The sequence below is a fragment of the Ursus arctos genome, chromosome X, assembly GCF_023065955.2.
Source record: "Ursus arctos isolate Adak ecotype North America chromosome X, UrsArc2.0, whole genome shotgun sequence".
Classification (NCBI taxonomy): domain Eukaryota; kingdom Metazoa; phylum Chordata; class Mammalia; order Carnivora; family Ursidae; genus Ursus; species Ursus arctos.
In genome coordinates this window covers 9947272-10091450 of record NC_079873.1, presented here as the reverse complement: position 1 = coordinate 10091450, position 144179 = coordinate 9947272, and the positions used below count along the sequence as shown (strand labels likewise).

The 144179-nt window shown below is 45.9% G+C and overlaps 2 protein-coding genes and 1 pseudogene across 4 annotated transcripts; 1 reads left to right on the top strand and 2 right to left on the bottom strand.

Moving 5' to 3' along the window:
• Positions 1 to 7569: 7569 nt before the first annotated feature.
• TCEANC (transcription elongation factor A N-terminal and central domain containing) lies at positions 7570 to 16071 on the bottom strand. 2 transcript variants are annotated; one of them, XM_026478129.4, is made up of 3 exons: positions 15965 to 16071; positions 13977 to 14103; positions 7570 to 8653 (listed from the first exon to the last, which is right to left on the bottom strand). In XM_026478129.4, exon 3 carries the CDS (start codon positions 8643 to 8645, stop codon positions 7596 to 7598), a length of 1050 nt encoding a protein of 349 aa, XP_026333914.2. In that variant the 5' UTR covers positions 8646 to 8653; positions 13977 to 14103; positions 15965 to 16071; the 3' UTR covers positions 7570 to 7595. The 2 variants fall into 2 exon arrangements, with proteins under 2 accessions (XP_026333914.2, XP_026333915.2); XM_026478130.4 differs by having other exon boundaries at positions 15860 to 16009.
• Positions 16072 to 22512: 6441 nt separating this feature from the next.
• Positions 22513 to 80808, bottom strand: EGFL6 (EGF like domain multiple 6). 2 transcript variants are annotated; one of them, XM_026478131.4, is made up of 12 exons: positions 80515 to 80808; positions 60512 to 60624; positions 56323 to 56415; positions 51823 to 51942; positions 49086 to 49205; positions 46547 to 46681; positions 44623 to 44745; positions 36011 to 36337; positions 34660 to 34740; positions 32924 to 33028; positions 30068 to 30333; positions 22513 to 23174 (listed from the first exon to the last, which is right to left on the bottom strand). In XM_026478131.4, the coding sequence occupies exons 1-12, from the start codon at positions 80586 to 80588 to the stop codon at positions 23064 to 23066; spliced, it is 1668 nt and encodes a 555-aa protein (XP_026333916.2). In that variant the 5' UTR covers positions 80589 to 80808; the 3' UTR covers positions 22513 to 23063. The 2 variants fall into 2 exon arrangements, with proteins under 2 accessions (XP_026333916.2, XP_026333917.2); XM_026478132.4 differs by having other exon boundaries at positions 32924 to 33025.
• On the top strand, positions 77520 to 77995 carry LOC113240799 (transcription factor BTF3-like; annotated as a pseudogene).
• Positions 80809 to 144179: the final 63371 nt, after the last annotated feature.

The following is a 144179-nucleotide window of genomic DNA, read 5'->3' as shown; positions in this document are numbered from 1 at the left end:
GTATAGAAAGCCATGGAACTAGATGTATCAACAAAGGAGTGAGTGTAGATACAGAAGGTGTCCGAGGACTAAATTCTGGACACTCCAAAGTTAAGAGGTCAGGAAAATAATAAGGGAGCAGCAATAATATTGAGACAGAGGGGCCAGTAAGAGGGGAAGCCGGAGAGTGCAACCTATTGCAAGCCGGGTGGAGAGTGTTCCCAAGGAGGCCAGCATGTCAAATGCTGCTGACAGGTTTCAGGGCTGAAAACTGTCGCTCGGATTCAGCAGCGTGGAGAGTGGAGGTGGTTGGTGACCAAGACAAGTGGAGAGACCTGTGTTCGCTAGAAACTCGGGCATTTCATCCAAAAGCATAAGAGGGAAGGCAGAGTTCACAGGCCCAGTTGCTGTGGACAAGAGAGCATTCACAAACTGTAATATGCGTTGTGAGGAATCACTGAGGGCTTTGTGAAAACATACATTCAGATTCGACGGGTCTGAGAGGGCGGGTGGGGGGGGCATTTTTGTATTCACTCCCAGGTCTGGATGATGCCGCTGATGCCAGGGCCTCACTGCGAAGTACGGAATTTATCTGCAATTTCTTTTCAAAGTACAGATCTAACCAGGAACGTAAATGGCAGCTCTGGGTTGACTCTAGAAGATTTTCTATGTTCTAGGGGCTTGATGTCATTCATAGTACAGCTCAAGTCTGTGGCTTGACAAACGGGGAAGAAACACAAGGACCGATGATTGTGGATGGAAGCTTTAGCCCTGTTTGTTTTGTGAGTGAAAGAGGAAGGGGCCTTTTGCACAGAAATACAAAGGCTGGGCCCCAGCATACTGCCCGGACAGAGGCCGCGGGGTGCGGATGCGGCCTCTCTCCGGGTCAGTGAGAGCTGGCCTGGGAGGCTGCTGCAAGGCCCCTTTGAGAATGACTGCCCTTCTCTCTCCATTACATGTATGAATATACTAAAGGTTCAGAATGATTCGCCGAGATAAATACCCAATAGAGGTCTTATTTCTAATTCCCTCCCTCAGTTCATTTGATTTTTTTTTTTATAACAGCTTTCTTACTGAGATCTAATTCACAGACCACGCAACTCGCCCACTCCAAGTGTATGATTCGATGGTGTCTAGCATATTGGCAGAGTAGTGTCACCATCGCCACAATCGATTTTTGACCATTTTCATTGCCCCCAAAAGGAGCCCTCAGGCCCTTTGGCCACTACCTCATTTTTAAATGGTATTGAAATCCACTAAAATGTCTGCAAACTTCTGCTCAGCAATTCGTGAGATTTCACAAAGCTAGGGGATTCGCGTACATCTGCCGCATGAAAACAAAACTGCGGGGCGCCTGGGTGGCTCAGTCAGTGAAGCGTCTGCCTTCGGCTCGGGTCATGATCCCGGGGTCCTGGGATCGAGTCCCGCCTAGGGCTCTCTGCTCCGGGGGAGCCTACTTCTCCCTCTGCCTCCCGCTTCCCCTGCTTGTGCTCCCTCTCTCTCAAATAAATAAATTAAAAATCTTTAAAAAACCAAAAACAAAAAAGCTATAGAGCTGCAGGTCCTCAGTCTGAGAGACACTGAAGACAAGACACCTGGCAGACTCAGAGACGCCAACACACACTCCATGTAAACCTGGGGGCTCTTTCCAGGGACACGTGGGGGGCCGTCTACTTCAGCTTGTCCTGACAGAGGAGCACTCGGTTCCCCTGCCCTGGGCAAGAGCTAAGCAGAACGGTGACTGGCCAAGCCCTGGCTGTGCAGGGTTGGGGAAAGAGAAAGGAAAGTGGGTTGCAGCTCTGTGTGTTCGGTCGCTGACGCACTGGCCCATCAGGCGGCACCCAGTCAGGTGACTCGGACCTCACTGGGCAACTGTGGAAATGTCTTAATTTTTTCTTTCCACCCACCAAGGTGAATTAAGCAAATTACAATGCCATTTGGATGATTTAAAAGAAGCTGCGGGGGAGCTCTCTGGATGTTTACTATACATTTTGAAAATGAATATATTCTAAAAATAGTAAGTTTTTGAACGGGCAATATTTTAATGTGTTTATTAATTAGATCTGTAACTTTCCTATGGCTGTTGTAGATTTAAAAAAAAAAATAACGTGCTATCGGGGCACCTGGGTGGCTCAGTGGGTTAAGAGTCTGCCTTTGGCTCAGGTCCCAGGATTGAACCCAGGAAGGGGCCCCCTGCTCAGCGGGGAGTCCGCTTCTCCCTGTCCTTCTGCCCCTCCCCCCTGCTCGGGTGCACTCACTCTCTCAAATACATAAATAAAATCTTAAAAAAAAAATAAATGTGCCATCATTTGAAAAAGTAATGACTACCTGGAACCTACTTCTGTTTCTACCTTGTTTATATTTTAAAAGAAAGAGTATGTCCAACAAATTCTTTTATCTTTTTAACTGTCCTGTAGGATGCTTGCAGTAATTTAACAAAAGATACAAAACAGCTTGGTTCATTTGTCGTAACTGATTGTTATCTTCGTTATATAGTCTCCCTGGGTCGTACAAAGGCAAAGATATAAAGGCCACTATATTTCAGAGGAAATAGTACTGGAAACTGCATTTATACACGTAGTCTTCAAATTCAAAAAATATACAAACATATAAATGTCCCTTTAAATCTGCATGTTTTTATGTTTTAAAATTTAAGTATTTAAAAAATCACTTACTTTTCAGAAAACCAGAGAAACCACATGGATGCCACGAGAAGGTTTGGGAAGGGTCCCATGTCAGGAGAGCCAGCAAGCCAGGCTGATGGCTCCATCAGAGAGAGGAATGCACCGCGCCGGCACAACGGCGAGCCCCTAAACCACACTCTTGTCACTGAAAAAACAAACCACAACTAAAAACCAGTTGCACCTTGAGTGGAATTAATATGAAGTCTGGACGGTTCTGGAAGCAAACGGATATACAAGAAAACAGCCCCCAAACAACACTGCACCTGGCTCTGGCTCTGTGTAGCCCTGCATAACTTATCTCTCTCGGCCTCAGATTCCTCATCTCTAAAATGCTGGCGGGGTAGCCGTGAAGGTTAAATGAGATGCTGTAGATGAAGTGCCAGGAATCTAGCAAATTCGGTGATGGAATATCCTGCCTGGCTAACTTCATCTTGACATTTACCCTGAGGGTCACAGCCTCCATGAAGCCCTCCCTGATCCACCCTGCACCCCTGCCTCGTCAGTCAGTCGGTTGGTCGGTGTCTCTCTCATAGCTCTTAAAATGTAAAACGATAGCTGGCCACGTCACTGGCGCTTCCCCTGCATTCTGCAGGCCTGGGATGGCTCCTGATCACCTCATTGCCCCCAGCGCCGGGCAAGAGAGCAAGGTGCAATCCCTACCGCACAGCATTTCCGATAACACACAGCAACATCTCTGCAAACCTCACTTTAAATAGTAATGCAAATGGAATGATATGAAGCTGTCACCCTTTCTCCACTTGGACTGTGGGCTCTTCTGAAAGCAAGATGACACCTTCTATAATCTAGGCACTTACAGTAAATACCACTGAGATATAAAAATATTTGTGTAAAATATTTTGCATTTACTGAGAAGTTATAAATAAAGCAATCTGACCAGAGAGACGAAGACCCCGCCCTCGCCCAGGCAGTGGAGCGCTGCCAGCTGCCGGCTTCCTGACTGGTGCTTAGAAATGGTAATAGGGAATGAAAGGAGCCTCTCATCCCAGGAAGTGCTGGGGAAGAGACAGAGCTGCAATTGTATCCAACTTTTTATCTAAAAAAAGTAACGCGGACAAAAGGAGGGTGGTGTGGGAAAAGGCATGAAGAGCCCTTCTAGATTCAGGTATAAGAGCTGATGCTTATGCCCTATGCAGTTGCTTCTCGTAACCAGGGCAACCAAGGTCCAAGGCTATACTTGTATTGTGCTGAATTTCTGTGCTGTTAGTTCATTTTTATCATGGGTCACGGGTAGGGGATTTGCGGGTGTTGGATTTGATGAAACATCCATTTGCAAAATTGCCAATACAAGGAAGGGAAAAAAAAATATTTTTTCCTTTTCCATCTAGGTTCTTGGCTGGGGCTCTGTAACGAAAGACAGAGTAACAAAAGGAAAGCATTCACATTTATTTAATATAAATTTTACATGACACAGGAGCCTTCATAAGGAAACAAAGCCCCAAAGAGAGTTAAGCTGGTGTGTTTTTGTGGAAAGTCAGGGAGGAATGTGATAGGGCAGAAGGGTATGAGCTAAGGGGGAAACCTAGAGAGTCCTCTTTGCTGATTCCCCTCAGTGTCCCTGCCTCTGCAGAGACCAGGGATGCTCTTTTCTTGGGTGTGGGGAGGGCACCTCTCACTGGAGGGACTGAGGACCTGCCTCAGGGGAGGAGCGAGGGGCAGAGAGTCCTCCTTGCACTCGCCCTGACTCAAATTCCTTCAGTTGCTTCAATATGCCAAGGTACCAGATTTTGGAGTGGCGTTTCCTGAACCCCATTGCCAAGGACTTTGTCAACTGTAAAGAGGCAGGAAGACCATCTGGTGTACTCTCGTTTGAAACCAGTCACGTGACCACTGGACCATCGCTCTGGCCACCTGACTGGGTGTCTCTGCACCCATCGTTGCTTCCCTCCCCATCCAACTTAACAAAGCGGCCAGAGAGAACTTTCCTAAAGGCCACTGAAACTGTATCACTACCAACTCCCTCTGTCCGTCGGCTTCCCATCCAGCTTGGAAAAAACCCAAAGTCCTTATGATGACTGACAAGGGCCCTAATGAACCCAACGGCTCTTGTGACTTCCCCTCTCGTCCTTCTTCCCCTTGCCACTGCACCTCAGCTCTGGAGGGCTCCTGCCGCCCCCATCCCCAACCTTGGGGCCAGTGCACTTGCCGTTTCTGTAAACGGGACTGTAAATGAAACAAAAGTTCCTTTCCCCCAGAAGCAATTTTAAAGAAGAACACTTTCTTTTTAGCGGGTAAGACATAGAATGTGAAAGGATGATTACCTATACTTAAAAATGTAATGCTGTCTCATTGGCTAAAAGAAAAAACCCCACATTCCTATTTGCCCATCTCTGGTTCCAAAAGTCACTGACAAAGTCGACAGGAAATGAGAAAGACTACCCAGATTTTTACATTTTGGAGAGTAAAGGAATTTCCATTTCAAATGCTTTTATTTGTCTGCAAATGAAGTTTGCACAATTCCAGTATAAAAACTTTTTAAAACCCCACCACGCACAAAAAACAAACAATGACACAAACACTTGGTTTTCATGTGATGTCCTCTTTTATAACCACTGAATGGTTTTTAAAATCATCCTAAGTCACATGAAACCAGTCTGTGAAACTTGAAATTTTAGGTGACTTTGCAAGTTTCTCAAAAGACTAGCATGTTACATCACAATGAGCAGCCCTGGGAAGCCACAGGGAGAAGAGATATCAAAACAGACTCCGCACTCCGTGGCCTCCGATGACTTCCAATCCATTTGAACACACAAGCAGAATTTAGTTTCAGGCACCATTTGGGGAATTGTGTCAGGAGGCAGGTACACTGTGTATTTGGTTAGGCCTTCAGAGCTCTGACACAAGTTAGGAAGGGGGGCGGAAGAACTGGTGAAAACGTGTAGGTTTGGAGATAACTCTGAAGTAAACCTACCACAACTGTAACCATTAACATTCGACAAGTTCTCGAAGGAGAACAAAATGAGCTACAGTCACACAGAAGGCGTGTTGTCGCACGGGTTGGATCAACACTGCGAAAGCCTTGAAGAGGGAATTGCCTCTTCATTTGTGAGAGAAATGTTGGTCGAGTCAAAGGCCGAGGCGACGGACGACCTCTGACAAATCAAGGCCTGCTTCTACATCAGCAGAACTGGAGCTTCAGACCTAAAAGGCTTCAGAGTATGTGACCCCAAATATGCCGTCCTGGCATGAGGGTCGTTCTGGGCTGAAAGCAGATGAGAAAAGGCAGACAAGGAAGGAGCTCTCTGCCGTCCACCTATCTGCCTGAAAGCAGAACGAAAGTTCCCCTTGTGAATTCTGTACCAGAAAGGAGGTAACAACCGCCTCGGGACAGCAGCGAGAAGATTCTACGCAAACAAACCTTGCTAAATAACCATTATGTTCCATTAGTCCCCCCACATATTTACCCTCCCAGTTTGCCGCCCCTAAAAGCCTAAAGCCCCTTTCGTCTTATTTCTCTACAAATGTATCGTTCTTTGTTAAGATGCTATTACACCAGCCCAAGTTCTAACCACTCACTGAGTTCCTCCTGCGTGTATCACGCCCCACGTGTTAATGAACAGTTTTTCTCTTGTTAGTCTGTCTTTTGTCCGTCCAACTTGCATGGTCCCAGCTACAGAGCCTAGGAGAGCTTTTTTCCTCCCCTCTGGATCTAAACTCACAAGCCCTTGAGAACATGAAGACTCCTTAACATCAGAAACCAAATTTCATAAACAGTTTATATACTCTGGAGAACTTGTGCAGAAAAACTAAAAAACAAACACGCAACTCCTCTGACTAGGCAAAAGGACTCAAAACAAAATTCTAGCTGTGGGATCAGAGGATAACTTCCATGGTTCAAGGGAGAGACAAGGGATAAAAGAGAGGGGAAAGTAACAAAGCCCCAGTTATCCAGTGTTAGAGCCTAAAGACACGATTCATCTCGTCGCACATCGCCAGGAATACGTTTCTCAGAAGTCAACGTTGAGGCGGTCTTGGATGGTGAATTTGGAGGAAGACAGTGTGCGAGCAGTTCCAGCGGGGCTAGCTAAGGTTGTAGGGCTCGGCCAAGTCACAGCGCCTCTGGGGACCTGTTTCCTCAGGTGTAAAGAGTACAGTGACATTCTTTTCTTAGAGCTGTGAGACAATCAAGTGCGAGCCTGTGTGTGAGTTCTCAACTCTGACTGCATCTCAAAATAACTTGAGGAATTAAAGAAGCCTGGGCTGCATCCCATACATTCAGATTCTATTGTTCTGGGGAGTCCCCCCCCCCCCCCGCGACCCCGGGCATCGGTGGGTTGTCAAAGCTGCCCAGATGGTTCTCATATGCAGCCACTGCTAAGGACTGCAGGCCTACTGAGAAAGCAGCACTTCCCCAACTGCCTCGAACAGGATTCCCCCGGGGACTCAGCAGCATGAGGCCTGAGACTCTGCATTTCTCACAGGCTCTGGGGCCTGCAGAGCTGCTCTCAACCGCACTCTGAGTACAGCAAGGGACGCAGTGGCCACGAAGCACAGAACAGTCATCCACTCTCTCCCCAAACAGTCAACTTTTAGTGATCGTGGTGCAAACTTCAACGAACAACTTTCCTTCCTTCCTCTTAGGATTGTTTTAAGAATACGGGGGGGGGGGGGGGGGGGCGGCGGGCGCCTGGGTGGCTTGGTGGGTTAAGCGTCTGCCTTTGGCTCAGGTCATGATGCCAGGGTCCTGGGATCGAGCCCTGCATCGCATTGGGCTCCCTGCTCAGTGGGGAGCCTGCTTCTCCCTCTCCCCACCTCCTGCTTGTGCACTCTCTCTCTCTCAAACATAAAATCAAATCTTTTTTATTTTATATAAAAAAGAATACAGTGCATGTAAGATTTTAAAACCAAGCATAAAAGGGGGCACCAAAAAACCAGTATCACTCGGGTCTTGGTTAGGAGAACATTTATTTAGGGTCACAGGCACACCCACTTGCTATGGTACCACTGCTCCCCGCATTCGTTACAGATCACATAGGTCATCATCTCTCCGTCTGCATTTGAACTCCGCACCCAACCCGGCAGGAACAGTGTTCCTCTGGCGATTACGGTGACCTTGCAATTGAACTTCTCACAGCGTCTGCATTTTATTTTCTTGGTCTGCGTGCCCTCAGTGGCTTGGGGAAGGTGGCGCTCCTGTATGCAAGATTCCGTGTAGGAGGCTCTCAACTGCTTCAGTTCCTTGCTTGCCATTTCCATCACCGTCATTTCGGCAAATTCTCTCGGAGACGTGGTCCCAGAGAGCAGGTTCTGTTGCAAGTGAGAATTCTGGGGGTTCTTCAGATTGGCAACTTTGCTTCTAACACAAGTTTTGTACTTTTTGAGGTTCTTCGAATGGAGGGTAAAAATGTGCTCTTCAATTTCTCTTGCCAAGGTTTGCCACAAATCAGCCTTGGGCGAATCTGTGCAAGGACTCGTTAAAGCTTCATAAAGAAGCTCCGTGCATTTAGCTCTCACAGGCACTGTGGGGTCCAGCGACTCACGGGATCTCTGGTCGCTGGATCTTGGGTCACCACCCCTGAAATGCTCCCCCCTGGGCTCCACCTGACTCGTGCTATTTTCAGGCCCGAGCGTTTCAGCGGCTCCTGCCACCTCGGGGGATGATGAATTAGAACTGCTGCCGCCTGATACCTCACCCTGAGCCGGGTCACGAGAAAGTCTTGCGTTTTCGTCCTTTCTACCCGCAGGGCATGATCCAGGGCTGTCCCTTGGTGTGAAGTGGAGATCCTTATAAAGAGCTTTCCACCCTGACAGCAAACGCTTGGCTTTCTTTTTCAGCGCCCCCGCAGGGCAGTGTTTGAGGACTCTGTACACCGCCCTGACCACAGCGGTCTCCTGGAGATGCTCTTTGGTCACATGAAGAGTCTCCAGCTCAGTGAGGTGCTTGCCAAGATCCTCAAAATGCCTTTTGGACATCAGTTGCTCAATAAGGGAGGCTCTGGCAGCTATCTGCTTCTTGTCAGACATCTTTACAGCTGCAAAGAAAAGAGAAAAGAGGTTTCTGGGTTTTTTGTATTTTTTTTTTAAGCTTGCGCCTGCCAGTCGCAGCTTCCTGATAGCAGCAGAGCGCTGCCAGTTACCTACGCGGCCTTTCTGAAAGTTATGTAACAGAAGTGGGCGTGGCCGGTTAGCAAATGGAATCTGCAGTGTGGTGTGGTTCAGTTTCAAAAGGCTGAGTCCGGGTTGTTGGAAAAAAAAAAAAAAAAAGGGCAGCACTGCAGCCAACTTCCGCATTAACGGTTGCTTAAGAGCAGCTCGCTGGAAGAGCTCTAGAACTTTTTCCATCTCAAATTTTACAAATCAATGATCTTTCCGGATCCAGATCGGTCAATTGCTTTGGGTCATGTTGGGCACGAAATCATGTCAGTGTCAGCATCGACAGGGTAAGTCTGAGCAAGGCTGGGCTGTTTCCCCCCATATCCTACTATATAGTTGAACTACTTGCAGATTTTATCATCTTAAGTGGTACTTTTCTGAATAACAGAATGAGAAACAGGGTAATAAGGGGATGCCGTTTAGATGTCCCAAGGAATCTGAAGAAATCGCAAGATAGTATAGGCTGCAAGGCAGCCAGAACCGGATCTGATGGGCCCCAAGAGTCAACGGGCACTGTGCCGACATCCAAGTCTTCTGGAAAGCAGGGTAAGGGTTCAGACCAAGCGATCCGGACAATTTATGACTTTGGACCGGCTAGTCCCTAGGCCAGTTTGCTTCCATTACCTTTTTCGTTTAACTTTGAGGTACAAAAAGTTGCTTGATGATTGTATCTGTGTGACTCTCATCCTGGGCAGGTAAATGTTTACTTTATCTAACCAGTCTATTTTTCTCTCCACATAATGTATACAACCTTGCTATCTAATCCCCCTGGATCTACACCTGCCCATCTGGTCTAAATATGGACTTAGGCATCTTGACACCAGGGACCCTGTCTTTTCAAAAACTCATGGGCTTCCGTTTCATAGCACTTGATATTGAATGCCCATCACTGGGGTGCCTGAGTGGCTCAGCTGGTTGGGCGTCTGACTCCTGGTTTCAGCTCAGGTCATGATCTCGGGGTTGTGGGATCGAGCCCCGTGTCAGGCTCTGCACTCAGCAGTGAGTCTGCTGGAGATTCTCTCCCTCTCCTTCCCCCTCTGACCCTCCCCCTGCTCACATGCTCTCTAAATAAATAAAAATAAAATCTTTAAAAACAATGCCCATTACTAAGCACATAGTCTAATACATCGAAGCGAGCACAGAGAGGATCGATGCAGTCTTCTTAGAGACCATCGACAAGTTCTATAAAATGCAATGTCCTTTTAGTCAGTGATTCTACTTCTGTAGATTTATTTTAGGGAAATGAGAGATGTGGAAGCTGTACATGTAAGAGAATTCTCTTCCAACTCTGAAGAAACTGTAAGGTCCCAAATGGTTAAACTTGCACACAAATGTTCACAGCAGCATTATTCTTAATAGCCAGAAAGTGGAAACAACCCAAATGCCTGTCAACTGTTGGATAAACAACACGTAGCCCATCCATACAATGGAATGGTATTTGGCATAAAAAAAAAAAACAACAAACCATGAAATTCTGATATATACTACAACATGCGTGAGCCTTGAAAACACTACGCTAAGTTAAAAACACAGAAGACCCCATATTGTATGATTCCGTTTATATGAAATGTCCAGAATAGGCAAATCTCTAGAGACAGAAAATAGACTGGTGGTTGACCAGGGCTGGGGCGGAGGGATGGGGGGAGCCAGTGGGGTGGAATGAAAGGAAGGTGGCTGCCAGCGGGTGCAGAGTTTTTCTTGGGGAAAGCGAACAATCTTCTCTAAAGTTGACTGTGGGGATGAACTGCACAGCTGCAAATATACTAAAAATCACTGAAGTGTGCACTTTGAGGAGGTGAACTATACGGTGTATAAATTAGAGCTGAATAAAGTTGTTACTTAAGAACAGCATATAGAGTCCGATCCAAATTTTGCTTAAGAATCACATGTGAAGAGAAAAGGTCAAAAACAAATATACAAAATTTTAGACCGTGACGTTTTCTGAATGGCAAGATTTTAGATGATTTTTGTTTGTTCTTTTATTCCTTCTCGTATTTTGTATGATGAGTATGTATGATTTTCCTAACCAGAAAAGTGATTCGTCCAGTATCGTTTCATGACAAATTCCACATATTTACAATGTTTGCCTGTTGCAAAATGGCACGGTAAATGGATCAGTCTTCTTCCTTCCCTCTGGAATCAGAATATCATAAAGGTGCTATGTGACCTGTGGCCTTGCCTGTAGATTAGCATTCACGATTTCCTAAGAAGTCTATTGCTGAAGGGCACCTGGGTGGCTCAGTCAATTAAGCGTCTGCCTTCGGCTCATGTCATGATCCCAGGGTCCTGGGATCAAGCCCCACATTGAGCTCCTGGCTCAGTGGGGAGCCTGCTTCTCCCTCCTCCCCTTGTTCCTGCTCTCTCTCTCTCAAATAAACAAAATCTTTAAAAAAAAAAAAGAAGAAGAAGAAGAAGAAGTCTATTGCTGAGTCTAAACCAGCTGAATTTCCCCTCCAACAGGAAGAGTTAAGTACCCTCAGTCACAACTGTGAGGTTCCTATGGGTGTTCCCCTGCTGGGCCAGCTCAAGGATGACCCAGACTGTGAGTCTGGCATTTTTGCCACCAGAGGGAGCTGGGGTGGGAGCTGGCATGTAGACAACCTGGGCAGTCAGTCACCCAGTGAGCCAGGATCTTAACTGGCTATTTTTCTCATGATCAAGAATCAGTACTTCAAGATCATTGTTTTACCTTTTTTACAATTCCAGACTGCAAACAGTGAAGGAGGTCTTCCTAAGGATCAAAGGCTCAGTAAACAAAGAACAAGCAAGGTAAAACACAGGAAAATTAAAAATACACAGCCTCCATTGCTGAACTTTTCTCTTAGAATTGTCTGCCTGACATCCTGGGATCTGGTGGAAGTCACGCAGCCAAGTGATAAGGTTTCACGGTGATAAGGTTTCAAGCTGCTTAACACACTGGAACTCTCCCCAACTTGTTGGGAAGTTTCCTAACAAAGAAGAAATAGTCATCTTGCCTGCATTCCATATTCATTCTAGAGGCATCACTACTGAAGAAATCAGGATTGAAGTGTGCCAGATGTTGGCAAGGTGGTTAATAAGATTTCTCAACAAATGCTGGGTCTCAAGGAGATTCTGAAGGGGAATTTGACTATAGCTTTGGGGCTTCGGTGCAATGAGAACAGCAGTCAGTCCTACCAGAAAAACTTTTTGTTCACTTCTGTGAATCTACAGACGTTAATGTAGTCACACATAAGCACTCTGCTCTTTATTTTATTTTATTTATTTATTTATTTTTAAAGATTTTATTTATTTATTTGACAGAGAGAGAGAGACAGCCAGCGAGAGAGGGAACACAAGCAGGGGCAGTGGGAGAGGAAGAAGCAGGCTCATAGCAGAGGAGCCTGATGTGGGGCTCGATCCCATAACGCCGGGATCACGCCCTGAGCCGAAGGCAGACGCCTAACCGCTGTGCCACCCAGGCGCCCCTGCTCTTTATTTTATATGTCCTTTTATTTACCTCTCCTCCATACTTTTCATTTCTAATTGTGGTGAAATACACATACCGTAGACTTACCAACTTAACCATTTTTAAGCGTACGGTTCAGTAGTGGTAAATACACTCACGCTGTTGTGCAACCCACTCCCAGAACCCTTTTCCTCTTGCAGACCAAACTGTGCCCGCATGAAACAACAGCTCCCCGTTCCCTTCTCCCCCGCGGCCCCTGGCAACCATCATTCTACTTTCTGTCTCGACGAATCTGACTACATGCTGCACCTAAGTGGAATCATACAGCATTTGGCCTTTTGTGTCTGGCTTATTTCGCTCAGCATAACGTCCTCAAAGTTCACCTGTGTCGCAGCAGGTGTCCTGGATTACTAACATTCCGTTGTGTGTACAGACCACGTGTTCCTCATCCATTCATCATAAACACTCGGGTTGCTTCCACCTTTTGGCCATTGTGAATAATGCTGCTATGAACATGGGTGTACAAACATCTCTTCGGGACCCTGCTTTCAATGCTTGTGGGTAAATATCCAGAAGTGGGAATTGCTGGATCATACGGTAATTCTATCTGCAATTTTTTGAGGAACCGCCATACTGTTTTACATCCTCCTCCATATGTTTAACAGCATCTAAATCCTGTCAAACTTTCTGTTCCCCCTGTCCCCCCGGGACGGTGACGTGGATATAAAGCATTTATTGCCCTAGGAGGGTATACTCTGAAAGCAACTGAGATAGAAAATTTTGAGCGCTGCCATAAGAAGACAAAGGAAGCGGTGTTTACAGCTGATGGCGCACAGCTCTACAGAGTTCATTCAATAAACACTGACTATGTATCTAGGACTTATCAGATGCTGAGCCTAAACACAGCCTCTCCGCCTTGAGGGAGCGGACGGCCCAGTGGAAGGAATACGGACAAGAAACTGGCCACTCAGACACAGGGTGTCTCCAAAGGACAGACCCGGCCACGAGAGGACACTCACAGGAGGAATACGGGCACCGAATCTGGGCTTCCTACCATCTGGCAGGTTCTAACCGCGTCTTCACTGCGTCCGTTCTGACTCACGGTACTTCGATAGAGGGATCACCCTCTACCACAGACCTCACCACGACATGCCCTCATTTTCCCACTTAAAGCCCTTCGGAGGTTCCCCTCTGCTCTCAGGACAGAGCCCCGAAGTCCTTGGCCAGGTGATAAAAGCCCGCTTGCAGCCTCCTCCGCGAGCTCGCTGACCCACCGACAGGCACTGCCCATCTCACAGCTCTGGGCCTTTGTGCCAGCAGCTCCCTGAGCCAAGCCTAATTCTCACCAGGAGTGGTTGTCAGTCCAGACTATAAACCTGAATCGGATGGAGAAATTAAACAGCAAAACCAAAAACAACGCCAGGGCCTCGTCCCAGACAGAAGGGATCAGAATCCCTGAGGGGAGGCCTGGGCATTTTCCCAGCTGTCCAAGTGACCCTGATTTAAGCCGGAGCCGCCACCACTGCCCTGTACACGCGGGCACGAGGCCTTCCCACCGCAGGCCCGGCTCAGTTACGCTGCCGTCAGCCCAAAGACAGCCCCGGACCTGCTCCTAGACTGCTTTCGGATTTTGCCAGATGAGCCCCATTAGGAAATATTAAAAACACCTGCTCTGCGCTGCTCACCGGAGAACCTTCCGTACAACTAGAACTGGTGGTTGCAATGTTTTAGGTGTCACAACGCACCCAATTCCCCGCACTCGTTACCTCTCTTACCTCGTCACAGCAGCAGGCGATGTACACTTACTGAACTCCACGCGCCACACACATTCACGTCCTCTCCATCCTCACGATGACCCCGAGTCAGGTATATGGCTTGTCTCCAACTTACGGATGAGGAAACCTGTTAAAAAAACATCAAATATTTGCAGTGTTTTTCTTCATGGCGTGTCTCCCATTAAACATTTTTTTTTATCGTCTGCCATCCCAAGACCATAAAGGAATGATGTCTGTTTCACTCACTGAGACAAGCACCTGGCCAGGGCCTCCCACTCGTCAACAAATGTGTTTTTGTTGAATGAGAAAAGCGCATCCAGAGCGCTCCCTCTCCTCTCTGCTCTTGCGCTTCGCTCCTTTCACTACAGACCAGCTTGCTTGTACCCATGGCACCTAAGCCCAGGGCCCCTCAGCTTCTTCCACAGGAGCCAACGTCATCTCAGTTCAAGTTCAAAAAGTCGTTTAAACGAAAAAAAAAAAAAAAAAAAGCAGCAGCAGCAGCATGGTGCCCACTGTGGGCTCATCAAGCAGACTCCAGGAGTCAAGCACTTGGGGATAAGGAGGGTCAAGAAGGTATAGTTCATAGAGGTGAGGGGTGCTGAGCATGTTAGGTAAGTTTCTTGCCCATTCTGGGCCTCAATTTCCTCTTCTACATCGGGGAAATTCCACATCTAGGATTAACACGGGAAATGAGATAGTCCTTATAAACTCCTTAGAACCATGCCCGTCACACAGTAAGCCCGCCTGACAATTACACAGGACTAGAATTAAAAGATTTACATGACACATATCTACCATTCCAGGCGCTGTTCTAGAACAAGGGGCGGCTGACTTTCTCTGTAAAAGGCCAGATAGTAAATATTTTCAGCTGCGCAGGCCACCCGGTCTCTCTATGGACTGCTCAGCTCTGCTGCTCTTGTAGCAGGAACAGCAGCCATAGACAATGCATAAAACAATGAGCATAGCTTTGCTCCAATGAATCTTTTTTTCAAAGACAAGGAGGCTGGATTTGGCTGCAGGCCCTAGTTTGCCGACCCCTTTCTAGAGCAAAGCTATCCAACAGAAATATAACGTAAGCCGCAGATACAATTTAAAATTTTCTAGTAACCACGTTAAAAAATAAACAGGTAAAATTAATGACATTTTACCTAACCGGTGTATCCAAAATACTGCCATTTCAACATGAAATCGATAAAAACAAATTAGTGATATTTTACATTCTTTTTTTCATACTAATTCTCCAAAATTCGCTGTTTGACACTACCACACATCTCAGTTAGGACTAGGAACATTTCAAGTGTTCATTAGCCTACATAGCTAGTGGCTACCTATTGGACAACACGGTTCTAGAGCATATGCTAATATGGGTAATGCTTACATACACACCTATACCCCTAGCTTCTGGATACATATCAAAAAGAGTTTATTCGGGGCAGGCAAGAGCATGGCCTTTGTTGACTGAATGCATATAGAAGCTTGTAAGTATTAACTAATATGGGCAAGTTGCACACATCTGCCCACATCTGGCTTAAACCCCGGGGAGAGGGGAGATCAAAGAGAGAGGCCTTCCTCTATGGAGAGAACTGATGCCAAATGTTGGGGCGCCGCAGTTTCTGAACAACCCCTCAACACTGCGCTAGTACCCTTTCATGTTAGGATGATCCCTAGCACGGGTGCAGGGAGTGGAAGGGATCAGCCCAAGGGCCCGCTCTGGCCCGGGTTCGGGTTCCGGAGGGTGGGGCGGGGCGACAAGTGAAGCCAGGCGCAAGCCGTCCCAGTGGGCCAGCCTGGCACCCAGCACAGAAGCGGCGGCGGTCCCGAGAGATCTGCCCACCCCAGCGACTTCAGGTGGAGACGAGGGGCGAGGGCACGATAGGACCTACCCGACCCAGGACGCACCGAGGGCACCCCCCCCCCCGGGGCCGTGGTGGGCTTTCCCGAGCACCGGGGGGGCGCATAAACACCGAATAACCCAGGGCGTCGCTCACCGACAAGCGCAGAAGCCTGGCAATCCCGGGAGACCCCCGCGTCCGGAGAGAGTTTCCGGTACGCGGGGCGGGACCACCAAGGCTCAACCAATCCAAGCCCGCAGACTAGAGAGCGCTGTCCCAGGCCCTAGCGCATGCGTGCTAGGTGAAAGGTGTCTGCGCAGAGCGACTAGCGGCGGCGCGTCCTGTTGCGCCGCTGGCTGCCGGATGACCACTGGCCTGGCTGACAATCTGGCAGCAGGGTCTGAATTGAAAGAAACTACCCCCAGTAATGCTTTTCAGCAGCAAAGTTTGTTGAACTGTACGTCATACGCTTTCTGCTTTCATTCAAGACATTACTCAGCGAAATGTCGACAAAACTTTGGCCCAAAATGCGATTTACTTAATGCAGTAATTAATTCGACAAGTAGTTGTTGCACCCCTAGCACACATCAGCTGATATGAAGGTAGTAAACATTAAGTAGCCACATGCGTCCTGCACTTCTCACCTGAACACACCCTTCCCCTGCAAGGGTCCAGTAACATCAAAGTGATGGTAAAACTAGAGACTTTATTTTCCAAAGGGTATAGCTTTAGGATTGCTTCTATCACAAGACTAAGTGAGACACACTATAAATCTAATTTATTGAATAGGCTCTTGGGGGCGCCTGGGTAGCCTTAGTGGGTTAAGCTTCTGCTTTGGGCTGGGGTCCTGATTTCTGGGTCCTGGGATCAAGCCTCTCGGCAGGCTCCCTGCTCAGCGGGTAGTCTGCTTCTCTCTCCCTCTGTGCCTCCCCACTGCTCATTCTCTGTCTCTCTCAAATAAATAAATAAAATCTTTGGGGAAAAAACGTAAATCTCTTGAATTGGTAGGCTGGCTGGGGCAATTACATGTACTCGATACCAGCTTTTAGGTAATGGGGTCCAGGTGATGGGTTTGAGCCACCCAGGTTTCAGCCCACCTTCTGAACAGCCAATTGGGTGCCGCCATCTGCCCTAGGCGGTGGGGGGGGGGGCAGTCACAGGAACAAGCTGGGCTGATTGCATACCCATCCCTGGAATGTGAATTTTGAGCAGAGTAATGTGGAGACTAGTATGTTGAGAGATCATTCCAGTAACGTTGGCATGCTGATCAGCAATGGCTTCTTTCCACAGTTCTGCTCTCGGCTGGGAGCCCATTTCCAAGGCTGGATTGCTGGTCTTCCCATGCACCTGCACACTCCTGTTTCCTTACCATAACTTCCCTTTGCTGTAAGTTGGCTGAGGTCTGGTTCTGTTGCTTGTTACCAGCAAACACTAACACAGCCCCCGTCTGAAGAGAATCTCTGATCATAGATGGTACTGAAACTGCCTCCTTACTCGTTCCTTCGTATTAAAGCACTGGAAGCTGCTATTCTAAAAGAACAAATATCAGAAAGGTTACACCTGCAGCTCTTTATTTCCCACACCTGAGTTATCTTGGAAGGATAGCCTCTTTTCACTTGTCAGAGACCGGCAGAATGGGACAGAGGACAAGTAAATGTTGACGGGGCCGGGGGTGGGGAGGGTAATGGGAAAGAACGAAAGGTCCGCAAGATTGGATTCTTCGAGATCTCAGGGGTCACTGAATTGGAAGGTTCTAAGTATCCAGAAAGAGGCATGAGTTCACAAGACATGGCGGAGGGGAGAAATGGAGCAAAGCGGGAGCCGGAGATGCTGCAGACAGCCCTCTCCACTGTTTGCCAGGTGGCAGCCACACACGGGCATGTAAGCCCTCACAAGAGGGCACTGCTAGAACTCTGAGAAGAATCCAGAAACTGAATGGGAGCACCCAGTGCCTCACCTTCGGCAGGAGAGCTGTGTGTCTGCAGCTTGGACCCATGAGGAAAAAGATTTTTAAAGGGACAGTGACAGGGGTAAGAAAGGGGGATGTAGAAACTTTTATGGGTGTCCAGGAAGACCACGAGATGTGGGGAAGGTGAGGGTTCCAGGCTTTCTGAGCAGCAGGCACATTTCCTCAGGCCTCAGCCCCCTCAAAATTCCAATGCCGTTGACCTCCCGCAACCCGCTTGAAGTCCAGTCCATTGATATCCCGGAGGGCACGCCAGGGGACATTGCCAATGTCAGAGTCATTGGTGGCCGGATTATACCTGAGTCTGCGGAATTTCAGTTACAGCCTGCCTGGTACTGAGAGGTGAATTCACTCGAGGTGTCCCAAGTCCATTGGCACAGATAGATGAGGCTCGGTGTGTGTGTGTTGGGGGGGGGGGTAATACTTTTACTTTCTAAAGTAAATTGTCATTGAAGTCTAACCCCTATGTAGAAACGCTGTGCATAAATCCTAAGTGTACCTGCTTGACGATTTTCACAAAGGGAACGTGTCCATCCAAGAAGCATCAAGAAACAGAATGCCCAGGCCCCCCAATGTCTCCTCTCGTTCTTCCTCCTAGCGCCCCCTCAGAGGGAAACACAACCCCAGCTTCTCCAGCATAGGTTAATCCTGCCTCCTTTTGAAACTTACGTAAGTGGAGCCACACAGCATGTACTTTCTGGTTTCCTTTGATCAATGCCGTATTTTCAAAGTCATCCGTGTGGCTGTGGGCGGCGTTGGTTTCTTCGCGCTCGCTGCTTGATAGTATTGCATTGGATGAATACGCCACGGTTTATTTTTCCATTCTACTCACAAGGGACACTATGGATACTTGAGTGATCCCACTGTGACTATTACAAATAGTGCTTCTGTGCTTTTCTATTGAGCGTATACCCAGGAGTGGAATTCTGAGTTGGTAATACTGTTTGGGGCCATAAAAGACACATGACCTTAAGGTGGTGATACAAAGTCTCTCGCATGCTTTTTCTACTTGAAAAAGACAATTCCAAATGTGTATTGAGGAACATCATCAGCAAAATAAATATATAGGCTCTGGAAAAAAATCACTGAGAAGGAAAGAGGAATTCGTTCTTGCCTAATTCCATTTCCTCCAGTATTCTCCATGCTGTGGAAGGCGGCCGCAGGGTGGGAGAAACCATGACCCCCCGCCCCGCCCCTGCACCGCACCCCTGCGCTGCGGCCTGCGGCTGGGAGGTCGGGGCAGTGGTGTGGACATGAGGCTCAGGCTGCCTGCTGTCCCGTGAGTAATAACGCCCAGCTCTCTGATGCAGGAGTCTCATGCTTTGTACCAGTACGTACGAAACCAGACAGGCCAACTTAGCTTGCAAGGAGAACAGTCTGGACGCTGGGAAACTCCTTCAGGTGAAACTATTCCACAGTCATCCCTCAGGTATTCTGTGCCTCCAAGAGAAAAAGAAGAGTACAAAACACGCAGGCTACCTCAGGTCTGGCTGAAGACTGGCGGAATCTTAGAGAGGCATCAAATACTCCAGCAGAAGGGCTCTGGGTGTTGCCCAAGTCCCAACTGTCATCGTACAGATGAAGTAAAGGACATGCCTCCCACGTGGGATCTGAAGTCTCCTGAGGTCTGTAGGGAGGGACAGGAGAGCTCTTCCCGGCCACAAGGCAGCTTTACCCAACCCCTAGAGCAGAGAACTCCAGGGTCGTTCCGAACCCCTCTCTGCTTATGACAAAGGCCCATGTGTGTTTTCAAAATTAACTCGGTGCTTTAGTCCGCCACTGACATTCAGCCCCAGAGAGGAGGCAAAAATCATGCCATTGTTATTTCGATGTGTTAATATAAACCCATGAGGCCGGAGGATGTGGGACGTCCTGGTGAATTACTAGTCTATGCCAGCGAATAGGCACGCACCATTCAGTGGTAATTTGGGCAGCACTCAGGGTCTGTGAAAGGTTGAAGATCATGGTTTTATTGAAGAACCAATCTGCACAATGTATCACTTCTCATAACACTGCTCGGCAGTCTGGTGATGGAATAGAGAAAAGAAGGCAGTGGGGTTCGCCTGCTCAAGACTGGGGCTCTGTACAGTGGCCGCGGTAGAAGAACACGAGAGTGTGGGCCTCCGGGGGCAGTGGCAAGAGTGTCTTTGAAGGGATGGTGGCCTTAGCATCTATGTTGTTTTATTACAGAGAGAGTCAAGATGGGAAACCATGGATGGGAAGAAAATGAAAATGTCAAGGGAATGGGGCTTTCAAAAAGTCCAAAGGAGAAGTGTGAGGAGACTAAGAGAAAGCCAGATAAAGTAGACAGTTTGATGTTAGAGTTCAAGTTCAGAAGTGATGATCAAGTCCAAGGTGGTGGCCGTGGTGCAGTGACAGGGGAGGTGATGGTAACTGGAATAGAGGCCAAAGAATAGTGAGGTTAGGACATCAGATAGGTCATTTGCATAGATGTCACCACATTGGTTGGTGACAATGGCAACAAAGGGTCAAGGGGACTGTAGAGCTATTTAATTGTACCCTCAAGGAACAGTGGCTTTTACATGGAAATAGAGAAATAGGAGGTTATGAATGAGAGTGGAGCAACCAGGATGCCACCTTCAACCGGGCCCTGCACGTGTGCACTGAGGAAGGATGATCAGCTTTCATTTGCTAAGGCTGCAGGCGGAGAGGTCGCCCAGGAGAGAGCTCAGCTCAGCTAAGGTTGGGAGATGAAGGAAGAGGTCGTTGGCAGAATTAAGATGGAGGGGAGTTTGTTTACCAGACAATGCAGCGTGTGTGATGGGGGAGAGGGCAGAAACGGTGCAAGTTAGTTTCCGAAGGAAGAAGCCCGTAACAGTGTGGGGAGGAGAGTGGGAGACAGTGGATGACAGGAGGGTTTCATGTTGAGTGGTGGCCAGGGACAACAGATATGCATCCTGGCTAAATTATCTGACCTTAGGTTCCCCAAAGGAACCCAACTATGACTCAGTGCCAGAGCAGGCTCCATGACACTATAGCCTGCTGACTGGAATTTAAAACAGTATGTTGACATTTAAGGGTCCAAAAAGTTAGTCCCGCAAGACTATGGTCTTGTGGTGGAAACGGCAGGGGCAGCCCTAGAGTAGTCACCTGAGTCTGGACTGTGCTTTGTTTGAAATCCTAGATAGGCCAAGAGAGGGTTTATTTTTATCTCACTTAATAAAATGTTGAACAGTGACTGGTTTGGGACAGGGATAGAGATGCCACAATGTCATCGGGCACCCAGGCTTCTTCCAGCTATGCACTACTCCATAGGGATGGTCTTTGACCTCATGACCACAAGGTAGTTCGAAGAGCTTCTGCCTTCACAACCAACCACGTTGCAGGAAGGAGGAGGAAGAGAAATGGCAAGAGAGGCCGCCAACTGACAACCCTCTTTAATGGTCCTTCCTGGAAGCCCCACCAATGACTTCCGTAGGCTCTCCATCTGAAAGAGAGGTTGGGAAATGCAGCCTTCTAATTCAGCACATTCCACTCCCCACCCACAAAAAAAATAAAAAAAGAAAGAAAGAAAAGAAATATACACACACATTTATATGGTTATACTAGTAAGGAAAAAATTCAAGAATGGACATTGGATAGGCAAATAGAAATCTCTGCTACAGATATTAGAGAAACATGAAATACTATTATTCAGTTCAACTTGACTCAGCCTTGTGCAATGATTTTTCTACCCATATACAACATGATTCCCAGGCTTCCTTATTTCATTTCTGGTTCAACATCTCTTCCTTTAACCTGGATCACTGGGACACTGGTCCTTCATTGCAAGTTCTCCCTCCTATCTTCCTTTATTCTAAGCCTAACTGTGCTCTTGAATTTCCTTGGTCACTGAAGAAACAGAGCCTTCTTCTTCAAGTTCTATCACAGTATTAGGAACCACCTATATCAGTTAGCTCTTGCTGCGTAACAAACCACTCCAAACCTTAGTGTCTTACAACAACCATTTTATTATCTCTCAAAATTCTGTAGGCTGATTTGACTTAGCTAGGCACCTCTTCGTCTGGTCTCACTAGAAACTATTTTTTGGGTTTCTATAACTAGCCGTTATCCTAACAGATACAACTAGAGCCGCTGAATACAAGACTTTGTATGCAAAAATTACTTCACGCTAAAGGAAAACAATGTTTTTCCCCTACCATCTTAAAAGGTTGTATGTGTTGGTTGTATTAAAGAGAACTTGTTGAGAAAAGGTTACTATTTAAAAAAAGGATTACTAAGAGTTTCAATGTAAAAAAAACTTTAAGAGTGAGGCTACAAATATTAAAGATTAGTAAGTGGACCACCTTCTCTCTTCCTTCCTCCTACAGCTCAAGGCCTTCATTGCTTTAGGGGATAACAGGCAAATATCCGGGGAACCTTCTGTTTATGACCCAGAATCTTAAAACAGAATATACGTTCATCGAATATACTCAAGATTCATTACCACACAAAGCTGTTGTTGAATTTGGAAGAAAAGAGAAACAGAGAAAAGAAGGCATTGGTCTTTCTTCTGAATCCTGATACTAGCATGATTTAGTTTTAGGTATTTCTCTGAGGCCTTAAATTCAACGACTTAAGCTAATTTGCATTGCACTTATGAGGCCTAATGAAGCAGTCAAGTGCTCCCATAAAAGGAAGTAATTTTACGAATTTTTACAAATATAGAGTATTTCCAAAGAAAAAGAAGAAAACCACATTTTCCAGTAAAGCAAATAATTATACACACAATGAAACAGAGCATTAACGACACATTTTCTTACTTAGAAAAACTTAAACCATGATACAAGGTGATTATTTGAATATTATTACAAAGAATTTAAATATATAAGCTTGGCTGTAAAAGATCAGGCTAAGCCACTTAGATAAAAATCTACCTGTGATGTCAGTTTCCAAGAAGTGCCAGAAAAGTCAAACAGAGAAATGATTCCCTGTGGGGTTTTTGTTGTTGTTATTGTTGTTAGTTTTTCTATAATTCTAAAAATGTTATATAGAGGTCCATCAACTCATGGAGACAAATCAGAAACACTGGGAGGTGGGGGTGGGGGAAGCTGAGCTTTTTCCACATTTCCACATTTTATAAATTCAGAAATCAATGAGTGGTACTATACTGAAAGCACATATTGGCACATCTTATACAAGAAAGGCATCTTACGATAATGTTTCTGTTGGTATGTTACGATTTTTCAGTTTGTATTTCTAAAGTGGGGCGATCTATGGTGGAATATCAGAAAACAGAGAACTGACATAAAAAGCCAAATATAAAGACACAAAAGACTATAGTAACATTCAGCCATTCGCAGATAAAAGGCCATCTGGACATAAGCCCGAAAGCAGCAAAACGCCGTCCACTGCAATTTCTCCGTGTTTGCCCTTGCCACGTTCTGCTTCAAAAATGATCTAATAATGGAGAAGATAAAAAAAAATTACTTCAAACTACTCAAGTCAATGATATAAATAAACTAGTTAATAGCTATTAAAGAGGATTGAACTCAGGGCGCCCGGCCGACTCAGTTGGTGGAGCATGAGACTCTTGACCTTGGGTCACGAGTTCGAGCCCGTCTGTGCATAAAGATTACTTAACAAAAAAGGGACTGAACTCGTCAGCCCCTACTGCGAAGGAACAGCCGTTGGCAGTATCTGCACTGAGTGGATTATAGGCAGAGAAAACAGGGTCGCTGCAACTCCTAAAAGCATCTGGACAGCCCTGAAAAGCTGAGAAAGGTATGGCAGAAGAGGAAAATCTGAAACCCCCATTTAAAGAAAAAAAAAAAAAGCAAAAATAAAAGAACAATTGCTTTTCTTTTAAAAAACCAGGCCAGAAGAAATTTAACATTCCTGGTGAACATCCAGTGTAAAACTACATAGTTGAAAGGGAATTATTTTGATATATTCGGATTTTGGTAGTTTGTAGTAATAGAGTTATTTTTCTTAAAATATTGGCTTTAATATTGGAAGTTATTGGGAAGTCATTGTTTTTATGTGTTGAAAAATGTTACATAATAGACTATGATCACTTTTATCCGTGATAAAATAGGTCAAATAAAGTATCTATTATCTATTAATCAAAAGAGAAGCAAACTTCTTTATATTTTAGAAATATCTAATGTATAAAGAACAGAGAGAGGATGAATACTAAAAAATGTATCTTGAAATTGGACACAAAATGACAGGAGTGACACATTTAACAAAATTAAAGATATACAGTCACTATTTTACATTCATTCATCCAAAAATATTAACAAAGAAATTATTAAAATAAATAGCTGAATATTCTTCTTTTTTCCTATTACTACAACTTTTAAAAAAATTTTAATTCTAGTATAGTTAACATAGAGTGTTACATTAGTTCCGAGTGCACAATATAGTGATTCAGCAAGTCTAGACTCAGCGCTCATCACGGTAAGTGTGCTCTGCACCCCCTCACCACTCTCCCCCAGCCCCTCGCCCGCCTCCCCTCTGGTAACCATCAGTCTGTTCTCTATAGTTAGGTGTTTTTGGTTTCTCTCTCTCTCTCTTTTTTTTGGGTGGGTTCATTTGTTTTGGTTCTTAAATTCCACATGAGTGAAATCGTACAGTACTTGTCTTTCTCTGACTGACTTGTTTCACTTAGCATAATATCCTCTAGTTCCATCCATGTTGCTGCAAATGGCAGTATTTCATTATGTGGCTGAGTAATAGTCCATTGTGTATATATACCACATCTTTTTTATCCACTTGTCTATTGATGAACACTGGGCTTGCTTCCATATCTTGGCTATCGTAAATGATGCCGCAATAAACATAAGGGTGTATATGTCTTTGCAATTTAGTATTTTTGTTTTCTTTGGGTAAATACCCAGTAGTAGAATTACTGGATCATATGGTAACTCTGTCTTTATTTTTTTTTTAAGATTTTATTTATTTATTTGACAGAAAGAGAGAGAGTACAAGTGGGGGGACCAGTGGAGGGAGAGGGAGAAGCTGAGCATGGAGCCTAACACAGGGCTCGATCCCAGCACCCTGGGATCATAACCTGAGCCGAAGGCAGACGCTTAACTGACTGAGCCACCAAGGTGCCCTATAACTCTGTCTTTAACCATCTGAGGAACCTCCATACTGTTTTCCACAGTGGCTGCACGAGTTCGCATTCCCACCAACCCTGCACAAGGCTTCCTTCCTCTCCACATCCGCACAAACACTTGCTATTTCTCGTGTTTTTGATTTTAGCCATTCTGACAGGTGTGAGGTGGTATCTCACTGTGGTTCTGATTTGCATTTCCCTGATGACGAGTGATGGTGAGCATCTTTTCATCTGTCTGTTGGCCAACTGTGTGTCTTCTTTGGAGAAGTATCTTCTACCCGTTTTTTCTGTTTGTTTGTTTTAGAGAGACAGTACATGAGCTGGGGAGGAGGGGCAGAGGGAGGGAGAGAATCCCAAGCAGACTCTGTGCTGAGCATGGAGCCTGATGCAGGGCTTGATCTCATGACCCTGAGATCATCACCCAAGCTGAAATCAAGAGCTGGATGCTCAACCGACTGAGCCACCAGGTGCCCCTATCCATTTTTTAATTGGATTATTTGTTTTTTTGGTGTGGAGTTGCATAAGTTCTTTATTTATTTTGGATACCAACACTTTATCGTACGTCATTTGCAAATATTTTCTCCCATTCAGTAGGTTGTCTTTTAACTTTCTGCTAATTGTTTCCTTTGCTGTGCAGAAGCTTTTTATTTTGATGTAGCCCCAATAATTTATTTTTGCTTTTGTTTCCTTTGCCTTAGGAGACATATCTAGGAAAACGTTGCTGTGGCTGATGTCAGAGAAATTACTGCTTTGCTCTCTTCTAGGATTTTTATGTTGTCAGGTCTCACATTTAGGTCTTTAATCCATTTTAAGTTTATTTTTGTGTACAGTGTAAGAAAGGGGTCCAGGGGGCGGCTGGGTGGTGCAGTCGTTAAGCATCTGCCTTCGGCTCAGGGCGTGATCCCGGCGTTCTTGGATCGAGCCCCACATCAGGCTCCTCCGCTGGGAGCCTGCTTCTTCCTCTCCCACTCCCTCTGCTTGTGTTCCCTCTCTCGCTGGCTGATTCTGTCAAATAAATAAAATCTTAAAAAAAAAAAAGGGGTCCAGTTTAATTCTTTTGCATGTGGCTGTCCAGTTTTCCCAACACCATTTGTTGAAGACACTGTCTTTTCCCCATTGTGTATTTTTGCCTCCTTTGTTGTAGATTAATTGGCCATATAAGTGTGGGTTTATTTCTGGGCTCTCTATTCTGTTCCATTGATCAATGTGTTTATTTTTGGGCCAGTACCATACTGTTTTGATTACTACAGCTTTGTAATATAACTTAAATCTGGGATTATAATACCTCCAGTTTTGTTCTTTTTTCTCAAGATCGCCTTGGCTATTTGGGGTCTTTAAGATTATTTGTTCTAGTTCTGTGAAAAATGTTGTTGGTATTTTGGTAGGGATTGCATTAAATCTGTAGATTGCTTTGGATAGTATGGACATTTTAACAACATTTGTTTTCCAAATCCATGAGAATGGAGTATCTTTCCGTCTGTTTATGTCATCTTCCATTTCTTTCATCAGTGTTTTATAGGTTTCAGAGTACAGTTCTTTCACCTCTTTGGTTAAATTTATTTCTAGGTATTTTATTATTTTGGTGCAATTATAAATAGGTCAGCTTTCTTAATTTCTCTTTCTGCTTCATTATTAGTGTATAGAAATGCAAAAGATTTCTGCACACTGATTTTGTATCCTGTAAACTCACTGAATTCATTTGTCACTTCTAATAGTTTTTTGGTGGAGTCTTTAGGGTTTTCTACATGTAGTACCATGTCATCCGCCAATACTGAAAGTTTAACCTCTTCCTTATCAATTTGGATGCCTTTTATTTTTCTTGTCTGATTGCTGTAGCTTGTTGAGTAAAAGTGGAGAGAGTGGACATCCTTGTCTTGTTTCTGATCAGGGGAAAAGCTCTCAGTTGTTCACCATTGTAATATTAGCTGTGGGTTTTTCATATATGGCCTCTATTATGTTGTGGTATGTTCCCTCTAAACCTACTTTGTTGAGGGTTTTTATCATGAATGGATGTTGTATTTTGTGAAATGCTTTTTCTGCATCTATCGAAATGACCATACGATTTTTATCCTTCCTCCTGTTGATGTGGTAGATCATGATGACTGATTCGTGAATACTGAAACACTCTTGCATCCCACGCATAAATCCCAGTTGATTATGGTAAATGATCTTTTTAATGTATTGTTGGATTCACTTTGCTACTATTTTGTTGAGGATTTTTGCATCTATGTTCATCAGAGATAGTGGGCTGTAGTTCTCTTTTTTGTGTGGTGTCTCTATCTGGTTTTGGTATCAGGACCATGCTGGCCTCATAGAATGAATTTAGATGCTTTCCTTCCTCTTCTATTTCTTGATATAGTTTGAGAAGAATAGTTATTAACTCTTCTTTAAATGTTTGGGAGAATTCACCTGTGGAGCTGTCTGATCCTGGACTTCTGTTTCTTGAGAGATTTTTGATTACTGATTCAATTTCATTACTGGTAATCAGTTTGTTCAAATGGTTGTCTGAGGTTTCTATTGAGGCTAGATTCTTAGCAACAAGACTCCAGCCTCGGTAAAGATTTCTGTGTCCTGGCCAGCCATGGAAGTTGAAGAGATGAGTGACTTTACGTGCGACATGGGTACACAGAATATCCGTGGCCCCCATGATGAAGTGAAAATGTTCTGCCCTCTCTTAATACCTGTGCTGCCTTTAGCTCTTCAGAAATGCAGACCACCCTAGGGAGGGGCACCCTCCCTCCATCCTGCATGAGCAAATAACCGAGATTGAATCCCACCCCACCCCCTGCCACATTAAGGATGCAGCTTTGATTCAGATATAATTTGATTTAGAGAAAGCAATGAGACTTACCTTGTATGCCTGTGTTGATGGAATAAGAGTTTCATCTGCTACAAATATCCCCGGCCAATACGACCTTGACAAACTGGTATGCATGCTTTAGTCTAGATTATTCAGCATCCCCACCTTCCAGGATGCCCCAGTAAGCGTTCCCTTCATACTGAAAAATTTCAGGGCATTGGTGCCTGCATCAGGGCCTGGCTGGGCCTGACTCTTGACAGAGCTGTGTTGTGTTATACTGTCATTGCTGGCCAGGTTCTTTGGAGGCATATTTGCAAAAATGTGTATTTAAAAAAAATCACTGTTTTGTGGCACATACTGCTACCCACCCCCAAGCTACCATGTTATATAAAGTACTCCTCAGTATATAAGTTCAGTCACAGAGGTAATCAGGAATGCTGTGCAGAGGCGTATTTCAATTCTCCAACAAGATGTCAACTATATATAGCACAGCTCAGTGTCATGGTCCCCAACCCATGCTACAAACACAACGATGTCAATATGTGGATTGGATTTGTATCGGTGCAAATATGTTGCAATCAGCATAAACTAGAATCAATGTGTTCGTCAGCACTAAACAAGCACTGGAAGAGGGAAAGAATGGTGAGAAAATTCAACTATAGCCCAGCATGTATTTTATCCATAGTCAGATCTTAGGACGTATTTTAAATAAGATGCTCTGCTTAAGTGTGCCAAGTAAATAAAAAGATGCTGAATGTAATGTCTGACACTAGACCCCAGGCTTTCTATCACTGCCTATCAACAAAAAACAGGATTTTCCTTATGTTAATGAATCATCATCTTTCACAAGCGAAGTGTAAATGGGATCCCAATTTATGGATCTACTAATTGCTCTTCCTCTTCAAACCATTAGTTGGTACTCAGCTTTTCGTGTGTCTCCTTCTAGCTTCCACCCTACCTCCTCCCTTGTCACCTCAACCAAGCTCTTCATGAGGGTTCATAGTGGCTGCCTCCCAGGCTCTGCTCCCTTCCCTGCTCATCTCTCTACAGGGTGGCCTTCCACCTCCCGTCCAAACAAACAAACAAACAAACAAACCCTGCAAGGGTCACCAGCCACCTCCTGATGGTCAAACTTGACGGACTCTTTGTCATTTTTATCCTATTTGTTCTTTCTGAGCGTTTCATCTCATTGACCAACTTCCTCTTAAGCACTGCTCGCTTTTCATTTATTAAACCCACGGTACGGTAAAGGATTGATCCAGGAGGTCTGGCTTGTCCAAGCCCTGAACGTTCTAAAGACAGGTGTGGCTCTTGACTGGTTCCTGGGAGATAACCTCTAAATCCTTGGAGTATCTTGCCTCTTAAGAGTGTTTTTGCCCATGCCAGATAATTTATGCTAACAATGTGATTTATAGTGGGGGCCCTGGGTCACAAAGAAACAGTCTGACCTCTGGAGAGGCTGGAGACTGAGTAACTAAGGTCAGCTATGCAGGCAGTCATGTGGGCAGACTGACTCCCAACAAAAGCCCAGAACGCCAAGGCTTGGGTGAGCTTCGCTGGTGGGCAACATTTTCTGAGTGTTGTCACGCATCGTTGCTGAGAGAACTAAGAGCTGTGCATGTGATTCTACTGGTGGAGAAATACCACACGCTTCTGCCCACTCTCTCCTGGACTCTGCCTTATGCGCCTTTTCCCTCTGCTGACTTTATTCACCATCCTTTCACTGTAATAAACTAATCATGAATAGAACAGCTTCTCTGAATTCTGTGAGTCCTTCTAGGGAACCATAGAACCTGAATGGTCTTGGGACCCCAGACAACAGACACAATCTCAGCTTAATTTAAAAAAACATTTAAAAAATGACCTTCTAGGGCACCTGGGTGGGTCAGTTGGTTAAGCGTCTGCCTTCGGCTCAGGTCACGGTCTCGCGGTCCTGGGATTGAGCCCTCCGTCGGGTTCCCTGCCCAGCGGGGAGTCTGCTTCTCTCACTCCCTCTGCCCCCATCCCCTACTTGACAGCTCGCGCACACATACAGGCACACGCACGCTCTCTCAGATAAATCAATAAAATCTTTAAAAAAAAAGACCTTCTAGCTTTCACTCATTGTGATGAGTGCTGGACACAGAATGAATGAGCAGGACATTCTTTTACATATTAAGGATTTTATCGTCTGGTGTGAGAGGCTGCTGCGGAGAAGCCTGACACCCAGAGAGATCACTTCTGTAGCATGTGACATGCGTGCAGTGGACAGCACCAGTGGCGCTGACCCATTGCCTTGCCTATTTTGCTCCAGAATATAAACTCTTTAACTGTAAGGAAAAAGTCTTACTCATCTTTGTGGTCCCAGTGCCTAGCTGAGTGTTTGGTTTTATTTGCTGAATCACTGAAAAAGAACGTCAGTATCTCATTGAACACTGGCTTTCCACTTACACTTTTGGTAGCGCCGATCCCTTGATACAAATGAATTTTCCCAGTCTTCCACCTTTCATCCTCACTTCCGGTCTCCTCCCAGGCTAGGGCATTGTTACTGTTTTTCACAAACACTCGAAGCTTCCCTACTTTGTCACCGGCCAGCCGGTAATCAAAGAGCAAACAGAAGTTGCTTTGGGGTTGCAGGTCAGGGAGGAAGAGTTTCAATCGGCCGATGTCCTTCTTACGGCCTGCCAGGGCCGTAACTGCCATATAATGGCCAACAGCTGTGAGAGAAGAAAAGTACCCAGTTAATGAAGCCAGTGTATAGGGTCTGGCTATAGTGTCCAAAATAGTATAGAAAGTGAATGTTAACTGCAATTAAAAATTTTCAAAACCATCAGAAAAAAAAGAACATTAATGATAGTCTCCTATAGGGAAAGCTGAAGTCCTTTTCATTTCAAACACAGGAACAAAATTTACATGGTAAAATGGCTTTTAGGGATCCCAAAGATGAAATCCTTTACGGTACAGAAAAGGAAAGTGAGGGTCAGAGAAACTGAGGAATTTGTCCACAGTCACAAAGTGTGGTGGCAGCAGATACGTGGTAAGAATCTAATGAAATCGTCTTTAAGCACTGCCGGTAATTTGCAGCTGATGGAGAACTTGTGTTCCAGAACTTTCCCCCTTGGTTGTTTGAATCTTGGAATACATTTTCCCACAGAGTCAGTATTATGTGGGATGGCCAGCTCATTGTGTCGTGTGGCATTTAATCCACGACATGCATGAACTTGTCCTAGCGGGTTTCATGGAGCTCAACCACCACTTGCAACCTATCACTCTGAGTTCTGATTTAGGATGACAGGAACACATCTACTTCTAAGATCCATCTCCTAACCAGTGGTCGTGGACACTGCTCATCTCCAATCCCCTGGTTGTGGCTTTGATGAACTTGGGCAAAATTCTCATAGAATAGGGTCTGAATGAAAAGAAGGAATTCCTGTGGAAGCCAGGAGGACTACACTGGGGGCAGGGGGTGGGGGCTGGAGTCTTCTGCTGGGACCTTCCCGGAGACCCCTGCAGGAGCCACGCTGACATTGCCTTAGTTTTCACTGGACTCAGAGGCTGTCTGGTCTTCTCCCGAGCTGGTAGAGTTGCCAGATTCAGCAACTAAAGATAAAGGATTCTCAGGGGAGTTTGCATTTCAGGTAAGGAACATGTCTGAGATGTACTAAACATCACTCACTGCTTATCCGAAATGGCGGCACCCTACATTTACCTAGCCACTCGACCAGTGACACCCTCGCTCTGTGACCCGCTGTGGCAGAGTTCCCCTTCTCTCGCAGCTGAAGCCCATTTTGATCTGTCCTTGAGATTTTATCCTTCTAAAAATGCTGATTCACCCCGCGTTTCTTTCTCATATTTAACTCTGTAGGGAAAGACAAACCCATCTAGAGATCTGAAGGGGGTGCAGGAGGGAAGAACGTACGTTTTGAGTGACACAGAGGCTGAGAACCCTGGGGCCACTGGTGCATTGTGTTTGTAAATAAGGGACTTCCCATTGTTGGAAAACCCAACTTCAGACACTGCTGACCGTGTGAGCTGTCACGATCCTGGAATAACTGACGGGCTCCCTGCGTGACACAGCTCTGGCAGACATCAACTTGGAGATGCCACGATGCAAGAAAGGAGAAACTCAAGTTAGCTATCGGCAAGACAGGCTCTCCGAAGACATACCGTCTCCAGACTGGTTAAGCTTGCCCTGTGCTTGCTCTGAATCTTTGGCGGTAGTCCCACTCCCACAATTTGCCGCATGGGATGTATCCCCCCCACCCCAATCTCAAGTTTCACAAGGAATTTTTGTTAGGGGATATCCAGGTTTCCCGGCTGCGCGTGAAGGCTTGGAAGGAAAGATCTAAGGGAAGAATTAATCTAGAGGAAGGATGCAGAGGATCTTGTAACCGAGGGCTAAACTTGGAGGTCCCCAAGTAAATAAATGGATTGGTAAGGAACCTGAGCCCCAAAGTTGTCTCTAACTACATCGTCAGCCTCAGGAGATAGGGATGCAATTTATGCTCCAAACGGGATCTGCGAGCCAAATGCTCTACAAGGGAAAAGACAGGGCCCACCAGTAATGTTCAACCAAGAAGTGGAAAGGGCTGGGATTTCATAGCTCAGAGCTGAAGTTGAGAAAAATCCAAGTTTAAGTGGCCAGAAAGAAATCTGCAAGCAATAGAGGGGAAAGTTCAGGTTGCTGACCTGATGGCTCCTTATGGTGTTGCTACTTTGAGGGGTGACTTTACTCACACTTCAGGTAGAGGCAGAGGTCATATTTCCTTTCCAGATTTATTTTCCCACAAAAAGCAAAACAGAAGCTACCGAGCACCATTAGCTGGCAAACTGGGGAAAAGGAACCATTTCTTTTACCTTTCCCCCAATACTCTTAAAATGCACATGAATTCTGGGGCGCCTGGCTGGCTCAGCTGGTAGAGCACGCAACTCTGGATCTTGGGGTCATGAGTTTGAGCCCCACGGTGGGCCTAGAGATTACTTTGAAAAAATAGTTTTCCTTTAAAAATCTTTAAAAAAAATGTACATGAATTCCAACATCTTTCTCTCAGCAGCAGGAACGACTATGGAAGAATCTTGCTGGAACATCCTGTGTGTGGGTCGGTGGGGGTAAGAGGGATAAGACGGAGCATATATGCTGAACCAACTTAGCCATTCGTCAGGGGAGATTTCAGGAAGGTCTATAAGTTTCCAGACATGACCAACGACCCTGACCTAACAAGAGAGAAGAAGAAGAACCCTGCATCACCGGAGAGCCTTCTGTATCTACGCCATACCACAGAACACAAAAGAGTAAAATCTAAATACCATTAGCTCGCTCAGCAGGATTCCAGTCAAAGTCATCCTCTACATCCTGTTTCCAGTCACAGACCCCACGGTCGAAGCTGCAGTCAACTGAGATATTTAAATCTGCTAAGAAAAAGGGTACATTGCATAATCATTAAGAGTATCAGAAACCTGTCTAACATTGGGAGCTTTGAAAGGCCACAAGGTGTTTTCAGGTGCCGTCAAGCACTGAGCTAAGCTACTCCATGGTGCTGCTGCCTTGGCAACCATTTTGTTTCACAAAATAGCCTACAGGAGCCTAAAACTGACCTTCGCCCCTCATGCGAGTGCAAGCCCTAGAATGCAGCCTGCCCAGTCACAAGCAAATGTAAGTTCTTGTTATGACTTCTCAACAGCCCTTGTGACCCACAGTCTCCCCTGTCTCTCAGGACCATCCTCTTAGGGGACCCTACGGGGGCACTCCTTAGATAAGACTCCCTTGGAGCTCAACAAGATCCTGATCTTTCTGGTTTGAATTGACCAATCCAGCTTCAGTCTGGAAACCCCCAAGCACTCCACACATGAGCACTAATAAAGGCATGTGCTCCAGGTCCTGTCTCTCTCTAAGCACCCTGCCTCAATTTCCCCGTGTGGCCCTCGAAGTATGCCATGATCCTCCAGGGCCTGTGAGTAATCTATGTGTCCATTTCAACCATCTTTTGTGGTCTTCTGTTGAACCATCTGGCACTCGGGGGCTCTACTTGACAAACATTAATTTAACAAAGTCAGAACAACAGCGTGGAGTATACAGATCATGGCTAAGGAAATGGCCTTAAGGACAGTGTCAAACCAGATACTCTGTTTCAATTTAAATCTGTGAAGTCCTTCTGGACAAATTCTGTTGTGATTTAAAAAAAAAAAAAGACTCCCTGTGTCCACGCTCTTTACAATGTAAGTTTGTAGCACCGTCCCCCATCCTTAAGTCTGGCCTGGCCTCGTGAGTTGCCTTGGCCAATAGAATACGGAAGTGATTCTGAGCCAGTTCTGAGGCTAGACCTCAAAAGGCCTGTGTGCTTCCACTTGATTCCTGGGAACCCTGCCACTGCTTCACGAGAGCAAGCCTCGCTGACCTGCTGGAGGATGAGACACCACCTGGAGCAGAGCTGAGTCAGCCCTGTCGTCCCAGCGGAGGCCCCAGGCACACGAGAAAGCACAGCTAAGATGGGCCAAGTCACTGAGTTGGCCCACCACTGACTGCAGACTCCTGGGTAAGCCCCACCCAGCGCAGCCCGGATCAGCAGAACTCCCCAGCGATCCAGACTCGTAAGCAGAAATAAATACCTATCGCTGCAGGCCACTGGGGTCTGCGGCTGTTCATCACGCAGCTCTATGTGGCAGTGGGTCACGGACACTGGCTCTTGGGCCCGGAATTTAGTACATGGTAACTTTCACGTTGTCACCCTCAGGTGCTGAAGTTGAAGCAACTGAGTCATTTTCTCCCATCTTCAAATATATACTATCCGCCTCGACCCATGGCTCTAGGTGTCAGGCAGGAGTGGTGGGGAGAAGACAGCCTTCCTATATTGTCACCACGGGGACTAATCATGTAAAGGCCTACTATTTTCATACTGGCACCGTGTGTCAAGATGTTCTGATTCTTCCCTTGGGTGTTTAGGAATGAAGCAGTGATTCATAAACAATCATTTCATCGTACAAAGACATTAAAATGACATGGGACATTGTCGAAGAGCATACGCTTGGGAGAAAGCATTATTTACCTTTGTGTTCAAGTCTGGATGTTACAGGTTTTCCGTGGACCAGAACCAGATCCAGTTCACCCACTTCATTCACCTTAGGGGCTAATAAAGAACACTTGATCAGTTAAGAAAAACCCTGAATCCTTACATGCTAAGAAGGAAAGGAATGAATGACTGAACAAAGAGAGCTTTATCATGTATTCTAATTATAGAATATGTTAGAGCAGAGTTTCCTTAACGTTCCCAAAGCATTCACACTGGTTCCATTTTCCTTGTCTAGGACATCGTTTTCCAAAGATGTTCTAAGCATCTACACTACTAACATGTCCCTTCTCAACAGGGTTTGGAAATATACTTGGAGATTTTCACTCTCTATTAGAGTAGATGATGCCATTGGTATGGTAGTTCTTGGATAGGTGGGCCTGGGTCCACTTTTCATTTGGTTAAATCTAACAGCCATGGAGCCAAGGACAGAAAAAGCAAAAAACAGAGGCAGCAACAAATGCCTGGCGAGAAAGAAATACAAAGTCTCAGCGTGAGGATGTGGGGCGATTAATATGGAAACCGCCCTGAAGGGGCTGAGACTTAGAGTGGGTTCCACAGAGTGACCAGTGAAAAGGGCTGTCATCCAGTTCATGGAGAAAACTTAAGCTCTTCTATAGAATGTTCCTGCCTACAATTTGGGCTTTTTAAATTGTAGCCACAGAACTGTGAAACTCCCCTTGCAAGGAGTGGGCCCGTTAAAAGTGCCTTCAAGAAGTAAAAAGGCGGGGCGCCTGGGTGGCACAGCGGTTAAGCGTCTGCCTTCGGCTCAGGGCGTGATCCCGGCGTTCTGGGATCAAGCCCCACATCAGGCTCCTCTGCTATGAGCCTGCTTCTTCCTCTCCCACTCCCCCTGCTTGTGTTCCCTCTCTCGCTGGCTGTCTCTCTCTCTGTCAAATAAATAAATAAAATCTTTAAAAAAAAAAAAAAAAAAGAAGTAAAAAGGCAGAGCTTGGCAGATCCACCTGGATCCCGGGTCTCTCTGGTTTGGGGGTGTGCTGAGTGGAGAGCCAAGCAGCCAGACAACTATGCTTGTAGGGCAAGGAAGTGTGCTTGGCGAGGAGCAGAAAGAGGATCTTCGTCAAATAGGAACCCCCCCCCCCCCCGGGAAGGGGAAAAGACTTATCCTCCTTGTTTCCCACAGCAGCAAATTTGATTTGGGTTCTGCAGAAGATGTTGATTTCCAGACCTTAGAGAGAACCCTGCTTCTTATAGATCAGCACCGAACCTAACTTTACTTCAGCCATGAAGCTGTCTTTTCTTTCACTTGCCAGGAGAAGTCACAATTCATTTTTCCTAAACTGTGTAAAGTAATGAAAGTGTTACTCACAGAACACATCTCCTCGAAGGCTTTGCTCCCGCTCCACGTGGTTCTTCAGGGCTTTCTGACTTTTTTTCTCTTCCTCAAGCCCCTCTTTCTTTCTCTCTTCATTCTGTTTATTTCCTCCATTAGAGTTCCTAGCTCTGGAAACAGTCTCTTCAGAGTTGAGGGGCTGCAAGTTAACCTTAGGGGCTGGAGTTCCAGAAGGTTCTGTGATGACATTTTTAATTTTTACCTTCTTTTTCATGCTGTTTTTGTGAGCCAGCAACTTCTTGATTCTGTCTCTGATGGTACTAGGTGCTCTGAGGACCTCCTTCACAGAATTTTCAGGGATTACTAAAATAAACAATAAAGGTGGGACATTTCACATTGGCCGTTAATTAGGTCACTCATGAAAAATGGAGCATTTAAAGTGCAGTAAATGAATGTTTCCAGAATCAACTGACATGAGGCTCTACCACTCAATATTTTAATATTTTTTGAAGTAGGCTTCACGCCCAACATGGGGCTTGAACTCACGACCTTGAGATCAAGAGTCACATGCTTTACCAATTGAGCCAGCCAAGCGCGCTACTATCACTTGATATTTTAGGAAGAAGTCTATTTGCATCTATTTAAAGCAGTTCCAATGTTATGGTAGTATCTTAACTACCTTTTGTTAGAGGACACACTTTTGTTCTGCTTCAGAAATTACTACAATGAAATAAATACCTGCTCCTTCCAAGGTGGACTATAGATCCCACAGTGATGGATTTTCTAGGGTCCTCAATTATTTCTGTATTCATACTGGGGTTCTTCAAAGCTGGTGTTGTCTGGGCAACCTACTGATTTGTCCAAATTTTGACATTGCAAGATTACAGCTATAGCAATAGTTTGAACCATATAAATCGCCAATAATGGACCACTTATAGCCCACAAAAATGGTGATTTATGGTTCAGTGTATACAAACCCAACTTTTCTTCCCCATTCTCTCTCCCCTTTAAATCTCTTCACCTCAATCAACTATCTAAAACAAAATGGTCTTATTTATTGAATATTTAGAGAGGCTTCTGTATTTACTATCTTACACTCGTTTTTTATTTCTCACCACTACATTAAATTGCTTTTAGAAATGCACTTATAAAAAATGCCCCTCCCCCTGAGCTGAAAGCAGTCACCTAACCGACTGAGCCAGCCAGGCACCATCTATATCTGTATCTATATCTATATCTATATCTATATCTATATCTATATCTATATCTAATCTATATCTATATCTATCTATAATTAAAAGATTTTATTTATTTATTTGAGAAAGAGAGAGAGAGAGCACAAGCAGGGGGGAGCGGCAGGCAGAGGCAGAGGGAGAAGCAGGCTCCCTGCTGAGCAGAGAGGCCGATGTGGGGCATGACCTGAGCTGAAGACAGACGCCTAACTGACTGAGCCACCCAGGTGCCCAAAAAAGGTAATTTTTAAAGAATTAAAAATACTGATCTTTAAAATCAAATATATTGTCCTTTTATAAAATATCTAGGCATGTGCCAGTCTAAGACTAGGCAAGAAAGGGTCTAATAACACCTGAACCAATTCACTCAATTCTACTACTTGGACATAGTTTAGAGGGAAATGAAATAAGGGAGGAGACATTAAGTTCAGTACCTATAAAGGATGCTAGAAAAATAAACTGGATTGGGATTTTATTAGACTACTTTTCTTGGCAATCTTCTCATCTCTTCTCCCACTCAGTTCCTTCTCCATCATTTGGCTGATTCAATCTGTACCAAAGTGGTAGAAAAATAAACGAGCAGAAGTCTACAATATTTGAGATAATCAAAAGAAAAAGGAACAATGCTTTGAAAATATACATGCTCTTAATTAACACATCGCTTTTACTTTGAAATAAATCTAAAGCTGTTATGGCAAGAGCTGCATTTCCCTTTTCAGAAAAGCGAAATGTTCTAGCTGTTTATGAGTGTGACAGTCTGTAGTTACGGGTTGGAAACCAACTACTAGTAATACCAGTAATGCATCATTACCCATTTTCCTGACCTTTAGATGGCCTGTTTAGCTTCTTTGCAAGTTTTGATTGTAAGGTGCTGATCATATGGACCTTCATCCTCTGGAGGTCCCACTGGGTAATTTTGTCTACGGTTCCCTGAGTCTGTTCCCAAGACCTCACATGAAAAATTAACAGGAAACACCCATTCCCTCGAAATTTCCTTCACGCAATCAGTAACATAAAACTAAGGACCTTCACTAAGTAATGGGGAGAGGGTTTCAACCCACATCAGGCAAACCTAAACATCTGCTTTCAGTTTCTGCTTTGAAGTTTCGATTTTTTTCCTATCGGAAAAAAAAAAAATCAAACCATCACAACCTTTGTGGTGTCAACAATTTTCCTGCTTTACTATGTAAACAGAGCTGGGGCCGAGGGATAACAAAACTAGGCATGTGCATGACTCTGAATGGATAGATGTGGCTTTCTCTAGATATTGCTGTTTCAAACTTAAGTGCTGATTGTTCCTCCTAAACGTTTCTTGATTAATGCAACATCTTTTTAAGAATATAAAAATGTGGGAGAAGTGACAGTAGGAGGGTCACTGGCACGTTTGGGGATCGCAGACCCAAAAACAGGGAATTCCAGAGTTTTCAGAATCACAGGCCAGTCTTCTGTAAGTGAAGTTGACAATTTCTCTTGGGAGAGATTTGAGATTTCTCTGAATATCCGCTTTGTCAAAAACTTCTACCTACCTGAAAATCTTAACTTTAGAGAGGATCACTGTGATGTGAGAACATCTTTCCCAAGAGGGACAGGACTCTGCCACTCATTCACCTGGGCTTGGTTCATCAGACGATCTGTAATACGCTGGCAGGAGAAACATTCCTCTCATCTGAACTTTGCGCACAGTGCTGGGAGGAGAGGCTTAAGCATGGGTGAGGAAGGTACTGTACCACGGGACCCAGGACACAGGGCGGGGCTAGGATGGCAGACAGGCTGAGCCATGGGAGTTTGTTGTGGAGGGGCCCGCAAGGGCTACCCCCGAGGAGTAGCCATGGGTCATGCACACACCTAGCCTGCGTTTAAGCACAGCCCGGGAGCCCAGTTCCCTTGGTTTGGCTCCTAGCTCCCGCATCCTCTGGGCATTTGTCTTCAAAGCAATACTTAACTCCCCTTTGCCTCAGTTTACCCATTTATAAAGTTGGGATAAGAATAGGGTTTTTGTGGGGCGCCTGGGTGGCTCAATTGGTTAAACGTCTGCCTTCGGCTCAGGTCATGATCCCAGGGTCCTGGGATCGTGCCCCACATTGGGCTCCTTGCTCAGCCAGCGGGGAGCCTGCTTCGTCCTCTGCCTGCCACCCCCCTGCTTGTGCTCTGACAAATAAATAAATTTTAAAAACTTTAAAAAAAAAAAAGAATAGGGCTTTTGTGAGGTTTAAGTGAGCAAATACATGTCAATTACTAAGATTAGTGCCTGACATATATTTGGCCTGTTTGCTATTCTATTCTATTCATTTGTTAAAAGATTTTATTTATTTATTTGAGAGAGGGAGAGGGAGTGGGAGAGAGAATCTGAGGCAGACCCTGAGCTGGGTGCAGAATCCATCACCGGACTTGATCCCCCGGCCCTGAGATGTGACTTGAACCAAAACCAAGTCAGACGTCGAACCGACTGAGCCACCCAGGTGCCCGTTTGCTATTATTTTTAAAATTCACCACCAGGATGTTTAAAATCTTTTACTGAGTTGAAAAGATATTTTGTCCAGGCCATACCTCCAAACTTCTAACGTTTATACTATAATTGAAGGGAGAAAGTTGGAGTGGCCCGTTGTAGCAACACCTGTGACCTTGAATATACGGTCTATAAACTGAACTAAATCAGAAGCACGTTTCTAACATGCAAGGAAACGGCTTTTAACGGGAACAACTGTTGAATTCAGGTAAAGAAGCCACTGCCACTATTACTCCTACTCCTAGTGCATGATTATTGAGCATTTGATATATTCTGGGCTGGAACTAAGCCCTTTATATGGATGTTTATTTATTTTGTTTGGATTATTTCATGTAATCATCAAAAGAATATTAAGGGCCAGATACTATTATCTTTATTTTGCAGATGTGGAAACTGAAGCACTAAAGATTAAATCGTTCATTTACAGCCCACAGGTAGTAGGCCAGGGGGCCAACAGTCAAGCGAAGGCAATGTAATCCCAGCAGCCCCGCTCAGGGTAACAAAATGACATGGTGTCCTTTCCTAAATGGACTTACTACCCAAGTCAGGTAATACTGAAGTTTTGATTTGCTTAGAATGAGTAGAGCTACTGTCACATTAAGACCAAATTATCTAGCAGGGTATTACTAATACTCACATATATTAGACCAGGAAAGAAACCACACATCTACATCTAGGGTACTCCTTCCTCTGGGTCCATATGTGCATAAGCGCAACTCACTAACTCCTCTTCTTCTTTTTTCCCTCCTTGGGGGCAGGGGAGGAGGAGAGGGAGAAAGAGAATCTGAAGCACGCTCCACGCCTAGTGCAGAGCCTGACGCCAGGCTCAATCTTACAACCGTGAGACCATGAAATCAAGAGTCAGATGCTTAATCGAATGAGCCACCTAGGCGCCCCCTAACTCCTCTTCTGTATTGCAACACAGAGTCTTTTGTAAAAACAATGAACTCATAATAAAACTTGCTGTATCAGTGCCGTATATTATGTAACAGCGATTCACGTACATACAAACGTATTTTACAATATAACATTTTATAATGCTGCATGCTAATTGGATGCGATTCTCAATTTTGTTTGCATGACTTTCCTATGCACGTACAAATGAATTTTGGGCCATCCTTTAAGCAGTGTGGTTAAGAGTCTGTTAAGATCAATTTTCAACAGAGACATGGCTATTTATTTTACAAAGAATCAAAGCAGAATGGAAAGGGCTGGGCAAGTAATATAGTAAATGATCCAAAGACAGTTTTCTCTTTTAAATAAACACTCTGGTGAGAGATGAAAGAAAAAAATTCAGCTGCAGAATGGATAGCAACAAAATGAATGGTTTCAAGGTATCAAACAGAACATTGTGAGGAATTTGAGGTTTCAAAGAATAGAGAAAAACTTGTTTTACCCAAAAATATGCCTAAAGCCGGATGGTCAAAGAAAAACAGGAGTCTTCTTGACATAAGAAATGTTTGTGTTGATGTGGGATTTATAATTTCAAAACACTGGGGGACAATATAGAAAGCATGGGCTGCAAACGACTATCCTGCCACATGCATCGCGACGTGGACTTCATGTGGACATGAATAACCCACTGTGGGGGCGCCTGGGGGGCTCAGTCAGTTAAGTGTCCGACTCTTGACTGTGGCTCAGGTCATGAGCTCAGGGTCAGGAGACTGAGCCCCATGTTGGGCTCCACGCTCAGCGGGGAGTCTGCTGGAGATTCTCTCTCTCCCTCTCCCTCTGCCCCTCCCCCTGCTCATAAGCTCTCTCTAAAATAAATAAATAAAATCTTTAAAAAAAACACACACATTGTGGTTTGAAGGGGATTAAACGATCAGGAAGTAGTGACTCCAGGTTTATTCTGGCAGTGCTTGCTTTGATCCTAGGCCTGGGGCCCCGGGCGGGTCTGCGGAGGCGAGTGGCCTCCTTCCTGAGACAAGTGTTTTCCTGAGGCGTCTCTTCTGGACACGCAGTGTTTGCGCATCTACATTTACAGAAGGTCGGATTAGAGAGTGGCTGGCCCTTAGCACACAGCTCTTTGAAACGGCCCGACTAACAATAACCATAAGTAACTTTATTGAGCACCTACCATGTGCTCAGTGGAACTAAGCCCTCTACCTGTATTACCTCAATTCCAACCTCACAATGCACTTGAGGGTTACCTGTCTTAGTGAGAGTATCCCCAAGCAGAACCTGAAACAAGGGTTTGGGTACAGGGGGTTTACTTGGGAGGGGATCCCAGGAGGCAGGCGTGGGGGAAAGAGGAGAGCAAGGCGGGGAGGGGGAAAAGCTAAAGATGGTGTCTCAATGGGCAGGAAATCACTGTGGGTAATGGGCTCAGTCCTGCTGGGGACATCTGGGAACCGATGCAGAACACGCCTCAGAACTGTCCCATCCTGCAACCATTGGGGGTATCTATCCAGACTCCTGGTGCCCACTGGTTGAGGGCTGTCCTTGCCAAGGGGCTGAGCAGCACTCTAGAGAACGTGCAAGGCCACGTGCAGGGAGCCCGCGGCACTGGGGCTAAGATCTGCCTGGAACTGTCCACCCTGCCTTGCTGCAACTAGGGAGCGCCCAGGGACTGGGGCCTAGCTCATCACAAACTGCACAGAAGAAAACCGAGTTCAGACAGGTTAAGACAACTTAGTAAAGGTCACAGGCAGGATGGGGCAGAGCTCAGATTTAGATTCAGGCTTTCCTAGGTCCTGAGCCTCAGCTGTTGACCATGACCCCACACAGCCCAAGACAATGAGGCTGGAATATGCATGTTCAGATTTGGTGGCGTGAAGGAGCCCTTGACCATCATCCAGTAAGAATGCTGATTTACTCAGTTTCCTCTCTGGGGGCCTCTCCAGGTTATGGCATCCCTCCTCCCGACCCACCCATGCACGGCCCTGTACAGGCAGCCCATCCCTCTCTTTCTCTGTCTTTGAATAAAGTTCCAGGAGGACATCATGAACACGTGTGCCCCGAGGGATAGACACCACACCAGCGAGTTCCTGGAGGCTGAGTGGCTCTGTAATCCCACGTCCAGCCCAAGGCAGAAATCCTGCCGAGAGCCGGGAGCCGGGCCTGAAAGGCTGCGTGGTGGAATGTGCCACTCGGCAGGACTCTGGGGTCCACTCTCAGACACCTGGCCATCATTTGTAAGAGAGAACATAGCCTCTACCCATGGCTCCTAGTCTGCCTTGGGAAATCACTTTTTTTTTTTTTAAGATTTTATTTATTTGAGAGAGAGCAAAAGCAAGAGAGATCACAGAGAGAGAGGGAGAGGGAGACGCAGACTCCCTGCTGAGCAGGGAGCCCGATGCGGGGCTCGATCCCAGGACCCTGGGATCCTGACCTGAGCCGAAGGCAGATGCAGACTGAGCCGCCCAGGTGCCCCTGGGACGTCACTTTATTTCACATCCCTCCAAATACCTACAGGCACCATTTATACTTTTGCACACTGTTTCTTCCAGACGAAATGCTGCCCAGTTCTGGCATTTTTCAGAGAATGTGATTTCCAGCCTCCTCTTCCTTCTGGACATACCCCAGTCCAGCAGCACTCAACCACAGCCCACGGGGTACTGTGAGCCTTTACGCCTGAGCCGCTCGGTGTGTGTCATGGCGCAGACACTTTCTTTTTGCCATCAGAGCAGCCGCTCTGCTGTGTCATCAGGAGCACCGGCCGCCCGAGGGCATGGGACAGGTCAAGGCACAACTTGCAGCAATACGTGTTGGAAGACCTGGGGCGCCTGCTAGGGGTACACAGGAGAATGGAGTTGGACAGTCAACAGATCTCGGCACGCGATGAGCCAGTGCTAAAGGGACAAGAGCAGCCTGATAATCTGCGTGACTCTAAATGCCATGAGACACCTGTCAGGACAGTGACCACACTGTCGTCACCGCCGGCTTGCCTTGGCAGACATTCTGGTCCTCATCGGGATTTCTAGTTTTCTCTTTGGACACACAGCAGGACGATATATTTTGGGGCCCTACTTCCAAGCTGACTGTAAGACGGGGCCTCTGCCGGCGTGGCTCCTCAGTGACCACGTTGAGAAGAAACCCTGGACAACTCTCTCTGGACACAGTACGAGTCATAAACCATTACTGTTGTCACAGCTGTTCACAGCAGGGACATTTTCTGGTTATACATTTGGTTTACCAATTTAAGATTTTACCACCTAAGCACTAAGGAGTTTACCAACAAGAAAAATGGGACTCTTTGCTAAAAACGTGAATCTGGGGCGCCTGGGTGGCTGTCAGTGAAGCGTCTGCCTTCGGCTCAGGTCATGATCTCAGGGTCCTGGGATTGAGTCCCTGATCGGCTCCCTGCTCAGAGGGGAGTCTGCTTCTCCCTCAGCCTCTGCCCCCCCCCACTCGTGCTCTCTCACACTCTCTCAAATAAATAAATAAATAAAATCTTTAAAAAATGTGAATCTAGGTTTGAGGATGACAGATAAAGTGACATCAGCTTCATCATACTTTCTTCTGGTTGTATATTCTGTAAGAAGTTCTGATTCACGTGGTTAAAACGTTTGTGGCTTTAAGGCACTGACGTTTCAGGATTGCTTGTTACTGCACCGTAACCTACCGCATCCCGACAGATAACATGTGCACAGCGCCATTTGTCCTTAAAGCTTATTTTCAATTTTGAAAGTAAGCTGTGACGAGAGAAATATCCAGAACCTTGGCTGGTCTTTAAGTTCAGTGCCCACAACTTCAGTGAGTGATGAAGATGTAGTCCGATTAGCAGAGAAGACAAGACCAAGGCAGAGTGAAAAGTTTCCAACATTGCATGTACATGCAATCGCACATGCGTGCAGAGAGAGACACACAGAGAGACACACAGAGAGAAATGAAGGGAGGAAGGAAGGAGATACGGAGAGAACGCTTTACGGAGAACAGCTAAGACACCATGAGCAAACGCTACTTACCAGAACACTGAAGTCCATTGCCTTTGTATCCCTGCTTGCATTTACACTTGAATGATCCTTGGGTATTGAGGCAATTGGCGTAGAGGCTGCACGTATGGGTATTCACGGCACACTCGTTTATATCTAAAAATGTGAACGTTCCCGTGAACAACTTTGTGGCGGCAGGGCTTGCTGCCAAGACTATCCCTTACTTACTAACACCATCACTTGAGCAACTCCAGGGCCAACCACTCAACACTGCCAAACAAACCGAGTGGGGCCTGAGAACCGAGAGGTGTTCAAAACTCCCACCGCCTTGGCCCAGAGCCCGGCCTTTGCCTGACACCAGCACACGGGGAGCTGGGGGGCTCCCTGCAGCCGGCCGCCCCCACGGCAATCTCGACTGCTCATCGACACTACTGGAATCTGTAAGACGTTCAGGTTTTTTTCTTAACTTTTTCCTCCGTCTAATTCAGAATTAAATAACAGTACCAGAAAATAAATTCTACACGTGGAAGGGCTTGGGACTCCTAACCAACAAAGGATAAGGTAGGCTATGAACCGCTGATGTCATCTGAATTCATAGGCATTTTGCTCACAGGCTGCCAGGAGCAGGGTCGGGCTGGCCTGAGCTCGTCTGCTGGATGGAGACCAGGAAAGTTTGCTGAATCCTACCCGAGTGAGAAGTTCATTAGCCCTCTTCTCCCCCTCACCTGCTCTCCACGCTTTGGGAGACATAAGCACACAAAATAGTCCATTGTTTTTAAGTTAGCCACCGAAGGAGCGCCGGTGCTAACCACTTAGAATCACAAGATGTGTTTCTCCTGGCAGCTCTCCACGTGCATCCCCACCCTGTCCAGCGGAACATCCTAGGTATCAGGAGCAGCCCTCTCTGTGACGCAGCACCACTGCGTTACGGAGCCAGATGGGTCTGCAGCGGGCCTGGGGTCTAGCCCACGAGAAACATGGATTTTATGAGCCCGTGTAGGCCAGCTTTTGTGTTTAAAAAGATCTGAGTGAAGAGATGTGGAGGCTTCACGAGGTGGTTCAAAACCCTGGAGCCAACCGTTGTCGCAACATGGTTATGCAGGACATGTCCTGCGACGCTGTGGATGGAGGGCTGAAAGAAATCCTGCTTTCTCCCCAACCCGTTAGCTTTCCCCGTTGTACACACATGTGCTCCACACGTTACATGAAGAGGCATCTACGGGGAGCCTGGGTCTCCCTTCACAGTAGGGCAGGCCCCGTCCTGCGTTCATCAAGGCTCAATGCGAATGCGTCCAAGGGCTCCCAAACACCCCCCTTCACTCGTTCCTTCAGACTTGGAATTCCTTCACTAAAGGCCAAAATATTTTCTTTCACACAGATCAGGCCAAGAGCTGACTGAGACCAGAATCTTATCAGAGAATGGCTTTGGTGACCTGGAAAGGGAACATTTCAGGCGACTTGGAACTTGAACCACGACAGGGCCGAACAAGGGAAGAACATGTGCCTTCCTCTCCCTCACACGTTTTTCTAAAGCCACCTCCGAAGGAAACTTGTTAGGAACACATCACTCAGATCAAGATCAAACAGGCCTTTTTATTCTTCGTTTTGTGCTTTATTGCTCCCATTTTTAGATATGTATCTGGGGAATCAAAAAAAGAAAACCAACCGAATTGTCCAAAAATCCACAAAAATCACCTCAAGATATCTACCTGCAAAGCAGGACTAAATCCACCGCAGTCCCTCACTTTAGACCTTTACTGACCTGGCTTCACCTGACGCATCTCGCCAGAGTTCCCTAAAGGCCAGAAACGAAACAACGTGACCTTTTCGGTATTGTTCAACTGGTCAGTACAGGAGACTGTTCGACTACTAGACCGAATCGACAGCCAAATACCTGTAGACAAAGCCTACAGGTCTGGCGGGGAGACGGCAAAGGGAAAGGCGCCCCCACTCTTACCTACACAGTCATATCGGCCCCTGACGTATTGCAGTTCGAAGCCGACGTGGCATTTGCAGTAGTAGCTCCCGAACGTGTTCACACATCTTCGCTTGTAAGGGCAGACGGCCGTACCGGAGGCACATTCGTCGATGTCTAGGATGCAGAACCAGAAGGTGTCAGTGATGGCGAGGAAAGCGCTCTCCCTCCGAAACACACGCACGCGCGCGCGCACACCCACAGCAGTTTCTTTGGTGGAGAATTCTGACTACTCTCCTGCCCTCATCACACCCTCCGGGAAGTGTTCTAGAAGCCCTCAGCACACTCACAGCTCCTCTTTTATATGTTTCCGTCACGTTGTACCTCTCGTTTTCGAGCCATCGTCTCGCCGTCCTGTCGCTACTCACATCCCCATCTCTCCTGGTAGGCCCTGGCTCCTCTGGGGCAGGGAGTGTGTGTCTGGCACTTGGCACAGAGACATGACAGGCTTGTTGAAAGAATTAATATTTTTCCGGCTGTGTGTATTGTATGGCGTATACAACTTTTGAAAACCGAGTCCGGTAACTACACAGTAAGCAAACCAGATACACACCTCCGAGGTCGTCTTCTACGGAAGAATTAGTGCGTGGGCCAGCTCCCCAAGGCTCCTACAATACTGACCCAAATACCAGAGACGTGGTTTCCTACAACTGCACTTAAACATAAATCGTGGGTCAAGTGTAATGAGGTCGTGATGCAACTTGAGCAGATAACAGGCTTCCCTGCTTTCCTTGAGAGTCAGGTTAGCGAGGGGCTGGCGGCTAGGCTGACCCAAATATCCAGACTCAGGCTTTGCTTTCACATGAAGATGTCACATCGAGTAGATGTTTTATGTTCTTCAGTTGGACCTGTGGTTAAACATGGAAGTCGGTGCTGCCTTATTGTTCCCTCTGCATTCTTAAAATACTAAATACGTGTTGGATGGACCAAAATAATTTTTCAGGGACCACTTTCGTGCAGATCATCTTTCCCTTCAATAAAAATGACACCCGTCAAATCAGAGGTGGGTAAAAATTGGCTTCAGTTTGGTCAGGAATGAGCCTGGTCATATAAATCTTATTTCACCGAGGAATACTAAACCCTGTGAATCCAATTAAATCTGATTACTCTCAAAGAGCAGGGCCAAAATTAAAATTTTACAGGGATTTTTTTTTTTTAAGTATTTAACTGATTTAGGGCCTATTTGGCTGAACTTTTGAAATGCAGCTTATCAAGCTATATACATTTGGGATAAACAAAGTTCAGCACTGAGAAGTATTTCTATTGCAGGAAACAAGAATATTCAATTGCACAGATATTTGCTTATTTAAATAAAGAAGATTAACAACTCGTTGAAGACTCTGATTTGGTTTGACAGCCCTTATCAATGCTATGTGCTCACTTGCATCTAAGTACAGAACGATGAGTATATACACTTTGGTTACAGAACAGAATTCAGATCCACAAGGGAACTAAGGCAGAAAGTGTTGCATCAGTCACTGAGGGCACCCTTTGGGTGCCCCATCCATCGCCCTTGGTGCTCAGCCTTTCTGTACCTGCGTAAGGCTGCACCTGCAACATTCTGCAGTGACCCTCATCCAGGCTGGGCGGGGCGTGCCGGGGAGTCAATGTTCCAGAGCACACCCCCCCGCCCCCGCAGTCAATAAAGAACAGGAGTTGTTGCATAAATCCCCAGGGCCCTTGACCCGGAAGGAAATCTTGGAGGCAGCTTCCCCTGTCTCCTAGAGGGGACAGAGGCCTAACCGGCTCCTTGAACTCACCCCTGCCCTGGGGCCTTCCCTCACCTCCTCCTCAACCAGCATTCCCTGGGATCACCTCCCAGATCAACTACTTCTTCAGGGTCAGCTTCTGCGGGGCCCAAAACTAAGACACAAAGTAAGACAGGGGAGAGCAAGAGACCAAAGTTCTAATCCATTGACTTGATTGAATTCAAAGCTATAAAGGAGGGCTTTATCTCCTCCTTTAATATCATGGATTTAATTTACTCATCCCTCCAAGCAGAAATGATTTTGGAATACTTAGTTCATATATTTTAGAGCAACCTTTAAGGACAATGGGAAATTGGTTACTTGCTAACTTAACGTAGATAGGATATACTATTCTCAATAGTCTTAGATCTAAAAATGCAAAATAAGTAAATACATTTTTGTAGGAAAACATTAGCCGGAGTCCAAAACGGAGCCCAATGGCCCTTGGGATTTTATTCACTGAATGATAGACAGTAAGTGGCACGTTTCTATGGTAATTGAAGTGAAACATGCAGGGTAAATATACTAAAATAAAATTACCTTTATCCCTTTTCCACTAGGGCATTAGACAATCCCAAAGTAATAGAGGAGTGTTCTTTCTAACATCCCAAAGTGTATCTAGAGTCTATGTGGCCAATCGGCTCAGAAATGGGCATAAATCTGTACTTCCAGGAACTTTCAGTATAGCCAACAAGCAGATCGTGCTGAATGACAGAGAAGCAATTCAGCAGAGGGGGAAGGAGGAGGAGCGCAGGTGAGCCCGGCCGCTCTACCTATACAAACTCTTCCATTGGGGGCCAGGCGGAGGCCCGAGGACGGACACAGACAGCGCGGCCCTTCCTCCGTGTCTTCGCAGGCATACTGGCAGCTCATCATGGCACACGTCCTGGAGTCTGAAAACGTACGCAAACATTAGCCTTCTCCTGCGAGCTGGTAAAAAGCCCTCACTGAGAAAGGATCTCTGCATTCTAGGACAATCGGTGTCATATATGGACTGTATTACAGGATGAACGTCCTGATCTGAGACCCAAATGGAATCTGGGCAAGGGTGGCATCCTGGCGGCACCACGGTTTGTTCTGTGGGCCAGTGTATTAAATTTCCTGTCTTTAGCTCGGGCAGGCACCCCTCAGTTACCAAAGACCATTTCCTTCTCTCCTCTTGTACATTCTCTCCTCGCGCCTTTATGTCACCCGCCTGGCCTCTCCAGGCGGAAATGCAACCTCGGATGCAGACGATCAATCTGAGTCATCGGGAAAAACATCCATTCTACAGACCTCTCTGTACAGACCCAGCCTCAATGAGAGTCGCTCAGGTCAAGAGACCTGGTCATTTCTGTGTCTGTATTAAAACATGTGGCAAATATGACTGACTGGCTGCCCCAAAGCCATCCTGGACCCCTTTTCTTCTCACCATTCCCATCATTGAGGCTGGAAAGCCAGTTACTTGTCTTCATCCCAGCTTCCCTTGCAGCAACAATGGGTGGCCCTAGGACCCAGCTGTGGCCAAAGAGATATAGAGATGAGTCTGCTAGAGGGAGCAGGGCTTCTGGAAAAGATGCTGCTGCATGATGAAAGGGACAAGCATGAAAGAGTCATTCATTCACTGGCATCACTCCTCTCCCCTTTGTCAGCCCTCCCTTAAATGTATGTGTGATATCTGGAGCTGGGACAGCCATCTGGTGACTATGAGGTCACAAGCATGAGAATAAAATCAGTACCCTGAGAATGGCAGAGAGTGCATCCTTGCTGAACTGGTCTGGAACTGCCTACCTCCATCTTTTTTTAGTAAATGAGATAATTTAGGTGGATTTTTCGTCACTTGTTGCTAAACACAATTTATCCCACAAAAATGCATTTCCTTAGCAGAAGTCTACTATATATAGATCACAGATGTCCCCAACAGGGAAGTGCAGTGAATACACTCCCTTTATCCAGTGCCATCCATAACATGCCGATCACCCAGTGGGACAAAAGAAACCATCAGGAGCCAGGTGAAATAAAATCAGGAGAGAGGTCCAGGGTTCATTGGACACTTCGAGCTCTAAACAGGAGCCCGAGCAATCCTTCCACATACAGAAATAGACACAGAAGGTACAAGGAGGGATACATACCTCAAGGTAACGTAAGAAACACCTACTAATGGTAACATTGCTCATTTATTCTCTTTTCTCTTTAGTTGTCTTCTTTTAAAATTAGTCTTCAACATTTACCTAATTCTATCCATCCATTTGGGAAAACGTACCTTGTTTGGCACTGATTAGGCTTTCATGGAATGTTTCAAAACATCCATTAGCATAGGTCTTTTTAAAAATGTTAAGCAATCACTATGAAAGCCTAGATAGTGGTTTCCGTGATGGGGTAGGGAGGGGGCTTCTGGCAAAGTTCTCTTTGGTAGTGGTTACACAGGTGCTTACCTTACAAGAATTCATTCAACTACATATTATGTTGTATATATTATATACATATTTGTCTCCTATGGGTTTCTGTTTCATTTATAACAAAAAGAATTTTTTAAAAAGACTTCAAATGTCTGCTTTAGCTCTCAAGCCTGCTTGCCAACAGAGGATCTAGGTGACTGGTGGTGTTGGGGCCGCTTGCCAAGGACAGGAAACACAAGGACAAGCCAGGGGAGAAGCAAGCCAGGCACTAGCCAAGACTCTGTAACTGTGGCAAAGCCCCTGATGGCCTAGGGAGCCCATAACTCTGTAACCATAGGAAGCTACAGAAGCCGTAAGCTCCGGGTTTGGTGGGGGCTGCAGTACAGAGGAAAGAGAGATGGGAGTGGGGGGAAAGGGGAGGAGGGGAGGGCGACGAGGGGAGGAAGGGAGACAGGCAGGGAGGATGGGTTTGCCTTTCAGCTGCAACGTTAAACCTGATTGCCTCTAGATAAATGAATGGATATACTCTTACCTCCCACAGGACATGGGTTTCTCTTTATCACAGAAGGGCTTTTCTTTTCAGGAATGTGAATCGGAATGTATTTCCAACAAGAGTCACTAATCTTTGAGCATGGAGCAAGGGGCGTGAGAAAGGCAGTTGGTGGGAAAAACTGATGTCCCATGATGGAATTTAAACGTATCACCTCCCTAAAACAATATGCTTATTTTCATGAAGAAACCCCATACACCCTGCATATATAGAGATAATAGAATTTATTTTTCTCCCCAATTAGCCTCTTTCTTTAAAACGCAGATGTCCAGAATAGGCAAATCCAGAGACATAGAAAGCAGATTAGTGGGTGTGGCGGTGGAGGGGGTGCTGCGGAGGAGGAATGGGGGTGACTGCTAATGGGCACAGGGTTTTCTTTTGGGGTGACGAGTATGTTCTAGAATTAGATAGTGGTGATAGTTGTACCATAGTGTAAGTGTACGAAATGCCACTGAATTGTACAGTTTAAAATGGTGGATTTCATGTTATATTTATTTTACCATGATTTTTAAAAAAACTGTTGCTATGGCAAACATCTAGTCTGGGAGGATGACTGCGAGCAGCCTGGCTGTCGGAACTTACTCGCACACGTGGCATCCGGCATGAGCGTGCGGCCGCTGAGGCAAAAGCACTTGTAGCTCCCATGCGTATTCACGCAGCGGTGTTGGCACGGCCGGGGTCTTCCTCCACACTCGTTCACATCTGTAGGGGACAGGCAGGACATGAAGAGAGGCTAACCGGATCAGGAAACATCAAGATGGAGAGCTGGGTTGGCTTCCCTGGACCCCACTGCTGGGGGTGGGTACACAGGGCAATGACTCGCCTCTTCCCCAGTCATCAGTAAAACTCCATTTCGAAGGACTAATGATGATGTGGGGCAAACAGAACGATCGTGCACTGGCGGAGGGGAGGCAAATGGGCCCAACCACTTTGGAAAACTGTTTGGCAGAATCTACTGTCACTAGAGACACGTATACACATGACCTAGAGATTCCACTCCCGGGGTAGCTTCCCAACAGCAATGTGGATGTGCGCCCACCGAGGAAATATGTACTAAAATGTCCACAGTAGCACAATTCTTAATAGCCCCAAGCTGGAAAGAACCCAAACATCTCCCAACAGAAGGCAGGACAGATGACTTGTATACTTGCGCAAAGGAATACTACACAGCAATGAGGCTGACCAAGCCACGGCTCCAAGCCACAGCGGAGAAAGCTCACAACCCTGAGAGTGAGCGGAAGAAGCTGGAGACAACAGAGGACATTAAAAATCAGGCAAGGGGCGCCTGGCGGGCTCAGTCAGTGCAGCATGCAACTCTTGATCTTGGGGTTGAGAGTTGGAGCTCCCTGCTCAGCGGGGAGTCTGCTTCTCCCTCTCCCTTTGCCCCTCCCCCCACTCACGCTCTCTCAAATAAATTACATCTTTTAAAAAAAAAGTCAGGGGGTGCCTGGGTGGCACAGCAGTTAAGCGTTTGCCTTCGGCTCAGGGCGTGACCCCGGCGTTCTGGGATAGAGCCCCACATCAGGCTCCTCTGCTATGAGCCTGCTTCTTCCTCTCCCACTCCCCCTGCTTGTGTTCCCTCTCTCGCTGGCTGTCTCTATCTCTGTCAAATAAATAAATAAAATCTTTAAAAAAATAAAAAATTAAAAAAATTAAAAAATTTAAAAAAAGTCAGGCACAAGTAATCTGTGCTGTAAAAGGTCAAGATGGAGTTCCTTGTTGGGAGTGGGGGGCAAGTCACTGGAGGGGAGCAGGAGGGGTCTTCAGGAAGGCTACTGAGTTTCTGTTTCTTGGTTATGTGGATGTATTTGAAAATTCATTGAGCAGTACATTGTTGTTATATGCACAATTCTGTGTGTATAATACTTGAATAAAAAGCTAGAAATACAATTTAGGTCCTTTAGCCTTTAGTACTGTCCCAGGCAGCCAATGACAGGCACCCACAGCCTACTTTCAGTTGTTCCTGTTTCGGGCGGCCCCACACCGACTAACTTGTGTTGGCTCACACCCTTCCAGAGGGAGCCCTGACAGGCAGCTGTCGGTGGTGAGGCTGTGGGACACCATTTAAGACTGGGAGGCTATGCTCTAAATGCCAATAATGGTTAGCTCCAGGTGGTAAGACTGAGGGTGACTTTCTTCTCTTTGCTTCTCAGTGTTTCCTAAAAAGAATTTAAATACTAAGAATGAATGACTTTTTGGGGTGTCTGGGTGGCTCAGTTAGTTGCGTGTTCGACTCTTGGTTTTGGCTTAGGTCGTGATCTCAGGGTCATGAGATCCACCCCCACCTCACGCTCCGCGCTCAGCATGGAACCTGCTTAAGATTCTCTCTCCCTCTGCCCCTCCTCTCTCTCTTAAAAAAAAAGAGTAAATGACTTTTTTTTATTAAAAAAAAAAAGATACAGAAGGAAAACAAAACTTCGGAAGCGATCATGGGTAGGGTGCTTGAGTGGTTCAGTCAGTTAAGTGCCTGCCTTTGGCTCAGGTCATGATCTCAAGGTCCTGGGATCGAGCCCCACATTGGGCTCCGGTTCAGGCAGAGTCTGTTTCTCCCCCTGCCCCCATCCCCTGCTTATGCGAGTTCTCTCTCTCTCTCTAATAAACACATAACATCTTAAAAGAAAAAAGCAATCATGGGTAGAGAAGTTTATCTTTGGAAATGTGGTCACGTCGGTGCCTCATGACTTAACTACTTCAAGGAAGATACAGAAAGGAGAAAAGAACCAAATTCTGTGTAAGACCAAAATTCGGCAGGGCAACAGGCAAAGCGCATCCTTGAAAATAAAGAAGTGGCTGCTTTCGCCTCTGACAGGAACCTTACACAGGAATTTTCTGATGTCTTAGTGGGACATTTGAAAGCTCCTTCTCCATTGCTTATCCCTTCTACTCTACCTTCTCCTGCATGGATTCTAACCCCTTCAAAAGGGAAAACTAGAAAAGGCTGATTGGACATTAACGGGAAATGGAGAAACGCCCTATCACTTGGCCCTAACTCAGAGGTGCCTCATTCATCCCTTGGAAGAAGCATTTGGGGGAAAGACACCACAGTGGGGGGCTGAGGCTTGTCACCATTAATGGATATACAAGGACTTTGATCAGGCCACCCGGGGGCCAGGAAAGCTGCGGGAGGAGACAGTCCCAAACCTGAGCCAACTAGACCACTCCCTCAACACTTATATTTTACCGGGAATTGAAAACCAGCATGAAAAATATCTTCTCTCTTCTAAACCTCTGCAGAAGATATCTTGGCACAGAATCCAGGAGGATACGGAGAAACAGGTTTTCTGGTGTGAACCCCTCTGGTAAAGGACGCGCTGCGTTATCGCTTCCTAGAGCGCGGTCCTTGCCACGCCTCTCCGGCAGGTGGGTGCGGTTCTCAGAAGCAGGTGAGCACGCCGGCCTCTGCTGCTGGTGGGACGTCAGAGGCTCAGAGGTTCCCCCCTGAGCTGCAGGGCTGGAGCTATATAAATACTTCAGTGAATGCGGCTAACCTCGCAGCTTGGCAGCGAGGCCTGGGGGTGGCACACTGGAGTGGCTGCCTGCCCGTCTCTGGGACTCTGTCCGTCCCTCCAGAAGCCTGGCAGCCCCAGGGACAGCCGAACTTGCTGTGCTGCTCTTTGCTCGACTGCATTATCGGACCGCAGACGCTTTCTGAACTACAGAATTCTTCACCCCCCAGGGCCCCTCGGCCTCAGCACTGCTGACATTTGGGGTAGATCGTTCTCCGTAGTGGGGGCTGCCCCGCGCACTGTAAGAGGCTGAGTAGCCTCCCTGGGTTCCACCCACTAGATGCCAGGAGCACCCCCCAAATGTCTTCAGACATTGCCAGGTGTCCCCTGGGGTAAGGTTCCCAGATGGAGCAAACAGAAATAGGGGATGCCCAGTTAAATTTGAATTTTAGATAACTGACTGATAACTTTTTTAGTCGATGTATGTCTCACGCAATATTTGAGACCTACGTACCTTATAAAATTATCTGCTGTTTATCTGCAACTTAAATCTGCCTTGAGATCTATATTTTATCCGGCAACTCTTTCTGGGGAATCAAATTGCCCAAGTTGAGAACCACTGTTGTCCATAGTATAAATACACTCCTTAATACCTTCGGATAAACAGCTTATGATAAGTCCTAAACTACCTTTTTAAATATGTCAATTATAATAAAATATATAATATAAATATATTTATAAATATAAATAAATATATATAAATATATAAATACAAATAAATATATAAATATATAAATAAATATAAATAAACTATTTATAAATATAAATAAAAAATATAATAAAAACATGCATGTCATTCAACCTAACAATTCTATTTTCGGACATTTATCCTATAAAAATACTCAAGGGTGCAAGGATATATGTGGAATGACTTCTGACTCAGCACTGCTTGTAACGGCAAGACACTGGGGCCAAGGCAGATAAGAGTGGTTAAACGAAGTATTTTTTACACCCATGATAAAAGCATTTGCATCGGGGCCGAGGATACAGCCTTGAGAAGCACGAGCCAGCTCTGTATGTGCGGACACGCAAAACTGCCCAGGAGAAACACTCGTGTCTGAAGCATCACAGAAACAGCCCCCGGGGTGCTCGCTCGGGCAGTAAAAATGGAACGACCCTTCGGGGACTGAGGACAAACTCCTCACGCTGGTTTGAAGAGGGACTGGTGTGTGTGTGTGTGTGTGTGTGTGTGTGTGTGTGTGTGTTGATGGGAAACTCCGCTCCCACTTTTTAACTTCTATCTTTTTGCATCGTTGACGTTTTTTTCAGTAAAAAACATGCATTACTCTGGTAGTGTAAAAACACAATGAAAATTATTTTAGAAACAAGTTATTTGAGAGGAGGAAAAAAGGCCTTTTATCTGGCATCTTAATGAAAACATCAGAATGACTTTTATATTTTTCTAGAAGAGACTGAGGGAAAGATCTAGTTCTGAAACCCCTTTCACTTGAAGATTCAACTTACAACCTGTGAAACGGTGGGCAGGGCGTGTGTGGCACAGAGGCCTCTGCAGTGACTGCACAGCTTTGGAAAGCTCTGGTTCGTCTGTTCTCGGGCCCTGGCCTCTAGTACTGACCTTGACTGCAGGTTTTCCCGGTGTATCCTGGAAGGCATCTACACTTGTTTGGTCCCACACACTCACCGAACTTGCATCCAGGTTCACACGTCGCTGTGGAAGGGAAAGGTGCTTTGATGATACAAGAACAGGAGTAGTTGGCAGAGAAATGCACGCAGGTCAAACTCGGCAGCCTTCCGTACGGCGGAGAAATCCATGGGGGCATGGAGAGGATGCTCTGCTTCCTCTCTAGTCAGTCTGCCCCCTCGGGACACTGGAAAGGGTTCTGCTTGAGAACTAGATCACTCTTCCCCCCCCCACCCCAACTGAGTGCGAGTTTACCCAAGTTTATCACAACTTCGCCTAGCACTGCCGTGCCTCCAAGTGGCATTCAAAGAAAAACAGCCTCCCAGACCACAGGCAGCTAGTTTTGCACATAAACACAAGAACATTTAATAAAAGAAGTAGCTGGAAGGGATTCCAGAGCAATCCTGGGTCAAGTGTCAAGGTCCTCCTGCTTTCTGTCACTGGCCTCTTTTTTGTCTTCCATATTTCTCCTATTTTGCTTTTGAATGATCAAACTCGATTTTTAAAGCTGTGTGTGATCAGTCAAAATGACTGAGCCAGAGATGGAAGGCAGGGAGGCACGACTTCCAGCCCTAAGGATGGGAACTAGAAGCATCATGAGGAGGGGAGGATGCTGGCACGACAGAGGCAGGATTTGTTTCTTCTGTTTTTGTTTTTGTTTTTTTTCACTTCTGTATCCAGACACCTGACACAAATTGGGCACTCCATTAAGTATTTGTTTGATGAGAGAAGTGATGGGAGAAACACCAAGGATAGAAAGTTTCACTGGGTTGGGAGCAAGAAAAAATAGTCGAAGATGATGGAAAGTTTGAGTCCGGCTCCTAGGGAGGAGGGAGGGAGAAGAGGCCGTGGATGGGACAAAAGGAATATGGGGAAACCCAAAGAGGAAGAGAGGACAGGACAAAAGAAAAATGAATGAGAGAGAAAGGAGTCTGCAGGGAGTCGGGAGCCCTGAGCAGCTTCTGGATCTAGTAGGAGCTCAGGAACCAGCCAGCGCCCGAAAGGATGTCTCAGCAACAGCCCAGGAGCGCGGCCTACTTCCCTTCCCGTTGAGTCCCTGGCTCGACCGCAGCATCTCCCCACTCGACCCCAAACCCTATTCTTTGTTAACGTCAACATTTATCTCCCAGTCACCTGGACCCCAAATCCTGTTCATCTCTCTCTTCTCTTGTGACAACCCATCCGTGAGAACATCCCATCCTTGCTCCTGTCACCCAAGTCACTCACTGACCAGACACTCATCTAGCTAATGGGAATCAAGCTGCCCACAGGAATCTGGGCAACAACACTGCACCTCTCTCCACCCCTTCTCCCCACCACAGCCTGTGACAGAGAGCACTCGGCAACAGATGACTGACACAAGAATCCCCTTTACGGGCTCTGCTCCTAGAAAAGCTGATGCCAGACACGACATTAAACTGACATTCCAAGAGCATGGCTCTGATCAGGCCACGCCTTGCACACAAGTCACCAAACAATCCTTATTGCCTTTTGAATATTGTACAGGTATCATCACCATGACCCGGCTTCCATCTTAGTTTGCACCCTTGGCCTACTCTGTTCCCTACACAGAGGCAACACTATGGTCAAACTAAATTGCCTGCCATTCTCTAAACCGACCCTTTCTGCCTCTTCCTGTCTTGTTATCCCCACCCTGGGGCACCCCTTCCCCCCTTCCAACGGTTAATATCCTCCCACTCCTTCAAGAGCTACTTTGCATGAGCCCTCCTTCCGGAAGGCTTCACTGCTTTCTCCAGCCACGTCAGAACTTCTGCTCAACTTTGAGAATTCCACCGAACGTGGGTGGGTCTCACCCATGAAATCGATCAGGCTCCATCTTATGAAATAATTAGACATATATTTGGTTTCTATCCTTCACTTCTGTCTACTACCCAATTCCCAACACCTTCAGAACAGGGACTTAAACCTTCATCTTTGTTTCTCCTGCTGCATTTACTAGTGCTGTGGACACGTTAGACACTCAAATAGTTTCCAGTAGTAAATAAAGTAATCAGTGTAGACCTTTTACAGGGAAACATTTCATGGCTCTGAATAAATCCTAAGTGAGAAGGTAAGGAAAAAATGCTTCTCGGCAAAATTCTTCCCCTCCTGGAGGCAAAAGAGAATTTTGCTTTCCAGTGTCTGTTTTGTTATGGATATGCTCTTGGAAATGCTGTTTTAAGTTTAGAAAAACAAATTTTTTACTTTTTTAAGCCTTGAATACCTCCGCTCCCTGGAAAGTGATTTCCAACGTGGGCCAGATAGGAAAGCCAGGGTCAATGCCAAATAGAACATAAGAGAAATGGTGAATAATGCCCTTGCTGCTATAAGGTCAAGGCTCCAGCAACATGTTTTCAATTTCCAGCGACTTTGGATCCGTGACTTGAACAACCAATCTACAGCCCAGGGAAATTCCGTTTATGTCTAACAGCCTGAGATGTAAGTGTAGCTACAGTTCTTGGTCTGTACTCCCTCCAACTCCTCCGTCTGCAGCTTTTCGCTGGGGTCTGTTTGGGGATGACTCACTGCCTCATCTTGCTAAGCGACATACATTTGCAGGTTAATGATACCGAGCTGAGCCATCTGCCCTGGGAGCAGATTTAGGCAGGGCAGGAGCCAAGATCTAGAAAGGTCCAGCGTGGAGTCAGGGCCTCCGGAGGAACGAAAGGTGAACAGGCGGACGGAAATGAAGTCCGGGGGGAGTGGGACCTCCCAGGCTGGGGTGCGACTCTGCCTGTTCGGGCAGGGGGACATGTCTTCTCATCTCATTACCACACAGCCCGCGCTCTGGCTTAGGAATCCGAGATCTGGCAATCAGGGGCTCGTCACCCTGTTACTCGGTGCTTCAAGGAGCACAGGACTTTACCGTCAGGAAGGACCATGCAAATCGGATATAATACATCACAGATTTTAGATGCAAATTCATTGCAATTTAATACCTGAACGTTTCACCGGGGCGGCGGGGGTGCTCCTGAGCTCTGGGGCTTGCCTACGGTGCACAGTGAGCACTGTGCTTGAGGCCTCTGCACGTGCCCTTTCAACAGCTCGCTCTAAATTCCTTCCTGCCTGTGGTCTTACATTGTCCACAAAAGCATCAAGAACGTGACCGGCTGTCTGCGGCGTGGCCAAGCTGCTCTGATTTGGTTACAGAGTAGACCTTACAGAAAGCCAAAGCTCACCCTCATTTATTCACCGGAAACATGGTCAGCTTTATGGCAGTCAGTGCGGAGGCTCGTGCAACTCTAAGACTCCAAACCATGCGGTCCACGTGGGTTTTGCCCTTTCCACCTGACTGCCTTCGCGTGAAAATGTGCTGTGTCTAGAAAAAGAATTCAGCAACATTTAACGCCTGCATCGTATGTGCTTTGAAGGGACAGGAGAGTCATGGGTCCTTTCTGAATCAAGGGTGATTTAGGAGACATTTTCTAGGCATGCCAGGTACTGAGCACACCCTTTAATGCTTACACTCCTTCCCCTGTGAAATGGGGATTAATCTCTCCACCTCGCAGAGAGGTCGCACGTCAGCCAGCTCACCTACCGTGCCCAAAGTCACCCACATCATTCGGACATTCCCAAGACAATGCCCGTGATCAGGACACTGGAGGCCCAGTCAGTGTGAGGACCCACCCTCTTTTTGAATTGACAAAGCCCCAGGGGGATGTTCTAACTTTCTTTATCTAGGTAGGCAATAACACTCTTCAAATATTTTTTTCTAGTATCTTGATAATCTTGTCACCAGGAAACTGATGGTGGGTGGCACGTAGGTCAGCGCCTTTCAATGTATTGAAGTTCTGTGTTCACCTGTGGTCTATCCAGATATTTCTGAACCAGCTAGAGTGGAGGAGTTTCGGGCAGAGACAGAAGGTAGTACTGTTATTCTTAAAAAAAAAAAAAAAAAAAAAAAGCTAACATTTTTGTGCTTTCCCGTGTATAATCCAGCATGACGCACACCAACACCTAAAGCGTATGGGACACAGTTGTGTGTTCATCCTATTTAACAGATTAAGGGATTTGGTGACAATGGGTGGACCATTTGGTGACAGCTTACGGTGTCTTGGATAAAAACCTAAGGACACTGGCCTAGGACTGGAGCCCAGGGTGGTCTGAGCGTTTGCACCATTACCTTCACAGACTCCCTTGCTGTTCCTTCTCCAGCCATAGCAGCAGGCCAGCTTAGTCCCATAGCGACAGACCCCCGGCTGCAGCGTGGACGTGGACAGCCCATGATCCTCTGGACTGTGGATAAGGAGTCACATGTTAGTATGGAGAACACAGAAAGGACAACAGAGACTCCTGCCAGTAAATGAACGGGAGAGATGACAATGACCTGGTGAAATTCAATAAACCTCCCCTCAGGGCTCAGTCAGATTCTGAAAGCCTGAATGTGGGCTTGCCAGCCTTCCCCAATCATTAAGTGCTGTCCATTTCTTTCTTCCCCGGGGTTAAAAGAATCGGCTTACATAATCTATAAAACTAGGGCGCGTGAAAGTGGCCAAGAGTTTGTCTCCGAACCCTGTCGAGTGCCAATTTTCCAATCTGCTCTGTGCAGACACGGTGCGGTCCAGGTCTGTGTCTGTTCCAGCACCGAGCGTGGTCATGTGACCCCGTGGCCCCGTGGCTTTGTCCCCGACAAGAACGCTGTACTTCTACCTCCTCGGCCACCTGGGAGCCACACAGACTGGACTCTCCACATCCCCGACCGTTCGGAGCGTGAAGGGCCCTACAGAGCCTCCCGCGAAGCCCTCCCGTGCTACAGGTGAGGAAGTGCCAGCCGCGTGGGGCACAACCACATCCCCAGCAGAGCCACGTGTCAGGGATTTCAGCCCAGGGTGGGTTCTCATTCCTCACCGCCTCCTAGAAACACCATTTGCTAAACTCTTCAACCGTAGAGCAGGGGTTGGCAAATGCTTTTCAGAAAGGGTCAGATGGTAAATATTTTAGGCTCTGCCATCAGTAGGGCTGACCGGTCTCTGTCCAAGCCCAAGGGCAGCCAGATGGGCAACAGTGGGCAACAGCAGACAGATGGGCATAACTGGGTTCAATAAAACTTTTATTTATGGACACCCAAATTTGAATTTAATATACTTTTCACATGTCATGTAATAGCATTCTTCCTTTAGCTTAGCTTTAACCAGTTGAAAAGGTAAAACCAGGGGCGCCTGGGTGGCTCAGTTGGTTAAGCATCTGCCTTTGGCTCAGGTCGTGATCTCAGGGTCCTGGGATTGAGTCCCGCATCGGGCTCTCTGCTCGGCGCGGGGTGGGGGTGTCTGCTTCTCCCTCTCCCTCTGCCTGCCTCTCTGCCTGCTTGTGCTCTCTCTCTGTCAAATAAATGGACAGAATCTTTAAAAAAAAAAAAAAAAAAAAAGGTAAAACCAGGCTGAGCTCTCAGGTCATGTAAAAGCAGAGGGCACCCAGCCTTGGCCTGCGGCTGTAGCTTGCCAAACCCGATCAAAGAGCCGAGGAGTGAGTCCGGCCACCAAGCGCCCCTCAACATTCTGGGCCACGATGGAAGCTCGCTGCACAGCTGCGTACTTACTGACCTAGTAGTGGCCCGGGCTGCTACCAGCTTCTAGAAGAAAAGACTTTGAGTTTGTATTTTGTGGAGGGCTGGGATTGTGTCCTCGGGCATCATTAAATACAACATAAAATGGTTCCTGGGCTCTTTAACAGACAAGGAATGCACATCTGACCATGTGCTTTCTGCTGCAGGACTGAGTTTTCTGCAAGTTAATAATCCTTAGTCAAGGTCGGGAAGTGCCACAGCCTCGCAGTTTCCCCCGCGCTCTGCCTCTCCCACCCACTGGTTCTTCAGTTAAAGCCACAAAGATATGGTTTGGGACATTTCACTAACTGAGAACACCAAATGCAAGGATGATTTTATGATTTAACTTTTCTTAAACGGGACTTTTTTTTCATCTTCTGATGAAACTAATTTGGGGGATTTGTAAGTCATTTGCTCAACCATTTATTTTTTTACTTTTTTTAAGCTTTTGTTTATTTATTTGAGAGAGGGAAAGCACAAGCACGGGGAGCTGGAGAGGGAGAAGCAGGCTCCCCGCTGAGCAGGGAGCCTGACGCAAGGGCTCGATCCCAGGACCTTGGGAACACAACCTGAGCCAAAGGCAGACGCTTAACCGGCTGAGCCATCCAGGCACCTTGCTTAACCATTTAGAACAGGGTTTTTCAACCTCTACACAACTCACATTTGGGGCCAGAGAAATCTCTGCCATTGGGGGCTGTCTTGTGCATCGCAGGACAGGTACCAGCATCCCTGGCCTCTACCTCTCTCGTTGGGGAAGGTGAAAATGTCTCTAGGCACGGCCAACGGTCCCTTGTTAAGTCTTACTGCAAGTAAGACATTCGTTCAGCACTTGTGATATCCCAAGTACTGTCTTAGGCACGTAGAGTGATGAAAAAGACCCAATCTTTTCTCTCTTAAACTCCCAAACCATTATAAACAGATATACTGCAGTACAGGACAGCATGGCAGGTATCATAATAATACAGTCACCTGTCATAATCTAATCTGGACATTGCTAACAATTCTGCAGGGGATACCGCTATCTTGACCCCGTCTGCACATAACTAACAAGTCCCAAACAAGAAACTACAGACTACTGAACATAAAGTGTGCCGAGTAAATACATGCTAGTCCACACAGAATGATGTACTTAAGAATCTTTGTTTGGCATTTTTAAAACGGATATAGTTCACATAATGAAACGCGGTGGTTTTTAGTATATTCACTATGTTCTGCAACCATCACCACTATCTAATTCCAGAACATTTCCATCCCTCCAAAAAGAAACCCCATACCCAATAGCAGTTAGTCCCAATTCCCTGCTGCCCAATCCTCCGACCCCTGGCCACCACAAATCTTTTTGTCTCTGGATTTGCCTTTCCTGGACATTTCACAGAAATGTAATCATACACTATGTGATCTTTTATGCCCGTCTTCTTTCACTTAATATGCTTTCCAGGTTCGTCCATGCTATGGCATGTAATAGTACTCCATTCCTTTCTATGGCTGAATAACCTTCCATTGTATGGATGGACCACATTTGTTTATCCAGTCACCAGCTGATGGACATTCGGGTGGTTTCCACATTTTGGCTATTACAAATAATACTGCTATGAACATTGGCGTACAAGTTTTTGTATGGACATATGTTTTCATTTCTCTTTGGTATATACCTAGGAGTGGAAATGCTAGGTCATATGCTAACCATGTGTAACTTTTTGAGAAACTGCCACACAGTTTATCAAGATGGCTGCTTCATGGGGCACCTGGGTGGCTCAGTCAGTTAAGCGTCTGCCTTCTGCTCAGGTCATGATCTCCAGGTCCTGGGATGGAGCCCTGCATCAGGATTCCTGCTCAGCAGGGAGTCTGCTTCTCTCTCTCTCCCTCTGCCCCTCCCCACTGCTAGTTCTCTATCTCAAATAAATAAAATCTTAAAAAAAAAAGATTTTATTTATTTATTAGAGAGAAAGCATGTGAGCACGAGTTGGGGGGGGCAGAGGGAGAGGGAGAAGCAGGCTCCCCACTGAGCAGGGAGCCTGATGCGGGGCTCAATCCCAGGACCCTGGGATCGTGACCTCAGCCAAAGGCAGACGCTTAACCAACTGAGCCACCCAGGTGCCCCTTAATTCCATATTTTTATAAGGAATGGAGGATTCATTTAATTAGACTTCAATCTATCAAAACAGTGGAGATGACCTGCCAACTTCTTGACTATAGGTTTGCTAGGAAGGGCCCTACCTATTTTCCTGACGCCCCGAGCCCCAGCTTATTCCACAGAGCATGAATACGTACTGAGCACCGTGCTAGGTACTGGGAATACAGAGATGAACATGGTGCACAGGGTCCCTGACTATGAGCTCTTAGAGAAGAGCGTAAGGGTACCAGAGGCACTAAACACATTCAGTCAGCTAGAGAGACTTAAAGCAAAGAAACACTCTGGTTGAAGGGATCCAAGACGTTCTCTCTGAGGGTGCACCTTTAAGTGAAATGGAAGATGAACAGAAGTCAACCACATGAAATGAGGGAAAGCATATTATAAGCAGGAGTCACAGAACGAGTGCAGGGTAAGAGATAAGAGACCCCATGCTTGTGCTTGAGGAACCGATAGAAAGATCAGAGGAGTGGAGCAAAGGGAGGGAGATGAGCGGGTTACGGCACAGAGCACCACGGCAGTCAAGCTAGGGCTATGAGGCCTGACAGAGGAGTGGTAATAGGGCAGCACAGAAGGATTTTGAATAGGGAGGTTATCTGAGAACATTTTCCCTTAGAAAAATATTATCATGGCAGCAGTCTGGAAAATGGATGAGATGGAGACAGATGGAAGCAGGGATACCAGTTGGCTTGGAAGAAGAGACCAGAGGGTCAGCAGCAACCGTGAGGAACGTAAGATCTCTGCCGCCGTGGAGGTCATAGTCTGGTCAATTGGATCTGGAGTGTGAGAGGGATGCAATATCAGGTAGACAGCAGTGCTGTTATTTCTAGAATGGGGACTATGGATGGAGGACCATGTTCAGGAATAGGATAAATGAGGAGTTCTCTTCGGGACATGCTAATTAAACAGACAACCAAGAGATGTTGAGTAGGAAGTTGGATATTTAGGCCAGAAGTCCAGGAGGCAGGACTGGGGTTGGGAGTTATCTGCAGGCAGCTGGTTACTGAATCCATGGGAATGAATGTAGTGTAAGAAGAAAAGAAGGCCTAGGGCACAGCCCCAAGGAAACTACCATGTAAGAAGTGGGCCATGGAGAAGAAAGGTGCAGAAAGAGACCCAGGCAATACTCAGAAAGGTAAAAGGAATACCAGGTTAAGCCAAATGCAGAATGTTTCTAGAAAAAGCAGGATCAGCTCTGATGTTGAGTGGCTATGAAATACGATGGTTAGGACGACGGCTCCTTCCTGAGTTTGAATCCTGGCTCTACTATACATGAACCTATGGCTTCCAGCAAGTTACTTCACCTTTCTATGCCTCAACGATCTCATTTGCCAAATGGGGATAAAAAGGGTATTTACTTTAAGGGCTTTTGTGACAATGGAATGATGCAATATATCTAAAGGGCCTGGAGCAGTGAGTAACACAGGAAACGTTCTCTAACTCATCACTTTTAGTAGTACTATTAGTAGGATTAAGATTGTTACTAGATGTGTTGAATAAGGTATAAAGTTTAAAACCGCCACGGATGCATAATCAATGAAATGAATCACAGTTTGAATTAGGTTTCGCTTTAGTCTGAGTCCTCTGAAAAGCAGAAGCCATGAGGGGATTAAACGTGCAAGGATGTTATTACAGGAAACACCTGTGAGAGAAAATGGCGAGAGAGCTGGGGAAGGCTGGGAAGGCCATCGGACCACCATGGGAGGCTGACCCTGAGTGAAGCAAAGACGGAAAGAAGGTTGGGTGCAGGCATCCGAGGCTGCTGTGTAGTCTAAGGAGGGTTTGGCAAAACTGAGGGGGAGTCCTTGAGCCAAAATGGTATTTCCCACAAAAGGTCCTGCCATGGTATCCCTGCCATGCTCCTTCTGGAAGGTGACCTGGCAGGAGCAGTCCATGGGAGGCATGGCTTTGCTCAAATGTGCTGATGGCTTTCTGGAAGTCTGCAGCTGGAAGTCTGCAAGGCACATTCTCACAGCTGCCACAGTCTCCATGTGACTTTACTTGTTAATGTATGTAGGAATCCATTTTCACTGCAAGGGGAGCTTACTGGAGAATTTCACCTTAAAGAAAGTGACCTTAGACATCAGCCAGTTCTAACCTATCATTTTACACATGAAGAAACCAGGGCCAAGAAAAAGACCAGGTGACTTGACATTGGTATTGAAGTCCGACGGGAACACACTTCACCAAAGTATGGAGGGGGAATTGGATTTGCCACCTCAAAACATGTGTCTTCAGCAGAAGGATTATTTGGGGCTGACTATTCTTAAGAAACAGCAGACATAGGAAAAGCTCTGAAAACCTGAGTACAAGTTACCCTTGTGGGGCACACCTGGGTGGCTCAGTTGGTGAAGCGTCTGCCTTCAGCTCAGGTCATGACCTCAGGATCCTGGGATTGAGCCCCACGTCAGCTCCCTGCTCAGTGGGGGTCTGCCTCTCCCTCTCCCTCTGTTCTCGTGTTCTCTCTCTCTCAAGTAAATAAATAAAATCTTTAAAAAAAAAGTTATAATTGTGTAAGAGTATCTACATTTATAAGGAAAATCTCCATATGTAAGGGTGTCTCCCTCTCTGACTCTCCAGAAGCTGTTATCAGGGGCGCCTGAGTGACTGTTGGTTAAGCATCTGCCTTTGGCTCAGGTCATGATCCCAGGGTCCTGGAATTAAGTCCCATATTGGGTTCCCTGCTCAGTGGGCAGCCTGCTTCTCCCTCTGCCCCTCCCCCTGCTTATGCTTTCTCTCTCTCAAATAAATAAATAAAATGTTTTAAAAAAAAGAAGAAGAAGCTGTTATCAATGGAGAAGGCCGGACTTACCTCCCATAACCTGCTCTCCCAACCTCCAACATCTTTTATCTTTAGCTGGAGATGGTATTAAGGTGGTAGCTTGTGCTATTTTGAGTTACTCAGTTTTCCTGGGTATCTCCCAGGTATACAGCAGGTATATAAGTTATTTACTTCTGTTTCATTTTCTCCTATTAATCTGTCTTTTATTACAGGGGGATCTCAGCCAAGAACCTAGGAGGGTAGAGGGAAAATTATCTTTCCTCCCCTGCACTATTCATTCATCCAGCTATCCATTTGTTCACCCAAAATGTATTAGGTAACTACACATGTCAGGCACTGTAATAGTCACTGAGACTCTAGACATATATGAGAACAGCCCCTGCCCACAAAGAACTTACAGTCTAGGGATACAGCTGGACAAGTGAACAGATAATTATATTCCAACATGAAAAATCTCACAAAAGGAGTAAGTTCTCAGGAGCTAGGGGAAGATGTAGTATCGTTAGGTTACAGGTGGGTGGGTGAGGGGTTTTCTGGAGGAAATGGGGCCTGATATGAATCCTGGAGACTGGTGGGAATTACCTGGGTAAAATGAAAGGAGGCCGTTTGGTGGGGAAGATGTTCCAGGCAGAGAAAACAGCCTGTGCCAAGGAAGGAGCCACCAAGAACCTGAGGAGTTGGTGACCTATAAACCAGAGCATAGAAAGTGGTATGTGTTTAAAGCAGGGGAGTGGGAAGGGAAGTGGAAAGGGAAGTGGAGAGAATAGAGAGGAGGAGAAGGTAGCAGGGGCTGCAAAGAAAAGGCCTGTGACCACATAAAACATTTTGTCCATCCTGAAGGCTCTGGGGAGTTATAGAAGGATTTCAAGCAGTCGGAGATTTTGCAAAACAAAGCAGCCTCCATAAGAGTAGGGGGAACTCAATAAGCAACAACATTACTGAAAGCTGACACCAAAAGCAAAAGCAAAAATTGACAAGTAGGACATCAAACTAAAAAACTTCTGCACAGCAAAGGAAACCATCAACAAAATGAAAAGGCAAACTACTGAGTGGGAGAAAATATTTACTCATCACATATCTGGCAAGAGGTTAATACCCAAAATATAGAAAGAACTCATATAACTCAATAACAAAAAGACCAATCTGATTAAAAAATTGGAAGAGGATGTGAATAAACATTTTTCCAAAGACATCCAGATGGCCAACAGACACATGACAAGATGCTCAACATCTCTCATCATCAGCGAAATGCAAATCAAAACCACAGTGAGATATCACCTCACACCTGTTAGAATGGCTATTATCAAAAAGACAAGAAGTAACAAGTGTTGGTGAAGATGTGGAGTAAAGGGAACCTCTGTGCACTGCTGATGGGAATGTAAATTGGTGTGACCATTGTGGAAAACAGTATGGGGTTTTCTCACAAAATTACTACCATTTGCCAGCAATCCCACTTCTGCATATTTATCCAAAGAAAATGAAGCCACTAACTTGAAAAGATACATGCACGCCCCATGTTTGCAGCAGCATGATATACGATAGCCAAGATCTGGTAACAACCTAAGGGTTCAATGATGGATGAAGAGATAAAGAAAATGGGCTATAGGGGCGCCTGGGTGGCTCAGTCGTTAAGCATCTGCCTTTGGCTCAGGTCATGATCCCAGGGCCCAGGGGTCGAGCCCCGCATCGGGCTCCCTGCTCAGCGGGAAGCCTGCTTTTCCCTCTCCCACTCCCCCTGCTTGTGTTCCGTCTCTCACTGTGTCTCTCTCTGTCAAATAAATAAATAAAATCTTTAAAAAATATATTTTAAAAAAAATGTGCTATATACACAATGAGATACCATTCAAGTCATTTAAAAAAAAAAGAGAGAGTGAAATCTTGCCATTTGTGAAAACATGGATGGACCTTGAGGGCATTATGCTAAGTGAAATAAGTCAGACAGAGAAAGACAAATACCACATGAGCTCACTTATATGCGGAATCTAAAAAACAAAGAACAATAAAAAACAAGCTCATACATACAGAGAACAGACTGGTGGTTGCCAGAGGCAGGGAGGTGGGGGTGAAATGGGTGAAGGGGCTCAAAAGGTATAAACTTCCAGTTATAAAATAAGTCATAGGGATGTAATGTACAAATGGTGACTGTAGTTAACAATACTATTTTGCATATTTGAAAGTTGCTAAGAGAATAAATCTTTAAAGTTCTCATTACAAGAAAAAAATTTATAACTATGTATGGTGACAGATAATAAGTTGACTTATCATGATCATTTTGCAATATATACAAATATCGAATCATTACGTTGTACGTCTGTAACTAACACAATGTTACATGTCAGTTACACCTCAAAAAAAAAAAGATTATTGAAACTGTTAGAGGTGAAATCACAACAAAAAAAATTGAAACTGGTTGAAATATGATATTTAAAAAAAAGCCTAATTAAAAACTTTAGTGAAAGAGTCCAGGGTCCTCTGTACAGGTGGGCAAACGCATTTCATATGTATTGGTCAAAGTGAATTACTTTTGATTGTAAAGAACACTGGCTGGGGTTAACTAACAGGAGAAAGTTACCAGAAGATGAAATTCATACACTGTTTGCACATTACCACAACTCTCCAGAGAAATCCTCTTTCTCGAGTTTTATTGCTTTCACATGCTTGTCTTTAGGTGAAAAGGTGAAACTGAGAAATCTGAGGTGTATCAATTTCTCCCAAGCCATCATTTTTGACATTGTACAAAGTATCACTTGTAAAGCTCTCCAAGATGTTAATGACTAACACTTGGGCCACCAAAAACTTGTTAATCAAGGTTTCTTATCCACTGTCAAGAATTCCTTCCCCAGTCACAAATGCATTTTAGGATTACAGCTTTATAAGACGATAACAGAAATTTGTTCTTGAATCTAGCCTTATTCTCACTTGTTTTAAAAAAAGGAAACAATCGTTAAGAATCAACTCATGACTGAGAACTAGAAAGTGGATTCTGGTGTTTGGGCAACCACACAAATGAGAAAACGCCAGTTCAGCCCGCAGCTGCTCTTGTAAATGCAGCGACATGGTCTGTGCATATTTCCTAGAGAAGACCAAGTAGCTTGCAACAACATCGTCGGAAAAACCATCACAGAACCATGCAAGGCCATAAATGAGCAACATGCCTTTTACGTGATGGGTGTGCCATCTCCATATTCACCCAGTTTTGAGAAATGCTTCAAAGGGACAGCCACAAATGGGATTTTAGTGGTTTTATCATCCAATTCTACATCTGGTCATGAAAATGGAAAAACAGTTTAAAGGGGGGGAATCTCTGGTGGATAAAATGGCTAATAATCACTTGCTGAGAAATTGATCTATTACACCAAGAATCCAGCTCTGCCTTCTAAGCTTGCCAGTTTTTTTAAATGCACATATGCAGTCATTTAAAATTAGGGATAAAAAAGAAAAGTAAATATTAAAACATTTCTCTTTAAGTTGAAACAATATTATTGAGGGGAAGAAAGGAGTCCAGCACAGGCAAGCATGATATTGACAATAATAGCAGGGCACACTGTCTAATAAGATCTTTTAAAAACTGCTTTAAAAGCTTTAACCTATAGCTCCATACATAGCTCTCACATGGCATTGCAAGTTAATGTTAACAAATTATTCAGATGACTTTCCCAGCATCTTCTCCTTCTGCCTGTCCTTTGCTCTAATTCCTGCCCAATCGCTAACTTTCCCATCATCAATTCAATTATTCTTTTACTTTAATATCTGGCTGTGAGTATTCTGGATAAGGGATGTAAACGATTAGGTTAAACTACATGAAACTTCTGTAAGTTAAAAATGGCCAAATATCTGTAATTTCATGATACAATTTAATGATCATGGAAGAGAAGGTTCAGTGCTCAGCAAATCCATTTCTGTGTCTCCTGGGCACAAAGCTACACTATGCTCCCCAGCCAGCCTGCCGGTTAGGTGGGGCCACAGGACTGGTTTAGGCCAACGGATAGTGGGCAGACCACCTCAAAGCCTGTTCATAAAGCCTCCCATGGGATCCTGGACACGTTCCTTTTCTATCAGCCTGCTGAATAAAAAGGACTGTGCTGACCTGGAGGAAATGGCACTTCAAGATGGATGGAGCCTGGCCCTGTGTGAAAGCACACTGTAGTGTCTCTCCAACATGCTGGGGACTTCAAGGCAGACAAAGAAATAAACTTTACTGTGTTCAGCCACTGCGATTTTGAGATGGTTTGAAACTAGCCTACCCTGCTCAACAGAGTAGTATTTCAAGAACCACTTCTTTTCCTAAAGTCTAGTGCACATGATCTTTTTCCTCAGATGTGAATCTATTCATACCAAAAAAAAAAAAAATCTTACAAGGGGTGCTTGGGTGGCTCAGTCGGTTAGGTGTCCAACTCTTAATTTTGGCTCAAGTCATGATCGCAGGGTTGTGAGATCGAGCCCCGCATTGGGCTCTGCACTGGGCATGGAGCCTGCTCGGGTTTCTGTCTCTCCCTCTCCTCTGCACCCCCCCCTCTCTACCGCTCTTAAAAAAAATTTAAAAAAAAACAACACAAAACTATCAATATGAATCGCATTTAGTTCCATATTTAGTGAAGCATGTATTTTTTAAAATGTATAAACCTGGAGCAGCGCATTCCAAGATACCAAGGAGGCATGGTTCTGGCAGAGTACCAGTCACTGGAACGTAACACACGTCTGAGTATAATGAGCTGGTATGCATTTGGCTGGATTGACCCAACCTCATGGGACCTGATAAACATGGGGTAATCAATCAAAAGGAATTCAGGAATCTAGAAAGAGAACTCCTGATCTTGGACTGAGATGACCCCAGCAACATCCTCTGCCATCTCAGGAGGCCTGGCTGGGCCGGCCAGCAGCTCGGTCTCTCAGATCTCTCTCGCTGAACACCGTTGGGCATATGGAAGGCCAGGGGAGCCTGGTTCCGAGGCGGGGAAGTGTCCGTGTAGATGAGCGAGTCTCTGTGGATAGGCGGCCCTGAGCTGTGGGAGTCTGAGCTGAATGCTCAATTGTCCCAGTTCCTTTAACGCATTATACAGCTTGCTGTCTACACTGATCAAATTAATCGTGAATCGCCGTCTCCACAGCTGAAGTTAATTTAAAAACATTCCAGGGATTGTGTAAGTAGTGTAGTGTTTCTTCATGGGATTCCTTATTTTCTGCGAAAACATACTGTGCCAGAATTCTTAGTGTGCTTGCTTATGGTCGGGTTCCAGGAAACTTTACGATAGTCTTTCTCCAAGACAAATTGAGAAGTTAAAACTTCTTTTGCTGATGTTTAAATATGTTGCAATGTGGCCAAACAAATGAAATAAATTTTTTTCTAAATAGGGACCATAAGGTCCAACCATGAGAATTCTTTGTTTCCTTCTGTTTTCATCAGCGTTCCCAGTATGGCAAGTCCATTGTACCTTACTGGTTAAGGTTAATTCTGGTTTCCCACCCATCTTCAACATACAGAGTCCAGGTGCAACAGGCCCAGGGTTGCCCCAAGGCGTCTCAGCTGCCTGGGTGTATAGGCACTGGAGAGCATGTGTTCTCCGTCTTCACACTGTCCATGCATCCACGGTACAGCAAAACTCAGCACCTTCCCTTGCTTCCTCTATTGCTCTCACTTACCTTCCGCGATCAGGGGTTGGGTGGAAACCGGGCATGGGGAGTGTCTTAGTGTGGGCTCCCCCAGAAGCAGGCTGAGACAAGGATGTGAGCACCAGTGCCTTGTCTACGAGGTAAAGGCACATGGGTCGGGGAGTGGGGAAGCGAGACGAGGAAGAGAAGGTAGTCAATAAAGCAAGGGTCATCCAGGCAGCTCCTTTAGTTTCCATCCACAGTGAGCACGGTGGGGAATGACAGAAAATGGGGAGTCAGAGCCACGGGCAACGGCAGGTCCACAGGGCCTTTTATGCCATCTGAAATAGAACAGATCTTATTCTGAACCCAATGGAAAGTCACTGAAAGGCTTTAAGGAAACGGCTAACACGATGTGATTTAAGTTTTGAGAGGAACACTCTGGAACGTGAACTAGAGGGCGCAAAAGCAGCAGCAAAGGGCAGCTGCTGTGGGGGTTCAGGTGAGAGAAGACGGTGTGGCTGGGCGGTGGCGGGCAGGAGAGAGAGCAGCACATGGGCTCGAGGCGCGGTCTGCGGTAGGATTTAGCGCCAGAGTGAACACGAGTGGGGAGAAGAGTGAGTGGTCAGGAATCACGCCCAGGTTTTTGCCTTGAACCAGTTTGGATACTCTTTGTCCTGGAAGAGGGAGCAAGGGTGAGATGGGGGGCAGTGAGTTCTGGAGAGCTGCTCCAGAGCTCAGTTTGGGATGTCCACAGCTCAACGGGACAGCCCAAGGGCTAGGCGAAGAACGCAGCAGAGCGCCTGGGGCTTGACATGCACCTTTCGAAGTCATCTACATACAGATGGCAGTGAAAGAGCTAGGACTGGCAAGATCTCCCAGAGAGAGTAGAGACAAGGAAGAAAATCGGGTCGGAGACAGAGCTCTGTGGAATGGAGGCTGATAAAAGAAGCTGGGAAGGAAAACCAGAAAGTGATGTGGTTTTAAAATATGCCCGCAGATTCTTTGATAGTCCGCCTTCCCAGAGGTGAAGCTTAATTCGCCTCCCCTTAGGTGGGACTGCACTTGGTGCCCAGCTTCACACAAAGCGGTCGCACTGGGAGTGATGGAGAGTAACTTCCAAGAGTAGGGCACAGAAGGCAGAGGACCTTTCGCCTTCTCTCTCTAAGTTCTTGCGACGTGGAAGTCTGCTGCCGTGCCACCAGGACACTCGAGCAGCCCCACGGGGAGCTCCCCGACGTGAGGAGCTGAGGCTTCCTGCCACCAGCCAGCGAGTCGCTGCGGTCTCCTGCCGGAGCCGGGTGAGCCGGCCACCTTGCAGCCAGCGCCCCCGCTGGAGTCAGGCCTTCTGAGAACAACAGTGTCGGCCAACAACTCGGCTGCAACCTCGCCGAAAACCCCAAGCCCCGTCCAGCTAAAGTGCTCCTGAATTCCCGGCTCACAGAAACAGTGAGGGATGATGAATCAATGTTGTTTTAAATCTCTGAGCTCTGGAGTCTTTGGTTGAAGAGCAACAGATAACCCATACGTGAAGAGCAAAGGTGATGATCTTTGTAAAGATGCTTGCTGCTTGGTATGCTGAGTTTTAATTTTGCATTTGTGCTCATCCCATCTGAGCTTCCCCGGATTATAAACACACTGATAACATGTGCATTCGGAAAGGAAAACTGCTGCCAATTTCACTCAACCACGGTGCATTACCTTAAAGATGATTCTGTGTGATTGCGGGATCATTCTGAGCGTGAACTGGTCACGATGGGGTTGTCTTTATAGAACCCAGCCTGCGATGCCCTGCTTTGTTCTCTGCTTTCCCAACAAAGTCCGAGCTCCTTGGCTCAACATACAGGGCTCCTTGCAGCCTGCTTCCTGCTCGCCTTCTTGGCTGTCACTGGGCTCGTGCCCCCAGATGCTGGCCAGTGCACTTCCTATCTGGGGCCAAGGCCTTCCCTTTACACCCCTTTTGCAGCTATGTATTGATCCATCCAGCCATTTATTTATTCCTACGCAGTACAAGGACAGCTTCAATGTCATCCCCTGTCTCCACTTTCCACGCCAACTCAATTTCTCTTATCTGATTTCTATGGAATGGTTCATATGTTCTATATGTGCTCTCTCTCTGTATACACACACACACATACACAGTTTTACATGCATATATACACGTAAACATACACAGTTGATCTGTGAACAACATGGGAGTTAGGGGTGCCGACCCCCGGCACAGTCAAAGATCCTTGTATAACTTTTGACTCTCCCTAAATGTAACTACTAAAAGCTTACTGTTGACTGAAAGCCTTAGCAATAACAGAAAACATCTGATTAACTCACATTTTGTATATGTATTATATACGGTATTCCAATAAAGCAATCTAGAGAAAAGAATATGTTATCAAGAAAATTATAAGAAAAAATACATTTACAGTGCCGTACTATAAAAAATCCACATATAAGTGGACCCATGTGGTTCAAACCTGTGTTATAGGTCAACTGTAATATGTAAAAATACAAATATACACATTCATTCTTTTGAATGCTTATATATAAAAGCATAAACACACGTTATTTATACGTAACACTATTTGCCTCTCCACCACAGTCCTACTAATGCACCAATTTTTTTGCTTAATGCCTACTATGTGCCAGGAACTGGGCTAGAAGCTAGAGTTACAACCCTCACCCTGCACCCCACTCACCAAAAAAGACAGATATGTTGCCTGCCCTACCAAGTTGTTTAGTGGGGATGGCAGATAGATATGAGTCTCCGGCATTCAGGAGAATGTTTGGGCATGTCATTTGTTCAATTAATGTTGAACTGAAGTGAATTAATTTTAACTACTTTTAAAGTATTGGTTTTTTGCATTTTGTCTGTTTTCATAAGCAAGACCTTCAGATTTAAAACAGGTTCTTGGAACCAATCCGTTGAAACCCAGCAAGTTAACTGATGAAACCAGAAGTACTGCTGATTACTCTGGACAAACCACCCCATGGAAAGTGATCTAATTATCCTTGGGAGATAGCCATGGCTTTCAATCTGCCACCTGTTCACTGTGATTATTTTAGGCAAATCATTTAATCGCTTAATCTTTTGAAACTCAGTTTATTCATCTGTAAATGGGATATGATCTGTAATTTACACATGGCTGACATTGCAAGTGGTACCTCAATATCTCTTCTCCCCTTCTAGGTAATAAGATCCCTATTACGTGGCCCCTCCTCAGAAGCTCTCAACCAATGACTGATTGGAGTATAAATACCCCAGCTCCCTTGCCTTCAGGGGGGATAGCTCTGAGGCTTGTGTCCTACTGTCTTCTAGAATTCCCCAGCAGGACTGAACCACAGTGATAACTTATTTCTATAACATTTCTTTCCCAACTAGAACTTTCTGGGGTCACTACACAAATAAACCACATACACTCAAATCCTGATCTCAGAGTCTGCTTCTGAGAGAATGTAAGCTTAGAGGAAGGAGGTGGTTCTGGGGAGGGTGGAGCCTCAGAAATTCCTCACTTATTCTACACACATCCCCGGGTCATACTGGGCAGGAGTCAAGCTAAACAAGATCACTGGTGATAATGTATGAGAAAGCATTTTGCAAAAATGTCAGCTTTTATGTATCCAATATTTTTGGAGAAATAAATGTGGAACATTGGAATGGCACTGCTCTTAAAGCAGAAAATCAAATCAAATAAAGTTATTGGAAATTCACTTTATTTCTTCAAGTTTCTCCATCCCAATGTCTGTCAAATAGGCACAATATCTGTTTCATAGGGTTGATGAGAGAAGTGATTGAAAGCACACTGAAAAGTGCTGACACATAGTAGAGTCTCACCAATATCTGTTGAACACCAATCTGATTTATAAAGACTAGATAATATACTTATTTTCATTTTAATCTTTACGCAACCTTGGCTTATGCACATAAATCACATATAAATAGGACCATAATATCTTCTAAACCAATGAAACTATTGAAGTAAGTTTGCTCAGAAGTGATTTCTATGTTGTAATCAAACATTTCATCATTACTATTTCCTAGAAAAACTTAGCTCTTGAGTTTTGGGTATACTCCCACAAATTCTAGTTTTAAGAATAAGAGAGGAATGATACCTCAACCACTCACAAATCACTAAAATCATGTTTCAAAATAAGATCCAACCCATAAAACCAAGAACAACCAACTTGCAGTTCACGCTTCCTGTGCAAGACTGAATAATGGCCTCCCCAAAGATGTCCACGTCCTACCTAATCCTTAGAACCTGTAAATGTTACCTTATATGGCAAAAGGGACTTTGCGGATATGATCAAATTAAGGATCTTATGATAAGGAGATCATCCTGGATTATCTGGGTGGGCCTGGTATAATCACAGGTTTCTTTGTAGATAAAGGAGGAAGGAGACTAAGAAAAAAAGGCAAGGTGAGGAAGAAGAGATTGAAGTGATGTGGCCGCAAGCTTAGGATTGTTGGAAGCTTCTAGAAGCTCTAAGAGACAAGGCATGGATTCCCCCCTGGAGCCTCCAGATAGAACAGCCCTGCCAACACCTTAATTTTAGCCCCTTAAGACTCACTTTGGATTTCCAATCTCCAGAACTCTAAGAGAATAAATCTGTGTTTTTTTGAGCTACAAAGTTTGTGGAAAATTACTACAACGGCACTTCCTTAGCAGGGCTCTGAGAGGAATCCGTTCTCAACGCAGGTGTGATTTACAGAAAGCAGGCATCACTCCCTGAGTGCAGACCTTAGCATGAACCCAGTCATTCCTTCATCTCACGTTATTTTTATTTGAATTCAATCAAGAAAAAAAATGTATAACAGAAATATGTTTTAAATAGGGAGTTGCTCCAATGTGAAAAGAACAGCAAAATTAATGTTTATTTTCTGTGCTCAAGGCCAAAAGATGCCAGTGCTAGGTCCTGGAACACTGTGGAGAGGGAATTCAGATCAATAAATGTTCTAGACTGGCAAATGGTCCCCACGCCCAAAGGGCATTTAAAAAGTCTAGGGTTCGACCTAATCTCAGCTGGTCCACCCGACACCCCCTGAGCGCCAACCCTCGTCCCTGGCACGGTCGCATTTCCGCTCCAACAAGATGGAAGAAACTACCACGAACCAGGAAAAACTCATCGAACTGCAAGCACAAGTGTGCACGGGTGGGAAAGGAACCGCTCGCCGAAAGAAGGTGGTTCAGAGAAGGGCTAGGGTCCGCGAGAAAACACTTCAGTTCTCCTTAAAGAAGTTAGGGGTAAACAATACCTCTGGTATTTAAGAAGTGAAGATGTTCACGAGCCAAGGAACAAGGGTCCACTTTCATGGTTCCAGGCCGTGCTGAGACAGAGCAGCGGACAGGACCCCACCCGGCATCTTACACCAACGTGGTACAGACCGTCTGACTCGTTTAAGGGACTGGCTGAAGCTCTGCCCACACAGTCTGCGGGTGGAAAAGCACCCCTTGCTACCGGAGACCGGGGCGATGGCAAAGTTCCAGATCTTGCAGAGAATTTTGATGAAGTTTCCAAGAATAAAGCAAATGGAACTGAGACACCTTCTGAAGAAGACAGGACTTGAAGAAGTTACTGGGAGCTGCTATTTTATGTTATGACTTTTTTAAAATTTTGTTTGTGGATCTGATAAAATCTAGATCTCTAGAATTTTTAAGTCCAAGCCCCTTGGACACTGTAGCACTTTTCAGCTTTTGCTTAGACACAATTCATTCTTTGCAGCTAATTAAGCTGGAAAAGCCTGGGAATAAAGTTTGAGACAAGGTTAATAAAGTCTTTTGCCTCGTAAAAAAATAAAAAATAAATAAATAAATAGAAATAAAAACAGTATAGGGCTCAAGCCAAATTCTGATGCTTAGGACCAGAAAAATGCATGCTGCTGCTGATTTATTCATTTGATGAGTGTTGACTGTCTACTATGCACTAAGCATTATTTAGGTGGCATGCAGTTTTCTAGATCACTAAAATTATGGTGCAGTATTTCTATTTAAAAAACAAACCAACCATGGGATGCCCGGGTGGCTCAGGAGGTTAAGCGTCTGCCTTCGGCTCAGGTCATGATTCCAGGGTGCTGCTTCTCCCTTTGCCTGCCCCTTCCCTGCATGTGCGCACTCGCTCTCTCTCTGACAAATAAATTTTTAAAAAATTTTAAAAAATTAAAAAAAACCCCAGTGCTTATATTAGAAATCTCTATACAGCAGTCACAGTTTTTACTATAAGGTGTAAAGCCCCTGGAAACAAGCAGTGGGCACCTTGTCTTTTCTGTAAAGGAATCACCCAGCATGTGGAGGCTGGAGTTGATGGAACACGGTATCTGCATAGCTCCCGAAGAGCCGACCACTTGCCGTCTCCAAGCCTGTTGAGCAGATAATAAACACACCATCTCGGGAACCTGATACTGTGTAAAGAAAGCACATTTCACATCTTGAAAACCACAGAATCGCAGAATCCTGACACGGATTCTTCACTTTAATATTCCTTGGTTTATGGGGGGCTTTTCGGCTTTTCATTTAATTTGGTGGCACTTTGAAAGTGAAGCTCTTGGAGGTCGGTTTGCTGGCTGCTAAGAACTGCTAATCTCATCTCCCAAGAGCGGTCGGTCATTCTTAAGTGGGCTTTCTAACAACACGCGAACCTCCACGTTCAAGGGGAATGTGATTAGGAGCAAATTGCATCTGCTTACATTTTTATTGTGGAAAGGAAATTGAAACTTACGATCCTACATTCTAAGAACCTGGTTTGAGGTTTGTTCTGTTTGAACTTCAAAATCCCTTAATACTGTGGCTGACTGATGAAAGATTTTTTTCCTGTAAGTCAAACAAAGATAGTCAGGCTCACCTTTCAGAAGCCTGTTCCAAACCACGGCTCCCAGCCTGCTCTCCCCAGGAAGTGTTTGACTAAAAAAAATCTCTGTAAGGCAGTGATTCTGCAAGCCACTGCCCCCCACCCCTACCTTGGGCAACGTCTGGAGACATTTTTGGTGGAGAGGGGGCTACTAGCATCTAGTGGGTGGAGGCCACAGAAACTGCTCAAAATCCCACAATGCACAGGACAGTTTTTGGATCACCCCCAACCAGTAACTACCCAGCCCAGTGCTAAAGGTCACCAGTGGCCCAGAAGAGAAACACGGCTCTAGTGGACATCTCAGAAAGCAAGGTATCACAGCCAGAGAACCAGTGAGTGCTTCCTAAAAGGCCTGGGTTTGATTCAACGCCCGCTCCATCACTTACTACTGCCTGTGCCTCCTTGGGCAAGTTACCTAACTTCTCTGTGCCTCATTTTTCTTCTCTGCCACAAGGGGCTTATAATACTAGTACTTACCACACAGAACACTTACGGGCTTTCAAATGGGTTAATAGTCCGAAAGTGCTTCGAATACTGCCATGCCAACAGTAAGCACTATGTACGTGTGTGCTTACTAAGTGGCTTTGCTGATCTCGGAAAAAGTAAGTTTCAGGGCTTCAACAAGTTTACCAACAGTAGAGAAACGGCCTCAGATTTTAATTGCCATAGCAAGAAAAATAAGTCGATTTCATCTGACAACCACATCTTTTCTTTCCAGTTCATTAACCTTAATCAGAAAGGCACTAAGTAGAGGAGCCCCTTTCCCAGCCGGCTGGGCCCAAGCACAGCAAAGGCTTACTCTGTTGTCCTGTTTCTCCCCCTCCTCCCCCAGCAAAACCAGCGACTGACAATCAGTTGGTGCCCTTCAGATAGAATGGGAAGCACAAAACTACGCAGGCACAGAACCCACCCGCCCACCGCCACTCGCACCTCCGCGGGCACAGTAGATGCGTGCCCACCACCAAGCCAGAACGCACCCACCCGGCTGCTCCCAGAGCCTCCCTCCTCCCGAAACCCGCCCGACGCCACCAGGTGGGGCGCAGCTGGTGCAGAGGGACCGGGAACCAGCCTCGCCAAAGGGGCGCGGGAAGGAAAGCCCGTGCGCGCCCCGGGCCTGGCACCTGGTGAAATCCCGGCTCAGCGCGCACAAACACACGCGCACACACCCCCACGCGGTGCCTGGAGGGACCGAGGAGAGAAGCCCCCGCAAGGAGGAGCTCAGGCCGGGCGATAAGCACTCACCTGGCCGCGTTCCCTAATCCACCTGCCACCCAGGGGAACAGCAGCGGGAGCGCCAGGGCCCAGCGCGGCGGCATCTTCTCGCGGGGCCTCCCTCCGCCGCCTCCCGCTGCTCCTCCTGAGCCCCCTCTCGGGAGGGCGCAGACCCCGGGGCGCTCCGGGCCGGCCGCCTCCGCTCTCCTCGGCGGCTCCGGGCCTCCGCTCTTCCCGGGCGCGGTCCCAGCGGGCGGCGGGGGTACCCTGGTGAGGCGCGCCGCGGCTCCTCTCCGGGTGCAGCGGGGCCCGGCGCGCGAGGGGAGGGCGGGGCGGGCGGTGCACATCTGGCTGGGACCCGCCTCCAGCACGACCCGCGCATCCTCCTCCGTGCTCTCTGCGCACCAGAGAAACTTCCCCCAGACTCAGTGCACTTCACTCTGGTCAGAGTCACCATGCCGCGCCATCTGTTTCAGACCGCTGTTTTGTGGCAGGTTTCGGTGATACCTGCGCCCGGATTTCAGAATCTGGTTAAGTCAAAGCAGGAACCAAGGATGCTGGTTCAGAACACTTCCATACCACTTTTGTTTAGGTTCTCATCATACGCTTCTAGGTGTTCTTCCACAAACTGCAAATCACTAGGCTGCTAGAGCTGGGAGGACACCAAGTCCTGGGCAACCCCTTCATTTGACAAGTGACCTCCCACGCTCATCTGCAACAGCTTACTCACATGGGACCACCGGCCGATATTGTAATATAGTAACCAGGGCAGAAACTAGTGGCAAAAACACGACTGGTCCCTCCTCCACCCCTTCCCTGCATCCATACCCTTTGGTTTCGCAGTGGGTAGAGCCTATGTCCCCACACTTTTCCTCAGGACTTGGCTGTGACTTGTTTTGACCAACGGCATAAGGACAGAAGGTAACCAAGTTGCCAGTTCCAATGGTAGGCCGTAAGACACCGGAGCCTCTCTCAAGGAGGCTAGAAAACCACGCCCCAGCCAGCATCGTAGCCCAAGGAGAATGAGGAACAGGTGGAACAGAGCCACTCAATCAAGCCTAGTGTATGTCGTCCAACCCACAGATACACAATGAGCTCAGCCAAGGTCAGCGGTGCCAGCCAAGCTACAGAAATAGCTCTCTGACACGCCTATGACCTAGTGTTAGATATAAAAGGAAGACTATGGAGAAAGAGGAAGTTGTCTTGATAAACTTGATTCGTGGTTCTATAATGGGTATATGCCTTAATTCTAGCCAATAAAATGTGAGAAGGGGAGATGGGGAAGATTCTTGCTGCAGATTCTTCATTTACACCATTATGGATCTCCTTAAGGCGAAGTCGTGTTTACTTGGATCTTTGGTTTTATGGTTGAAGGTATCCTAACAGATTCGGTGTTCTTGGTTAGTAAGCAGTTAGGCCATTGAGCTCTTCATAGGGAAGAGGGACAGACCCTGTCCTAAACACTCGTACGCAACACCCACAACTCTATAGGTAGTGATCATTAGTTCCCCCATTTTTGAAGTGTCAAGAATCAGAGTCAGAGAGATTTAGCGACTTGCCCAAGGTCATACAACTGACAAGTGTAGAACTGAGATTGAAAAGGAGGGCCCTTCTCTCCTCAGCTCTGTCACAGAAATCCTTTTCCTCATCTTCTTGCTCCTTGGTGGCTTCAGATGTCAAACGAAGCTCATGAATAAGGTAATAAGATGACCTCTTCCCTGCCATTACTCTTCGTACCAAAACTGGTTTGATTTACTGAAAATATTAGAAGTGAAAGGAAAGGATATCAAATATGAACCACGTACCTGCAAATATTTTAAAGCAAATGGAATCTAAAATGTGTCTTAGTGCGGCTTTCCCCACAAGCACACCACGAGGCAAGGAGTGGAGGGGAAGTGATTCTCTCTGCAGGTGCCAAGGACACTGGCAGGGGAGTGGGGAGTCAAACAGGAAGGGAAGGAAACTAGCAAGTATGTATCATCGGGTCATCACTGGGGGCAACTGGAGCTCTGTGCTGCTGAGCATCTCCCGGAGCCAGCCTAGAGCACGCCTCTCCACACGAGCTCATGCAAAAGGCGCCTCCGGTCACTGCCAGAAGGCTCCCCCCGGAGTACTGACCCTAGGACTTCCGCCTGCCGTGCTCACGGCCAAAGGCACCCCAGCCTTGCAGATGCTGACTGCTCAAGTCCTACTAGACTGGGAAGGCCCAGGGGAGTTTGGGCAGCGCACCACGTGGGCAGCTACCCCATGTCTAGAAATGGCATTAAATCGGCAATTAGGGGTTTTGGACCATGCCGCTTCCCCCTAAACATCCTGATCCAAATCACTCCCTCCTCCAGATGGAGCATTACTCCAAAAAGTCCTAATAAAACATGAGTAGCCTAACACGTGGGGGCCATCCTGCCTCCTTAGCCCTGAGTTATCAAGTCGATTCGGTTTCTGGTTTTTGCTTTTATCAGAGCAGACTTCTCTTCTGTAGGCTTAACGGAGAGAATGAACGTTACAATGAGAAACTTCCAGAGTGGTCAAACTCCCCTCGGCCAACCCACTGAGTATCTCCTGAGGGGAGCATGGGGGAACAGAGAAGGAGCCTGGAAGTGATGTGTGGCCAGGTGAGAAGACACTGGATCCAAACGGCCACGGACAGGCAGGTGTTTTTAATAATCACACTGGTGTTGCTGACTTTGCAGAGTACGGCTCTTTAGGGGGCCCCACTGCATTCTACAAAGGAAAAGCAATCTTTGATCAGAATCTCGTAAAATCATCTGCACCTTTTACAGGGCTACTTTTGTTTTCAATCTGTTTTCATGGAGCCCCCCGCGTGGTACAGGTGTGGCGGGATCTTTTTGTGCCTTCGGAATACAGACCCGTAACACACATACAGACCTTGCAATACTCACATTGCGCCTGGCGCTGAGATCCAAAATTACATTGAAATAACAGCAGAAGCGAAGCATGATTAGATGAAACAGCTGGATACAAGAGTGGCTAGGCCAGAGCTTTCGGACCGGAAGGGCAGTGCAAATTAGCTGGCGGTCTTGGTAAAGTGCAGGCTCTGACTGTGTAGCTCTGGAGTAAGGCCTGAGTCGTGATTACTAAGAAGATCCCAAGTGATGCCTATGCTGCTTGTCCGAGAACCTCTGAGGGTAGTGAGGCTAGAGATCAGCTGCACACTGAGAGCATCTGGGAAGCTTTGAAACTACTGGTACCCCAACCGCACCTCCAGAGTTTCTAACGTATGAACAATGGCTTGAGCATGGGGACACACAGAAACTTCCCTGGTGGTTCTAATGGCAAACCAAGATTGAGAACCATTGATTTGGACTGACTCCAACATTTTACAAGTGGAAAAACAGCTCCAGTGTGTAAAGCGCCTTGCCCAAGGCCACACACAGGCAGAGCTCATGTCTCTGTTTCCATCACATGGCCCTCCCCTCACACTTTACGTCTTTTTTTTTTTTTTAAGGTTTATTTATTTTAGAGAGAGAGCACGGGCATGCATGGGGGGGAGAGGGGCAGAGGGAGAGAATCTTCAAGGAGACTCCCCACTGAACGCGGAGGCCACCCCATCACGGGGCTCGATCCCAGGACGCTGAGATTATGACCTGAGCAGAAATCAAGAGTTGGCCACTTAACTGACTGAGCCACCCAGGTGCCCCAAACTTCAGTTTTCTTGATCACCATTCCTACTGAAGAGGAAGAAGGTACCTCTTAATTCTTCATTTTCTAAGTTAATTGTAGTGACATGTTCTAGAAATGGATGGATTTTCCCAGTCTGTTTTTTCCTTCCATTTCTTATTCCATGAAAGAAGTCAATGAAGACGTTTAAGATGCCACTGCAGACACAGCTACATTCTGTACGGGAAGGTGTGTCCAGGTATACACTGCTTTTCTTCATCCTGTGCCTGTCAAGGACCCTGTTCTTGGAGCTCGATGGTAGAAGAAAAATCCCAACCACTTTCAGTCTTCCTTCCCTTCCTTTTCCCCACCTCTCCTTCCTTCCTTCCTTCTTTCTCCTCTCCCTCCATTCTTGTTCAGACATTCATCTGGAACCTACAAAGAGCCAGGCCTGTGGGGTCCACTTGGTAGAAATGTGTCCATTGGACAGTCTCTAGCTTTTTTCTCCCTGGAGACCTGGGCTGGCCAGCTAACACGTGGTTCTTAGACCGTCAGGCCTTCAACATAATAGCCCACACCTCTTAGGGAGCAGAAAAAAATGAAGGTGAGATTAAAAGAGAAAAAAATAACACTGTGATCCACTTTCCCTCAAATTTTGTCAGCTCGTAGGACCTCCCACTTCATAATTGAAGAGAAATTGCTATTTTTGGAGTGATTATTATATGCTAGACATTTCAGAGTAATTACTTACTCTTGACAAGGTAAGTCTTATCACGCCACTTTACAGGTGAGGCATGGGAGATTTGGAGCAGTTACGTCTCGTCTATGGTCATCTATCAATGGAATGGAAAGAACATGAATTTGGGAGTCAGAATTCACTGGTGGTTAACTTTGCTCCCGTACTTCATTTTTCATAGCCGGGAGTCATGGCCTGGTGGTGGTGGGGTAAGGTCACTTCGCCACCAGAAACAATGAATATTTTATATGTCAGTGAGGATCAGCATGGCTTTTGTCTGATTTTTAAGTGACTGAGTCTATGATCTATGACCCTTTAAATGTCACTACTATATAGAAAAATCTCCTTGCTCGTGAATGAAATTTCATTGTGTGAATGTTAGTGCCCTTGACTTTGACTAACTTCATGTTTGCAACTTAAGGCACTCAGTCATCAAGGGCTTTTCTTTTTGTCTTTCTTGGGGGGAGATACAGCTGGAGTCCACCCTGTATACTTCCTTCCTGTTCCATGTGTAAATATCCTTTGCTATTTTCCTGTTCACATTGAATGTAATAACTTGGCATACCCCTGCAAGGCTTGTCTATTTATTTTGTCCTACAGAAATCCTATACAATGATTTCTGAGAGCGAAAGCCAGGCACCTCCATTTACATGGGCCTTAAAAGTACAGACACTTACTCAAAGCTGCTCCAACTTGACTTGGGAAAGCTTGGTTGAGAAATGTTCTGTGGACTGTAAAATTTGAACTGTATTTGTGATTTTTTTTAAGAATAAAAGCAGCAAAATCTGCTAAAACAAATATATATATATCTCCTTATTTGCAGAAAGTTCTCATATGGTTTATAGACTTATTCCTTTAACAAACATTTATTGTCCTCTTGCCAATCATGGGCTGGACACTGTGTCCCATTGGGATGTAAAGATGATTAAGAGATAATCCCTTGCCCTGGATGACAGACATGTAAAGATATTAGAATTAATGGTTTAAGTGTTAGGAGAAGTACTTCGGGGTGCTGTGGAAACAAGGAAGGAAGAAGATACATTCTTTGGGTTCTATATGTATAAATGCTGCTCCTGGATTATCCCCTACTCTCATGAACTGTTTTCTAAAACAATTTTTAGATGGCAAGATTTTTACAAAACAGGAAATCTTGAAAATTGTCTTTGCTTGGAGCACTGAGTAATGTATAGGATTGGTGAATCACTATATTGTACACCTGAAACTGAGATCACACTGCATATTACCTATACTGCAATGAAAATTAAAAATACTTTCCTTGAGTCATTGGCTGCCCAAGCGTCCTCATCCTCTTTCAGTACAGAACTATGCCTCTAGTACTCCTTAGGAGCAACAAGTAGACACATTTTAGGGTGCTTGGACATCTTATGATTGCCTCCCCAACTTTTTTTTTTAAAGATTTTATTTATTCATTTTATTTTACAGAGAGAGCCAGCGGGGGGAGGGGCAGAGGGAGAGAATCCCAAGCAGACTCCAGGCTGAGCATGGAGCCCAACGTGGGGCTCGATCTCACAGCCCTGAGATCATGGCCTGAGCCAAAACCCAAGAGTCGGACACTCAACTGACTGAGCCACCCAGGCGCACCACCCTCCCCAAATGTTTAAATTAGATCCTGCAATCCTACTAACGTGGTAGGCTTAGTAGTCAAGTTTGTGCTGTGACTCACCACTCTGGCCATAGCTGATTGGACCAGGGTGGATACAAAAGCCATGCTTTTCCTCTCCAGGACTGGTGAATTGGGACACTAAGGTCATTAGTCAGTCAGCAGTGGGGGCTGGAGAGTTGCAGTGGGACAAGTCAAGCCACGTCCAAGTTGAAGTTAGGGCAGGGGACTAATGGGGGAGCGGAAGCAGGAGCAACAAGGCTACTGAGTGGAAAGGGAGCAGACGCTCAGAGACCAGGTGGTCCCGTATCAATCTTTATCTGCATCTGGATCTGGATCCATAACCATATCTGTATCTATACACAGTCTGTGTATCTGGCTACATATATATAACTATCTCTACAACTGTAACTATACCCATGTCTGCCTGTATCTATACATCTCTAACTATATGTCTATCACTCTCTATCTGGGTATGTTTAATTGTTTCTCTCTACATATCCACAACTATCTAATACTGTATCTACATGTCTGGAATTCTATTACTATACCTCTGTTACTATATGTATAACTAGATCTCTATATCGATAGTTATCCATGTCCCTAGATCCATCACAATATCTCTATGTATTTACATCTCTATTTCTGTAACTATGACTGTATCATCTATATAACTGTTTCTCTATCCCTGTCTGTATCATATCACTATGTCTCTATCTGTGTCTCAAGTTAGTTTGAGGATTCTTCTATTCTTTTAAGGACTGGATCTGCCTACTGCTCTCCATCTCTAGGAGTCCCTGGATCCTTCTAATGTGCTTTCTTTGAACTTGAGATAGTTTTTATCTCTTGCATCCATAGGAGTCCTGACTAAAACACTATTACATTCCACCTCCTACCTTTTGCTCAGTCGGGCCAGCCCGCACTGACCCTTTCAAGCAAAGAAAAGAAGAGGCCCATTTGCATCAAACACAGAACCTTAAGATGGAAGAAATGTTCGAGACCATGCGGTTCAGCCTCCCGCTTTACAGACGAGAAAATAGGTACAGAGAGTTCCAGCCTGGAGTCGGCCTTAAGATGTTAGACGTAGGAAGATATAAAAATGGGGCTAGAATGAAGGCACCTGATCGGCGTTCTTCCTGCCACCCCACTTGATTTTCATCGGGAAAAGGAAATGCACTGAAGAACTGAAAGACTCAGTTTCATCAGTTGAACTTTGAAAACCTGTTGTAGCAGATGCTACCAGGATGTCACCCCTAGCTTTCTGGCGCTCTCCTCTGATCGCCAAAGGCTGCTTACCTTGAACACCTGCCACCCTTTATCAAGGGCTTTTCAGTCATTGAGGACAGCTCAACTAGTGATGGACAGGGATTTGGTAACTCAACACCCCAGCCACCTCCTCTCTTGCTTGGGAGAACTCTACACTGTCTCCCAGTGCTCCCCAGGGGGATGGAACTCCAGACGCCCAGAGTGGAAACTGGCTTGGTTCTTTACTCTTCACTGGCTTCCTTCTCCTCCCCATCTTACTTCCCCATTCCCTCGCTAATATTTCCTGGGATCACCTTCCAAATAACCTACCTGCATTCACCCCCTTGCTCCTGGGGAAATCCCCAACAAGACACCTATTTACATTCTAGTAGAAAGAATTTCCATCTGAACTCTGGGGATCGCCTTATAAGTCCATTTAACATAAATTCTATAGTATATATGAGCTCTGAGATTCCCCAAGGCCAATTTCAGAACAGTGAGCTACTTTGGTCTTCCTTAGATGGTAAGTGGCCATTTTGGTACAACTCTATTTATCCTAGTCTGACTATAACGAAAGGGATAAAACCCATAAATCTACTCCTAAATTCATGGCTTGGCCCCACGCCTTTCATTTTACTGAACTTACAAACACGTGGTATTTTTAGTGTGGTATAATATTTGTATGGTGTGAAAATGAAGAAAATGCCTCTTTTAAAATTTGTTCTCACTATAACAAAGTGCAATATAAATTCCCTAAATGGCAGATTTACGATTTATGTAAATTCTAGTATTTCCTTCTTTTGTCAAATTACTCATACTGCTTGGATGCCAGAGACAAGAATTTATATAACTGGACGCTTATGGTAGAAACACAATATGGTAATTATGATATATTTCATAGATACCTTTGCTAAGCAGAAAAAGATGTATTAAAATTTTATTGATGTTAAATAATCTTCCCCATGTTAAATAAAATATCCCATGTTTGCTACCAGACTCTATTAAGATAAGTTAATTACTAAAACATTGTAGATGATTGCATATATTCAGGAATTAATAATACAACATGGGTCTGATGGAAATGTTTGTGCTTGAAGCTTACTCTTAAAAAGTTGATTTTATTTGCTCTTTCATTCAAAAGGTTTCCCCAGAACCTACCTTTAGAACAGAGCAGAGATGGGCACCTGGGTGGCTCAGTCGGTTACGCATCTGCCTTAGGCTCAGCTCATGATCCCACGGTCCCTGCTCAGTGGGGAGTCTGCTTCTCCCTCTCCTGCTTGCGCTCTTTCTCTCAAATAAGCAAATAAAATCTTAAAAAAAAAAAAAGTCTGTGTGGTTTAAATAAATGGTATATAGAGCTAAACATGGATCACTGACTTCACTAAAATCTCCATTTTTGTTGGAGATTTTTAAACTGCACCTATTTTCTAAAACATATCTTTTAAAGCAACATTAAAAAATTTTTTTTAAAGATTTATTTATTTGAGAGAGAGAGCATGAGGGGGTAGGGCCAGAGGGAGAAGCAGACTCCCCCTGAGCAGGGAGCCCAATGCGGAACTCGATCCTGAGACTCCGGGATTATGACCTGAGCTGAAGGTAGACGCTTAACTGACTGAGCCACCCAGGAGCTCTAAAAATTTTTTTTAATAGCAAAACATTCAGTCTTTTTGGATAAATGGTGAAGGGTATCAATTATAGTACATGTGCCTTTCAAATGTGTCACTGGAGCTCATGCAGAACAGCCATCTAAAGCTCAATATTACTGAGTCCCGAAGGACAGAGGATCACTCAATGTGAGGAAATGCACAAAAATACGAGCACGAACTTCAGCCGTAAAGCAGCAGTAGCTGTGGTGTGTATCGTTGAGTTTCGCTTCCAGTCTGGGGAGCGAAGCTAAGAATCTCCTATTTCCTATTCATGAATTGAACCAGAGCCCTGACCCAAACCTGCTGATGGGTGATGGGTGTCACCCAAACGTCAACACTATCACTGCAGTGCAGCCTAGCTCTGGCCTCACCTGGAATTTTGCATCATCTATTTTCTTATAATAGGAGAGTCACAAGCGTGAATTTGCAACACCGAATACAGCCAGACTTCTAACACCCAGAAATCAAGTGAGCAATCTAAAACTGCTAATTTTTAGCGAAGCTGAATCTTCCAGTGATGGGATTTCTTCACCAGTCTCAAATTGATTTCAGGTCAACTGAGAACTCTGCTTCCCATTCTTAGTCATAAAGGTATGGAGACAAGAAATGGTGAACTGTAGAGACAAGTTTTGGAAAATAAACTTCTAAAGAAGTAGACCCCATTTTACCTGGTATCGTCCATCTTTATTTTGTTTTGACTTTATGACATAAAAATCAAAGCTAGATAGGGCCTTGTGAATGACCTGGGTTAAAGAACTGAGTTTAAAGGCCCTCCTTTTACTATCTGTACCATGTCGGGGGGAGGGAGGAGGTTAAATTTGTTTCTTCATTTCCTCAGCTGTGAAATACGAAGAAGATACCTCCCAGGGTCATGGTGAAGTTAAGTGTGTTAATACAAACCCGGACCTTAGAACAGTGCCTGCTACAAGGTAAGAACCCATCAAGCGTTAGATGTCATCAGGGTTGGAATGGTTTTTCAAGAAATGTGTCCAAAGCCCACAACTAGAGAGTGGCAACCAGCTCCTTCCAAACCACCACACTATGGCTCACCTTCAAAACCAATACTGGTTCTGGAGTTTGGGGTCAAATAGGAGTTAATCTCCCTGTTACATTATTGGTTGGCATATCAAAGATGTATGCACCTTGGGAGACCTAATTTTCTGCAGCATGACAAATAGGAAGCTAGTGTTTATTGCAAGAATTCTGCCAATGCTTTCTAACATAAAAAGTTTATTAAAAGCCTCCTGTGTTCCCAAAGAAACCCACTAAGGTTTTATTCTTCAGCTACATAAGATCCCCAACACTCACGACCATGCCAGTGGGAAAACTCCGTAAAAACAATTTTTTAAAATGGTGGTGTCAAGAAATATTTGTACTTCAATGGCAAGCAATGTGCTGTTTACATTGCACCCTTCCTGGTTTTCTGACTCTAGCTCAGCAGTCTTCAAGCTAGTTTACTGCACGTTGTAGATGACTGGTAACAATGCAAAATCATTTATACCTATAGACACGTACATCCTATGCCCTAGAGGGTCAAGAGACTCCCCGCCCCCAGGGTGGAAGAGGCCAGTTTTGCCTCCATTTACAAGTTCATTTCAACCTTCCTGAGCTATGTGTCTGTTCTTCGGTTTCTCCTTCAAACTAGCTGGAGTACCTTACTAGTTTGCACAGGGACGAGTTACATCAAATCTTTAATCATGTGTTCGTGTTACATTTTTATCAGAGTCGTGATTTATCTTTTTTGAGAATTTTCCTTTAATCTTAATCAGAGTTAACTGATAATAGAGCTTAAATATTTGAAATATAATATGTATATAGAAAAAATACTTTAAAAATATTGGTTCTCTTTATTTATGGGGTACTTGTTTAATGACTAAAACACTCCCAGTTGCTGTTGCTCTAGTCTTCATTACTTTCGTCAACTGGGCTTTCCAAACCAGTTTGTTGTTTTTTGGGGTTTTTTTAATATATATATCATAATTAATTTCCACTTATCTCCGATGGAGTTCTTAAATTTGAACAAAACAAGGTACCTCCCCCACCCAAGTTCGCTCAAGTAGAAATAAATTTTAGGGGCACCTGTCTGGCCCAGTCTGTGGAACATAGGACTCTTGGTCTCGGCATTGTGAGTTTGAGCCCCACACTGGGTATAGAGATTATTTAAAAATAAAATCTTTAAAAATACATTTTAATTAAAAAATGAATATTTTGGGACCATCTATGTTGGCTGGGAAGGGCTATTAAAAAATTAAATGGCAAGATGGGAGAAGACTGATTTCCCACTAGAGAGGCTAAAGATGACTAACACAATATGGCTAACTGTTCTTCTGACTACCCCCCATGTGGGTTTTGTTCCAATACCGCCAAACCCGTCACTCAGTTCTCCAAGGACACTGACCAAGTGTCCCACAAATTCCACTCGATTCCGACACTACCTCCCCAGAGATAACATCCAGTCACACAGGTGAAGGGCTCAGCCCTACAAGACCCCCACCAACGTCACGCCTCAGTCCCAAGTCCAGGCCGTCACCCGTGCCTCTGACCGACAAGCTACAGACTGGAGGTTTCAATGACCCCTTCCTTGGGTTTGATTAACTTGCTAGAGCAGCTCACAGAGCTCAGAAACATTTCCCTTACTAGATCACCAGTGCATGAGAAAAGGATGTAACCGTGGCCAGCCAGATGGGAGAGAGGCATTGGATAAGGCTTGGGGAAAGGGTACAGAGCTTCTATGCCGAGAGTGTCATTCCCTGCAACCGCGTGTTCACCGACCCAGAAGCTCTCCAACCCCTGACCTCCTGGGTTTTTTACGGAGGCTCTGCTACATAGGCTGGACTGATTAAATCACTGACCAGGGCAGGGTGAACTCAATCTCCAGCCTGTCTCCCCTCCCCAGAGATCAGAGGGTGGGACTGAACAATCCACTCCTCTCCTCACTTTCTTGGTTCCCCTGGTAACCAGCCCCCATCCTTAGAAGTTTTCCCCAAGTCACCTCATTAACTTAACAAAAGACACTTTTTATTGTTCTCATCACGTAGGAAATTCTAAAGGTCTTAGGAGCTCTGTGCTAGGAACTGGGATGGAAGACCAAATATGTATTTCTTATTGTGAATGACAGTATCACGCTACCGTTTTATCTTTGTGGACAAAGTCAAGGCATTTTGTAGCTAATTTAGACCAAGATTACTTTCTTTGGAGGTGTGTGGGGAAGGCTTGGGTTTGATTATATAGGGTGACCAATTTGTCCGTTTGCTGGGACTTTTTGGTTTAGTGCTGAGAATCCCCTGTCCTAGGAAAATCCTCAGTTCAGGGCAAACTGGGATGGTTGGTCACCTTAGGTTTGAGTTACCAAAGAAAGCTAACTATATTGAATATAATTATATTAATTTTTTAAGAGATTTTATTTATTTGAGAGAGAGAGAGAGTGTGTGTGTGTGTGTGAGAGAGAGAGAGAGAGAGACAGACAGCACAAGTAGAGGGGAGGGGCACGGGGGGAGGGAGAAGCAGACTCCCCGCTGAGCAGGGGGCCTGACACGGGGCTCGATCCCAGGACCCCAGGATCATGACCTGAGCCAAAGGCAGATGCTTCACCGACTAAGCCACCCAGGCGCCCCCATTATATTAAATTTTCAATCATCTTCATATTATAGTAGAAAAAGTATGGGCTTTGGAATCTAACTTGGGCTCAAATTTTGGCCCATGCATCTTACCAGCTGTGTGGCCTTGGGCAAATTACTCAACCTCTCTGGTGCCCAGGTTAATGAGGATAACAATACTTGACTCCCAAGACGGTCATGAGACTAAACGCATGGTCTCCAAAGATGTTCATGCACAGCAAGCTTGCTGTGTGCGTGGCTCACAGACAGGGCTGGCGGTGCTGAGGTGGGAGGTGCAGGGCGCTGTGACACGGGGAACGACATCACGTTAACAACACAACGAACAGCAACAGCAGCTCCAATCTGTGGAGTCCGATGGGCCAGGGACCGGTCTAAACCTTTTCCCCAAATTAACGAATTTAATCTTCATTCCTCACAGCAACCCTAAGAAGTAAACACTGCTGGTAGCTCCATTTTACGGGTGAGGAATCTGAGGCGTAGAGAGGTTACGTGATCTGCGCAAGGTCTCACTGCTAATAAATGGCAGAGCCAAGGTTCTGATCATGAGACGGGCCGGGTTAAATTTGGAAGGACCGCTAGGGCATCTAACAGGCGGCTAGGGGTCCAAGTCGCAGGCTCAAAAGAGAGGTCAGAACTAGAGCTCACGATGCGAGAGTGGTTTTCCCAGAACAGCCTCATCTAGAAGGGCAGGAGAGGAAGGGGAGTACTAAGAAGGTGGAGTAGGAAAAACCAGGGAAGGAAAGAACATAAAAATGAAAGGGAAACTTCCAAGAAGGTATTCCGCTATGCTGACAAATTCAAAGAGATCAAGGATGATGGGGAAAAGGCCATTGGGCTGGGCAGGCAGGCCCTGAAGGCTTCCCGGCGCAGTTCCGGGGGGGCTCCGGGAGAGGAATCCAGCTTATGGTTACAGCAGGTGCCTGTCTATTAGAACCATCTGGGAAACTCTACAAAAAGGAGTGAGACCCTAGGATTTATCTCCAGAGATTCTGATTAAGTTGGTTGGAGGTGGATCGCTGGCTTCCTGGTATCAGTGTTTCTCAAAAAGCCCCCGTGGCGATTCAATGTATTAACGTACCACTCAGTTAAATAAGGGTAATGGCTTGGGAAGGAGTGAGGGTAATATTGCAGGTAAGTCTGGAAATAGGTTTAAAGGAAGGAGAAAGACAATTGAAGGATAATAACAGCAACCATATGAGCTCCAACTGTGGGCCAGACTCTAAACCCTTGGCATACACTTTCGCAATTTGACCATCAGAACAGCCTATGACATAAAAACTCTTATCATCCCCATTTTCCCCATTAGGAAACTGAGGTCTGAAGAGATCCAGAACCTTGCACAAATCACCTTGTGGTTAAGCGAAGAAATCAGGATCAACTCTTGGCAGGCTGGTAAATACAGATTAAGCTATTTTCAGGTTATCAGAGAGGGGGGCATATGAATGGTCAGGAGGGGAGACTTTTCGACCACCAGTTTACTTCCCAGTATAACCTGTGTTAATTTCCTCTTTAATTAACTCTTTTTTAATCCCATAAATTATACTTCCATATCTCACGTCCATATTTTCCTCTATACCTTCTTCCTCCCACCCCCATATAGCGTCTGTGAGCAAGAGTGGAAACCACTCTTCTGGAAACTCAGCGCCAGTGCTAGAAACACAGCTGCAAGCACGGAAATCCCCTGCTGCACTGCCTACAAAGAAATGCAGGCGCAGGGGTGCCCGGGTGGCTCAAGTGGTTAAGCGGCTGCTTTCGGCTCAGGTCATGATCCTGGGGTCCTGGGATTGAGCCCTGCCTCGGGCTCCCTGCTCCCTGCTCCCTGCTTGGTGGGGAGTCCGCTTCTCCCTCTCCCTCTGCTGCTCCCTCTGCTTGTGCTTGCTCTCTCTCTCTGTGTCAAATAAATAAATAAAATCTTTGAGAAAAAAAAAAAAAGAAATGCAGGTGCTATTGAGAGGGAACACACACGGGAGGCACTGTGCCCCCCAAATGTAAAGGCTGCCACGGGCGCCAAGGGCATGTGGATGGAGCACTGTTGGCGCCTGCCACCATGTGGGATGGAGTCATCCGGGACCAGGAAAGAGAGGTGTGAGGAGGGTGGTAACCACCTGCGGGATCTGAAAGTGACATGGCGAGAGACGGCAGGCCAGCAGGAAGCCTGGCGGTGGGCTCCGCACGTGAAAGAGACAAGCAGCAACGCAAACGGGGGAGCACACAGACCTCTTTCGCGACTCCCCCAATTGCAACACACTGGGAAGGGATCTAGGAAGACAGGACGCTACCATTCGAGGAGGCGGAGGGCTTTGGTCATTTGGAACATGTTCTCTCTGAAAGCTGGAGAATCTAGACACAGCCGGGCTAGAGAAACAGATGCACATACCGTCCACTCAGCTAACTGCAGCATCCTCCCATCTCACCAGCCACTCCACATTCCACAGTACTGCCCACCACCACAATGCCCAAGGAGTCTGCTGCACAGCCTTCAGCTCCTGCGGGCTTTCCATGCCATGGTGGCTATCCCACCCTGATGACACAGATTATTCCAGACAGGTTCTGTTTATCACCCATGGGCTCAGCTATGTTGATTGTGCTCGACAAAGATGAACAGCATCACAAGTCTCCAAACCTGTACCTCCCTTGAGTGCCCTACCCCACCCCAATCCCTCACCCTGGCAAGCGTCCAGACAGAAATGGGGTACTCTAAGCACCTCGGGCAAATATCCATGCTCTGTCTCTTCACCACTGGCTAGTAGTACGCCTACTCTGGTCTAAAACATACATAATCCTCAGGAACTCTCTTTGCTTAAGATCTAGGCTACTGCAGACCTATACAACTTAACCTCCAAGAGGGGCATGCTTTTTGTACCTTCTGAAAGGGAGACAACCCAGGGCTCTGGCCACGGAAGTCCAAAGAGAGAAAAGATGATCCTACAGAATAGAGGTTGGCAAACTTGTTGCCAAAGGACCAAGGAATAAATAATTTAGGCTTTGCAGGTCATATGGGCTTTGTTGTAACTACTCAACACTGCGCTTGTAGAACAAACGCAGCCATAGGGGATACATAAATGAATGAATGTGGCCCTGTGCCAATAAAACTTTATTTATAGACCTTGAAATTTTAGTTTCCTGTAATTTTTAGGTATTGAGAAATATTCTTTTGTTTTTTAACCATTTAAAAATGTAAAAACTGGGCACCTGGGTGGCTCAATTGGCTAAGCATCTACCTTCGGCTCAGGTCATGATCTTGGGGTCCCAGGATCAAGCCCTGCATCAGGCTCCCTGCTCAGCAGGGAGTCCGCTTCTCCTTCTGCCCCTCACTCCTCTCGTGCTCTCTCTCTCTCTCAAATAAAATAAATAAAATCTTCATTTCTACCATCACACATTTCCACATCTCAGCAGATCAACCCTGAAGTGCAATCAGAAAACTATTTTGTCCACAGCTATGACAAGTCTCTCTCTTGGAGTAAGAGTTGGGAGAGACCTAAGTTCCCTGCAAAGTGAAAGTGAAATTTTGGGGCCAAATTAGTCACTGTTTGGTAAAATTTGAAATTTGTAAATATTAAACTGAAAACTGAAAGAGCTTTCCGAGGATTTAAGGAAGCCATTCTAAATACACATACACGTTGTTCTCAACTCATGACAGAAGACAAAAATATTCTGGGAACTGCAGCTTAACTGAATAAGCATGCCATCTGGTCTGAGTTTTGAGGGAATTAAGTTATGGGAAACACCAAAAGCACTTACCTGTGGAAAGTCCTCAAACCCAGAACACAGTAGCTGATCCAAAGTGAAAGTTCCAAACTCTTAACTGGCTGATAAACATTCTGGGTGTGAGGGCCTCATCAGGGATCACAACGTTTTACTTCCTGTCAAAATACCTTTCCCACCGTACAGCCAGAATAGAGGATTGTCATTTTAGTAAACACTCTGTCCTTAATGTAGAAGAAAAAGGAAAGTCCTGTTAAAATGACTCAAGTGTGTGGTCGGTCGTATAGGAAACACAGAATATAAAGGTTTTGCAAGTGTCAGCCTCTGACCATGGTGCATGTTGACTCAAAATCAATCCGTTAGGCTGCTCTAAGCCTTTGACATTTAAATTGCCAGAAAGCAGCTCTATTTGGAGAGAAACCTAATGGCAGGAAGGTTATAGTGCTAGACTTTGGGGAGTTTAAAATTTTTGTTTTGTTTTGGGGGCAGATTGGAGCTGATGGAGGTTGGACTGTTGTTTGAAATAAAATATGGGTTTTGACACCAGCCCACACTTTTTATGTTGTAAAGATACCATTCTGAGTTTAGAGCTGTTGAGTTTTTTCTGAATTTTTTTAAATTAAAGTCTTCATTTATTTATAATCCCTATACCCCCCGTGGGGCTTGAACTCACAACCCCCAAGTTCGAGTTGCACCCTCCACCAACCGAGCCAGCCAGGCACCCCCGCTGAATTTTACCTCTGGAGGAACACAAGACAGACCGTTTCACCCTGAAGTCTATGAGACAACAGTCATTCTAAGACCACATGAAGGTGTGCTGTTCATTCCTAGAAATGGAGTCCCAGGGGCTGTAACCTATAGGTATGGAGACCCTAGACCTTGTTGGAAAAATGGAGGTTTTAGGGTTCTGGCAGTAGGAATGGAAGGGAAAGGGTCAAAAGAGGGAAAAACAAAACAAAAACAAAACAAACAAAAAAGCAACCCAGCCAGATTTGATAACATAAGGGTTATAAATGATAAAAGAGTGGGATTCTAAGGTTTTCACTTGGGAACCTCCCACAGAGAACAAGCAGTTAAAAAAGGCATCTCATGTGTAAGAGAAATAACAAAGTCTAGTCTTAAATAGGTTCAGCCGTAAGTTGGAGATACGTTTAACAGGTGATGTCCTGTGTACATCTGGAAGCATGGAACTGGGGTTCAGACAATACAGTGGGGCTGATCCAAATTAAAAGATAGTTACCCACAATCTTATAATATTCTTTGAATGGTAAAGCAAGTCAAAATTAACTTTTTTAGAAAAGACTCAAATTATCATTAAAAAAAAAAGGATTTATTGATCAGCAATAGTATATCCTCTGAAGTTGCTATACTATTGAAACTATTAAACAGAATGATAACCTCTGGCAATATGTAATTTATAGCATTTATATCAATGAGTGAGGCAGCCCCAGCCCTTGATATAGACATGATATGGACACATGGTGCCTCTGAGGACAGAAGGTGGGCGCTGGTGAATAAGGAACCCTGAACCATAAGGGGGGGGTCTTCCTGTTCATTCTGATCTCAGAAAGATTTCCTCTGCTGTTCCCATTGTCGGGACTACTCCGTCCTGATCTTTTACATGGCTGGGTCCTTCTCATCAGGTCTCAGCTCAAACGTCACGTCCTCGGAGAGAGAGGTCTTTCCTGACAATCACATCTGAGACTGTGTCCAAAGCTCTCAGTCTGTACTGCGCACACAGATCTGTTAAACACAGACTTGTACTCAGCGGTTAGGGGGCGCGGGGGGGTGGCAGTGTGAGGCTGAGATTCTGCATTTCTAACAAGCTCCCAGGAGATGAAAACTGCTGCTTCCTGTGCCACACCTGGAGAGGCAGCACTACTGCTCAGTCTCGGTCACACCACCTGTTTCTCTTTCTTCGTGGGGGGTCTCACACTCTGAAATCATGTTTGTGTACTGGATTGTTCATTGGTTGTTTGACTTAGTAGCAGGTAAATTCCACAAGAGGAGGGACTTATTTTTTTGCACTATTATTACTCTTTTATTTTTTTAATCTTCGTTAGCAGAGTTCCCTGGTGATCAGATCAAATAATTGTTACCAAAAAAAAAAAAAAAAAAAAAAAGTCATTTGTTTCTCAGTCATACCCCTGTGGTCACCGGCTCGTAGCTGAGCGTACCAACCTGCACACAGCGCTGCCCAGACTCGGGCCTACGGCAGGGCCAGGCTCCCCGAGCTCAGACGAGCTTGGCTAAAACAGGACTCTGGCCGAGAGTCACACCACAGGAAAGTGAAGAGAGAAGCTGCCGGCAATCTCATCAGGAGATTCGGCCTCCACAATCATCATTAAAGGGCTAAGATGACTTCGTGAGACATACAAGCCACAGTGCAGGCCCCCCCGGTTCCTGCTAAAGCTACGTATGGTCACCATCTCCTCGGCATTAATCAGTTTGAAGTCAAAGGCCTCAAAGCTCTCAACAAGGCATGTTAGGGACAGACTTGGGGATTGCAACCCTAGTCCTCCGGATGTGGAACTGGATCAGACCCTGGGCTGTGGGTTTTTTGTGCTTCGTATCTATCACCTTAATCTTGGGATCGTCCAGAGGCAAAGAGTCCTCTGGCTCGGCCCAAAGTCTTTCGGGAGAGCCCAGAAGGCTGTAAGTTGTGACAGCGATGCCCTTGGAATGGCTGTCCTGGGTCCATTATTTCCTGTGAGGCGTGGGGGACACTCACCTGGTCAGTCATTTGTTTGCATTTCAGCCTAGGTTGTTCAAGAGCCTTTTGATCTGGAAGTGGCTGAAGACTGCACGGAGCTCGTCCACCTCCTGGGCACCCAAGACTGCTACTTTACTGGCAAGGCCATTGCCTTTATGGTCTTCAGGGGGGAAAGTCCTTCCCAGGCTGTAATCCTGTGACTAATGAATAAGACAGATGTCCAGACAGTCCTGTTTCAGATTCTTGGCAGTCTTCTGACCGGCTTCCTTCACTAGGATTCTCTCAAAGGTGGGTCCTAACTTGCTGATGATGAAGAGGTCCTCCTGCTTCACGACCTTCTCTTGGATGGCTTTTCCCACCTCATTCTTATTCTTGATAGACACAGGCAGTCAATGTGATGATATTCTGCATCAATGGCCACTTTCACAGGTTCCTTGACTCTGCTTAGGAGAGACTTCCAGGTGCCCAGGCCCACAGTAGACATCTCAGTTGTTGTTTTTTTTTTTTTTTTTTAAGATTTTATTTATTTATTTGACAGAGAGAGAGACAGCCAGCGAGAGAGGGAACACAAGCAGGGGGAGTGGGAGAGGAAGAAGCAGGCTCCCAGCGGAGCAGGGAGCCCGATGCGGGGCTCGATTCTAGGACTCCAGGATCATGCCCCGAGCCGAAGGCAGACGCTTAACGACTGAGCCACCCAGGTGCCCCAGACATCTCGGCATTTGTATTGGGCTCCACAAGGGTGGCCGTGGCTGGTGCAGAAATATTTCTGAGCAAGCAGGTGGATGCACCCTGCCAGAGTTAAGGGCGCTGGCCTTCAAGCAGGGACTTTGTCCAGGGTGTTCACTTTTCTATCGTCAACATTTAACACAGAACCTGGCATGTTACAGATGCTCTGCAAGTACTGTCGAATGAATGATGCTTTTCAAAATTCGTTCATTCCTGTATCTCTTTAGTACCTGCTTACCAACTCAGCAACTGCTTCTTCATACAACAGGACCTAGATTGTAGGTGAAGGGCAGAGCAACTCACGCGCCAGGCCGAACGGGGATAAGAAGCTTGCACTAGAATGTAAATCTCATCTGTTACTCAGCAGTATTAAGTTAGTATGTCTTTCTCTTTCACAGCAACTTTCTTGATGAAGTAAATTGCTTTCCCTTTTGGCACAGGCTCCTTTTCTCATCATAGGTAGAACAGTGTGAACTGGCAAATATGGGTAGGCGGCATTGTTACTGGCACTGATACAGGGGCAATTAGCTTAGTAAGATGTATCCTCCAACTTCAGGGGTGCCTGGGTGGCTCAGTCAGTTAAGTGTCTGACTCTCGATTTTGGCTCAGGTCAGGATCTCAGGGTCATGGGATGGAACCCAATGTTGGGTTCTGGGCTCAGCAGGGTGTCTAATGAAGGAGCAGGAAGAGGGAGGATTATGGGAGAGGAGGGGTGGATTATGGGGGAGGAGGGGTAGATTATGGGAGAGGAGGTGGATTATGGGAGTGGATTATGGGAGAGGAAGGGGATTATGGGAGAGGAGGTGGATTATGGGAGAGGAGGTGGATTATGGGAGAGGAAGTGGATTCTGGGAGAGAAGGGGGATTCTGGGAGAGGAGGGGGACTCTGGGAGAGGAGGGGGATTCTGGGAGAGGAAGGGTGGATTCTGGGAGAGGAAGGGTGGATTCTGGGAGAGGAAGGGTGGATTCTGGGAGCGGAGGGGGATTCTGGGAGAGGAGGGATGAATTCTGGGAGAGGAGGGATGAATTCTGGGAGAGGAGGGATGAATTCTGGGAGAGGAGGGGGGATCCTGGGAGAGGCGGGGGATCACGGGAGAGGCGGGGGATCACGGGAGAGGCGGGGGATCACGGGAGAGGCGGGTGGATTATGGGAGAGGAAGGGTGGATTATGGGAGAGGAGGGGGATTATGGGAGAGGAGGGGGATTATGGGAGCGGAGGGGGAATATGGGAGCGGAGGGCGATTATGGGAGCGGAGGGCGATTATGGGAGCGGAGGGGGATTATGGGAGAGGAGGGGTGGATTCGGGGAGAGGAGGGGGGATTCGGGAAGAAGAGGGGGGATTCGGGGAGAGGAGGGGGGATTGCGGGAGAGGAAGGGGGATTATGGGAGAGGCAGGGGGATTATGGGAGAGGCAGGGTGGATTATGGGAGAGGAGGGGGATTATGGGAGCAGGGGGGATTATGGGAGCTGAGCAGGATTATGGGAGAGGAGGTGGGATTATGGGAGAGGAGGGGTGGATTATGGGAGAGGAGAGGTGGTTTATGGGAGAGGAGGGGTGGATTATGGGAGAGGAGGTGGATTATGGGGGGGGATTATGGGAGAGGAAGTGGTGATTAGGGGAGCGGAGGAGGATTATGGGAGCAGAGGAGGTTTATGGGAGCGGAGGGAGATTATGTGAGCAGAAGGGGATTATGGGAAAGGAGGGGGATTATGCGAGAGGAGGGTGGATTATGCGAGAGGAGGGTGGATTATGCGAGAGGAGGGTGGATTATGGGAGAGGAGATGGGGATTATGGGAGAGGAGGTGGGGATTATGGGAGAGGAGGGGGCATTATGAGAGAGGAGGGGGATTATGGGAGAGGAGGGGTATTATGCGAGAGGAAGGGGATCATGGGAGAGGAGGGGGATCATGGGAGAGGAGGGGCATCATGGGAGAGGAGGGGGATTATGGGAGAGGAGGGGGGAATATGGGAGAGGAGGAGGGAATATGGGAGAGGAGGGGGATTATGGGATACAATGGGGGAGCTGTGTGTAGAAGAGAACTGTAAGAGTGGAGAATTATGAGAATGAAAATAAAATTGAGGGACAATGGAGAACTGTGAGGGAGATTGCAATTATAATACCAAGAATTGTGGGAGAGATTGAAATATTATAGGAGATGCATATAATTACGGGAGCAGTGGAGGCTTGTGGGAGCAGCGGAGGCTTGAGGGAGCAGTGGATTATGAAAGAATTGCTAAAGGGAATATAAAATTATTTTAGCAAAAACTGTCAGAATTTATAATGAGGCAGATGGAAATTACAATCTTGAAAAATTGTGGGAGTGGCAGGGAGACCTGTGGGAAGAACTGAGAGATTAGAAACTTAGAGTGAAAAAATTTCTGGGGAAAAAAAATGGGGGGGAGGTGATGAGAATTGTGGGAAAAAATGAGAACAGAGAACAGAATTGTAAAGGAAAACAAATTATAGGCGAGCCTGGGAATCATGGGCAAGCAAGGCATCGTGGGAGAGGATGAATTGTGAGAGGAGAATTTGAGACGGAGAATTGTGGGGAAGAATGAATTGTGAGAGACAGGGCAGTGTGGAAGGTGAAATACAAGAGCAGCACTGAAAAACAATGAGGAATGGCAGGTTTGGAAAAGGGACTCATTTTACCAGGACGAAGTGTAGATTCAGCTTGCGACTCAGACAGCTGCTGCTTGTAAGCCTGCTAAACCCCTGCGTCTGACAGCAGCAGTTCCTGTTACATGACCATGGACTGGCAACCTCCCTGGCCCTGCTTCCTATGCTCCAAGGGCTAGGGTAGTATTCCAGACCATCTCTGTGCTGTCCTCACAGGACTCGCTCTGTGCCTCAGTTCAGAAAGTTCAACGGTAATTTAGTGCCTGTACGCTTTATCTCAGCACCTACTTTTGGGAACCCTGAGAGGAGGTCTAACTTAAACAGTCACAGGACACTCATTTTTCATGTCATTTTCAGTTGTCCAGAAAGAAAAGGAATATAGATGCCTCGCTAAGTGACATTTTCCCCCTTTTGCACTATATTTTCCAATGAATGGTAGGAAATCTGCTCATTTATCAGGAAATGGCCCATTTATCATTTTCATGAATAAATGTAATGAGAATGCTGGTTTCAGCTTGGAAGTGTTATAAATATAAATCACTGGCTTCAGAATTTAAAAAAAACCTTTGCTCGCCTCTGGCCAAGAGCTAAGAGCTTCATCTTGCCGCTGTTATACATCAGTGATTTCATAAGTGTTTATAATTATAACCAGGGAGATCTCCTGGCTGTAATTCAGGACTCTTTCACTTCTTGGTCTACAATATTTTCCATATGTTGGTTTAGAAATGTTGTACCTCTGTTAGCAGCCTCCCCCCTCCCTTAAAAAGCCATCGGCTTTAAAAAGGTAAAATGTCCCTCATGTTTTTAAGTGGGAAGAACACTGTAATGTTACAGAGAGTTACTCTTTGAGGTACTTCTGTAACTATACATACATATGAATGCTTTAAAGACTCTCTTTGGGGCACCTGGGTGGCTGAGTTGGTTAAGCGTCTGACTCTTGATTTTGGCTCAGGTCTTGAGCTCAGGGTCCTGGGATGGAGCCCTGCGGGGAGTCTGCGTGTCCCTCTCCCGCTGCCCCTCCCCCTGCTCTCTCAAATAAATCTTAAAAAAACAAAACAAAAACAAAAAACTAACTGAAAGCTTACCATCATTGGTAACCGAGGGGGGGGACCCAATCAATCCTCCTCCCAGGAGCAAATGAGTGAAGGCAAAATGAAAATCAGATTCTACGTTACAAAAAGAATGGCACTGGAGGAGACAAGCCATCGGGACCGTCACCATCCAGCGCTGATGACAGCAGGCCAAGCATAGCGTTACCTTGTTGATTAAATGCTAACTGTCTGCCCAGTCCGAGGCGTATCCCATTATCATGCTTTAGTGGCTTTTTTGGAGTTCATTTTTTGTTGTTTTAAAACTTAGAAAAAGTAATACTTCCTCAGTACAAAGTAATTGAGAACATTTGTGAGCATTAAGTGAGAAGTCAGCCTCCCTGTAGCCCCATCCAGTGCCTCAATATCCCTCCCTGGAGATAATACTGTTACCATTTCCTATGGAGAGAGGATTCGTTTTCAAAATAAACACCAGTGGTGAGCTCAAACTGTTTTCCACTAATATTATTCAATATTTGACGTGGCAAAATTCCATTCCAACAAAATAATTTGCAGTGAACTGACATGATAGGACTGTGTTTGTGCAGCCCCACAAGGAGTGCTAAGAGATTTAGTAAGAGTCCATGGGTATATTTGAATGAGAGACACCTGAATTATCATGGAGTCAGTGACTTCTGTCCCCGGGGAAACTTTTTGGGTCATTTTTCATCTAGAAGTTGCTCTCCTGTACCAATAGCCCTGTGGCTTTAACCCTCAACTTCAGTGCAACTTAGAGGGACAAAGCCCAGAATGTCCCTAAATTCTGCAGTTCAGAGACAAAAGACATGCCCAGGTGCACAGGGGATTCCAGACTAGCAAAGGACAAATGAAATTTGCTGGAATTTCTTAAATCTGTGCTGTCACAATTAGGGATATCAGAATGTAAATCTTAAAAACACAGTCATCAAAGGCTGCGTCCTCCACAGACAGACCTCACAGAAGACAAAGACTGACGATAATCGGGAAAGACAGAGCACCTGAATAGGACAAAGTAACCCTCCTGATAAGGCTGGCAGGAAATGTCCCGCAGTGCGGGGCCATGAGACAAGAAGGCCCAAGGTCAACAATCAAGCTAGCCAACAGAAGCAGCAGGAATCCAGAGAGGACCACGGGTTAGTGTAGGTCCACCCTCGAGCAAGAGGAGGTTAGATGTGCAAGGGTCTGGCTAGGGGAAATCCTGCCGGAGAAATGGGATAGATGCTGGGGGGAAGGCTGGAGCATCAGACCCCGCTGCATGTTTGACCCCAGTAAAGGAGAGCGGGAAGGCATGGTGGCAGAAGGATCCTAGCTACTGTGCAGACTAAGGTTTGGCAAAGGTACTGGGAAGTGTTGGAGCCTAAGTCCACTATTAGAGGAAAGTTGTGTCTCCCAGCCACAGGCTGCCTCAGTTTCCCCTTGCACTTGGGTAAGTGGCGGGAGGCACCACAAAAGGGAGATGGCCTCAGCACCAGCGCAGTGATGGATTCTAGAGCACACGTGCTAGGCGCTAGGCCCTCCCTGGGCAGGGGGGGCGCGTCTCCCCTGTGCAGCTGAAGGCCTGAAGGGAACATGCAGATGGCTGGCCTAGGGCAAGGCAGGGGTTTGTCTCAGGCCTTTCTGTTCGAGAATCCACCATGTCCATCTGAGGTACAGTCGGAAGTGGAGGTCACCCGCAGGCCTCGTCCTGATCAACCCCCACTTACTGCAGTGAACTGTTTAGGAAGCCACATATAGTTCATTTCCTGAGAGAGGATTTCATGTTGCCTAACTTTTCTGTGGTCATTTTTTTTTTTTTTCAGTAAAAGAACCCTTTCAGCTATGAAGAGAATTAAACGGGTGAATGTGGCAACTGCCGTCAGGCTGCCGGCACTCAGAAGAGGCCGATGAAGCTGAGGCGCGCTCTGTGCAACCGGGACCCTGCTCAGGCCCGCACTTCGAGAGGCGGGAGCACCGCCTGAGGCCCCCGGACAGCCGAGGCCACAGCCGGAGTAGGACAGAGCAGCGGCTCCTGGCTGAGGCCGAAAAGGTCTCTTAGACAAAGAGCAGGCCCCAGTAGTGGAGAAAATCCCCAACTCTGCCACCTCATCCTGTCAAGCCTTCACAGGGGCTCACGTGACAGAAGCCACAGTACCTCACAAAGTCCCTTGGAGCAGAATATGAATGCCCCCCCTTTTTACATATACTTGGGCTACAGTCCATGTCCCATTTCATGATCTGTTCGAGTTGGCAGAAGCGGGGGTTCGAGAGCAGCATCTCTGTGGGAAGGGAACACACGCCTTCCTGGGAAAAGAAAGCCAGAGAGGCAGAGGTGGGTTCTGCAGTACGGCCGGCCGGACCCATGGGGCACCCTGCTTATCTGCACGAGTAAAACTCGGAACCGAGTCATCAAAACCATGGCAACATTTCTGGCCTCACGGCACTTCCACCCAAGTTTCTGTAAACACGGCCCAAGATTTCCTTCTACATCCAGAACTATTTTGGAAGAACTCTAAAATTCATGGTCTTCTATTTAAAATTTTTTTTAATTTTACATGAAGATTTCTAGAGACAGAGCGAGTACACAAATGGGAGGGGCAGAGGGAGAGGGAAAGGAAGAGAGAATCTCAAGCAGACTCCCTGCCGAACGTGGGGCCTGATGTGGGGCTTGAGCTCACCCCCCGGAGATCACGACCTGAGCTGACACCAAGAGTTGGATGCTTAACCGACTGTACCTAAAAACCGACTGTTTTTAGGCACGCCTAAAAACGTTCTATTTAAGTTTATTTTGGGGTATAATTCTAAAGTACAAAAGCATTTGCCATGAAAAATGTACCCCGTTCCTTCTCTCCAACAACCACATTGAACTCTACCTGAGCCCCGTGCTCCTGGAAGACAGCAGAAAGAAGTCTCCCCGGGCTCTTGTGTTCCAGGAAGCAGCTTATCAGTAAGAACCACCTTTCTCCATAGGACTTTGAGAAGACTTGCCGAGAAACCCTTTGTTTACCCCAAAGCCTGACAAAGACTCTCTTAATTGCCACTTTTTGCCTTAAAAATGATTAGCTGAATTGTTCTGCCCCTACCAATGTATCGGAACAAAATACTTGTTAACAAAAGTTTGACTAAGCTCCTTGCCTTCCTCCAGATCTGGAATTTTGGCTCACCTTCAGCCCCAGCCCCCAGATGGCCCTCCTTAGAACAGGCAGGCCTCAGGGGAAAACCTTCCTGCAAGAATCCTTTTTAATAAGGTCTCTGTCAAGTCTGGGTTTTTTCTTTGACCTCCAACTGCCACTTTACCCCAAAGGCAACCCCTGTTCCTGGCTTCTTACACATCCTTCCCTAGATATTTCTGTAAATACAGACTAGGTTTGTAAACATTCGCATCATTTCTACCATCCTATTTCCACGTAACAGTGTGGTTTACAGATTACTCCCTGTTAGCATACGTAGATGGCCTCATTGTATTCTGAGCTAGAGTCTTCTAAGGCCTTTTGTGGACACCCTGTCATTTATCTACTTAGTCCCCCACTGATGGAAATTTGGGCCGCTGCACAAACTCTAATGTGAGGAATTTTGCATACGTTCGTCATCTTGTACCTAGGTGCCCATGTCCGGAAAGAGAATACCTAGTTGGGGAATTCTGGGTCAGAGGTGTTTTCATTTTGCTTGATAGTGCTGGATTGTTCTAAGATGCTGTACCAATTTATACTCTCGCTGGCCAGTATTTTTTTTTTAATGCAGAATCTTGGTGGCGCCTGGGTGACTCAGTCAGCGAAGCGTCTGCCTTTGGCTCAGCTCATGAACCCAGGGTCCTGGGACCAAGCCCCACATCGGCTCCCTGCTCAGCGGGGAGTCTGCTTCTCCCTCTGCCTCTGCCCCCACTCCTGCTCAAGCTCACGCGTTCACGTGCTCTCTCAAATAAAGATCTTTTAAAAAATGCAGAATCTTGTACCCCAACCCCGATTTACTAAAGCAATTTGCATTTCACCAAAGCCCCAGGTGATCTGAAAGCACATTCAAGTTTGAGAAGTGGCCCTAGAAGGCAGTGGTGCTCACCCAGGGCTACTTATTAGAATCTCCTGGGGAGAGTTCAAGAATTCTGATGCCCAGGCCACACCACCCCAACGAAACCAGAATGGGGTGATTTTTTTTAAAGCTCCCCAGGTGATTACAATATGCAAAGCAATTACCTTAGAAATTAGAGATTACAAGTGACCTGTTTTATCATTATCTGCTTCTTTGAAAAAGTGGAATGTAGCAGAACAGTGATGATTTAAGCGTTCTGATGTAACTTCTGACTTTAACACCTTCAAATTGGGGTAAATAAAGCAGACTTATTTGGGCTCATTTAATGTTGGGGACCAACAGGGAGTTCCTTTACCCTACAGAAACTTGTTCTAACCCCATCTGTGTCCATTTAATGCATCCCGTTTTTTAATAGCCACCTCGAGACGGCCATCCTGCTAGTTGGGGGGGGGGCAGTCCCCAGACTCTCCTCTGTCTTTCCTATTTCTCTTATTCACGATCTCTTAGTAAGTTTCAAAGTTTCTACCTTATAGGTGAGAGTCCCTAGACTCCCCTCAGCCTAAGCCTGTTCTCCTTAGTTAACCTAATGTTTTTATTAGCATTTGTAAGACACAGGAGGGGAAGGAGAGACAGCCAATTTGCTGCAATAAGGTTAAATGGGGTGCCCCTGTGAAGGGAGCCCCGTTAACTGCAGCAGTTACCATGACCTGGGTAACAAGCATACTCGGTGAGTGACTATCTTGGTCATCATAAAGCTGGTCCCACATGGCTTGCAGAGAAACTTCTGAGCTGCTTTATCTGGAGCATTCCCCTCGGTATTCATTAAGGGAGGTGGGCAGTCCACCCTCTCAGGATCTACAGATCTCAGAGTGGCTTTCATCCAGCGCACTAGGCTGGCTCCTCCTTCAGGAAGAACCTGCTATGCGTCTGGGTCACACAAAGCCATCTCTGATCGCCGCGTGGTGAGCTCCGGGGTTTGTATCAAGTCAAACACGCCCTTCTACTCTGCAGCATGCAAAACCAAGGACGCTCCGAATTAGGTGCTTTCATAATCCATTTCAGTAAAAGCTGCTTAGGAAACTGATCCACAAAGCGAGGATACCAATCCAACACTAAAACCAACTTCACACTGCACCCCTGGTTTCGACAGTTTCTTAGCTTTGCCCTTCCATCATGCTGACCACCTTCTTGGACACCAGGGATATTTAAGAGACTTTGTGTTGTCCCTGCAGGATTTTCCCCTTGCTAGGGGGCTTGGAGGCTAGTGGCGACAACTCAGACTCACTGAACTCTACGTTTGGTCTAGCATGGAAGCCTGAACCAGCACTCTTTCAAGTTCATCTCAACTATTACAGATAATAACCCAAGGATCGAAAAATCTGCCTTTTTCTTAGTAGCCTGCATTTCCTTAGGCATCTAATGAACCAACTCCCCGGCAGTTGGATCTGTCTCTTGATTCCAATGGTAAATTTTACCTTTCATAACTCAGGAATGGGCCCGATGGGAGAGATGCAGGGGGCTAGGGCGCGGAGCCTCCAAGTCCTCGCCAGGCACCTCCACGCATTCACTACTGGTTGACCTCTGTCCTTTTGGGTTTTGATGGAGGCTTCATTACCTAGGTATGATTAAATCATTGGTGAATCATTGGCAACCGGCCCCCATCCTTAGGTGCTTTCCAAAAGTACCTCATTAACGTAACGAAATACAACTTTACTGCTTTCCTCACTTACGCAATTCCAAGGGTTTTAGGAGCTCTGTGCCAGGAAATGAGGCCATAGACCAAATACATATTTCTTATTATCATATTTCTTATTATAAACCACAATATCACACTCAGGCAGAATTTTTCTTAAAGCACAGCCTAAATCCTGTTACTACTATCCTGGAAACTTTAAATGGCTTTCCACTCTCTTCGGCAAAGTTGAGCTCTTTGTGAATAGATTCCTGGACCCACTGCCCTGAGGTACGGAAGCATCATCTCTGGGATAAAGTTAGGAGTGGCCTGAAGAGCGGCTGACATTTTGTAAGATCTCCATATACATGTGATGAAAGAATGAATGGATCACACATTTACATGCTCAAGCCGGGCTGCCTACTGGAATCACCGGGTGGCGATTGTTAACAATACGGTGCTCGGAGGCTCCCACTGGGCCAACTGAATCAAAATACCTGGGGGGGGGGGGGGGAGGCCGCCTCAAGTGATCAACGGTCTCCGAGTTGAGCACTACTTCATTCAAGCCGCCTAAGGCTCCAGCTCAAACTCATCTGGGAGTTCTTTGGGACTGATTTGTCTTTAATTTTTATTTCGCCACCCTTTTCGATCTGTTCATCTCTCTTTCTCTCTCTCCATCTGTGCTGTCCGATATGGTAGCTACTAGGCACACATGGCAATTAAAATTTAAATTAAAATTTAAAAAATTCAGTTACACTAGCTGTTTCAAGTGCTCAAAAACAAATGGTTATTTAAAATTAAAATAAAATTCCTTCGTCTCACATTTCTAGTGTTTAATTGGCACATGTAGTTAGTGATTACCATATTAAACAAAGCAGACCAAAGGAGGGCTAACAGGATGGAGGAGAGTACACAGTATGCGGTGAGTGTAGGCTCTAACAAGGAATACTTCAACTGTTTTTTAATGGGGAAATTAAAAGAAAGGGGAAAGCATTTATCATTTTTTAAATGTTTCAATAATCATTGGTGGTACTGAGGCCAGACATTTTAGTTCCTGGACCTGTTTTTGAATTATACTTCTGTTAGCTGTGTTATTCACCTAGCTACATGTTGTTTTGTTTCCTACTTAATTATGTTTTAGGAACCTCTTTTGTTTGTTTGTTTTTGTTTTAGGCACCTCTTAACCTCATGCCTGATTAATCATTAACTTTGCCTTTTCTACTCTTTCTCCCTGTTTACCCACTGAATGTAGAAACCTAATGGAGACCAGACGGTAACGTTTGCCTTTGAGGCATCTGATCCATACTAGGCCCCAAACGGGGCTTCACCGTCCGGAAGAACGCTTCCCTCCGGACTGTTTCAAGGCCCCCCTCCCTCACGGTTTTGTAACTGAACCAACATGGGTTCGCTCCTTGGTGAGTCGGAAACTGCACCAGGTTGAACTGTCGCACCAAGAAAACTTTTACTTGCAGCAAATAAAGAGACCACGGGGAATGGCTTCCAAAGCCGTGACTCTCAGAGAGAGGGTGAATGGGTTCCTTTTGTTTAGGGTTAGGATGACTATTTAGATAGGGAAGCTCGGCAGTCAGATGGATGGGACGTCAGGTCGCACATGCACCGTAAGGAAACCCGCATTCACGTACCTTGTATGTTATGTAAATGAGGCTGAGGCTCCTCCCACAGTGGAGTGTTTAGTATTATAATGAGGTCAAGGTAGCTGGAGGTCATTCCAGAAGTCATTCCCGGGTCCATCTGCGCAGGCGCAAGTGAGGGGGTTTAGCTCAAAAGGTCTGCGTGGGTCTGGGCCTGCGGCAGGTCTTGTCAGGGCAGACATCACCGCTGGGGTGCTTGCAGGGTTCATCTGAGTCCAGACGTGGCAAGAAGAGCTTAAGGAGAAATGTAAGACAAAGGTTAGTGAGTACAAGCAGTCAGACAGTAAAGGCCAGGTCTTGGGATCCAGCTGGTGACGCCCCTCTCGCTCTACCAGCAACCTCACTGTGTGGCCCTTGGGCGTGCCATGTACCCTCTAGGACTTGTGATATATCTCATTCTTCAAAGTCCCCTTGAGGTTTTTGCTAAATTGTGTCCCGCCATCATACTAAGAACCACAAGTACTCGTCCAGCCACAACACTGGCCCTGGTCATAGAAGTGCCCGTGGTGGCTCGTGAGTCGTGCGGGCCCAGAAGAGTGCCCTAGGCATCCCCAGCCAACAGCATCACTGTCAGTAGGCTGAGAAGACCCAAGAGAGTCTGAAACATCTTTTAACACCACACAGTAAGGACACTCTCAAAGGCAAATTAGGATCATGTCAAAGACGCAGGAACCAACTTGATAAGGCTCCCACTAGCCCAATACGGTGCAATTTGAGCTTTAATAATGATAATTCATAACTGCAATGAATTGAAATCCTCAAATATGTTTAACTACATGAATTTATAATAATATTTAGAGTGATGATGATGACTGTCACCTCTATAAGACAAGAAACTAACATGTTGTCTTGAAAACTAATAAATAAAGGAAGTGAATCAAAGATTTATCCCACCCTCCTCTAGGAACTCAGTTTAACAAATAGTAAATGAGTGGAAGTCCCTAGAAAGGGTAAAATTAGAGAACATTTTGCAACCCCTGATAAAGATATATATATATCTGTATGTATGTGTATATATGTATATACGTATGTATGTATATATATGTATGTCTGTATGTATGTAGATATATGTATATACGTATGTATGTAGATATGTATATCTGTATGTATGTAGATATATGTATATACGTATGTACGTATATATATGTATATCTGTATGTATGTAGATATATGTATACACGTGTGTATGTATATATTTATATCTGTATGTGTGTAGATATATGTATATACGTACGTACGTATATATGTATATACGTACGTACGTATATACATGTATATACGTACGTACGTATATACATGTATATACGTACGTACGTATATATATGTATATACGTACGTACGTATATATATGTATATCTGTATGTATGTAGATATATGTATATACGTATGTATGTAGATATGTATATCTGTATGTATGTAGATATATGTATATACGTATGTATGTAGATATGTATATCTGTATGTATGTAGATATATGTATATACGTATGTATGTAGATATGTATATCTGTATATATGTGTATATATGTATATACGTATGTATGTATATCTGTATGTATGTAGATATATGTATATACGTATGTATGTATATATGTATTAAGCATCAGTGGTTGGTAACATCACCAAAACAGAGACAACCAGACATTATGTGCTTCCATCACCATCCTGTGGTCTTGCCAGAGAGATCTGACCTGAGTCTGACAAGTCTCAGGATCCCATTGCTGAACTGCAGGAAATACGGAGGACAAAGAAACCCGGTGAACTGCGCCAAGAGTGCTGTGTTAGTCGTCTACTGCTGTATAACAAATTACCCCAAAACTCAGCGGCTTAAGGCAGCAATTCACACTTATCATCCTCATGGTCTCTGGAATTCAAGAATGGTTTAACAGGGTGGTTCTGGCTCCAGCTCACACATGAAGTCACAGACAAGATGCTCGCTGGGGCTGAAGTTACATGAAGGCTTGAATGGGGCTAGAGCACCTGTTTCCATGGTGGCCTCCCCACGGGACTGTCAACTGAAACGCTGGCTGTCGGTGGGAGGCCTAAGTTCCCCCCACACGGGCTTCTCCCAGGCTGCTTCAACGTCCTCGTGAGGTAGTGGCTGGCTTTTCCTGAGTCATCCAAGAGAGCAAAGCAGCACAGCTGTTATGATAAAGCCTCAGAAACCACACGCTATCACTCTGCCTCTATTCTGTTGGTCACACAGACCAACCCTGATACCAGGCTGGGGGGGGGGGGCGGCTACACAACTGTGCGAAGTGAGGCTCACCAGCACCCATCCTGAAAGCTGGAAACCACAAGTACGCAATCAGCGAACTCCACACTGTGAAAATGCGACTCTTCGAATAGTCTGGGTTCTTCTTTTTTTCAAGATTTTATTTATTTATTTGAGAGAGAGAGAGAGAGAGAGTGCACATGCACACAAGTTGGGGGGCTAGGGGCAGAGGGAGAGGGAGAAGCAGACTCCCCGCGGAGCAGGGAGCCCAACGCAGAGTTCCATCCCAGGTCTCCAGGACCATGACCTGAGTGGAAGACAGCCGCTTAACTGACTGAGCCCCCCCACCCAGGCGTCCAGGTGTAGCTTCTTCATCAGGTAAATTGTAAGCAGAAGAAAGGAATGGACAAGGAGCCTACAGTTTGAAAGAGACTTAAAAGACATACCAAATTTTAAAATATGAGCAAGACTGTATGTCCTATCCAGGCACACGTATCTTGGTAATAAAACTATTAAAACCTGCAAAGAAGTGATTACCAGAAAAGCCAAAACGATGGTTACTTATGGGGACAGGGGGGGAAGGGACCGGAAATGGGTACACAGAAGCGGCTTTGGGGTGGCTAGGAACATTCTTTCTTGACCTGGTGATGCTTACGTGGGTGCTTAACTTCGAATCCTTCACTAAGCCGTGTGTTCACTTCACGTGATTTCCTGTATCTATTTCCTTTTATAATGAAAATACTTAAGAAAAAATTAGAAAGCTTAGCCCTGAGGTATGTTAAATCCTCCTGAGGATATCTGTTGGACTTGTGGGCAGAAGTCATAGTTCCTTTGAACATTATAATTTAGGAGGCCAGAACATAGGTCTTTTTAAAGATCTTTTTCAAAAGCATGAAATGAAATGAAACGCAAGCATGCCAACATGTTTACAACATTTCTACTTTTTCTCCCACCCCTCTTCAAGGTAGTAAAACTAAGGAATTTCAAATGCCTTCTCATGCACTGTAGAGGCACAAGCACTCCTCCCTCAAACCCAGGTTATTGTCTTTGGGATGGAACAGGAAACTGAACGTGATGGAGTGTCCTTCCACCCGCCTGTCATGAAAGGGAGTTTTATTGCAAGTAGCACCAGTATCCCAGGCGTGCCTTTTGAATGAAAGAATGAAGTCTACCTCTTCCTACCTCCTCTGTCAATAAGCTTTAGTTATCCCAGATATTAATAGAGATAACCTTCCAGCAAAAGATGCAGCTCTCATGTTTCCTCCCAAAGCCCTAGAGGAAGAAAAAAGAAAACACAGCACCCTAATCCCAAGTAATTTCTTAGCCATGCAGCTAAAACAGAAAATCAAATCAAATCGAAAATCATTTTTTCTTAAGTGAAAACTATTTTGCACTAGGAATCAGGGTTATTTTTACTGGTAGGTGGCTGAGTGAATAAGTCCCATGGGGTATCTTTGAATTTTCTAAAAGCTGTTCCAAGTTGGGGGCCACTCGTTTTTGGTAGAAAGAAACCAGCTCCTGATCTTCTTCCCTTCAACCAATCCCCTAAAGTCAGATGAAGTTCCTTGTGTGCTTTTCTGTTATGCCTCACGCTCATTTCCAGGAGTAATCTTTTACTTTTTAATTTAATTTTTTTTGAGAGAGAGAGAGAGCAAGTGCAAACACATGCTCATGTTCAGCGGTGGGGGGGGGGGGGGGTGAGGGGCAGGGGCAGAGGGAGAGACTCTCCAGCAGACTCTGCGCTGAGCAGGGAGCCCGATGTGGGGCTCAATCTCATGACCCTGAGATCAAGACCCGAGCCAAAATCAGGGGTCAGACACTTAACTGACTGAGCCACCAGGTGCCCCAGGAATAATCTTTTAAAAACTAGGTAGACAACAAGGGAAGAAGAACCGCAATGAAAGTGTCTTTGGGACACTTGCGGGTAGGCCAGAGTCTAAAGTAGAGGAAATTTCTGGAGCTTTTTCATGCATCTGTCAGGAGTAGTGCAAGCCTGTGTATTGCCTTCACACCAACCTGAGGCTCTGCTTTTTTTTTTTTTCCCTTTCCTTTTCTTCCTCTTCTAATTTTCTTTTTCTTTCTTTCTTTTTTTCTTTCCTTCTTTCTTTTTTATTTCAGAAATTAAATTTTATGACTTTGGGTTGGTTCAGGAATCTTGAGGCATGCCAAATTACCTGGGCCAGATAGGTAGTTTCTCTGTCTATATTGTTTAATGAGAGGAAGTGTCATTCATATCATTATTATAAATGAACTTAATTCAAATCAATTCAGTAAACACTGAGAATATTCGGTGTCAGAATTTTTTAAGCATCAAATATACAACACCAATTTGATATTTTTCTATCAATGGCATTTTGAGCAGGGCTTAGATGTACAGAAGCAGATTCTCAAACCACAGGGCACCTCATAAGGCCAAGGATTTATGGAAACAAAGCCTGCACTCTGACCAATAGAATACGTTACCTGCGATCAGAGATATGTAAGTAGGCAGAGGAGGGAGACTGTCTCCTTGTCGGTTTCCCCTGCTTTACTCAGCGGTGGCCTGTGCCGCGGTGGGGTGAGATTATCTGATAAATTCATCATAGGACTGATCAACTAGAATGACGGAAGAGTGGTGCTCCAGGTGTGCTCACTGGGGAATAGACTTCAGAACTCACTCCTTTTGAAAATTTTTCTTTAAAAATATTTAGGATAGCTCACCCAAACAGTACGTGTTCCGTCCATCAATCTAGTTAGCACTTCGCAAAGGAGTTTTGCACCAGAAGCATGTGGTAAGGGAGTTAAGAATACACACACATGGCTGCAGCCAACACTCCTTGATTCTTAGGTCTAGGGAGGTCTAGGCAGATCATGGTGAAAGCTGGCTAGGTGGTCTTCATGCGTGCACCTGGTTACCCTCTCACCACGGCGTCCATTCTCCACGTGCCTCCCCCCCCAACACCTGTGAGGGAGTCCCTGCCGGCTCACTCTTAATAAATTTGGGGATGAACGTCCTAAAGTCCCATCAAATCCCAAGGGAGGATGGCAGCAGAGGAATGTTAGATGTTAGATGTCAGTATGAAAAATCTCCCCAGTTGATTCAAATCGTACTCCTACTTTTCCCACTTACACCAAGAATCACAGCTCTACAATTTATCCTTGGATTAAACGATACATCGGAAAGTAATTTAACTGGACAAAAACATTTTGATCCCAACCCCTTGTTTAAGAACTGCTTTTTGAAACTCTCAGAGTTGCCCATTTCCATTGTCCTTACTATTAGAACACACATATCACTCCCACTCCCCCTGTTTGTGTTCCCTCTCTCGCTGGCTGTCTCTATCTCTGTCAAAAAAAAAAAAAAAATCTTAAAAAAAAAAAAAAGAACACACATATCAAACTTGTCTATTTGTCACAGGGTCACTGATGAGGTCCTTGCTCACATTTATACTGTTCCCTTTGCTAGGACTGAGGGAGAACGGAACCCCTCCCTAAGAATTAGTTTATGCCGTATGGACGCTGGATCATGTCACTGTCTGTTTCTCTCTTTGGCTTGGCTGTTTGAAAGCTCAGAACCAAATCTGTGGCCACAGCATGGATGCTGACCAGTTCACTCTGCTTTCTTTTGCCTAATTTCTTGGCTTATTTTTATATTTAACCTTATCTCTGTTTAAACATATTCCAGTTGATACATTTGAAATATACTTATAATCGGCACATTTGACACAATGTGTAAGTATATATGTAGCAGTTGAAATACTTATAAATGATAAATTTGTAGCAACTGATGAGTTTAAAAAGTATGCAACATTTTATATTTGTGTCAAATCCATTCTTGGAAGAGAGCCTGGTACAAACAAACAAAAAACAACAGATAGACACTTGCTTTGTAGATGGACTGATGAAATGCCGGGTGATTTAGAAACAATGTAGTTGACTATTGGCGGGGCGGGGAGTGGGGTCAGACCAGTGTTCATTTTAGTCAGTGGCTTTTCTAAATGGCTCTTGCCTAGGGCCTTCCAAAAGAGGATCGGTTGGGGAAGCTGAGGCATCTTAATGACTTTTAAGTCTGGAGTAACTCGAGTCTGTCTGCTGACCTGCATCCAAACTGATGATCCTTTCTAGATTCTTGTTCTCACTGATGTCTGATTCATCAGTGTCCCTAGTATCTTCTTGGTATTAATGGGGAACCCAGAAACAAAAACTCTCCATTTTGGCACACACATGCGCGCATGCGCACGTGTACACACACACACACACACACACACACACACACACACACACATCGTATAAACTGTATTTTCAAAAAAATGACATTTAAAAAGGAGCCATTCCTCTTTATCAATTCTTCTATTCCTTCTTACTCTTGAATATTTCCTAACTATGGTGGTATGTCTTTATACAGTGCATGCATTTTCTTTAAAAATAAGAGAATGGCATTCTATGAATATGTGCTTTGAATCCGGACTTATTTTCTCCTCCATGCTGGTGAGATCCTTTAAAATATACTATAAAAGGAGGCCCCAATTTCCTCAGCCTATAAAATATCCAGAGGTATTCAAAGCCTCCTTCAAAATGCTGGAAACCGTACCATCTGAGAAGGGTCCCAGAGGAATGGCCTAGGCCTCACATCTGGGGAGGAAGCCGTTAAAATCCCATCCCAGACTGTTCAGTTTTCCCTCACCCTGGAAATCTGCTTTCACTTGTGTGCAATGTGTCCTGGTGGAAATAGCATGTGCGAGGCTGGCTGGGGGCCGCTTAGACCCTGTGAGTGGGTGCCAAGGGCAGAGGGTGTCGGCTGGAAATCATGGAACTTGGAAGTGATGAACTTGCACTTGACAGGGTTTGCTTGCTTAATGGTTCCTGGTTCCCCTGCAGCTCATTCAGAGATCTGGCGTTAATAGGCAAGGCGCCCTCAGAAGCTTTGGAAACGGACCAGAAAGAAGGCCCTAGGGCATATTTTGTGAAGAGAAAAGCGCAGGCTTTGCGGCACCCTTGGACGCACGCTGGACAATAGAACTCTGCCAGGATGCAAATGGTCTTTATCTGTGCTGTCCCACAGCCACTGCAAATGTGGCTAGTGCAACCCGGGAACTGAATATTTTATTTCATTTCATTGTAATTAACTTAAATTTAAACACCACATGTGGGTAGTGGCTACTGGACTGGACAGCACAGCCTTTGACAATTTCATGAGGATAATGAAGTCTGGTCTCGCTTGCAGACATGCTCAGTGCTAGGCCTGCTCTGTATTTCTTAGCTACTTTCTATGTTTCTAAGGCTGTGGCCCCTGAGGATTTATATCATTCAAAATAAGCATGTCTGCGCCCCAGCTTGTCCCTCTCTGTCATCTTTTCAATGGGTTCCTCCTTTGCAAATAAACGTGCTTTCTTTCTTCCTAACCTGCTTCTTGCGCAGAGAGCCGGAGGACAGGGCTGCCTCTACCCCGCGGCTTAACTCAAGAGGATGAGAGCTAGTCCCTCGGGGAGGATTTGCTGAGACAGATCTCTCCAGCAGCGGGCTGGGGCCTTCTGCCTTGACACGATGCCGCTCCCTTCCTTAAACAAACTGCCAGGTGAATTTAAATGACTTACAGATGAGGAATGTAGGTCAACGACAAGGCAAGAGCCTGAACAAATTGTAAGCTTGACAACGTCTACTTCCAGTTTAACTTGAGCCTGGGTGGCGTGGGGGCTGAAAATCAATATGGGACCCTGAATCGGGGTTTGCTCACCAAGTCACACGCTAATCCCCCACAAGTGGTAAGTCCGGGGGTATTAAGCCCGATCAGGAACTTGGCCCAGAATACAAGCTGTAGTCAAGCATCATGACCACACTGTACAGTCTTCATCTGGATCACTGCGGGGCCCCCAAATCCGACAGTAGTAACTAAAAACTGGCTCCAAAGCGCATGAAAGACAGTAGTGTACCTTTCAATACAATAATTAATTTAAAAACATGGCTTAGTGATTATTAGTAAATGCCAGGCCCCAAACTGGGAACTGGAAAGATGGAAGAAAAGGAAACCAACTCTCTGCCTTCCAGTTGCTCACCGGCCAGTGGCAGGAATAGCAGGAAAGACCCAGATACTGTAATAGGCTGTGGTAAGGACTCTCATAAAAGAGTGGATGGGAGGCCGTGACCGCACATCGGAGAGCCCAGATTGAGCCTGGGACTTCACCAAGGGGGCTTCCTGGAGGAGATGGCATGGGAACTGGACCTGAAAGCACAGTAGGAATTTGCCAACGGCACAAGAACACTGTGGACAGAGGCATCTGTCCCAAGGCACAGAAGCAGGAGAAGCCTCGTGGATCTGGAGGAGGGGCGATGGTATACTCTGCCTCTATAATGAGTAGTTTACTCATTATAGTAAACTACGCATACTATAATGATTCGGACCACACAGAACTGCTGAAGTAGAAAGTCAAATGGACGCTTCTGCTCCAAATTCCATGCCCCAGGGACAGCCACCGTGAAGTTTCTGATGTATCTGTATAGACTGTACACAGAGTTTTGAAAAATAGTGCTTTGCACATAGTAACTGCTCAATAAAGTTAGTTCGATAAATGCCGACCCTGTGTGCACGTGCGAATGGCCACAAAATCCAGAGGCAGCCTCCCTCATTCTCTCCCAAACACGAATCTGTCCATGTCCTTCTTGATGTTTCCTTCCATTTCCATGCCCGGAAATCATCAGAGCAAGCTCTGACGGGGAGTCTGAGGGCTTTGTTGCTGGTACGCGGTCTTGGGCATAGAGCTTTGAGGCCCCTGAGGGTCATGTTTTTGCTGGACGGTTGTTTTAGAACCTCTCACCCCAGAATTTCATCTCGTTGCAGGCTATTCCCCATTTGAACCCTGGAGGGACTCCCCCTAGGAGCACTGCCTTGGAAACCAGAAGCTGCCATCTTAAATCTATGGTGCTCCTATTACTCTGTCCCTTGCTACTCAAAGTAGGATGGAGCAGGGGTTAGAAATGTTAGAATGCATGGGGGCTTGTTAAAAATGCAGAAGCTCAGGCCCCGCTGGATCAGAATCTGCACTGAAAACCCCCAGCTGACTCAGGGGCGCAGGCCAGTTTGAGAAGCTCTGACCCCATCACCACGATCTCAGTCCCTGAGGGAAACCCAAGTGCTGGCCCATGAGCTCAGCTCCGCCTCCCCACTCTCCCTTCCCTCATCTCCTCAGGGAGAAATCAGTCCATCTCTGCACTGTGCTTGGTGGCATCTTCTTGTGGCTCTAGCTACGGGCTCTTTATCCTCTTCCCAACCCTCTCTACATCCCCAGTAATCCTCAAAATTGCCACTCTGAGTCTCGGTCCTCTGCGGGTCCTTCTTGGTGGCGTCCAACCCTCTGTCCTCAACCTCACCCCTTTAGCTATGCAGAAACAGCACAGCAGTCTTGGAGCATACGACCTATGTTGCTGCCTGCCGTGGGTTCGAATCCCAAACAGTTGTGTTTCCCTGGACAAGTTATGTCACCTCTCTGTGCCTCTTGGAGGCTCCTGAATTCATTCGCAGACACGTGTCCATACTGGTGTGTAAATCGTACCTGTCATCGTTGCAAGCTGGCCATCTCTACCCTCTCTAAGCGAATCCGTGCCAATGGGAAGCTCGGAGAACTAGTCCCTAGACAGTAAAAGGACATACTATTTTCCTGGATGCGATTTACACAGACTGGCTGGCAGGTGGCCCTAACCGCAGGATAACACAAGGGTAACTAATTCTTGTTCTTGGTACTACTTAGACTCTCAGACAATCAAGGGCTTCAATAAAGCCAGGCTGACGCACACTTTCTGTTTATCTAAGTAGGGAGAAGCCACAAAGAAGCTGGATCTGGATACACTAAGAATTACCCAGATCTGCCACTTTGCTGGTGTGTAAAATGTAGAGCTATATAAGAAGGATTTTAATTTTTAAAAGGAAAGTTCTTTAAAACATAAAATAAACTAGGGGCGCCTGGGTGGCTCAGTCAGTTAAACATCTGTCTTTGGCTCAGGTCATGATCCCAGGGTCCTGGGATTGAGCCCTGAGTCAGGTTCCCTGCTTCTCCCTCTTCCTCCTCCCCCCTCAACTTGTGCTCTCTCTCTCTCACTCTATCTCAAATAAATAAATAAAATCTTAAAAAAATAATAGAATAAAATAAACTATACATACTTAAAATAAGTTAGCCTATGCTAAGTAAGACACTGGGAACCCTAGCTCCCACCTTAACCAAGCTGACAAGAGAAGAATGCAGTGTGGGGGTGAGCACAGGGGAGGTGGGTGGGATGGCCACAACTATAGAAAAGTGAAACAGTCACAGAGCCAAGGCATGTGAGTGTGCCATGCACCTGTGTATGTATGTGTGTGTGTGTGTGTGTGTGTGTGTGTGTGTAAGGGGAAAGCGTTATTTTGTCCATGTAAATGATTCTGAAATCCAGTACGGTTTGCACTGCTATTTATCGTGAAGAAAGAATTCAATCCTCTGACCGAAAAGAAATCAGAGAATAGTGGTCCGGAGTTGATGGTGCCTTGACACGCATTCATCTGGGGTGAAGGCGCTTCTCTACCAGGCACAGAGACATCGTTAGCTCTGACACATCACTTGCTAGCCCTCTTTGGTGACTGCACCGAGTCTGTAATAGACTCCTTGAACTTTAGATCACAATGATGTCTCCAGGGTTTCTGAGCTGTTATGGAATGTGGTTCTAATAAATACAAATGAAAAGGTTAGGGAAATAACCCAAACTCTTGCTTCTTAGGTGTGTGGCCTGTGGCTTAATTTTATTAAGAACCCTATTGACTGGGGGCGCCTGGGTGGCTCAGTCAGTTAAGCATCTGCCTTTGGCTTAGGTCATGATCCCAGGCTCCTGGGATCGAGCCCCGTGTGGGGCCTCCTCTCAGCGGGGATCCTGCTTCTCCCTCTCCTTCTGCCTGCCACTCCCCCTGCTTGTGCTCTCTCACTCTCTGTCAAATAACTAAATAAAATCTTAAAAAAATTAAAAAAGAACCCTATTGATTAGATATAAAATTCCTTGCAGGAAAATGTTGCATTGCCATGGGTGAACTTTAAAATCATTATGCTCAAAGAAGCCACGTACAAAGACCACATACTGCACAATTCCATTTATGTGAACTGTCCAGAAAAGGCCCATCTAGAGAGGCAGCAAGTAGGTCAGTGGTTGCCAGGGGCTGGGGGTGGGTGTGGGGGCTGACTGCATGTGGGTAGTAGGGATCTTTTGGGGATGATGGAAATGTTCTTCAACTGGATTGGGGGGATGGTGGCACAACTCAGTAGGTTTACTAAAAAGCACTGCACTGTACGTTTCAAGTGGGATCATTTTATGATACGAAATTGTATGTCAACAAAGCTGTTAAAAGCTCACACTGCCACAGTTGACCAGCAGCAGCATCACGGCGACTTTCTTTTGAGGCTCAGGGCTCGCCCGCAGCCCTTTTAACTAAACACCTTTTGTTCTTCGATCACCACCTTTAGTTTGTGAGATGGACATAGGAAATGCAAGGCAACCTGGGGTATCCTGGGGAATGAGTGGGGGCGGGAGACATGTCTCCGATGCCGCTTACGTTTGTGAATTTCCAGTACCCTAGTACTACCGGAATTGTTGTTATCAGCTTACTGGAGCAATAAGACGAAGCCTGGACAGTCAAAAGTCATTCTGGCAGTTGCAAGCTGACTTGGGTTCTCTCACATTTAGAGCTGCACAGATAATTGCCCACTTACTCTAGCCTTTCTCCCTGTGAGGCTGGAGAGTTTTTTTAAGACTTCACGTTTTTCAGAGAGATTTTAGACTCATAACAAAACCGAGAGTAGGGGCGCCTGGGTAGCGCAGTGGTTAAGCATCTGCCTTCGGCTCAGGGCGTGATCCCAGCGTTCTGGGTTCGAGCCCCACATCAGGCTCCTCCGCTAGGAGCCTGCTTCTTCCTCTCCCACTCCCCCTGCTGTGTTCCCTCTCTCGCTGGCTGTCTCTCTCTGTCAAATAAATAAATAAATTCTTTAAAAAAAAAAAAAAAAACCGAGAGGAGGGTACAGAGGTTTCCCATATACCCCCTGCCCCACCCCCACACAGCCTCCCCCACTGTCTACATCCCCAGCGGAGGGCACATTTGTTACTGTCGACAAACCTGCACTGACATCATCATCACTCGGAGTCCATAGTTTACAGGAGGGTTCACTCCTGGTGTGCTACATTCTATGGGTTTGGACAAGTGTATCATGATGTGTATCCACCACTACTGGGGCTGAATTTGTGAGTTTAAAACTACAGGGAAACACCGGGCATGGGAGATAACGCAGTATCTACACAGAGTCATGACCTATCCGATGTGCACAGTTGTCTTAATCCTCCTAGTCCCATCTGGAGGTTTTCCAGGTTGATACAGCTGAACCTTTTATCAACTGATTCATTTATCTATCTACCTATTAAAAGACATATATTTATTTGAGAGAGAGCTCCTGTGAGCAAGGGGAAGGGAGAAGGAAGGAGAGAGACAGAGAAGAACAGAGAGAGAGAATCCTCAAGCAGGCTGACCACGGAGCCTGACTGTGGGGGGTGGGACTCGATCCCAGGACCCATGAGATCATGACCTGAGCTGAAGCCAAGAGTCGGATGCTCAACCGACTGAGCCACCCAGGCGCCCCCCTGTTACAAATTTAGAAAGACTTGGGGGAAATTCTGATGGTCAAATTCTGCTATACTGTTCCACTGTTGTTAAAAACTGTTGCTTGGAGACTAAATCCGATCTATGGGAACGATTTTGTTCTTCTTTACCTTGATGTGATTTGTCAAGGGGCTTGGCTGCCAAACGGATTTCCTATGAGTCTGTATAATTGTACGGCACACAAAAATAAAGACATTTCTTAAAAAGTTAGGCTTGCTGCTAGTACAGAACGGCGCCAGAACCCCTTTCATGGCAAATGAAAGTGTTAGATAAGACAAGCAGTTTTAAGCCTTCTGTGGGACTTAATTCAATCCCGCCGATGTTTAGATGATGCTTAAAGGTTATCTTTTCCTAGTGATCTGAAATGTTTAGCAATGGCTGGAAGAATTTTTCTTTGACTTAGCCGTTCCTGTTTCAATACATTTTTGATCTTAATCTCATCAAGAGCGCAACCGTGAGCCCTCACCGCAATAGTGGTTTTGTAGGTGCTCCTGATAACCGAAGGCCTCCTCCTTCTGTCTTGGAGACCGAGCCAACTGTCAAAAGTGGCTGAGAGCAATGGTCTGAGATGTACCCTATTTACCAGGCACCAAGTTGGCCTGCCATAATTCCCTGCAGGTAGGCGGCATACTGAGACTCCTGGCACAGAGCCAAGCCCAGCTGGCAGCACGAGCCCCCAAGTCCGACGGGCTGCCGTGGAGGGGGCCCCAGGGTGCACGCCGAGCATGCTGAGGCTCTAGGTCAAAGCTGAGGAGGGCCAAGATTGGGAACCCCTTAATGGGCCAAGGGGGTGGCAAGCAAACCTGCCCACTTTTGCCCTGGAGGGACCCATTATCGTCATTATCCTGGTCAGGAAGTAAATCTGCCCTTTGCCTCAGAGGGAGACGCTCTCTCTGGATTCCAAGGCTGGGTGGTATACAAACATCCAGGGAAAGATAATCCAGAACAAAGGCTGTCCAAGCCTTTGCTCAAAAGATGGGCAGAAATCCAAGAGAACTGCCTCTCGACACCATCATCTCCAAGCAGATGTCTGCTTAGATGTCCCCTCTCTGGAAGAGCCCCCCTGTATCCCTTGTTCCCCCCGTGTCTGCTTTACGTTTTTGCATAGCACCCATCACATCGATATTTTACATAGTTCCTTGTCTGTTGTAGGTTTCTTCCGCGAGAAGGCAGACCCCAGGAGGGCAGGATGCCATCTGTCTGTCATTGCTGTACCATCAAGGTTTAAAATAGTGCTTGGCACCCGAGTGTTCCATAAATACTTACTAAATTTGTGAGTTAATCAACACGCTGACATAGAGTATCTTCTGTATCCCAGGCGGTCTGTGTTGAATGGCGGCACTATGTGTATCTGTACTTACGAACTTTTCCCAAACGAATTACTCCAGACGCTGCTCAATAATGGGTGCCCCGCAAAGTGCCCAGGATTCCTTAATCACCCTGCATTCTGGAAGATGTTGTCAAGTTTGGAATCCAAGCTCATGGTTCAAAGCAGAAGCCTCATTTCAGCCTTCAACACAGAGAGGAAAGGGGCCGACGAGGACTTGTCTCTTTGGGGAAAGTTCAAGGCCCCACTAACCACACGGCCAGTGCTCCTAAGCTATTAGAGATCTGAGCTGGGCACAAAAGGCCTCAGGAACTACTCCATGGGGGTATGGCACACAGACCGCAGGCTCAAGAATTTCAAACCTGACACTGGCATTTGTAAGAAATTTTTTCCGAAGAAGGAGGAGAATGCTCACCAGCCGGAGCCTGGGAAAGCCCACGCCCCGGTCCTTTAACACATGGAAACTAGGAGCAGTCTTTTAGAGCTGGGCGTAGCCAAAACATGCATCACGGCCCCCAACCCTTGTGTGAGAATGACTCTGGATTCATGGACAAGCTTCAAAAGACTCAGTTGATACTTTTCACCGAGAACAAGGGCAATCAGAGACATCTAGCTTAGAAGAACAAATGGAAGTGTGCCCATCAGGAAGCTGTTGTCTCTCAGCCCTGAACTCACACCTCCCCATTTCCGCTTTGCCAGTTGCTCCCTGCTAGGCTCTTCCGTGAGGGGACACTGGAGGGACACGGGAGGAGGGAGAAGGCTGTGCTCCTTGTTTATTGAGGTTTCTGTGAGCATCTCCCCCAGGAATGGTCCCCCCCTTGGCCCTAGCAGCTGGTTCCAGTTCCTGCTTTTTCCCCTACATCAGAGACCAGCCTTATGACACCTGCTCAGCCACATCGGAGCCCTGACATCGGATCGGAACCCCACTCACAGAGCTGGGTGGCAGCCCCACAGAGACTCTCCTACAATCTTCCATGTTCAGATAACCCCGACCTCTTCCCACTGAGCCCTAGGGGGAGGAGCTGCTTCCAGCAGGTACTATGTCCGAGACAATCAAGTACTTTACATGTCGCGGGATGTAAGCACAGGATCCTATGTTCTCGTTATAATAGTTCCAATGCCTGCGTCTCACCTTGTATTAGCCAGACATTTGTCATCATATCACAAGGAAGTGTGATCTGTGCCAGATGTCACCACGCTCTATTTTAAGGTTTTCTGAGTGACAGGCATTTCCATATTACATGTACAACTGGTGAGAAAGGGAAATTATTCACAGAAATGTAAGGGAAGGAGACATTTAGTACAATCCCAGGACCTGCTTCTGACCCTCTGTGCTCCACGGAGCCTTCCTTGGCAATGTTCTCCGGGTTTCCTCTGGGCAGGATTACCGAAGCACAGCTGGCCTCCTTGGGGGGTGGGGGAGGCTGTTTAAGTCAGTATCTCACACCTGAAGACAAGCAGCATACATTTTTCTTATAAAAATAACTCACGGGACAATGAGATGAAACATGCCTCCTGAGGAAAGAACACAACGCTGCCTGTGGACTTGCCAAAGATATTGAACTTGAGTCCATTCAGACCTCTGGATCCAGATGAGAGTGGAAGGAAATAAAGAAGACAGAGGTCAGGGTCAAACTGCCCCAAGATAGAAAATAGCAGAATCCAGACAGTGGGAAATGTTGTACATCGAACGGCCTTAATGTTTCAACAGATAAATCACAAGAAAAGAAAGGGTCAGAGAGGAAACCTATGGATTCAAAAGATATATTAAGTTTTTGGGGCGCCTGGCTGGCTGTCAGTAGAGCATGTGACTCTTGATCTTGGGGTCATGAGTTCAAGCCCCATGTTGGGCATGGAGCCTACTTTAAACAATTTTTTTTTAAAGATTCAAAAGATACATCAAGTCTTCAAAAATGAGTAAGACCAACCTACAATGTCTAGAGAGAGACACTGTGTGACAGAATGATAAAGATTCATCAGGAGGTGACTGCTATGAAAGTCGAGTGGCTCCTTTTGGGGCTGTGACGGAGACCAGGGACCCATGGGCCTTCTGGGATGGCTGGCAGAGTGCCATCTCTTGACCAGAATCGTGGTTACAAAGGTGTTTCTCTCATAAAAATTCGTTAAGCCCTGCTTCTGTTGTGTGTAGGGGTTTGTATTTGTCCTGTATTTCACGATAAAGATCAGGAAAAAGAAAAGTAGCCCCTGAGAGCCTGACGCTACCAGCGAGGCTGTGATGTTGCCGGCACTTAGCCTGGTACTCACAGCTGGGTATTGGCACGGTCCTGTTCAATGTAAATATGTTACAGAGCACCAAGGTCACGTGAGGCCACTCTGTGACCAGGACGGATCCAGACAAAAATAAGACTGCCCCGTAGTCATGTGTGAATACAGAAGATAAAACATGACCCTCGTAACGTCTCAAAAATGACCACACATGTCCCTCTCCTGGCAAGTATGAGTGACTGCTGCTTCTACCAAGTACAGCTTTGGCTTCAATTTAGTCCTTCTGCTTTATAAATAAGATTGGGGGGCTCCTGGGGGGCTCAGTGGGTTAAACGTCTGCCTTCGGCTCAGGTCATGATCCCAGGATCCTGGGATCGAGCCCCGTGTCGGGCTCCCTGGTCAGCAAGGAGCCTGCTTCTTCCCTCTCCTCCCTGCTCATGCTCTGTCTCTCGCTATCTCTCTCAAATAAATAAATAAAATCTTAAAAACAAATAAAGTATTAAAAATAAATAAACAAATAAGATTGGATCTAAGATACCTAATCATAGAATTGCCCCCACTTCTTCACAGCATCTATTCTAAAGCAAGACCCCACTTTTTTTTTTTTAAGATTTTATTTATTTTAGAGAGAGTGAACGAGTGAGACAGAGTATGAGCAGGGTAAGGGAGAGGGAGAAACAGACTCCCCTGCTGAGCAGACAGCCCGATGCGGGGCTTGATCCCAGGACCCTGGGATCATGACCTGAGCTGAAGACAGATGCTTAACCAACTGAGCCACCCAGGCGCCCCAACCCCGCCTTTTGAAACTCTCCACCAAGTCACCTAACACAAGCCCAAATCCTCAAGTAAGTCCTTCCAGAAAACCTCTCCATGAGATGCCCATGATTCCCCATTGTGGGTAGTCTCTCTTGCTGTAAAGCGAAATAATCCCAACACGTCCAACTAGGTTCGTATCAACTACAGGTGTCCCTTGCGGCCTTTGCCAGGAAGTCTTTGGACAAGGTAAAGAAACAAAGAAAGAAAAGAAAAAAAAAAAAAACAAAAAAAAAAACGCTCAGGGGTAACAGTCCCGGTCTGTCTGGAAAAGAATGTTCCAAGTATCCAGAAATCTCTTCAAATTGAGGTTCACATTTGCTGTGGCTGAGTATGCAATGCTGTGTGCAGAAACATTTGTATTTCCTGGTTCATTTGGGAAATGGAGCGATACCATTGTAGTTAAATGTACACTGGAAAGCATGAACACATCTGGATGTAAATTCCAGAACTATGTGGCTTCTCTGCTGACTTCATCCAGAGGGAGGAAGCCATACTGCTTTGGCGTAATCAGCAAGTCATCGACATTACTTGGCAATGACCAAACTGAGGAATCTGAATTAGTCTGAGACCCAAAACAGAAATCTCCAGAAATAGTCACATTCGCTTCAGGTTGGAAAAGACATATGCACATTTCACAGGCGCTCTCCCTTATATTTGTGAAGTTGCAGACACCTTGAAAAAGCTTTCATATACCTTGCATTACTTTACCTACAAAGCAACCCTGAGAGAAACTGAAAACACATTTTCATCCCTCTTTTTTATAGATGGGGAAAACAGAAAAGTGAGTTGATAAGTCTCAAGCACACGTCGCATGCCTAACTAGCCAGGGCAGAGAAGCCAGGCCTCCAATCCCCCCCAATTTCTCACTTTTGAAAATGCTTCTCCCTTTTGTGGCAAACCTTGATCCTTTTGGGGTTGATTCAATTCACTGAAAGAGTCGCGTTTTGTTTCAACAAAGTCTGGCAAAGGAGATGAGTAAAACTTTTTGTTTCAAGAAATGTAAAAGGTCTTATCCTTAAGAATAAGGCTGATGTTTTCGGTCTGATGTTTCCTGGCTCCTCGGCCAATTCTCCTTCCCAAATATCCCATGGTCTCTAGGGGGCCCATTTAAAATTTGTGCTGTGGGGTTATGTCTAGCCGGTTCAAGGGAAAGGAGGGTTCACGAGAAACATGTTTAATATCATCACTCCACTGGCCTTCAGAGATTGGTGAACATGAATCAAAAACGGTAAATTCTTTGGAAACATTATGGTATAATTTTTGCTTCCAGAACTTTTTGTTCACTCACTCCAGGAGTGCAGTATGAGCAGGCCACACTAGAAGGCCTTTCGCACGCTGTGGTGACTGCGACGACCACTGCAGAGTCTCTCTGTTCCCTCGTCTGTGCAATGGGAAGTGGGGCTAGAGGAGTCGGGGTGGCTTCTAGCTCTGCTCTGCAATAATCCCACAACCTCAGCAGGGTTCCACACCCCACAGCCTCTCTCCTTTCTTCTGGGCGCATCTCTGCTGGTGGGGCAGCCTAGACCACCACTCTCCGTTTATGCCCAGGCGCACTGCTGCACAGTGGCTCGCCGCCTGATTGGACCCGAAGCCTCTCTTAGGACAAATGATTTACAGCCCCCCACTTTCCTATCCTTCAGTGAAACTCATAGACAATGTAATCTGCTGCTCCAGTAGCGACATAAAAAGGAATAAGAAGAGCGTAATTCATAACGAAATGTATTTTGACACGTAAACAGTCAAGCACGGAACGCTGGAAGCATCACTGCCCTCTCCTCATCAGAAACCTTTGTAAAAGCCTCCATGATCAAATACAATTGGAAAGTTCTGGATTAAACAAAGTACAGCATCTCGTAGGACTTCTCAGAGACTTGAACACACTACTACCTACTGCCAAGTTACAAGGGAGAAGCTGGTATGTAGCATTTTCCCAAATCATGAGACCACGCAAGCCATTCTTTCGGGGTGTCTCACACAACTAGTGATTTTGGGGACATGCTCGGAGAGACATTTTCCTACATCCGTCATGGTTACGTCCGATCCTGAGTGACATCACAGCCCCGTGAACTGTGCACTCCCAAGGCCGAGTGTTATGAAGTCTAGGGCCACAGAATGAGCATCCTGGCCTCTACCCACTCGATTTCAGCAGCAACCCCCTCCCAACTTCTGACAGCAAAAAATGTTTCCAGACATTGCCAAACGTCCCGTGGGGGCAGAAGTACTTGCGGTTGAGAACGATTAAATCTATTTAAATACACGTGTAACATAAAACCTGACTTTAGAACATCGTCCTGTTCACATTTTACAGCAGATATTTTCTTCAGCTTCTCCACACGCATCTTCCAACAGCGAGGTCTTCATCACTCTGGGAGGCACTTTCTGAGTCGGCTAAAGGAATCTTTCAGATTTCTGCTCACTTCCTTTCTATCTTACTTGTTTTGAGATATAGCCACTTCTATCTTGGGGCCACTGAACATTTTATTCTCAGCCATGGTTTTTTTCATTGTGTTCGTATCTGTGATCTTCAAACATAACAATATATGCCATCGCTTTTATTTTTTTTAAAGATTTTATTTATTGATTTGAGAGACAGAGCACTAGCCGGGGGAGGGGCAGAGGGAGAGAGGGAAGCAGACCCCCTGCTGAGTGTGGAGTCTGATGCGGAGCTCCATCCAAGGACCCTGAGATCACGACCTGGGCCAAAATCAAGAGTCAGACGCTTCACTGACTGAGCCCCCCAGGCGCCCCTCCATCGCTTTTCAAGAGCTGCTGCAAAGGCTGGTTCCCACACACATGCACTGACCGTGGCTACGAGAGGTGGCCGGCGCAGGGGCTGGAGCGCGGGCCTCACAGCCAGCCTGCCCGGGGCCCTTCCCTGGCTCTCCCGCTCCACCGTCCATGACCTAGAGCAAGGTACACAGCCTTTCTGGGCCTTAGTTTTCTCCTCTGCAAAACAGGGGGATATTAGTACTGACCTCAGAGGTGTTTTGGGAGGATTAAAGAGCAGATATGAGGTAAAAGGCCTAGCCAGTGCTTGGCCCCCATGAATAGTCAAAACACGTTAGAAATTATCATATGCACGGGAATCACGGCCCATGTGTATTAATGGGTGTTTTACTACTTTTCACTAGGGACTTCTTTCAGTGACTTTTATAGGTCTCCAAAATTAACACCGAGTGAATGAGTAAGGAGAGGGTTAAGGTATAGGCAGGGAGAGACAGGGGGCCCTTAACTAGGCTCTGAAAGAGGGAACAAGAGATAAGGGGTAGACCAGACCACCTGACCCCAGATGGTCGGGAGTATTTTTCTTTGGTGGCTACAGTGTAATGACAGAAACCGACCAAACCTCAAAGAAGTCAGTCATTAAGGGTGTTATCAGTTGTCCTTGCTCAGACCAAGACGGCCCAAGAATCTCAAGGCCACAACCTCCCTGGTCAAGTTTTCAATAAAAGACCGGCCTAAAATCCCTCAGTGGCAACCCATTCGGGACCCCTCTCACTCTAGAGAGTTTTGCCCTTCCTTTCTGCTCTCAGCTTCACTTAGTAAACTTTCACTTCATCCCTCTGTGTCTGAGAGATTCCGTCTTCGACTTCGTGAGACAAGAGCCCTGCGATCCTGCAACAAGGCTAATTTGCCTTTCACTAAACATACTTCGCGGTTAAAATAATTTAGGGAGGATCTTGTGATACGAAAGACTTCATATAAACTCAAATATAAGATGACTTCTTTCTTTTTCCCCCAGGGATGCTTTTGAGAATTACTTTCCTTAAACTCAGGAAGCTATGGTAAATTGATTCTCAATTTAGACAAGAATGACCAGTGCGAAGCATCCTGGTTGGTTTGGGAGTTCACAATGTTTACTGAGAGCTGACTCCGCCCAAGCGGAGTTGGGGGCCTGAGCTAAGTGCACTTGAACATGAGTTCTCGCGCTGGCGTGCCCTTGAGATGGCCAGCCCCTCCCTGATCTTACCGGCCCGGAGAAGGTAACCACATGTCCTAGTATCTCCTCCGCTCACCGCTCCCTTGCACGTCGAATAAATAATAAATAAATTAAATAAATAATAAAATTAAAATAAATAATCTAGCTCTTCGTCTCGGAAATGAAGGGTGAGTTCAAAAATAAGCAGGTCCTGCAGGTCCACATGCCCTTGCCCGCCTGCTTCCTCCCTTTCCTCTCCTTCCACTGCCCTTCTGCTCCCGTGTCTGGGACCCACCAGGCAGTGCACTTCGCCCTCAGTGTCCCTTTCTTCCCTCCGTGCGTTCTCTGTATTTTTTCTTCTCCTTCCGCTGCTGCTTGCCATGGCTCATTCGTCCTCAGAACTGACTTCATGGCCTTGCTGAAGGGAACACAGGCCACTTTGTCATCCGTCTGCTCCAGTTTGTCTCTTCCAGGAAACCAGGGACAGGCACACCTCGGAGACAGTATGGGTGCGATTCCAGACCACCACAATAAGGCGAATATCATAATAAAGCCAATCAAAGTGAATGTTTTGGCCTCCCAGCGCATAGAAAGTTCTGTCTACACCATACTGTAGTCGATGAAATATGCAATAGCATTATGCCTAAAAACACCAACGTATGTACCTTAATCAAAAAATACTTTCTGGGGGTGCCTGGGTGGCACAGCGGTTAAGCATCTGCCTTCGGCTCAGGGCATGATCCCGGTGTTGTGGGATCGAGCCCCACATCAGGCTCCTCCGCTATGAGCCTGCCTCTTCCTCTCCCACTCCCCCTGCTTGTGTTCCCTCTCTTGCTGGCTGTCTCTATCTCTGTCGAATAAATAAATAAAATCTTAAAAAAAAATACTTTCTGGCTAAAAAAAAATGCATAATCATGTCACAGATTACCACAACAAACAGAATAGAGAAAAAGTTTGAAATATTGTGAGAGTCACCAAAATGTGACAGAGAGACAGGAAGCGAGCAGATGCTATTGGAAAAAGGGCGCCGAAAGAATTGCTCAAAGCAGGGTTGCTACAGACCTTCATTTTGTAAAAACAAAACCTCAATATCTCTGAAGCACCATATAGCAAAGCACAAAAGAACAAGGTGTGCCTCTATTTCTGGATTTCTGCTGTCAATCTTGGCACCTGAGAAAAATGTCAAGTAATAGAATCTAACCTCCTTTGGGTCCTTTCTCCTAGAGGATGGGAAGTCAGTCTGCTATCTGGGGCTCCCTCTGAAGAGAGATAGTCCCCCCACTGGGGCTCTTTTTCCTGGTGCCCACGGAGTGGCCTTATTCTGCTCTGCTCTTTGGTCCCTGGGCATTCCTGTCACCATTCTGTCTCCCCATGTTTCCAACTCTAAGACTTCTTGAGGTTCAGGGTGCCTGGGTGGCTCATTTAAGCATCTGCCTTCAGCTTAGGTCATGATCCCAGGGTCCTGGGATCGAGTCCAACATTGGGTTCCTGGCTCAGTGGAGAGTCTGCTTCTCCCTCTACCCTTCCCCTTGCTCTCGTGATCTCTGTCTCTCTCAAATAAATAAATAAAATCTTAAAAAAAAAAAAAAAAAGACTTCTTGAGGTCCACTGGCTTATGGTACTGTGACCATACCAATTCCTGGCATGGGGTAACATTCTGCAATTCGAGGCCATCTCAGGGCTCTGAGAAACTCTTGGAGGCTGCCTTACCCTTCCCATGGACACCACGAATCGCAGTCCCTTCCGCTCCCTCAGCAAGCTGAAACAGGGAACCCCGGGGCCTTCCCGCCCACTTCAGTTTAACCATGGACAGAGCACAGGGACCCTTTGCATTCGGATCTCCAAACCAGGCTGGTCTTACGTGATTCCCTCCTGTCTGCCCTGGCTCGGCCTGCTCAAGGGCACACGCCTCCTCAGGGACTCACTGGCATCCAAACGATTCCCAACTGCCTTCTGGCTCTCTTCCTGCCCTGCATCCCAGGTCCTCTTCTCTGGGCTTGAGCGTGGAGCAACAGGCCCCTCTCTGCCACGCATTCTGCCAGGTCTTCGTGTCATGCCCAGGCCTCGGCTTTGGGAAGTCGCAACTTAGACGACCCGGTTAGCTGCTTTTGCCTGTGTCATCACTCCCCTGAGGGAACCGAGGCTGCCTGCCTACAGGAGAGTAAGGGTAGGCTTACTGAGAAAGCAGAAAAAACAGCAGAGGCTCATCACTTTACATACCATGCCATCACGTGGTTAGAAGTGTCCCTGACCGGGGTGCCCGGCTGGCTCGGGTTGTTAAGCCTTCGGCTGAGGTCATGATCTCGGGGTCCTGGGATCGAGTCCCGCATCGAGTCCCACATCGGGCTCCCTGCTCAGCGGGTAGCCTACTTCTCCCTCTGCCCCCCTCTCTCTGTCTCTCATGAATAAATAAATAAAATCTAAAAGAAAAAAAAAGAAGTGTTCCTGATCGTAGTTTGAGGCAGACAACGAAGGACGCATGTATGACAGCTTGCTGGCTGCCCTTACAGAACAGAAACCGATGAAGAGATGGGGAGGAAGTGGGACTGGCTGAACAGCTGTGGCTCACTGTCACATGCTCATATTATTTTAGCAATATTTAATGAGCATTTCAAATTCTGTGACAGTACCAATAAGAGTCACCATTTCTGCCCCTGAACGAAGCTGAAGGTGATGGCATAATAGATAAATATCATTGAAAACAGACTAATAATTTTCTGAAGTGGCAGGTTGAGTTTTTGTGCTCATTCGCTATTTACCTGGCCATGGAGGGGGTGGAGGATGGGGACTGCATTTTTGGGCCAAAATGTAAAGGCATTTAAAAAAAAAGATTTTATTTATTTATTTGAAAGAGAGAGAAAGAATATGAGCAGGGAGAAGAGGGAGAAGCAGGCTCCCCGCCAAGCAGAGAGCCTGACGCGGGGCTCAATCCCAGGATCCCGGGATCGTGACCTGAAGCTGAAGGCAGATGCTTGACCAACCAAGCCACCCAGGTGCCCCTGTAATGGCATTTTTTGGTCTATAGTTGTGACTAGGCATATCAGTGGTCCCATTGGCTTGGGAAGGCCCTCTTTCACGTCTCTAGCCCTGGGGTGGGACATAAAGATTTATGGAGTCTCCTTTGCTTATAATGCAAGCTATTTCAGGTTTTTCTCCCCAATTTTAAAGCCTCTAGAACAGGAGCTCAGTCAGCAGTTCTTTGGAATGTGATTCAATAGAGATCAGCATCATCAAAAAAAATTCAAGTGAGTCACTCTGTCTTGCTGTGAAAGTTTTGAAGAGCAAGTATGGCCATCAGTTTCTTTTCCTGACCGGGAAGGTTCTGTGAGTAAACAAGTCACCAGGCATCCTGAACTGGTAGAGCTCCTGAAGTTGGGCCCAGGATCAGGGTCAGGATATGGAAGGTATGCAATCCACGCTTTGTGTTTCCCAGGGCCTATAATAGCGAGAAGCAACTGAGTTGAACTCAATCAGCCCATCTCCCCAAATGTCCTCCTGACTGAAAAAGGGGACACTGGTTTCATGTCCCGAGGATGGCATCACCTGAACCAGGCCAGGACAGTGGCTGCTCCTAATAGCTTAGAGAAACAATTTTCAGAGCACGTACCATGTTAACTTCATACAACTAAGAAAAAGAATGAATGCAAATATCCTCTGAAGAATTACAATCCTCTATCTGAAAAGCTGGACCCCAGCGGTACTCACGTATGTGGTGGTCTCCACGTGAGCAGCTAGCAATCAAAGCTTTGGTTCTTTAACACATGTGAGATTATTTTGAACCATGAGGGGATTGAACTCCCTGCATTTCCCACAGGAAGCAGCATGCTGGTGAGAGCCAAGAACACACCAGGGCCCCCAGACGCAGATCTGAGGCTCATTAATCAGACACTACGATTAATATATACCTGTAAGAATAGAGAGAATTTTTTCCTGAGGTTTGCCTTTCTTTTAATTACCTAATTTCCCGAAATAGATGCAAAATTATTCTAATTCGTACGGATCTGGATTTGACCTTCATGTGGCCAACAGATGTCAGTGGGTTACAAAATCTATCTTTCTAAAATGAAACCATGCGATGGTAAAAGAAATGAAGAACTAACTACATCCCTACCGCAGCACCCCAATTCCTGCCCCTAGCAAAGCATTCCCCAGGCAATACTTGTCAGGCCTCAATCAAATACTAGGTAGGCCCTGCATGAATCAAATATAGTCACTGGGAAGAATTTAGAAATTTAAACATTATTCTAGTGACTTAAGTAAATAGTTCTCATGGGACTGCTGCCAGCCCTCCTTGGGGGCACTGCTTTCAGAACTTGGAAAAATCTGGATTTTGAGTCTTTAAACTCTTAGAAATGGGGTTTTGATAAGCTGAGGTTCTAGAGGTTGACTGGACCTATGTTTGCTAAGTAACGGACCAGCTTTGGTATGAAAACCACATGATAAAAGAATATGACTGGCTTCTTTCTCTTGTCAGGGCCCACCCAGGGAAGTTGCAGTAGAGAGCATGTGCTCCAAATTCTAGAAGCTCGGTTTCAGAGAAACTGCTTTATTTTGGGACATAGACTCGATTTTTTTAAAATTTAAAATCACTTAACATATAGTGTATTATTAGTTTCGAGGTAGAGTTCAGCTATTCATCAGTTGCATAGAACACGGAGTGCTCATTCCATCACGTGCCCCCCTTAGTGCCCGTCCCCCAGTTACCCCGTCCCCCACCAGACTCAATTATTGAGAATTGCACAAGGAAGGCTGTTTCTCTGTTTTGATGCATAGCCAAATTTCTTAATAAACATAAATTCCTTATCTTTTTTGCCCTTTTTGTGGTCATTCTCCATCTTTCTCACTGGCTTGTTTTTAGGTTCTTTGCTTTCAATCTAGGCAACCTCCTTGGACGAAACAAATGAGGTTGCTTCTTTCACTTAAAATCCCTCAGTATTTTACCACTGCGCATACAGTAAAATCTGAGGTCCGTGAAACTGGTAAATTTAAAGTTATATATCCTAGAAAACTAGAATATATATAGAATATATACATAACATGTAATATATGCTTAGAATAGTGTCGAGGAGGAAAATCTCCCTCTGCTCTATGGCCCTTCTAGCTAGACTTAGAATCAAATTGACAGGAGGCAGATTTACAGGAGAAAATCAAATTTATAAGCTGCACATACGAGGAATCCACACAGACTTGGAATTCCAAAGACAATGAGGCACCATGAAGCTTATATGAGCTAAAAAAAAAGTAGGGGCCTGCTGACACAAAGGCGAGAAAACTCATTAGCAAGAGGTGAAAGGAGATGTTTGGAAAAACAAGGTTGTTCTTTAATGCAGATGAGTTCCTTCTGTAAAGGGCCCCTCCATGCATACTTGCTCTCCTGTTGCAGGCTCTCCTTTCCAATGTAAATGTAGGCAGTCAAGGGGGAGGCAGACTGCTTTTCCTGCATCCGCTGGGTTTTTATTACTTTTAACTGGAAATAATCTTTATGCCAAATGGCCCATTTTGGGGTGTCTCATCCTGTACCCCTTCAATAGCAAAAGATTTAAAATGATCTAAATGTTAATTAATGATTAACTAGCTGATCGGTGATTAAATAGTGATTAATGAAGTATTGTATATTCGTACAATGGAATGCTATGCATCTGTGAACAAGAATGAGGAAGCTCTTTACATATGGATATGGTAAGAACCTAAAACAGAACCCCCACTTCATATCCTCAAAACTAAAACACTCATTCATCCCCCCTGCCACTGGAAATGATGACAAATGACACTTCACAGCGTTCCCCTCTGGTCTCAGATTGTCTTCACTTGCTTGCCCCTCCCTTTACTTCCTTTTTCTTTCTTTTTTTGAAGTAGGTTCCACACCCAGCGTGGAGCCCAACTCAGGGCTGGAACTCACAACCCTGAGATTGAGACCTGAGCTGAAATCAAGAGTCGAACACTTAATCGACTGAGCCACCCAGGCGCCCCTGCCCCTCTTCCCTTTACTTCTAAGCCCACCACAGCCTGGTCACTATGCCCAACGCCCCCTTAAAATTCCCCTCCTGTCACCGTATTAGGGCAACTAACACTAGCTGCAGTCAAGAGCCTCCAGTTCTCAGAGCCTTAACAGAATAAATGCTTATTTCTTGCCCTGTTATAGTCCAACGCACACTGAGTGGCTCTTGCAGAGGCCGCTTTTAGACAACAGGCTCGAGCACTGGAAACCTGAGCAAGGCCAAAGGGCCACAGTGACCACCGAGCTGACAGAAACAGGCTCATGAGGCTGCCCACCTCGAAAGAGCCATCGGCCCGAACTGACCAATGGGCTACTTACAACCAGGCGCAGTTCCTAAGAGTACCAAAACAGAGGACAATTCCGTACGTTCCCACACTCCCCCACTCCGCCCTGTCACTGCGGCCCTCCCCACCGCCTCCTGGCAGACAGGCTCTCCTCCGCTGTCCTGCCGCCCCCTCACGGTGTAGCCAATAAACTTCTGTCTCCTTTGTTCGGCCTCGGGTGAGCTGTGAATTCTTTCACCTCCTGCACCCCTGGCCTCCATCCTATCTGGAGGCCCCGCAGCTCTCTTGGGCAGCTATCTTCTCTGTGGTGATTCAGAACCCCATGTTCCTTCTAGCCTGTGGCCCCACTTTCCCTTGGGGCTCTAAGTTCCACGCTGGATCCTTTGCATTCCGCCCACCAAAAACCCCCCGAGAGGCAGTAAAGGATTGTGTAGAAAGTTTCCTGCCTAGGCATACATCACTTCCTCCCACACCGCAGCAGTCAGCAACCAGTCACGCTGACGAGGGAGCAGAAGGCTGGCTGAAGACAAAGCATAAGCTGACACCCTACAACCTCCCCCCACCCCCACTCCTGGGTGGGACCTGTGTGACATTCTTCCAGGAAGCCCCCAACCATCTTAATGCTAATGCCTTGCTAGAGGGAAAAACAACCTTTAACTTGACAGGCAAGGCCTCTGGTATCCTGTGAGTCTTCTTTAATACGTGAAAGTATTTTCTCAATCTCCCTTTTTCCTCACCTCCCCCAACCGCACAGTATATAATCAGCCACCCTCACAACCCGGGGCAGCAGCTCTTTCTGCCCACGGGTCCTGTCCCCGTGCTGTAATAAACCACCATTTTGCACCAAAGACGCCTCAAGAATTCTTTCTTGGTCCTCGGCTCCGGACTCCACTCCACAGAACCTCACCTATATTCCAAAACTATATCAGCATGGCCTCAATGGAACTGCAAGGAAGTCTGGGAATGCAGACTTCTTGTGTGCCCTGGAAATGGGACCATGGAGCATCTGGATGGAACCTTCCACGTGAACAGTGGTGACCTCCTCGCTGCCACCCAGTGGCTACTTTTAAGCTCTCCTTTGCCCTGACCTCCCTGTGGCAATGTTATTGTTGATGACTGCTTCCTCCACTCCCCTATTTTCTGGGGCTCCCCACCTGCCTCGGGCTCGTGGTCTCCCCCTTTAGCTTCTCATTCTCATGTCCTTCACAGGCTCATTTTCTCTGCTGCTTTCATTATGGCTACATCTCTCTTCTGCACAAAACGCTGAGGATAGAGGCCTTTCCCTACTCTTTTCGTATCTCCATTCTTTTTTTTTCTTTTGCATTCCAATTCCTAACAAGGTGACTGGCACTTAGTAAGTGCCCCATGAATGTTTGTGAATTGAATTAGATTGGCGAATGATTCTTTGTTGTCAACACACTCACGGTCCATATACACATAATTAATTCCAGAGGCAATATAAGCAAAGTATAAATATTAAGGGTCCCCAGGTGCTGTGCAAATTCACAGAAGAACAAAGTCTTGTTGAAAGGAGATAAGGGCATGGATGAGACGCCCTTCAAGTAAGTTATATTATAGGAGAGGGAAAAGATAAATAAGAATAAACACAACACATATGTAAATTATACACTACTTTGGAAGGCGGTAAGTACTATGAGAAAAAAGAGAATTACGGCAGGGTAAAAAAGAATCATGAGTTGAAGGACAAGGCAAGAGAGTGGGCACAGATTACAATATTGAGTAGAATACTGAGGATAGGGGCGCCTGGGTGGCTCAGTCGGTTGAGCGTCTGCTTTCGGCTCGGGTCATGATCCCGGGGTTCTGGGATCGAGCCCACATCAGACTCCCTGCTCAGCGGGGATTCTGCTTCTCCTTCTCCCTCTGCCCCTCCACCTGCTTGTGCTCTCTCAAATAAACAAATAAATAAAATCTCAAAAAAAAAAAAAAAAGAATGCTGAGGGTAGACATCATTGGATAAGTGAGATCTGAGAAAGGATTTGAAGGAGGTGAAGGCATTAACCAAGTCAGCATGGGGGGGGGGAGCTGTATTAACTCTCGCTGGAAAACAAATCACCCCAGAACTTAGAAGCTTTAAACAATAACAAGCATCTATTATCTCATAGTTCCCATGGGTCAGGAATTCAGAAGCTGCTTCACTGACTCAGAATGTCTCCCAAGGCTGTAGTCAAGATATCGGCTGGGGCTGCAGTCATGTGAAGACGTGACTAGAGAAGGAGGGTCTACTTTCAAGAGGGCTCACCCACGTGGCCAGCAGGCCAATGTGTCTGTTAGCAGGCGGTCTTCATTCCTTATCACAAGGGCCTCTCCACAGGGCTGCGCGAGTATCCTCATGACAGGGCGGCTGGCTCTCCCCCAGAGCCAGTGATGCAAGAAAAAGCAAGACAGAAGTCATAATGTTTTCTATGACCTAGCCTCAGAAGTTACAAGCCCTCATTGCTGTAGCATCCTACTGGTTACACCAGTGGGCTCCATTCAGCATGAAAGGGAATTACACAAGGACATGAATACCAGAAGGTGAGATTCACTGGGGGTCATTTTGGAGGATGGGTACCACTGGAGTACTCCAAGTAACAGAGGAAACAACTAGAACAAAGGTTCTGTGGTGGGAAACTGTGTGGAACAGCAAAGTTGGTGTGTTGGAGAAGACTGAGCTAGGGGGCACTGTAGATGAGGAGCTCAGAGAGGTAATGTAGGGCTTTGTAGGCTGTCATGAAAACACGGGCTAAAAGTGAAGGGATGGGAGGGGTGCCTGGGTGGCTCAGTCGTTAAGCGTCTGCCTTCGGCTCAGGGCGTGATCCCAGCGTTATGGGATCCAGCCCCACATCAGGCTCCTCTGCTGGGAGCCTGCTTCTTCCTCTCCCACTCCCCCTGCTTGTGTTCCCACTCTAGCTGGCTGTCTCTCTGTCAAATAAATAAATAAAAATCTTAAAAAAAAAAAAAGTGAAGGGATGGGAAATAGTCCATGTAAATGAAAACCAAAAGAAAGCTGGGGTAGCTGTATTTCTATCAGACAAAATAGACTTTAAGACTATAATAAGAGATGGAGAAGGTCATTATATAATGATAAAAGGGTCAATCCAACAAGAGGATATAACATTCATAAATATTTATGCACTCAACATAGAAGTATCTAAATATATAGAGCAAAATTTAATAGACCTAAAACGAAAAATAGACAGCAATAATGATAGGGCCTTTTAATAGCCACTTACATCAATGGAGAGATCATCCAGACAGATTAATAAGGAAACACTGGCCTTAAATGACACATTAGACCAGATGAACTTAAGAGACTCTTAATCATAGGAAACAAACTGAGGGTTGCTGGGGGGGGGGGGAAATGGGGTAACTGGGTCATGGACATTAAGGAGGGCATGTGGTGTAATAAGCACTGGGTATGACTGATGAATCAGTGACCTCTACCTATGACACTAATAATATGTTATATGTTAATTGATTTTAAATTTAAAAAATGTTTTAAAAAAAGACAAAGATGCCCACTCTCACCACTTTTATTCAGTATTGTTTTGGAAGTTCCAGTCAGAGCAATTAGGCAAGAAAAAGAAAAAAAGACATCCGAGTTGGAAAGGAAGCAATAAAACTGTCACTATTTGTAGATGGCATTATATTATATAGAGAGAACACTAAAGACTCCACCAAACAAACAACCAAAAACCCCACAACCTGTTAGAACTAATAAACACATTCGGTAAAGCTGCAGGCCACAAAATCTATATACAAAAATCTGTTGCATTACTATACATTAATAAAAAGCTATCAGAAAGAGAAATTAAGAAAACAATCCCATTCACAATTGCTTCAAAAAGAATAACATACCTAGTAATAAATTTAACCAAGGATGTGAAAGACTTGTACACTGAAAACTGTAAGACACTGAACAAAGAAACTGAAGACACAAATAAATGGAAACATATTCCATGCTTGTGGATAAGTATAATTAATATTGTTAAAATGTTCATACTACCCAATGCAATGTATAGATTCAATGCAATTCCTATCAAAATTCCAATGGCATTTTTTACAGAAATATAAGAAACAATCTTAAAATTTGTATGGAACCACAAAAGATCCCAAATAGCCAAAACTTGAAAAGAGGAACAGAGCTGGAAGCCTTATACTTTCTGATTTTAAACTATATCACAAGGTTATAGGAATTAAAACAGTATGGTATTGGCGTAAAAAGAGACACATAGATCAATAGAGCAGAATAAGAGAGCCCAGAAACAAACCCACACAAATGTGGTCAATTAATTTACAACCACATGTTTGGAGCCAAGAATATATAATGGGAATTTATGACGTTGCTGGAAAAACTGCACAGGCTTATCCAAAAGAATGAAACTGGACCACTATTTTAACCATACACAAAAATTAACTCAAGACTTGAGCGTAAGACCTGAAACCATAAAACTCCTAGAAAAAAAAACTTAGGTGGTAAACTCCTTGATATCAGCCTTGGCAACAATGTTTTAAAAATTGGACACCAAAAGGAAAGGCAACAAAACCAAAAATAAATAAATGGGACTGCATCAAACCAAAAACCTTTCACACAGCAAAGGAAACCCTCAACAAAATGAAAAGGCAACTTACTGAATGGGAGAAAATAATTGCAAATCATCTAGCTGGTAAGGGGTTAATATCTAAAATACATAAAAAACCCAAACAGCTCAATAGCAAGACATCCAGATGGCCAACAGGTGCACGGAAAGATGCTCAACACCACTCATCAGGGAAATGCAAATCAAAACCAGAATGAGCTATCACCTCGCACCTGTCAGAATGGCTAGTACCAAAAAATAAGAAACAGCCGGTGTTGGTGAGAGTGTGGAGGAAAGAGAACCCCGCGCACTCTTGATGGGAATGTAAATTGGTGGCCTCACAATGGAAAACAGGAGGAAGGTGCCTCAAAAAATTAAAAATATCAGGATTTTCCTCTGGACCAATAAAGAAGGTATTTTAAAAAATTAAAAACAGAAATACCACATGATCCAGCAATCCCACTTCTGGATATTATCCAAAGGAAATGAAAACACTGACTTGAAAACACGTATGCACCCCCATGTTCACTGTGGCATCATTTACAATAGCCAAGACATGGCAGCAACCTAAGTGTCCGATGATGGATGAAGGGATGAATAAAATGTGGTATATACAGTTGACCCCCCCTTTTTTTTACAAGATTTTATTTATTTGAGAGTGAGCACAAGCAGGGGGAGCAATAGAGGGAGAGGGAGAAGCGGGCTCCCGCTGAGCAGGGAGCCCGATGTGGGGCTCGATCCCAGGACCCTGAGATCATGACCTGAGCCAAAGGCAGACGCTTAACCAACTGAGCTACTCAGGTGCCCCTCCAATTGACCCTTGAAGTACATGGGTTTAAAGTCCATGGGTCCACTTATATGTGGATTTTTTTTGATAATCATAGTACAGTACTATAAATGCATTTTCCCAACATTTTTTTCTCTTAATTATTAAGAACACAGTATATAATACATATAATATACAAAATACATGTTAATCGAATCTTTATGTTATTGGGAAGGCTCCAGTTAACAGTGGGCTATTAGTACTTATGTTTTTCGGAAGTCAAAAAT

Excerpts from the sequence above, each read along its gene's own strand:
- EGFL6 (XM_026478131.4), bottom strand. The coding sequence starts at position 80,588 with ATGCCGCCGCGCTGGGCCCTGGCGCTCCCGCTGCTGTTCCCCTGGGTG. Across the intron at positions 36,338-44,622 it reads CAATGGACTTCAGTGTTCTG|TAATCCCTGAAAATTCTGTG; the intron begins GTAAGTAGCGTT and ends TGTTTATTTTAG. Across the intron at positions 30,334-32,923 it reads TCCTGCTGAGCGAGCTAATG|CTGTTGGCCATTATATGGCA; the intron begins GTATTTAGATTT and ends CTTCTCTCACAG.
- TCEANC (XM_026478129.4), bottom strand. The coding sequence starts at position 8,645 with ATGTCTGACAAGAAGCAGATAGCTGCCAGAGCCTCCCTTATTGAGCAA.